The sequence below is a fragment of the Paralichthys olivaceus genome, chromosome 11, assembly GCF_024713975.1.
Source record: "Paralichthys olivaceus isolate ysfri-2021 chromosome 11, ASM2471397v2, whole genome shotgun sequence".
Classification (NCBI taxonomy): Eukaryota; Metazoa; Chordata; class Actinopteri; order Pleuronectiformes; family Paralichthyidae; genus Paralichthys; species Paralichthys olivaceus.
Genome location: NC_091103.1, coordinates 6726985 through 6849445, shown reverse-complemented (window position 1 = coordinate 6849445; position 122461 = coordinate 6726985). Strand labels below are relative to the sequence as shown.

At 43.3% G+C, this 122461-nt stretch overlaps 10 protein-coding genes across 15 annotated transcripts; 5 read left to right on the top strand and 5 right to left on the bottom strand.

Annotated features, from left to right (window-relative positions):
* Window positions 1–1773: 1773 nt before the first annotated feature.
* sidt2 (SID1 transmembrane family, member 2) lies at window positions 1774–14986 on the top strand. Of its 2 annotated transcripts, XM_020095258.2 has the most exons (26): window positions 1774–2620; window positions 2704–2825; window positions 4323–4487; window positions 4639–4684; window positions 5123–5224; window positions 6023–6106; window positions 6213–6378; window positions 6820–6913; window positions 7127–7185; window positions 7422–7448; window positions 8614–8652; window positions 8737–8814; window positions 9324–9439; window positions 9577–9650; window positions 10205–10271; window positions 10367–10440; window positions 10550–10673; window positions 10818–10935; window positions 11686–11822; window positions 11938–12046; window positions 12322–12398; window positions 13043–13089; window positions 13186–13291; window positions 13384–13494; window positions 13595–13708; window positions 14142–14986. In XM_020095258.2, the coding sequence occupies exons 1-26, from the start codon at window positions 2369–2371 to the stop codon at window positions 14202–14204; spliced, it is 2571 nt and encodes an 856-aa protein (XP_019950817.1). In that variant the 5' UTR covers window positions 1774–2368; the 3' UTR covers window positions 14205–14986. The 2 variants fall into 2 exon arrangements, with proteins under 2 accessions (XP_019950817.1, XP_019950819.1); XM_020095260.2 differs by lacking the exon at window positions 7422–7448 and having other exon boundaries at window positions 1778–2620.
* A 153-nt stretch (window positions 14987–15139) lies between these two features.
* Window positions 15140–29120, bottom strand: LOC109634516 (centrosomal protein of 164 kDa). 4 transcript variants are annotated; one of them, XM_069533935.1, is made up of 27 exons: window positions 28980–29120; window positions 28596–28679; window positions 28082–28193; window positions 27316–27547; window positions 26789–26953; window positions 26600–26716; window positions 26437–26517; window positions 25122–26207; window positions 24557–24610; window positions 24311–24447; window positions 23015–23785; window positions 22567–22698; window positions 21568–21763; window positions 20709–20786; window positions 20435–20557; window positions 19787–19930; window positions 19484–19567; window positions 19332–19400; window positions 18983–19242; window positions 18691–18864; window positions 18233–18413; window positions 18014–18121; window positions 17620–17722; window positions 17070–17456; window positions 16911–16983; window positions 16691–16810; window positions 15140–16173 (listed from the first exon to the last, which is right to left on the bottom strand). In XM_069533935.1, exons 2-27 carry the CDS (start codon window positions 28672–28674, stop codon window positions 16077–16079), a joined length of 5163 nt encoding a protein of 1720 aa, XP_069390036.1. In that variant the 5' UTR covers window positions 28675–28679; window positions 28980–29120; the 3' UTR covers window positions 15140–16076. The 4 variants fall into 4 exon arrangements, with proteins under 4 accessions (XP_069390036.1, XP_069390037.1, XP_069390038.1 ...); XM_069533936.1 differs by having other exon boundaries at window positions 25122–26138; XM_069533937.1 differs by having other exon boundaries at window positions 25122–26135.
* Window positions 29121–36599: 7479 nt separating this feature from the next.
* On the top strand, window positions 36600–38926 carry LOC109634515 (apolipoprotein A-I). Its single transcript, XM_020095049.2, has 4 exons — window positions 36600–36701; window positions 37433–37484; window positions 37622–37766; window positions 37904–38926. Exons 2-4 carry the CDS (start codon window positions 37442–37444, stop codon window positions 38505–38507), a joined length of 792 nt encoding a protein of 263 aa, XP_019950608.1. The 5' UTR covers window positions 36600–36701; window positions 37433–37441; the 3' UTR covers window positions 38508–38926.
* Window positions 38927–40752: 1826 nt separating this feature from the next.
* On the top strand, window positions 40753–43543 carry LOC109634648 (T-box transcription factor TBX1-A). Its single transcript, XM_020095319.2, has 8 exons — window positions 40753–40759; window positions 40901–41075; window positions 41169–41270; window positions 41457–41628; window positions 41754–41909; window positions 42075–42142; window positions 42426–42535; window positions 43347–43543. Exons 1-8 carry the CDS (start codon window positions 40753–40755, stop codon window positions 43541–43543), a joined length of 987 nt encoding a protein of 328 aa, XP_019950878.1.
* Window positions 43544–44722: 1179 nt separating this feature from the next.
* Window positions 44723–55211, top strand: bace1 (beta-secretase 1). The gene is made up of 9 exons (XM_020095318.2): window positions 44723–45577; window positions 49588–49676; window positions 50251–50467; window positions 51929–52066; window positions 52154–52288; window positions 52369–52470; window positions 52578–52727; window positions 53290–53461; window positions 53722–55211. The coding sequence occupies exons 1-9, from the start codon at window positions 45278–45280 to the stop codon at window positions 53958–53960; spliced, it is 1542 nt and encodes a 513-aa protein (XP_019950877.1). The 5' UTR covers window positions 44723–45277; the 3' UTR covers window positions 53961–55211.
* Window positions 55212–56265: 1054 nt separating this feature from the next.
* On the top strand, window positions 56266–69404 carry pcsk7 (proprotein convertase subtilisin/kexin type 7). Its single transcript, XM_020095274.2, has 17 exons — window positions 56266–56401; window positions 57694–57995; window positions 58361–58603; window positions 59131–59265; window positions 59644–59809; window positions 59917–60007; window positions 60141–60195; window positions 60361–60499; window positions 60599–60699; window positions 63562–63729; window positions 64530–64634; window positions 64743–64845; window positions 66565–66721; window positions 67047–67141; window positions 67307–67412; window positions 67644–67761; window positions 68071–69404. The coding sequence occupies exons 2-17, from the start codon at window positions 57753–57755 to the stop codon at window positions 68341–68343; spliced, it is 2298 nt and encodes a 765-aa protein (XP_019950833.1). The 5' UTR covers window positions 56266–56401; window positions 57694–57752; the 3' UTR covers window positions 68344–69404.
* A 342-nt stretch (window positions 69405–69746) lies between these two features.
* Window positions 69747–75892, bottom strand: tagln (transgelin). 2 transcript variants are annotated; one of them, XM_020095316.2, is made up of 6 exons: window positions 75684–75892; window positions 72040–72082; window positions 71138–71326; window positions 70855–71026; window positions 70584–70686; window positions 69747–70479 (listed from the first exon to the last, which is right to left on the bottom strand). In XM_020095316.2, the coding sequence occupies exons 2-6, from the start codon at window positions 72049–72051 to the stop codon at window positions 70341–70343; spliced, it is 615 nt and encodes a 204-aa protein (XP_019950875.1). In that variant the 5' UTR covers window positions 72052–72082; window positions 75684–75892; the 3' UTR covers window positions 69747–70340. The 2 variants fall into 2 exon arrangements, with proteins under 2 accessions (XP_019950875.1, XP_019950876.1); XM_020095317.2 differs by lacking the exon at window positions 72040–72082 and having other exon boundaries at window positions 75684–75886.
* Window positions 75893–77781: 1889 nt separating this feature from the next.
* cbln18 (cerebellin 18) lies at window positions 77782–79790 on the bottom strand. Its single transcript, XM_020094977.2, has 7 exons — window positions 79653–79790; window positions 79306–79405; window positions 78964–79143; window positions 78714–78866; window positions 78529–78617; window positions 78361–78441; window positions 77782–78230 (listed from the first exon to the last, which is right to left on the bottom strand). The coding sequence occupies exons 2-7, from the start codon at window positions 79403–79405 to the stop codon at window positions 78102–78104; spliced, it is 732 nt and encodes a 243-aa protein (XP_019950536.1). The 5' UTR covers window positions 79653–79790; the 3' UTR covers window positions 77782–78101.
* Window positions 79791–83478: 3688 nt separating this feature from the next.
* On the bottom strand, window positions 83479–84801 carry LOC109634433 (complement C1q-like protein 2). Its single transcript, XM_020094914.2, has 4 exons — window positions 84715–84801; window positions 84496–84594; window positions 84279–84416; window positions 83479–84154 (listed from the first exon to the last, which is right to left on the bottom strand). Exons 1-4 carry the CDS (start codon window positions 84719–84721, stop codon window positions 83724–83726), a joined length of 675 nt encoding a protein of 224 aa, XP_019950473.1. The 5' UTR covers window positions 84722–84801; the 3' UTR covers window positions 83479–83723.
* Window positions 84802–86051: 1250 nt separating this feature from the next.
* On the bottom strand, window positions 86052–87891 carry LOC138412006 (C1q-related factor-like). The gene is made up of 4 exons (XM_069534254.1): window positions 87763–87891; window positions 87288–87377; window positions 87049–87183; window positions 86052–86938 (listed from the first exon to the last, which is right to left on the bottom strand). Exons 1-4 carry the CDS (start codon window positions 87767–87769, stop codon window positions 86508–86510), a joined length of 663 nt encoding a protein of 220 aa, XP_069390355.1. The 5' UTR covers window positions 87770–87891; the 3' UTR covers window positions 86052–86507.
* Window positions 87892–122461: the final 34570 nt, after the last annotated feature.

The following is a 122461-nucleotide window of genomic DNA, read 5'->3' as shown; positions in this document are numbered from 1 at the left end:
AGTGGGGTCCAGGCACATCTGTATTAATACCGTTTCTGAACACCAGTTTTTTCTGTTATCATATTCACATTAAATAAAAGTTTGTTCTGTTTTCAAAATCCTTTCGCCTGGTTGCTGCTGTGGTATATCACTGCATGTTGTCAAATGGTCATTGTTACACTAGTCCGCCTGAGAGGATCACCTCGAGACTGACTCTGTTTCCACAGTAAATTAATTATCTTTATGCACACACACAACATTCACAATATTGTTTATTTCTTTATTTCTTTCTTTCTTTTTTCATTTTCCTCGAAGCGATTTTATAGGTCACTAACTACTCCAGTATTCTTTGTGCAATTTCAAGTACCACTCATTCAAGGCATTTCTGCTATTATTTTCTTTTTCAACTACTTTTTCAAATTAATTTTTCATAGATTTCATTTTTTTGTCTGTCTGTCTATCTATCTATAAATCTATCTCTGCATTTTCATGTGTTTTCATTATGAAATGCACTTTCAAATTAATTTGCTCAAACAATGTTTTAGTTTTTTTATTTAATAATTGAGAGGGTGTAACTTTGCAAATGAACCCTGCTGGAAAACAAAAGCAAATGTCATATTCTGAAGTTATCATGTAAAAATGTCAAATAACTTCATTCCATACCACACAACATTTTTTCTGTTCTGCAGAAATGCTATGGGCTATGCCTGGTTTCTAACTGGGCTCCATATGTGGGGAAAACTGATTCTATTCTTTTCTATTCTATTCTTGTCGATGGCCCATTCACCAGGATGTAAACAGCACCACTCCATGTTCAAAAGGCATTGCTGCACCCTGTTTCTTCAAGCTGAATTACCAACTAAGCACAGAAGACAGCTGCCCTGAGAAAGAAAAGGCTCTCAGTGTGTTTGATGGCATTTGTTTATTGCAAACTTTATTTCGTAAATGTGAAATAACACAATTGGGGGAAATGATAGCCTATGTGTCTACAGGCAGGTCCTACCTTTTTAATTGGGCCCAACAGCTCACATATCCTATGAATGCATGTTTACATATAAAGATTACTGACCAAATAATTATCCAATTATGACCAACGAGGAAGTTTCTATAATGTCCGGTAGACAATAATAATAAATGCCTGTGTCAAACATCTTACGAATAGATTTTCATCTAATATCTTCAGAGTTCAGTTTTATTAGTGAGTCATAGAAAAACACCAATGTGACCAATCTAAGTGCGTTTTTAATGTGGTTTGACCGGGTTTGAAACCAATCCATTTAGACAGATGGATGGATAGATATACTGTCATCTCACTGCAGTGTACTATGTTGACATTTTAATGTTGTTATGCTCTCAATTTCCCTCGGATCCATAAAGTATCTATCTTTCTATCTATCTATCTATCCTTCAATTCATCTATCTATCTATCTATCTATCTATCTATCTATCTATCTATCTATCTATCTATCTATCTATCTATCCTTCAATTCATCTATCTATCTATCTATCTATCTATCTATCTATCTATCTATCTATCCATCCTTCAATTCATCTATCTATCTATCTATCCATCCACCCATCTATCGATCCATCTATATATATACATATCTACATATCTATCTATTTCTCTAAAAAGCTGTGCACACGAGGTCCAGCACACAAACATTAAAACGTGACAGTACACTGTAGAACAGTGGGAGGACTCAGTAATGACAAACAATAACAGGCAGGTTTACAACAGGTAGTGCACCTGCAGAGGGCAGCCACATGACGTCATGACGTCGCGTTGGGTTTGTTTACTGTCTGAACGTGGTGGTGATGGGGGGGGGGGGGGGGCGCTCGTCGCACTGATTGTCCCACACTGTAAACACTCTGCATGACTCTTGAACAAAGCCATGACGCCGTGACAGCTCTTCACTTTGACTCGAGAGAAGCAACAACGTCACGCTGCGTTCATTTCCTGGACCCCGAACTCGGATATAAAAAAAAACTAAACACGGAGCTGCATGAATTCAAGCGACGATGCTAACGTTAGCATGGCTAGCTAGCAGCCTGCTGGGCTCCGTCGTTGCAGAGGGAGATGAACTGGGTGTCGCCGTCATCGTTCAATCTTGAAACTTTCGTCATCTGTTGCATTGCTGACCGCTTGTTTTTGCGGGCGTGAACAACAGGGCGAGCACCGCGTCCGTGTTTAATGTGAGCTGCCTCCTGGGCGAGCCTGTTAGCATCCGCTTGTTTGTCTCGGGTGGAAGCGGAGCAGCTGAGCTAGCCAGCTTTTGCTATCCCGAGTAATTTTTTTTTTTGCTGAATGGGAAGGAGTTTTTAATAGTATCGCCGCACGTGCTCGACTAACGTGAGGGATCTATTCAGGGGGACGGTGTCGGACACAATGTTGTTGAGGAGCTGCTGGAAATCTCGACATAAAAACGGATCTGGAGCTGCTGCTGCCCGCTGGATCCGACATGGACTGGCTGCCCTGCTCTGGGTGTGTGTGACCCACTTGGTCTGCGGCGGAGCGGCGGTGGGGGAAGCCACGAATGTGGTGCCGAAAGATGCAGAGTTTGATGTCGTCTACAACGACACGGTCACGAGTGAAAACCAGACCATCTACGCGTTCAACCACACCGTCTCCAGGAACAAGGTGAGTTCGGATTTTCACACCAGACGACCCTGTTTCTCGTGTAATGATGACGATGTAAGATTGATCCTTTCTCTCGGTTTCAGACGGAGGGAGTCCGCGTGTCCGTGGACGTGCTGTCACAGGGGCTGGAGAGTCCTATTCTGTTTGTGGTGAGGCAGAAACAAGCTGTGCTCTCCTTCCAAATCCCCCTCATCCTGAGAGGCCTGTAAGTCTGGTGCTCAGTGTCAGCACTCAACATTTAAAAGAAACTCATGTAGATTGTGTTTTGTTTTCTCACATGTTAATTTTCTGAAATTCTTTCATTTATTCTTTTATAACTTATTTATTTTTATATTATATAAGTTATTCTTTGTCACTGTCAATTTGATTGTATTATTATATTTACCATATAAACAAAGATATTGTAGACCTTCAAAAGAGTAGTTGAGCATGTTGTTAAATTTGCCATTCATTTACAGTATGTGTCACAGCAGCTAGTAGCACAATTGTTTTTACATACCGCATGTGGTGAACATACATAAGTGACCCATGTTCTGTGGTTTATGTATGTCAACTTGAGAACAAGAAAACAAGGGGAACTCAATAGCTGTATGTGTAGCTTAGTCGTGTGTCATGGCATTATGTCAGAATGCCTAAACTGAGAAAAATCAATTATAAACAGACTCTAATTATTAACAGTGAATAGGCTTGTGTCCATCCAATTTAGTTGAATAGGCTTTTAATGTGTGTTTTGCTGCACACAGTATCTTCACATAAAGGAATAATCTCCTTGGGTGTGTCTGCTTGTTGCTGCTGTTTTTGCTTCAACTGTAAATAATTACGACTTCAGGTCATGTGATGATTGTTTGGTTTGGTGTGTGTGGAATAAATAGCCCTACACGAGAAGATGTGTAAATGCCAGCTGTGCTCTTCTCACAGTGTGGTCGAGGGAGATGTCGCAAAACGAGCTTTGGTGAGAATTGCAATCATAGAATAGAATCAGCAAAATCACAGTCTATAAACTACCCTGGATTGTACATTTGCAGTTAAGCCCTGTAACTGTAACTGTACACAGCTCTGTAACTAGACTTGATCAGGTGGTATTTCACAACAGGCTAAAAGTTCAGCTGTTAATTAGCAATGAGCTACTAGCTTATCTGTGACTTGACCTGAGTCTCCCACGCTCTGGGATATTCTCTGTGGTTGTGCAACATCAAAATGTCCAATGCAGTCTTGTTTAGACAGTCTGTCGTGTCTCCAGATCTTTCATAAACCTTGGACTTTCACTTCCTTCCTGAGATCCTACCTATTTGAGGTCCCATAAGCTAATCTGAATGAGGTTACTTCTCTTTAACTTAGCCTTGGTCACATGCTTTCTTGAAATGAGAGTTGCTTTGTTTTGAGCAATACTGTGCTTTTCGCAACATTTTCTAGAGCAGGGTTTTTTTTATAGATTTTGCTCTGAGAGTATTGAAGATACACCATCTAGTTGGGTCATTTGGGTTTTCACAATACCAAACTTTTAGACTTCAGTATGATACAAGTATAAAAAATCAATACTCGATACAACAATGAAAAGAAAAAAGTTGTCTTTATTTCAGACTCATTGGTCCATATCAGTATTTGAAATAATTATATAAAAAAACTAAACTAAATTGCTGGTTGCTAAACCCATTTTTTGCATTGAATCAATGTGTCTACCCATGTCTCTCTCTGTCTCCAGCTACCAGAGGAAGTACCCTTACGATCATGTGGGCCGGACATTGTGCCAGCCTCCGGCCCGGGCCGCTTCTGAAACCCAGTTCTTTTTTGTGGATGTCTCCACCCTGTCCAGCCAGGGTACAAACTACCAGCTTAGGGTCAGCCGCATGGAAAGCTTCACCCTTCAGTGAGTGATATTTGATCAAATTACACAAACACACTCTGCAATAGCTGCTTTTAGTATCAGCTCAATGCTTCTGCCACCAGTTTGCGGTTTGAATGGATCAACAAGTGACCTGCTGGTATGTCTAACATGTTATTTTGACATTTGATTACAGGACAGACAAGAAATTCAGCTTCACTGCATCACCATCCCAACCTCAGGTATACAGCTTGTTACCATTGTTTTATGTATTTATGATAAGAAGTTTTACTTAACAAGAAACAAGTTTCAGATGACATGATCGATAAACATGAGAAAAGCTGAGGAGAGCACAAAATATAAAGAGGGTGTTGGGAAATTCTGATTTTACACAATTCTTCAGCATATAATGACTTTTTTTGCCTCACTTACTTGTCTGGTAGCTTCTGCTTTTCAACACATGTAATACTTTTACTTTCGCTTTCATATTGTAATGTTTTCTTGGAAGTTATCTCATCCTCCTTTACTCTATAATAGATAGTCAGGAAAGACAGGTTAAATAAAGTATTACCTCCTCTGCAAGTACAACACATCTTTTCTAATCATATCCCCTCGAATTACTTCCTTCCTTTTGTGTCTTCCTTTTGTTCTTTTCCTTCCCCTCTTGCCCTTTCTCTCAGTACTTCAAGTATGTCTTTCAAGATGGGGTGGATACTGTGATTGTCAAGGTCAACTCAGACATGAACTTCCCCTGCTCCGTGATGTCCATCCAGGACATCCAGGTACAATTACTCCTGCTCCCTGTTTCCTTAACCAGACGTCTGCTGTCTTCAAGTGGCCTTATGATAGTGGTTAGCCTGAAGAACCACTCTTGGACCACACAGAGAAATTCTTGGGTTCACTGCACCAATGCAGTGCTAAAACAAGCTGCTTTCAGACATGCACTGAACTCAGGATAATGTCCTGACATTCTTTGGAGAGGCTGTATGTGAGAAAACAAATGTGAGAGGCTCCAGACTTTCTCCAGAGTTTCTCCTGCCAGCCCTCTAGCAAAAACTCTGCATATATTTCCGAGTGAGCCTGTGTGAGAACACAGCAGGGGATCCTCCAGAGGAAGCTAGTGGGTGTGTTGATACAAAAAAGAATACAAATATCTCAGGATGAAACAGCTGTGCCATAATTGTAGCAGATGCCAACAAAGATGTCATGAGAGCTTTTGGTGATAAGAGCCGACGCTGGTGTCAGTTTGATGTAAACATGTGATCTCCGCAGCAGAATTGATACATTACGTCCTGCCTCTGCCTGCTGCTCCACCTATCACCTCAGCTGCTCTAGAGATTTCTGTTTTGTTGTGATCGTGTCTTAACACAGAATCTGCTGCTGCGTTGTTCACATGTGAGAAGAAAACTCCAGAGAAAGTTTAGACCCAGTTGTGTGGACCTTCTCTGGAGTTTGTGTGTGAAATCAGCTGTAGTCAGTGTTGTACTCTTTAATCTGTTAATATCTTATTCCTGCTTACCTTTACTATTTTTTTATATTATGTGTTTCTATATTACATTTTTCTCTGTGCATCTTTTCAGTGCCCTGTATATGACCTCGACAACAATGTGGCCTTCATTGGGATGTACCAGACCATGACCAAAAAAGGTGCCATCACTGTGCAGGTAGTGTTTCTCAATGTGGAAGATCTTGTGAATGAGTGTAGATGCCATAACCCACATGAACAGAATCATATTACGTCTCCTCACATTTCCTGGTGTCTGTTTTCAGAGAAAAGATTTTCCAAGCAACAGTTTCTATGTGGTGGTCGTGGTAAAAACAGAGGATGAGGCTTGTGGCGGTCCGCTGCGGTTCTACCCTCTGAGGCCTGATGAGCTGTTTGATGCCGGCAATCGCAGCAAGGTCCTCGATGTGGTGGTCACCCCTGCCATCGACTGTAGGTTGCACATGTAACTGTTGCATAACTTAAAAGCCTTTACCTAGATAACTGGAGAAAAAGTGAATTTTACACCCTCATCCTCACAGCTAACACGTCAGGCACTATTTTCTTAATTTGTCTGCAGTTTCAGGATTACAAACCTGACAGGGCATTTCCCAGGATAACATTTTGATTTAACGTCGGGTTCTGTGAAGTTGGCTGATTTTATTTTACACTGCACACGTCTGTAATAAGGTAAAACAGAAAAGACTACCTTTTAGGTCAGATCGGGCTCTGTACACTGTCTCTCGGGCTTGAAGGGGTTCAGGCAGAAGAACGATGATGACACTGTTGTACCGCCCACCCCTAGGTGTTGTTGCACTATGCATTAGACTCAAGGTCATGCAGTATTAGCATGTGAACAGGCTGAAATATGTCCCCTTCCTCCACACTCCACAGCAAAGGTGTATGTGATGGGCATGCTGTTCTGTCTGGGTATCTTCTTCTCCTTCTACCTGCTCACCTTCCTGGTGGCCTGTCTGGAGAAAAAGCGGTAAGGTTTCACACCTTTCACACCTGCAACAACATTTAGTTACTGATTCTGTTTCATGTACACAGTTTCTTCTCATGGCTGCAATATTTGTCTTTTATGTCCTCATGTCTTCATTACTGACTTTGCTCATTACATTGGAAATACAACATGACAGTGTCTCAGACAAGTTTACAAATACAGTTCATTTTCATCTCTTCCTGTCTGTTTCTGCAGAATGAATAAGACGAGAGAAGACTTTCTGCATCCTGCTGACATGTCGCCTGCTGAGACAGGTAACCCGGCAACCAGCACGATGGACGGATCTATTAGGGATTCCTTAGAGGGCGTGTGGAGCATACCAATATTTCTGAACTCAGACATGTACTGTAGAGTAGATGCTATAATACACTATGCAAGATGTTCTACACTTCACATGCTCTTAATTGTTCAATGTAGAGTTTACCATGTCTGTGTGAACTAAATGTTTCTTTCACTCTCTCTCTCTCCCTCATGCTTATGTGTGGTTCAGCCTCTCTGCTTGGGAAGAACGGAGATGGTATAACAACACGGTTCCTCCTTTGTGATCTTGCTGTCTTATCTTGCACATTGTTACTTGTCTGCAGATGCTCTTTATGCATTAGCTTGTATGCTATTGTTCTTTTTTAAAAGGGGAGATAGAGTAATATTGGCTGTAGTGCTTTGTGGACTTTGTAATCATATAAACGTGGCAATGTTTCATGACAGTTAAGATTTAATGGCTAATCAGCTGAGCATTTGTTACACTCGAGTCATGCTGGCTGCGTGTGTAGTGCATGACGGCTGTGGGGCCCATCTGCTGTGTCTCACGCTTGTCTGTCCACACAGGGAGCCTGCCTGCTGCATGTGTGCTGTGTGTGTGCTGCGTGAGGTTTCTGGTACAAATAAAATCAAATATATACAAATAAAAGGTGCCCATGTAACCAAATGCCAGGACTCTACGGTATGAAGTCATACCTCTGCTAGTCCTACAATAACCATAAAAACCTTGTTAAAATTAATTAATGTATTTCAATTCAATTTGATCTTATTTGAATTCAGTCAACAGAAACACTAGCATGCTTTTACTTTGAAACAGACCTCGACTCTCTAGAAGAGTAGCGTGGCCCACAGCATCTCACGTGTGGTCACTCTAACCTGATGCCCAAAATGAAAAACATTACGTGACTCACGCATCCAGTGTTCCCCAGGCTTTAGTAGAACTGTCTGCAAATGAGTCTCGCTTTCCTCGTTACTTAGATTTTTATCACAATGTCATCCTAATGCTTCTCCTCACTGTTATACTGTTAATTGACTGAAGACACGGATCAGAAGTGTACACATTTTAGTTGATGATGCTGACAACATGATGGGCCAAAAAAAACTGTATTTAGATGATCGTTGAGATAAATGTGTACACTAACTGTTGAAGTGTTTCTTCAGCACCTGAGCACCTCTCACCTCTATCATTTGATTTTAAACAGTGGTAACACTTCTGCACAACAAAGCAACTTTCTTAGAACTCACATTTTCAACCATTCACTAAAACTACTATTTCAAATGTGTGAAAAAAACTTTTGTACTCCAAATTTAAATATTTATGTACTAACATTTAGCTTCAGTGGTGTGCTGGTATGGCTTGTTTGTGCATTTCATCAGCATGTACTCACCTTGGAGTTAAAATGTGTATAATCACATCTCTACAGGCAAGACTCCAGTCTCACCGTATGAATATGGCTCCTTTGGTGAGTTTTGGATACTTTTCATGTAAGTCTTTATTTGTGTGGACATTTCCTAAATAATCAGTTTCTCTCTTTGCTGCTCATCAGCTGACAACGGCAGCACACTGAGCTCTGAGGCCATCACTGACAGCGCCACCTCAACTGATAATAACTACGGATACATGGGTATGCACAAAACATGGATGTTGTTTCTGGACCATCACTGTCACACTGCGATATGTCCACACAGCAAGGCTTTCCGTTTGGCTTCTCTGCAGGCAGCTCACTGACTTTCTGTGTTTTTGCTTATCAGGACAGGAGACTTTAAAACGTCGACCAATCCTCAGTCACCTTCACCACATAGCCATCCGTATCGGTGACACACTGCTTGCATTTGGCCGAATCAGTTCCGAGACTTACACAAAAACAAATCAGCACTGGGAATCATTAATAATTCAATTAGATGTTGATGCCAGGAATTCCTAATCTGATGAGACTGAAATGAACAGCAAGCCAATATTGATTCTGCAGAATCATTCTGATCTTCTGTTTTGTTACATGTTTGTCTTTTCTTCTTCTGAAAATTCTACTAAATCCAGACAGCCATCTAAATTGCTCAACTAGTCTCCCTGTTAAACTGAAATCAGTTTTTCTTTTCTGGGTCTCATCCTCCTCTGTGTCCCCTCTTTCATCAGAGCGGTCGTTGGACAGTGTTGGACGAAGCAGGCGGGAGTCTCTGAGCTCTGTGGAGGAGGATGACTACGACACGCTGGATGACATCAATTCAGACAAAAACATAGTCCGCACCAAGGTGAGGCACCTAACTAAAATGTTTGTTAATTGCAAGTCAGCCCTGCTTTTATATGATGTTTGAATTGTACTATTCCTCACTGTTGCCAGTTTCTACCTGTTGACTGTCAGTAATATAAAGTGCTTTTCTGATTATAGAAATTTCTGTACGTGTCTGACCTGGCCCGCAAAGACAGGAGGGTCCTCAGCAAGAAATATCAAATATACTTCTGGTGAGGATACAGACCAAGAACGTCAAATACCATTGTCAATAATCAATCAATTACAAAGATCCCTCTTCCATTATTCCTATAAACATATCAGCTGCAATTATCATGCAGTAAAACGAATAAAGTGAGAACTACAGGGCCGTTACATTAAGAAAAACACAGAACACTTCCTCTTTAGCAATTTGTCTCTAAAGTAAAAGGACGTTTGTTTTGTTGCAGCAGTGCTTTGTATTGAGCTGAATTACACAGCTTTTATTTAGAAAAATTGTAAACCTGGGTCTGATGATTGTGTCGATTCTTTAACAGACCTCTGAAATAGAAATGCAATGTATGAAAAAATAACACCAGTTAAATAAATTATTAGGTTTAAAACATCCAGTACACAACAATAATAAGTGACAGTATATTGTAGAACAGTTTGAGGAGGACTCGCTAATGACAGGGAATAATTCTGAAGTAGCTCCAGAGCTTTAACACAAGAGAGGACAAGAGAACAGAACATTAGGAACAGACGGGTAGTCTGGGATATTGAAACTGTCGAATGATCCTCTCTCCAGGAACATTGCCACCATTGCTGTGTTCTACGCCCTGCCAGTCATCCAGCTGGTCATCACCTATCAAACGGTACGAGAAGCTTGTGTTTCATATCTTTTGTAAGAAAACATCGTCACATTGACTTACACCGTACGTGGATATTAAACTGACTCTTTCTTCTGCAGGTTGTTAATGTCACAGGAAACCAGGACATATGTTACTACAACTTCCTGTGTGCCCACCCCCTGGGAGCTCTAAGGTATGGAGTTAGCATGGCTGTTGAAAATGTATGAATTATTTATTACTGCACAAAATGGCTGAAGGATGGCATGCTCGTGTTAACTTATATCATTTATCGTCCTACGCAGTGCATTCAACAACATACTCAGTAACCTTGGTTACGTGATGCTGGGACTCCTCTTCCTTCTTATCGTCCTCAAGAGAGATATTGTCCACAATCGTGCTCTGGTCCGCAACGACCTCAACGCTCTGGTAAGGCCCATGTTTGCAAGGAGACAATTATATTGTAATGTTATGTTACTGATCATTAAGTAAATTAGAAGAGAAACGAAACAAGCACATCCAGATACACACTGTACTTTTACTTTAATGTCCTCTCTTTCACCCCCTCCCCAGGAATGTGGTATCCCAAAACACTTTGGTCTGTTTTATGCCATGGGAACTGCACTAATGATGGAGGGCTTGCTCAGTGCCTGCTACCACGTCTGTCCCAACTACACCAACTTCCAGTTTGGTAAGCGTGCGCCTCTCTTTCCTTTTATTTGCCGTTGTACAAAAACAATAGAGGACAAGTGTTTCCTCTAGGATTTTTTTTAAGCAGTAGGGGCAAAGGGACACTGTGTTTTGTGATCATTTTAAGCCCAATTTCCTGGCTATGCTCGTCTCATATTGGGTGTGGCAGGTAAAATGTGTAAAATCTTGGAATTTGGGGAAATATGTGTCTCATTAATTCTAGAGTGGATCAAACAAACAAACAAAATAAACTTCTAGTGAAGGAAAGGTCCTAATACCTTCTCATTAGTGAGGTATGTTTATTGTTAGAGTGCAAAGTGAGCGCAGGGTGGGGGATTGGGGAGGGAGGACACTCCTGCAGGATACTACGGCACCACAGAGTTTTGCATACTGCAGAGGGAGAACACTGTCATCCTGAGAAACGGTGCAGGGTGTAGTTTCTCTGAGCTGTCTGGTCTGTAAAGATTTATGGTGTCGGAAATAGTCTTTTAATTTATTGTGCTCAGGCCCACATGCAAAGGATCCCTCTGGTTATGACATTTATGGAGTGTAATTGTAAAATGTGCTCATCAGACAGCCTGTGAATGTAAAACAATCACTCTGAAAGTTAAAGCCGCTCATTTGAAATGAAGACAGTAAATCAGAGCTGTAATTCAGTGATAACCATCTGCAACGACTTCCTTCTCATGCTTTTATTGTTTAGTATGATTAAGCAGTAAATGTGTGGTAATATCCCTTTCCGTTTTTGCAGACACCTCCTTCATGTACATGATAGCCGGGCTGTGTATGTTGAAGCTGTATCAGAAGAGACACCCAGACATCAATGCAAGTGCTTACACTGCTTATGCATGCCTGGCTGCGGTCATCTTCTTCTCTGTGCTAGGAGTGGTAAGTACACACACCAAAAACTGTTATAATTGTTTTTAATTAATGTTTTTTGTTCATAATGGTTATTGTGCATAACAAACATATTTCATAATAATGGTTTGTGGTTTGTTTGCAGGTATTCGGGAAGGGAAACACAGTGTTCTGGATCGTTTTCTCAGTGATACACATTCTGGCCACTCTCCTCCTCAGCACACAGCTCTACTACATGGGCCGGTGGAGGTTCGGTAAGATCACATTAAAGCTGCTTTCAGAGATACTGCGTTATCCAGAGGGGCTGTATGTGAGAACGCAAACAACACGTTCTCACATACCACACAGAAAAATCTGACTAAAATGTCAAGAGAGCATTAGAGGAGAAATTGTAAGTGTGTCATTGAAATCTGCAACCACACACTAACGTGTGTGTGTGTGTGTGTGTGTGTGTGTGTGTGTGTGTGTGTGTGTGTGTGTGTGTGTGTGTGTGTGTGTGTGTGTGTGTGTGTGTGTGTGTGTGTGTCAGACTCTGGGATCATGCGGAGGATGGTGCACGTCATCTACACAGATTGCATCAGGCAGTGCAGTGGACCTATGTACATTGTGAGTACTGACTTGTGCATCATTATACTGAAGAGTTGTCATGGTAACATAAACTAATGCAGTTTCCCCCATCATCCTGCGAAACAAGGAATCATCGTATTTGTTTGAGTTAGTTGATGCTGAAACAGTGAAAAATGTTGAAATGAATCATTTAACTTTGTAGACAAATTGCTAAAGAGGACATGATTCTATGAATGCAGTGACCATGATGGAGATCAGCATCTATGACACCCGTCTGTGTTATTCCGATATGGTGAAATAGAAATAATCAAATTTTCAAACAGATTTTTGAGGATGTAGATAAAGAAATGATCAACTCGTTCCACAGACTGAAATCACACTGCCCTCTTCCCCACGACTGCTACATAGCGCTGGTCTGTGTGGTCAAATGTTATTCATATTAAACCTATCACATTTCAAAATCACACCCAATCAGACACTGCACTTCCTGGAGCCATTATAATACAGATAACCAGTGTGTGTACATATGCATATTTGGTAGATTCTTTTTTCAGGGTGGTGTGTTTCACTATTCACACGATTGTGCCTCAAGCATTAATTTCCAAGTCATTTTAAACACTCCTGGGACATCATGGGATTGTGTTCTGCAAAGTCAAGATGAGGTGCTTGTGTCTGTCTTTCAGGACCGCATGGTTCTACTGGTGATGGGGAACATAGTCAACTGGTCTCTGTAAGTCAACACGGTTTCTCTGGAAATGTAGGAACAATATAAATTCAGGAAGCAGAAAAGGACCGAAGACATCTTTTTGTTTTTCTTTCTCCACAGAGCTGCCTACGGCCTCATAGAGAGACCCAATGACTTTGCCTCCTACCTGTTGGCCATCGCCATCTGTAACCTGCTGCTCTACTTTGCCTTCTACATAATCATGAAGGTGTGCTTGAGTGTATCCATACATTTAGATGTATTTTTAAAAACACGCTCTGTACGTCTAAAGCTAGTTTTATTTTGCATGTGTGTGTTTAGCTGCGGAGTGGAGAGAGAATCCAGTGTCTGGCATTGGTGTGTATTCTCTTCACGGCTGTGGTGTGGGGATTTGCGCTCTTTTTCTTCTTCCAGGGTCTCAGCACCTGGCAGGTCAGTAATATACACACACACACACACACATTCACATGCAAAGCAGGAGAAACTTCATTATACAGCGTTTAACTTTGTGTGTTTCTCTCGGCTGCTATAGAAAACACCAGCTGAGTCTCGTGAGCACAACAGAGACTGCATCCTGCTTTCGTTCTTTGACGACCACGACATTTGGCACTTTCTCTCGTCCATCGCCATGTTTGGATCCTTCCTGGTATGATCGAGTGTATTGTGTGTATTTTAGTGGAGTGCAGCAAACGCACAATTTTATTTAAAAGACTAAGCAATTGGAGAAGTGGCTGCAGGACCATTAGTAATATTACTAAATTTATATTAACGTTCATATAAAAATAAAGAACAACGTACATTTCTTTTGCCCTGTCTCACCAGCTTACACATTTGATCCAGTTAGCTTTGGTTTCACATTGCAATTAAGGGAGCGCCGTTCCATTTGAATGGAGAAAATTAATGACATTTTACCTGAGATCGGTGTTACGGCACCCTAAGATTTATAAGTGGGATTATCCTCTTTGAAAAAGCTGCTAAAAATGACCAAAATGTTGGTAGGTTGCATTGATGACTTCAAATGTTTGTGGAACTATACTTTACCAACTTGACCCATGAGACACGTCTCCTGTCCCTCTCAGGTCCTGCTGACCATGGATGATGACGTAGACACCGTCCAGAGAGACAAGATCTTTGTATTCTAGATTTGCCGGTTCTCCAGTGGTGAGGAGCTCAGCTCATCTTCTCTGCCTTACTGCCCTCCTCCCTCTCGCTCCGTTTGCGTCTCCTTCATCTCCTCAAAAAGCACAGCCAGTAGCTTGTGTTTTCCCAGGCTTTCAATGGGCGTATCGCCACCTCTCACGGCCAGTCAGGGCAGGGGTGTAGACCCTCCCCTTTCACTTGTACAGACACTAATGTGCCAATGACGAGCCAATGAAGCGCTGGATCAACGTGGAGCGATGCTGAAGTGTTTTGTCCTCTCGCTGTCGCCGTCGATATAACTGTTGTACTTGCTGTTTACTTACTGCTGACAATGAAGATAACAATGTAAACAATTGCTTAAAGAGAAATATTAACTTATTTTATACCGTCCACATTACTATTGACCTACAAATCAAGAATGCATTTTGAAATTACTGTTTCTATGCTGTGTGTGTGTGTGTGTGTGTGTGTGTGTGTGTGTGTGTGTGTGTGTGTGTGTGTGTGAGTGTGTGTGTGAGTGTGTGTGTGTGTGTGTTTACAAACATTGTGACAACATGAATCCTGTCCAGTCTGTCAGTGGCCTTTAATGTTCTAATCACATACTGTGCTCTGATTGGTCGGTTCCTTCAGCTCGCCATCTTTCTCGTTAGAGAACATTGATGACAATGATTGTATTTACTTCGCGACTGCAAAGGTATATTTTGCACTGTTCTGTTTGAAAGGCAGATTTTAATGTCAATGTCGGTGCAATGAGCAGTTACTAAATAAAAGTGTCATTTTCAGATTTTGTTTTTCCTTTTGCTGTTTTTTGGCCGCTCAGTGATGACGCCATAGTGACCTTTGAATCATCATCCACAAACGTGCAGCTTCATAACAGAAAACCTAAAGAGAACGACAAGAGCACTAGGGTAAATCAAGTACACAGGACATTTGTAAGTATATGTATATAAAACTAGATTTATTAAAATATTTCATAAAAAAATACAGAATTTACACAATATATTGTGGTCATGGCTCACGACACCCGCTGAGCTAGATCCATGTTTGAGAGGTGAAGACATGTAAACTAAAAGTAAAGTATTATTAGACGTGTGACGTTTTTCATATGTAGACATGAGGATGATTCTCTATGATTGTCCAACATTCAGTAACCAACTCCCATCTGACTTCCACGGCAGAGAAAGATTTGTGAGAATAAAGTCATAATATTTCGAGAAAAGGTTAAAAAAATATGTTTATGAAATATTAAACTCGCTGTAAGTTTCTTGAGAAACTACAAAAACACTTCTCTTGTAAAATCTCTTCAAAGTCTTGACACTGCGTGACAATGACGTGCCAAAAGCTTAAATATTTAGTTTGTGAATCTTATACTAAAATATAACTGAACAACATGCTTACATTCCTCGTTTCAACATTGGCGCTATTACTTTTTTCTTGAATTATTATAACTTTATTCTTATAATATTACATTTTTGTCAAAATTGAATTTTTTCTCCGAATATTCTGTCATTGACATCGTTGTGAACTGAACATTTAAAATGTTTTTGGCCCAGGTCTGGCGTGAAGCTAAGATCTGTAAACATGTTTTAAGAAGTGGTCCGATGCTCAAAGCCATATATAATCAGGGGGATAAAGTCCTCAGGCCTCTGTGACATGTGGCTCCCTGAATGTACCACATCCTCTTCTGTCAGCTCTTCCTCCAATCACACCAGAGAAGGCCGGACTTTCCCTGAAAACCTTTACATTGAAACCTGGAACCTCATGTGAGGCCCTGCATGTAAACGTCACAGCTCAGAGCAGACACAGTCATTAAAGTCAGTCAAAGTCCTCAGTGACAGACACGGTACAACAGGACTGAACTGGTCCTAATGTCCTCAGTAATGATAGACTCTGATCTGGTTGTTATCGTCCAGGCCCAGCTGGACCAGGCTGCTCTTCGAGGACGGAGCTTGATAGCGAGTGAAGAGAGGTCTGGAAAAGTGGAGTCAAAGACAAATGACTGTGACAATATAATCTCAGACACACACACACACACACACACACACACACACACACACACACACACACACACACACACACACACACACACACACACACACACACTTATTTTGACCATAACCATAGTTACTACTTGCCTAACGTAACCCACACCTAAAACATGTCTTCACCTTAAAATGTAGTGATTTACGATAACGTAATGGTGACATGCTTTTTCATCCCTACAGTGTGAACACGTTTCACCACAATATTAATAATACCTGGACACACAATCCCCCGTAAACCCTGAACCTATCGTAGCTTTTTGTTCCCATAAGGAAGACAAAGTCCCATAATGTTGGGACTTGTAAAATGAACTTGTGAAAAATGAATACAAGAATAAAATGTTTTCAGTTTTATCTATATTGAATTATTTTAGAGTCACCGGGAAGTCAATGTAGGTCATGGAGACACAACTGTGTGTGTGTGTATGTATGTGACAGAAGGATACATGCTGGGGTCTTTGTTGCGCATCTCCAGCCACCTTTTGTTGCCGTCGATCATCCCCTGTAGCCTCTGACCATCTATCTCTACTGACTTCTGTATGGACCGCAGGCCGTGAGTGTGTTCACTGAGAGAGACACACACACACAGGTCACAGATTGTAAGTACATTTGAGAAAGAGAGGATGTGTCTATACGCTGTAATCAAGATGAAAGGTGTAATGTTACCTAACAGGAGTGTAAGATGAGTAGGCTGAGCTGGTCCTCATGGTGCTGGACGCAACTGGGTCCACAGCTGCACCTAAAGAATAGAGCCACATTTGAGGTTCAACAATCAATTACAAATGTATCGCTGCTCCATTCAATTCTAAGAAGAATGGATCATACCAGGAAAGATCTGGCTCCACCGGCTGTTGATGAGGTCCTCAGAGGCCCTCAGCCTGCTTCTGATGGGGGCGTTGTACAGGGCGTTGGCTGGAGAGCTCCCAGTCGCCCAGTTCCACGAAGGCTCCGAGAGCCTAAGGGGGGGAGGTGGGGCTAAGGAGCTGCGGCCCAGGGTGTGCATGTGGGACGTGACTGGATTAGAGGTGGGAGTGGAAGCTGGGACGGAGAGAGGCTGAGACAGAGGCAGAGTGAAGGCTGTGTAAGGTGTGGCACTCTGTGGCCACTGAGCTAATGAACCCAGTGCACTGAGAACAGTGTTGAGCTGGCCTGAGATCTGCTGCAGGGATTCTGCTAACTCTTGGACTTTGCCTGGGACTGTGGGATGACCTCCTGATGAGAGAGAGGTGTAGAGATGAGATAACAGGCCGGTCTGAAAAAATACTACTCTCTAAGGCAAGTGTATGGAACGTCACAAACCTCAGAGATCTGAATGTACATAGTGTAAATAAATGAATGCTGCTGTGTTCTACACTCAGTGACCAGTGCGTGTTACCTGTCCCGACCGGTGGGTCCGCAGTGCTGCTGAGGTCCGACTCGGTCAGATCGAAGGTCACCTTCCTCTCTCCCACCAGCCGAGACAGATCCTCTGACAGAGGCTGAAGGAAAGAAACAACAAGAGAGAATATTTTGCAGTGCGTATACTGTGACCCAGCTGGTTGTGTTCGACTGGAAATATAATAAAAAAGAATAAATACAAATTCCCATTCGTTTTAGTGATGAAGTTAAAACTCATACTTGACTTTGGTGCACATAAATTCAGCTCAGTATGTTACTAGAAGCAAAAAAATGTTGCCACAGAGAGAGCAACGTGCACTGGGCCACTGAGATGAAACACTGACAGAAAAAAAAGTTATGACTGCAGATCCAGCCAGATGTTTTCTCCTGACCTCTTCAGCGATCGAACTCTCCAGCTGCTGAAGCTGCTCCTCTTTCCTCTGCAGGAGCGAGTTCCCTCTCTGAACCGTCCGCTGCAGCTCCGCCACTTTTTGGGCTTCCTGATGAAGCGAAGGAAAAAAGGAACAGGTAATCAACTGACCCCATCTCACCATTCAGTCCAGCAATTGTCATTCTGCAAGACGTGTGCGTCACCCCCCCCCCCCCCCCACCTGCATGAGGCTTCTAATCATCTCCTCCGTCTCCCCAGTGTTGTGGTTGGGGTCCTGGGAGGAGCCGGTCTGGGCTGCCCGCAGAGCTGCCTGTCTCTCCATCAGCCGGCTCGTCTCCCTCTCCAGGAAGAGTTTGGTTTTTTGGATGGAGGCGCCGTGTGAGGAGATGTAGCGTCGGAACCTGGACACAAAGAGAGGTATGAATGTAGGCCGAAGGTAGATAAACACATTGACCCACACTCATAGATTCCCATTAATACAGTGTTCTCATGGACAATAAACCAGTTACTATTATATATTTTTCTATTATAAGTTCTGTTTGTCATATAAGACCTCCTCCAACCTTTAACCCCACAATCAATCATTTCTTTTAAATTTTAAATAAAGCAATAATCAAATAGTAAATGTGACCCTGTAAATACTAAATAACCACTTTTCTTTTCTATATCTCTCCTTACTCGTCCACGCTGCTCTGGCTGTCGGGTACAGGGGAGAGAGGAAGGTCATCCAGGTCCTCTACATGCAGTGATGAGTCTCTTCTGTCACTGGAGGGCGCCGTCATCTCCTTCTTTTTGACCTGCCTTGCCTCCTGTCTGAAGGTGGCGCTTGCTCCTTCACCTTGCTCCAACTCACTGGATGCACAAAGTCAAGATGGTTGACAGCTTTGTTTATTTGTTGCTACTATTGTGGACAATTCATTTAGAGAACTGCTGCTTTAGGGTGTGCAAGTCCCGTGTAGGTGAACTGTACCTGACTCTGCGGCTGAGACGGTCGCATCTCTCCTCGAGCAGCATCACCTTGCGCTCCAGTTTCTCCTTGTCCTCCTTCGTTCTCCTGCTCTCATCTCTGGCTTTGTCCCTCTCCCCTCTCAGCCTCTCCTCCTCCTCCTTTGTCTCGTCCCTCTCCTCCCTGGCTCTCTGGACGAGTTCTCGGGCATGATGTTTCTCCTCTCTCATCCTCTCCAGCTCGACCCTCAGCTGGTCTCTCTCCTGGATCAGCCGGGGTAAGGCCTGCACAGACACAGACACACACACAAGGTTGATACTCTTGATGGGGTGGTTGAGTGCATAAAATAGAGAGAAAAAGTAGGGTCTCTCACCTCTATCTGTGCGTCCACCTCCTCTTCTTCATCTTTGAGCTTCTTCCTCCTTCTCTTCAGATCTACTACCTGATAAAAAGACCTCATTATTCCACGTGCTTCAGGTAAGAGTGTCAGTGATTGATCGTACATGAAAGTGCAGGATCCAAGACCTTGATCTGCAGCGTGTCCTCCTGGCTCTTTAGCTCTTTGGCTTTCAGCTCCAACTGATCTGTCAGATCCTGCAGTTCTGACTCCTACAAGGCAGAATAAGACAGATTTATTCTTTCTGTCTTACTGAATTCTCACTGATGCAACATGGAATAATGCTTCCATTTGCAAGATTGAAAATGTATTCCAATATTTGCTTAAGACATGGAAAGGAGTGCTTTTTGAGGCAGTGGCACTTTGTAAGCGGTGTAATGTTCCCAAAGGTTCAGCATCATAAGTAAATCTGCGTGTCTGTGCTGCCTCACCTTGCGTGAGTGTGTGAGCTGCATCTTTTGCATCTGAGTATTGAGCTGCAGCCGCAGTTTCTCCAGCTGGACAGCGTGGGAAGCATGGAGACGCTCTCTGTCCTCCTGCAGAGTGGACAGCAAGCGCTCTCTCTCTGTGGTCTCCTAGAACACACACACACACATCTTTTAATTACCACGAATGGCAATCATTCCATGGACTCAGTTAGGATTCATGCTGCCGGTCTATTCTGAAAGATTTTTTTTCCACAAAGTTCAAACTAATCAAACAAAGTTTCCATTAAACAGCAAAAAAAAAACAATTTATTTCCTATATTCAGGAAGCCAAACTGTGGAAACTTCATAGCTGCTTTAAGTTAATTGATGAACACTTTATTACTGCTGCCAAGAAGGTCATGTTTTCATTACCTTGTTTGTTTGTCAGTCTGCAGAATGTCTCAAAAACAACTTAACCAATTTTGAAGACATTTTGTAGAGGGGTTGGGCATGATCCAAAGAAGAACCCATTAAAATTGAATCCTCTGTCTTATATTTTAATTTTGAGATACTGCCTGTTCATTCCAACACATCTAATTGTTCCTGTGATAGCCACTTGTACATGATAGGCACATGCATCAGCTGAGTGTAAAATGAAAAACACCTTCTGACCTCATCCAGGTAATTCTCTCTGATGTTGTTCATTTCTCTCCTGTGGTCTCCCCTCAGCTGCTCCAGCTTCCTCTCGTGATCCCGCTGCACTTCCTCCCGCACTTCCTGGAGCACGCCAGTGAGCTACACAGATGAAGACAAGGTCAGCTGACAGTACAAAATATTACGTTCTACTGATAATGTACTTATACCTAAAGCCTTAAAACCTATTCAGACAGAACTCCACATGATGATGATGTAACTCTGTCCAATGTATGTGTGTGTGTCCTCTCACCTCTCGGTGGTAGTCTGCCAGGTGCTGTTCGGGTCGTGGACTCATCATCAGCTCCCTGCCCCTATCTGTGCTTTTGACCTTTATACGGTAAATGGTGCAAACACAGAGACACACACATTTAGACGGATCATTTATTGAGCCTAAAGTCAAGTTTCACCACTTACCATCAAAATGGCTCAAGTTCCAGCTGGTTTTTATATAAATATTAGAAAGAGGAAATATTATTTCTCAGGGGGAGCAATGATTCTGTCCAGCCAATTTTATAAAATGTTAAGTAGAATAAACTAAGTCATCACACTTTTCACAACTTAATTTAAACACTGTTCACAAACTTCTGTAACACAAGATCTTGGGTCCAAAAACCCACTAACACCCATTCACATCTGGCTTTTGTCTGCAATGGGAATGATATGTTCATCATTTACTCCTGGATCAAATGACTCTGCAGTAGACGCAGAGTGGCAGACAGCCAGGTGAGAGAGCCTTGTTGACTTTTCCCTTAAAACGAGGGATCCAGGTAAAAATGTCAACCTAACATTCAGCCTAAATCAAGACACTCCATGTATCCCCTGTGACAATATTTGAATTTTGCAATTTACTGAACTTTATGACTATTGATTCCCTCTACAGGGGCAACAGCACATGCTGATATTTGTCATGCTATTTGCTCTTGTTTGCTTGTTTGTTGTTCCAAATGTTTGTGTTCACTTGTGTAGTTGATGACCATGAAATGGTTACAGTGAAATGAACCTCATGAGTCATGCAGAAAAGTATAATCAAGGCAATCGTGCCAGATGCAGAAGATAAATTTAATAAAAAACTTTATGACAAAAAGAGCCAGGTTATCATCCTCTTTCACCTCCTGTTTCAGAGAGTTCAGTCGCTCCTCCCGCTCTCCTTGGAGTCTCCTCCTCTCTGCTTCCAGCTCCTTTTCCTGCTCAGCCTTAAAGAGTTCAACATCCTGCCTCATCTGGGCTTCCAGCGTGTCACGCTCCGCTGCTCGCTCCTCCTCTAGAGTCACTCGTAAATCATTCAACATGACTTCGCTCTCCTCCCTGAGAGAGAGAGAGAGAGAGAGAGAGAGAGAGAGAGAGAGAGAGAGAGGGCGAGAGAGAGAGAGAGAGAGAGAGAGAGAGAGAGAGAGACAGAGAGAGAGAGAGAGAGAGACAGTTATTTTGGGGGTTATACTGAAGGCAAACTCCTTAAAGTGCAGCTGATTTGGAAAAGGCTTTATTGTATTCAGTAGAGATTCTCAAATGTTTACAAGTGTAGTAATAATAAAACTTAAATTAGGTAATTACACAGAACAATTGGACAGTGCATGTGCAGTGGTTCTCAGACTAGGGGTGGGGACCCTTGGGGGGGGTCGCAAGATTGTCTTGTTTTGTCTGATCTGCTGTTTTGGAGCCTCTGCTCTGCAGTGCACGGTGAAACAGTGGTGCAGTGGTTAACAGTGTCAACTCGAAACACCTTCGCCCCATCTCGCCTGGATTTTCTCCAGGTAGTCGGTCTTCCACCCACAGTCCAAAGACATGCAGATTGGGGTTAGGTTAATTGGATACTCTAAATTGACTGGCGACTTGCCAACTGTCAGCTTGAATTTAGTTCCAACTCCACAAGCAAAACAGACAATTGATGGATGGATGGATGGACTCTACGCATTTGCAACAAAGGGGTGGTAGTTTGTCCAATTGTGACTCAGCCTCCTCGGCCAAGACTCTAATAACTCTTTTACACAAAAGTTTGTGGGTATATGCATCTTAATGGATGGTGGATGGATAATGGATGGATGGAGGGATGCTCTAGTGCACCTATGCTCTATTTGTTTTTGTGCATATTTGTTTTGTTATTGTCTGACCTGAGCTTGTGCTCCTGTTTTTCTCTCTCCCTCTGGATAGACTCTCTTGTTTCCTCCAGCATCCTGTCAGACTCCTCAGTGAGCCTGGTCTCCTCCTCTCTCCTCTTAGACAGGAGATGCTGCCGCAGAGCCCTGAGGAGACGTGTTACATACACACATTTTAGTCAAATGAAGATGTGCCCTGGTGAGACCTGACTAAAGGACCATGATTACTTAACATTTGATCACTTAAATGTGTATTTGCCTCATGTTACGCATGATAATAACCTCCTCAACAGTGGGAAGTACCGTGCAGAGTACACAATCTTTGTACGGTTAAACTCTGATACACTGAAAACCTGTTGAATTGAGTGTTGACTTATGTGATGTGACATGTGGTTTGTGGGTGGGGTGTAATCTGGAATCTGCAGTAAATGTGTGCTGAGGACCACATGCTTCCCATGCCTACCTCAGTCTTTCCTCACTCTCCTCCTTCAGATTCCTCTCCTCCTCTGCCTCTTCCCTACTCAGCTGCTCCTGGAGGAGACACATCCTCTTCTCTTTCTCCCCCTTCTCCTCCTCTACCTCCTGATCAGTCTTTCTCCTCTCCCTTTCCTTCTCTTTTTGTTCTCTAAGACTCTTCTCCTCTACCTCCTGATCAGTCTTCCTCCTCTCCCTTTCCTTCTCTTTTTGTTCTCTAAGACTCTTCTCCTCTACCTCCTGATCAGTCTTCCTCCTCTCCCTTTCCTTCTCTTTTTGTTTTCTAAGACTCTTCTCCTCCTCTACCTCCTGATCAGTCTTTCTCCTCTCCCTTTCCTTCTCTTTTTCTTCTCTAAGACTCTTCTCCTCTTCTACCTCCTGATCAGTCTTTCTCCTCTCCCTTTCCTTCTCTTTTTCTTCTCTAAGACTCTTCTCCTCCCTCTCTGTGCCCTCCTCATCCTCCTCTCTCTCTTTCTCCTCTTTGTCTTTCCTAAATCTCCAGCTTGACTCTTCATCCATTGGTTTGTCTTGGGTCTTTAAGGGGGTTTCAGCATTTCCAGGTTCGGTGTTGGATGTGCGGACCGCTCGACCTCTGGCGGTTTCAGGCCTCTGGAGTCCCAGAGAGGCTTTGGTTCGGAGCTCGCCACTTCGCTCTGAGTGGGAGGGGCTGGAGAGGGAGGGTGAAGGGCTGGACTGGTGGAGGACAAGTCTGTCAACTTTGTTGGCTAAAGGGCTGCCTCTATCTTTAGCCAGCATATACCTAAAAAGAGAACGAGAGGGAGAGAGAGGTGTTATAGTACTTCAAGGAAAAAGTAAATGTTAAAAAATATGGCACACAAATTTTCTATGTTTTTCCATAAAGTTGTGCATATTTCCTCAACTGCAACTACTTTTGACAAAAAAGATGCACATCAAATTTTGGGTTAAAAGATTGTAAAAACTTTAAGGATGTTTTGAAGGTACACTGGCTCATCAAACCAGACAGGTCTGTGTGTTTGAGAGAGAGTGAGCATTGCAGAGCGCAGTACATAAGCAACAGCGCACAGCTTTTATGTTAATATAAGAAGTTGACTATCACAGTGTAGGTCACTAAACACTGCACACAACTTCAAGTGCAGAGTAAAGCTGCTCACTGTCAAATATAATGTACCAAGACAGGTGTTTTCACAAGTCTGTTACACAATCATACAATTTTCACACAATGGCTTCCCTACAGTCGGACATAAGAACACACTTCTTCAAGAGAAGGTACTTCGACCTGAAAAAAAACTAAACAACAAGACACCTGTTGGCAGCTTCTGAAGCCTTCGTCTTTGCTCCCTCCTCATTCTCCTCTTTGTCTTTTGTTCCCTCACTGTAATCTTTCTCCAGTGGACTGATAGCACCAGACAGGTCGTTGATGTCCAGAACCTTCTCTGAGAGCTTTGGGAAACAAAACCAGTACATTACAGAAATAACAGCTGCATAAATGAGTGAATGAACAAATGAATGGATGGTGATGGATGGGTGTCACACTGCATGACCTAACTACCTTGACATCAATGGAGGATGAATCCACCTCAATGTTTTTATCTGTCTCAGACTCCTGCAAAAACAAACACACAAACACACTCATCCACAAGGAAACAGCTGTGAATGAATAACAAAGTGACAGAACTGCACAAGCGACACATCAAAGCGCACTGTCTTTTCAAAGAGACACAGAAACACACACAGCACGAGACAGAAGCGGTGTGTATATGTACACAAAGCCAAGGCCGATGAGATGGCGGGCAAACTGTCAAATAGATAGCCAGTGTAGAAGCAGATAGACTACCAACAACAGACTGCACTGCCAATGGGAAGAAGGATCAGAACCGTCCAACCCAGTCCTGAGGGGCTCTTATAGATTGCCCTTTGGCCAATTTATATTCCAGTGTGTGGCATCCAGGCAGGGAATCAGGCAGAGGATGAGACAGCCCCTAAGGCAGTGGAGTTGGATTCTGGGATCTGCCCTGAACCCGTGCATGCTTTGAAGAGGTCAAAGCAGAGCCAGGGTGGGACTGAGTAAAATGGGAGCGGTAGTCAGCAGGCACAGAGGCAACACTGAACCCTACCTCTTCTGGAAGGAGGCATTTTTCTGACTTCAGAGTTTTTCTCTTTTGGGAGAGCGCTTTGACGTCACTCAACATCATCCTCCGGCCTAGGTCTGCCATTCGCACTTCAGTCGTTTCCGTCTTAAAAACCTCCACAACGTCCCCCTCACTCTCCGATGCTGCTGCAGATTTTTGAGCATCTGATTCACCCTCAACGTTCATCCCTTCCTCGGTTTCTCCTTCGCTCAGCGCACATTTCTCTACATTGTCCGTGTCACTCCCTGTCATGTTCAGGGAGCATCTATCCAAAGCTCCCTCGCTCTCACCAACCTCCTCCTCTTTTTCCTTCTCTGACTCTTCTTCTTTACTTTCACTCTGCCCCTCTTCATCAATTATGCTTCCCCCCAGCTCTTTTCTGCATTTGTCATTTTTGTCCTCCTTGCTCCCTTCATCCTTATCACTTTTAAAGAAATTCTCCACATTTGCATCGCTGTCTTCTTCAAAATCCTGTTCTCCTTCTTCTTTTTGCACCTCTTCATGCATCTCTTCTATCTCCTCCATTAAACTCTCGACAGCCTCCTCGCTATCCATATTCTCCTCTTCCTCATTTCCCTCCTCCTTCCTAATGCACCTCATATTTTCTGTCTCTCTGCCATCTCCTTCTTTTTTCTCTTCATCCTCACCTTCACAGCATTCCTCCTCTACCTCACCACTCCCTGCCGCCTCCTCCTCCTCTATCTGTTTTTTGAGAGCTTCCTTCATCTCATCCCCCTCCTCTCCGCTTTTCCCGTCTCCTTCCTCCCCTTTTTCACTCCTGCCTCCCTCCTCCACTAAGCCTCCTCCTTCATCCTCTCCCCTTTCTTCTTGAGCATTCCCATCTTCCAACTCCTCACCCTCCTCCACTTCATTCAAATCCTCTGCTACCTCCTGTACTGAGTGTTCAGCAGAGTCTCCAGGCTCAGGGCTGATAGGACCTTGCCCCTCCTCATTGACATGGTTTTGGATGCCCGCAAGTGCGGACAGGTGGAGGTTCTTCTGCTTTTTAGTTTGAGACAGCAAAGCAGTAACAGTGACAGTAGAGGTCAGCAGGACAAAGAGGAAGACAGCCTAGACATTAAACCATTGAATAATTAACATATTCTGGGGTGAATACATGATCATCCATATTGAATCATTATCAGTCGTATCACAGGATTTTCTACCTGAAATAATTCAGTACAAGCCTTGCAGTAAATATTATTTAGCAGCAGCCATTTCTCTCCGTATATTATTTATTTTTTACAATGGTGTGTGTCACAAAGGATGAGTACTGTAAAGAGCAAATAGTTCTTTTTACCTCATACTGAAGGCCTCCTCCCAGGTCATCCTGGTCCAGGTGAAGGTTCTTCAACAGCCTGTCTGAACCGCGAGGACTCAGCTGGAAAACAGACGATTATAAGAGTTTAGAATATGAAAGCAGATAAACCAGAAATTTTCATCATCTTCAGGATGAACTATACCTCATTTTCTGAGAGCTTGTCGTCCTCATCGTCATCATCAAAATCAGGCAGAGTAAGGGACACCCTCTCTTTCTGCCTGCTGCCAAAAACACTAGATGTCCCACTACTTCTAGGACCCTGACAGAGGGAGAAATGTATAGTATATTTACTGTGCATCAAACGGTCTGTCATAGAGCACTAGGATCTTACCCTTAGGGAAGTCTTGAGGGGCTCCAGCCCACCAGAGCTGCTGAGGGACCCTCGAAGAGCAGGGGCAGATCCAGAGAGTGGGCCAGGGCCAGAGGCATCCAGACCTCTCAGAGGGGCCAGGCCGCCCAGGGGAGACGGTAAGGATCCCAAGGCTGAAGTGAGTGCCTAAAGGGAAAGAGAGACAGCCAAAGAGGTAAACAAATCGACCAAGAGTTTTCAAACATCAGCAACTTGTTGGTTATGGATTTGTTGAAAGCAAGTCTGAGTCAGGGATGTACTTTCCGATGAAGATTTCGCACCAGGTAAGCAATGAATACGCACCAGTGAAAAAATATTTATCTGATTTCATTACTTGTGTTATTTTTTAAAGAGGAACCATTGCCACCTTTCTAATAATAAACCAAAACATATTATTTTACACTATTTTATGTTTTGATTTTATCGCAGTTTCTTCTGCTCTCCCCATGTGGCAGTGAGGGGAAAAAATGAAAATATTAAAACTGTGGACAAATACAACAACCACTGACTCCAGAAGTCTTTACTGGCTCCTTTTTCTTTTTCTCTTTCTTCTCCTTCTTTTCTTTCTTCTTCTTCTTGTCCTTGTCCTTCTTTGCCCCCATGCCTCCTGCAGCTGCAGTGAGCTGGGTGCGCTCACGCTCCTGGGCCACCAGGAGGCGGTAGTGCTCATCGCAGGGGTGGTCCCAGGTGGATTGTCCTGTGGAGAAGTTGAAATAGTAGATTTCCCCCGTCACGTCTTGGCTGTGAGGGAGAAAGAGAGGGGGGGGTGTTATTTCAGCACCTCCAAAAAAATCGAGGACAGGGAAGGAAGGGTGAGGGGAAGATGGGTAGGTGAACACTGAGACGTCACCAGAGGTTGAGAAATCACCTGAAACTAAATGCTGAACCAATTCTATATACTAATACTACAGAACCATATCTATTAAATGTATTGGGTCATAAAGAATTACAGCTGCTTAACAACTGTCCCTGGAGATTTTGTTAAGGTTGCAACACGCCTCCAGTTTCAAGCATCAAAAACAAACCTTCACCCCTGACTAGTTGCAAGGACACAAACACTACACTCTGTCAATGACACTCAAATAAACGCTGGAGCAGCTTAGATGAAATTCTGACATCAGCTTGCATCACCAAGACCATTTGCAACAACATTAAACTACATCCATAAGAATTTACATGGTGGTCCACATGGGTTTGTGTAGCATACTATGTCTGATACACAATGACACTGTGGGTGGACATGTTGCTATGACTCCATTACCCAGCCTTCCTTACCAAGGCTTCCACTCGGGAGGCAATGGTGCAACGACACCTTCCCTGGCCAGCCACAGTAGCTCCGGCTCGCTGTCGGGATCAATGCCAATCTCTCTTGCATATTCTTGAATCTCTGGTGATAGTGAGTAAAAGAAGGGGTGTGAGGAGAGCAAAGTGTAACCCTACAGCATCATATCATACACTGTTGTAGGTTTGTGGATTAAACAGCTCACAATGACAGTTATTAGAAAGGGAATGACCCTGAATGAATATATGAATTAAGATAAGTGAGACTGGAGCAATCAGAAGGAACCCTTCATTATCCCCCTGTATCCAATATTATCTTGGATTATAGAGTAATAACTATCAGTGTCAAACACCCACAATGAATGTTATACATCTACCACCTAAGAGATGCTGGTGACTTTGGCTGTTGCTGGAGAGTTTCTACACATATTTATTTTAAGATCATCTGAGCCTTGTGAGTCAATCACAGGCCTGATGACATGAACCAGGTTTATCACCCCTGAAGTACCTTGTTCAGAGGGTATGTAATTCTCATCGTAGTCCTCTTCAAGGATCAGCTGGCCTCCCATGAGAGCTGTTGTACTCATGGTTACTGTAGAGACACAAGAGGATGAACGGCAAAACAAGGGTGCCCATCTTTCTTAACTCAGCTAAAGCTCAGCTAATCAGATTAACACGACTTCTCGAGTTTGTGCGGCAGCAAAACCAACATTCATGTTTTCAGTAATCGGAACAAATGGATTTTTAGCTCGTTAATGCGAGGGGCAGCGAGGGAAGGGAAGAAGCTAATGAAGCTAATATCTAGGCAACTTAAACATTAGCTTGCGGCCATCTAACTAGCTTCAGCTGCTAAACGGGCGAGGAATAACTTCTTCAGGGTCAAGGTATTTACCTTCCACACTTTTAATCGTTTACTCATTAGCCCCTTTGGCGTTATCGATTAGTTGACAGTTGTTGTAGTCAGAAAGATGCGAGAGCTTCTCCACCAGCTACATATCCAAGGACGCTTCCCCCGCTTCCTGTTGACGATGAGAACGCGGCTCTGATTGGCTGACACGCATGTGGCGTTCACGTTATCCTCGTACGTTTCACCTCTCAAATCATTGGAGGAATTTAAATTTTGCGTTGTCAGTTATTTGATGATAAAACGCAGCAGTGATCAGATAAGAACCATAATGTCACACACACACACACACACACACACACACACACACACACACACACACACACACACACACACACACACACACACACACACACACACACATTGCCTAAACTCATTGCCTAACTTTGTGTTAAGTTTTTATATTTTCATTATTATGTGTTTTCTAAAATTAGTTTCATTTTGACAATTTATTACTATGTTATCATTTATTTGTACAGATGTATTTTCTTCATGCCATACTCTCACGTATCTATTTTAGTCCATGTTTGTGTGCTATTCAATGTTGTAAAGTATTCGACTTTCATCAAAAGGCATCTGGAGGGACGACAGCAGCTGATATGAATTGGAGTTTGTGCACTTTGAGATGTCTGTGCATTTGTCTTGCACTTGATTGCGTATCTCTATATGAGTGTGCAGCTGTCTAATATGTTGTATTGCACTTAAAAGCACTAATCACTGTAAAACACCACTGTCCACCTGTTTCTGATTTACTTGTGGGGTACATTGCAGGGCATTATTTTTTTACGGGTGCCTAAAGACTTTCACAGATCCAAGTTTCCATTCTGTCGATAACTCATGTGATGTATGTCTCACAATTTCTGTTACCTCTGCTCAAAAGGGAGCTTTTTAGTTTGGAATCCCTTTTCAGTAAGCTTCAAAAGTCCTTTCCAGCATGTCGTTCTGTCAGTCAGTGTTCTGTAGGCTGCAGATGGTCCTGATCTCTCCCTCGCTGGCCACAGTACATCACAGCGGAAGCGTTTTACACTGTTGTGTAGAAACAACACAGAGACACACGTCACAAAGAAATATTATATTTAAATAGATGGATAGGAGGGATGAAGGTAGATCGACACTTTTTGCAAATTTAAACATCAGTGGCTTAAGACACACAGTGCAAGAAAAGCACTCAAGAATTATGGAGGCTGTGTAAATAGTCAAGAACAAAGAAATTCTAAACTTAATAGAAGAAAAACATAACCAGACATTGTAGTTTCTTTTTGTGACTTATACTTCAGTAAGCTCCTCTGGGTAAAGTGAGTGTCAACAACTTTTGGTCTCAGTGAGTTTATTTTGACAAAGCATGTGTTTTGCATTTGTCATTGTAAGGCAGGGCTCCCTGTGGTGTGTCAAATAACACTTTCTGTCCCCCAGGCCTCACAGCTGGGAGCTTCATTAACACCATGCTGCTAAATGATGCTTTTGTTCAGTCCCGGAGCCACAGAGTCTTACCAGACTTTCTTTGCTGACTGCTGTCTACAAAAAAGTAAATTACAACAGGTCACTTGTCTACCAGTTGAATATATGCACAGAGTAAGATTACATGGCTTCAAATGTATAATAAATTGGTTTGGCTTCTGTCCTGATCACTTAATGTGTGGTTTTAACCACAAGAGGGCAGACGAGGGGAGAATTAGAGCTACATGATTACTTTACTTAAAGGTCCAGTGTGTAAGATTTAGATGAAAGGGAACTATTGGCAGAAATTTAATGTAGAATAATCCTCAAGATGTTTTCACTAGCTTGTTTCATCTAAGTTTTATGAATTGTAGTTTTCTTTACCCTAGAAAAGGTCCTTTATATTTAAATACTTTTTATTTACATCGAGGGGACCTTCTCTACGGAGGCCACCATGTTTTTTTTACATTAGTCCAGACTGAACAAACTAAACACCTTTTGAGTTTTTATGACAACTGAAGCTACCACAGGTTCTTTTTCATGTTTGGAAGGAGAGGGTGAGGTGAGGGGTGTTCCGCTGCAACATGCAATTTAGATAGCACACATTTCTACACACTGTACCTTTAACAACTAGTTGACCTTTCTGAGAAATATCAGCTGCACTGAATTGAGGAAATATTTTCAGCTCTCTGCCTTAATGTGGTGCTGATAAAGTTTCCAAATATTCTTACTTTACTCAAGATATATTCCCCCCCCCTTTCATGCAGCATTTTTCTTATGTTTGTATGTAGCACCAACAAAAAAGGATTAAAAATATCAGGCGATTCTGTGCAGTTTTTTGGAAATGCGTGGGTTCAGGTATGAATCACGCTTCTTCCCATCCTGTCTTTGTTTGATTTTTGGTGTGGGTGGTTTGGTTCTGGTATCAGGGTAAATGACCTCTACATCTTGGGCAATGATAGCTTTAGAATTACAAACAGGCCTTGAAACTTAGATGATCAACTCATTATCTACGCACTAAACTGGATGATAGACAGCACTGTGTGTTAGGTTCTGCATGTCAGAAGTTTGAGTCAACTCAGCCTTTTTCATGCATGATGGTGGCGGATGTGTGATCTCTGTTGTTGAAAAACCTTAGATTAGCCATGCAGTATTATGACTACTTGATGAAATGAAAAAGATGTTAAGTTGTGCAGATTCTTTCACCTGATGGGTTTTATATCCTGCATTACACGATTTACAATGATCCCCACTTAAGTCTCCCAGAAAAAAGCAAATATGAAAAAAAAAAAAAATTCATGTCAAACTCATCATCAATTCAATTATTCAAAAGGTCATCATTGCAGTTGCAAGGACCTTTTTCAACACTTATAGACACTAATTGTATGGTTACTAGTATTGAGGGTGTGTAGAGTGCAAAAGCTTATTCAAGGAAGAGGAAACATTTTCTAAGTTCATTGAAAATCCATTTGTACACATACAGCAGAAGATAGCTCAAGTCCATAGTATATGAATGCCCACACACATACACATAAATATACCCATAAAAAGGTTTGAGGACATGCACACATTATCCAGTAGCTGCACTCTACACTGGGTGAAGGGTGAAACAGATGTTTACTCATTTGGTTTTTGCTGCAAATAAAGATGGCCTGTGTTCAAATGTTCAACAAGCACTTTGTCATTTTATGGTTGATTTGTTTCGAGAAACGTCCTCATCACCTAAACTTCACCTTTTTAATATATCAATGCAAAGTTAAAAATATTTGTGAAAAGTATTGACATTTTTAAGATCTTGTGTAAAACCACAATACATTAAAAATGCTCATAAGTAAAACAAAAACAATCCGAATTCTACTGAAGAAGGAAAAATAACAACATAAAGCTGGCACAGTATAAATACTGTTAATGTACATACATCATACTCTAGTGGATACTGCAATTAGATAGGAAGAATAAATATTATTATATGAAAAACAGTGGACCAGCATTACATAATAGATCAAAATGGAAACAGGAAAGTAAAGTTTTAGTTCAGCATAAAATCTTCCTTCAATTCTACCATCATTTGTAACATTGCCTCCTCTGGCAGTGTCCTTTTTGAGGGAACATGTACAGCGTGCACTGCAACCTGCACAAAAGAATCACACAATATTGTGTGTTCACTATCCGTTTCTCACATCATTTCCTGTTGCATCAGAAAAATGCTCTTTTTATGCTGGCGCTTAAGTCTGCACTTCGATAAATGGCATTATCTTCAGAGTGGTCTTAGGAGCAGCAGATTGCTCCAGAGCCTCATAAACGTTGAAGATAATGTTACATATCGCAGGTCAGAATATCAGCTCAGTGCACAAAGTCGGCACAGAAGTCACATCTTCGTTATTGTCTGCTTATGTGAGTGCATGTGAGAGCGAGTGGATGATTTCTAGATCAAACAATAGTTCTTGGTGGTTGTGTATCAGCCTCATTTTGCTCCTCAGTGATTTAGGTTATCTGAGTTCAGGGTCGATTCTCTTTCTTTGTTGTCGAGCTGTACAACCCGCAGGGCCATGCAACCTACAGTGACACACTATGACCAGGCTTTGGTCCAAATATCTGTATTAAAGCAGAAGCGACCTCAACAGATGTGACATTGCAAAACAACATCACGACAGTTAAGTAGGCTGTGGTATAGCACACTGAAGTGTGTGCGTGTGTGTGACAGATAGAGCTCCACACTGTTGCTTACAGCTGAGATAACCTCCCCTGCTGATTTGAGAACAGTGCTCCGTCATGGAGGCAGCTGGAACAATGACGTGACCTTTGAACCTCAGTCAGCGCCTGATCAAATAGTGGATTTACTGATTAAATATTTATCAGCTCCAGGCAATTACCCCACATCTGCCCGGCTGTTTGTTGGTCACTGTATAACTGGTCGCTGAAGAAGTTCCTTTTCTTAGCCTCAGTTAATCCCTTCATGCATATCAGCTGACTTTACATGACTGCAGCAGAAACCGGTGAAAAGGAGAAATTCTTCATTTAGGACACCATTGATTCAAATTCAGTCCATATAAAGCTTGCAAACCCAATAGTGGTGCTGCCCTTTGTGAATTAACCCAAAATAATGTCAACCAGAAATGTCCTCCTTTTTAACTGCAGGAAAAAGCCTTGAGTCCGTGGTCAAAGTGATTCACTACTTTAATGAGTTTCTCCCATTTAAAACTCCTGTCTTGCGAAACATGCAACCTCAGCAATTAATTGTCCTGCCAGCTCGCAGTTCTGAGGTCCTCTTGATAACAATTATGACAGCAGTAATCTCCACAGATGGCTCAGTGAGGATGGTGAATCAACGTGGTGCAATGCAAGCAGTCTCAAAGGTTGCTGTTCCAGATAAGTGTCATTCTTCTCTCTGAGCTTTCTTATCTCATGCGCCAGGGCAAACGCCCTAAGTACTACTGTACAATGACAGTACAACCTGATGCCATTGACAGGGGTCATGTTCAGTGATTTGTTGGGCCTCTTACTGAGCTTGGTGTGTAAAGCGGAGGCCAACAATTAATGCTTATTTTTTTATCATTTTGATCACTGTTTGATCTGAGAGACGTCAGAAAAAAGTAATAAATGTCATCGTCACGCTGCTTGTTTTGGCCAACTAAAATGAATTCATTCAAAATGAATTCGTTTTATTCATTTATCACTTAATTCAGGATTAAAGAAAAGCATTATGATGTATCTACAGGTGAGGAAAGTATCCTGACTTTATATTTGTAATCTAACATTTATTGCTGGGCCATTTTTTTTACCTTGCTTGGCTAAATTAGTCACTTCTTGAAAGCATTTCAGTGCTTCCATTATTACACCATTCTCATTGGTTTTCTGTATTTCACAAGCTGGTGTCAGACAAATGGTTGCAGTTGGTAACAGCATTGTGAACCTTGCAGATGTCTGTCCATGAGAGTCTCGTAGGTGTCTGTTTTGTCACCTCTCTGTCCTCACTTGGTCATCAGGCTCAATTTGGCTCCTGCTTACATAAAAGTCAAGAGAATGAGTTTGATGTCGAGGCGTGAGAGAGAGGACACACAAGTCTGTGTCAGATAATAAATAACAACGGCAAATGGAAGTGGGGAAAGACAATGCATGGTAAAATGTGACTTTTAAGTAGGCCTATAGGAAATGCTGCAGATGCAATAACAAAACTATCAAGCTATCAAACTCTTCTCCTGTGAAGTTTCAGGAGGCAGATACCTTCTCTTTGTTTAAGAGTCAGTTTAAACTCTTTCTTTTGGATAAAGTTTATAGAGCTGGCTCAGGTCTGCCTGGATCAGCTATTGGTTATGCTGCTATAGGTCAAAATTGTCAGGGGACAAATGGCACATGGAGCTTCTCTTTCCTCCTCTTCCTCTTCATCACATTATTGTTTCATACATAAACTGACTTAACCTCTTCACCAGATTCCCTACATGGATCGTGGATTGGGATCGTGGATTGTAGTGGCAGCTGATCTCGGATTATGATTACAATGTATACTCACATATACAACCACACACATCTCCATTAAAGTTTGTCACTGTCCTTTCTCCTTCTCCATTTATTCACAGGGCTGGAACAAAATATAAGAACCTCTTTTCAATAAAATTTCCTGGCAAAAGGAATTCTAGTGTGATGACATTCAGAGAAACTTGTATTGATTATAATGTATAGACTATTAGAACTACCTTATGCAAGATAAGCAGACCTGTCTGTTGGTTACAGCTGACCAGTGATGACAATGATTAACCTTGTACCTAATAACCCTGCACTATTTTACCAGCTTTCACTCTGCAGATACGTGGGGCCCGACATACAGAAGGGGGTTTCCTTATATTATATTTTCCTTATATTTCTAGAGCACATAATAAATATAAATATAAATATACAAATATCACCTCTATTTTATGTAAAAGTTATAATTATAATTTTCTGAATTATTTGCACTACTTTCCCTCTGTTTTGACTAAAATCTTGTAAAATCAGTAAATCTAATAAAATCTAAAAGTGATTGTCTCGATACGTAAATCTGTATATTGGCAATAATTGTATTTGAGTCATATTTGTTTGACAGGAGACTTTACAGTTTCCATGATATGCACATACATGTTTATAATTAGAGACTGTATACTTTAATCATTCTTAGTCCTCAAACTTCATGAAGCCATGGTGACAAAGTCCACTGGTGATAGGACAACAAACAACAGCATGGTACACACCACACTTTGACCCATTAATCATCGCACACACTCTGGACTCAAATCTTGTTATCTGTTTCCTGAGATAAGTCTTGAGATCTAGCTTAGTGCATTATTTTGTGGTAGTGTTAGCACATAAATGTGTGCATGTATTTTTTATTCACAGTTTACTGAATAAATATTTAATGGAATTACATTTCACTGAGTCAATTGCATCAAGTCACCATCTTCTGTTTGCTCGTATTTCATTTGAAGCCATTTGGAGGCACTTAGACTGTAAATAACTTGGTTTCCCTACACACTCTTCTGTACCAAATGGTGTGCAAGGAAATCACTCTCGGTCAACATGAACTGCTGTTTGCAGTTTATAGTTAGAAATAAAACAAGACTCAGTGGAGTACCCTGTGGGACATCTTTATTTAGATTTTAAATGTTTTACTTTTTCTTGTTTCATATCTCTGTTCATATTGTTGTCTTGTCTTGCCACTAACACAACTCTTCCAGTCCAGATCTCCTGTCTCTAACATAATAAAAAGCACAATTTTCTACCGTCTTCATAGCAGAGTTTTTTTATAACTGCCTCTTGTGTCTGTTACACAACTGCACAGACTCGGCCACAGGACAAGATAGAGTAGTTAGAAAAGCAGAAAAACATTCAATGGCATCCTAGATGTATCACCAGTAAAAAATTATTGTTTTAAATAATGTGGTGAATTTAGAGGATCGTTAGTTTCTTTCCAAGAACAGTTTTTACTTTGGTAAAGATTCGATGCCACTGATCCATTGTGAGTCTGGGACTTTGAGGTTCACTGTGTGTGTGTGTGTGTGTGTGTGTGTGTGTGTGTGTGTGTGTGTGTGTGCTCAGTGATCGCTCAGCAGGTGACTATTGAACTCTTAGCCCAGTCGCCCCTGCTGAGGGAGATGGCTGGGGGGTGAGGTCCAGCTCCACGGAGACACACAGCCCTCACACCTCCAACCCCCCCTCCTCCCCACATGGGCTCATCCCTCACCCGAGCACTATAAAAAGTCTGCTCTTGCTGAAGTTATTCAGTCTCATCAACTCCACCAGGTAAGACAAGAAACTGCGAGGGCTCTAACTGAAACTTGGGGTTCAGAGTATTTGTTAGAAAGCTTTGTGCACTCTGTTAGCTTTGACGATGTTGTGAGCTAGTACCACAAATCAGTTGGAAAGAAAATACACCCTAGTGTTAACTTTTATTTTTGATTGTGAGGTATTTCATTGACTTTAAGTTTGGGATAATACTGTTTAGTCTAGGAGTTAACTTCACTTAAAGGAAATCTAAAAAACTAGCTCTTAACCAAAGTGCCTCAGAATTGAGATTATCTTTGGATCCAAAGGGCTGATTTGCTAATTCTATGGCAGGATTACATAGCAGTCCAGGGCTAATCTGCTTCAGCTGTGTGTCTAATTTACCCAGATTACAGGTTCTTTGAATAGACAGCCATATGTTCAGTGTGAACTAATTCAGGCCAATGCAGGGATGAGTGTGTAGCTTTAATGGTGTGTTAAGACATTCTGACTTGTCGGTATACTTATCTGGCCTTCAAATTGCTTTAGGTGGGGTACTTATTGGATCAACGGTCGATTGGATCCTTTTTCAATGTAGTTTTTGCAAATTTCTTTGTGTCTTTTTTATTGAAACTAACTTGAGCCCCTAAAAATCCCCTTAAATAGCATCTATTCATACACAGGACAAAGCAGTGAATTATAGGTTTATTACTTTGAGTGTAAAATGTTCACTGAATAATCAGCAACCTTTGCCTCTTTTTCCACTTTAGACCACCACCATGAAATTCGTGGCTCTTGCTCTTGCCCTTCTGCTGGCCGTCGGTGAGTACTCCATGTGCTGTTTCATAAAGGGAAAAAATTTACCATTTTGAATTTTCTAACTGTGTAATGTCTCTTCCTCCCATCCTATCTTTCTGCTCAACTCTCTTCCTCCTCTTTACTCTTCTTTTCCTTCTCAGGCTCTCATGCCGCTTCCCTGTCGGTTGATGCACCATCACAACTGCAGCATGTACGATCTGTCATGGATCTCTACATGACTCAGGTGAAGGACAGTGTCAAAAAAGTCCTGGACCAACTCGATGGTACTCAGTACCAGGAGCTCAAGTAAGGCTATGTCACACTCCTCAGTCAGACCCACATTCAGTCACTGGTTCATTCATCTTTCTGCCTTGGTCACTTTTTACACTTTTCTTTAGTTATTGTTTACTCTCTCACGTTTATGCAACTTTTTTCCCTCTCAGGCTCACCCTGACTCAGCGCCTGGATGATGCACACAATCAGATTAAGGCTTTGCAGAACTCTGTTTCCCCTATCACTGACAGTGTTGTCACTACCATCGCTGATGCCACCGCTGAATTCCGTGCTTCTGTCGATGCTGATATCGAAGCCCTGAAAACTGAGATTGAGCCCAAACGTGCTGAATTGAGAGATGTCCTCATGAAGCACTTGGAAGGATACCGTATGGAGCTGGAGCCCATCATCCAAGATTACCATGCCAAGAACAAAGTTCAGATGGATGCCCTGAAGCTCAAGCTGGATCCTGTGCTGGAAACGATGAAGACCAAGGTGGCTGAGAATGTGGAGGAGACCAAGACCGCCCTGATGCCCATTTTGGAATCTGTGTATGCTAAACTCTCTGAGCGTCTTCAGAATCTGAAGGAGCTGGCCACTCCCTACGTCGAGGAATACAAGACTCACCTTACGCAGGCCTACGACCAGGCAAAAGTAGTCAACACCGAGGAGATGGAAGCCCTGAAGGCGAAGCTTGCACCTATGGCTGAGGAAGTCAAGACAAAGATCCAAGAGATGTTTGAGTTGACGAGCGCTACCTTCAACAAAAGCTAAATCCTCTCCACCCTGTTCCTGTAGCTAACCATACCTGCCTAGATCCATTCCACCTTTCTCTCCTTTCCTTCTCTATTCACATGCACACACAGAACACCTCTCAAAATGAAGCCAATACCTAACTGATGCATGTCACTTCAACAAAATGGAAGGACTCTTGCTCTCTCTCTCCACCAAGCAAACACCCTCACACCTACACACATGCTCAAGCACATGCAAGCGAAGACATACACAGACTCTCACATAACTCAGCACACACATGCTTTGCTCTTCATGCGCCAAAGCCAGCTGCTTACATTTTGTGTAGGAATTGTATGTGAATGATCACAAATGCCTGAACCTCTGTGATATGATGCTTGTTTGATAAAAACTGTGCTTTGACGAAATACAGCTCAATAAACATCTGACTCTTTATACTACTTTTCTTGAACACTTTGATTTTCTCTCTAAATGAGCAGTATGCAAATTGTCCACAACAATTTGTAAGACTCTGCAGTTCACTTTGTTATAACATCCACATCTGCCTCATCTGAATTAGAATTGATCCAAATTGTCATAAAACTTAGAAGCAGAGACATTCCTTTTCAGAAATGAAACACTACACATTCAGTTTGATTGGGGTGTTCTTGGCCTCAGCGAGCCTCTAAGATCATATGACACATTTAGCATTTTGAGAGGTCATCATTGATCAAAAGGTCCATTGGAGAAGAACAATATTAATACAATCAGTTCTACTTCAGACAGTTATCCAATAATATGTGGAGTATTTCTGCCTGTGGTCCTGAAAGCTGTGATTAATGAGTCGATCAGGGCTGCGAATTGGCCTATTGATAAACTTAAGTCTTAAGTCCTGTTGTGCTTTGTTCAGGAAAAACCCTCTTTTCTGTTTTCAATCCCTGAGGCCAGAACCCTTCAACACTGTCCTATCATAGAGCCACACGAGGATACATGCAGTCTCACACACACACACACACACACACACACACACACAACCTCACATCTGCAATGACACCAATAATGCTTCCACTTACCCCTGTAATTAGACAACTGTGATTGATCAAGCTCATATATCATATAATCTGTTTGGGTTTTTTTGCACACACATTTCAGGGAACAATAGATCAGCTTACATTGATTTCCTGGAGCCACTCAGCGAAGGCTACGTCATGAATAACCCTCTGTATCTGAGTTGATGCATTTTCAAATTAAAGAGCGGTAGTGTGAATGTGGCCTTACTCAAACCTTACCCACTACTACTTGCCTAACCCTAACCCTTACTGTACACGTCCTCACCTTAAAATGTAATGATTTCTGTTATGGTTTTTTGATTTTCTCCCCGTGACCAAAACAGATTTAGGCCCCCACAACATGAGTACTACATGGGCCACACACACACACACACACACACACACACACACACACACACTAACACTGTCTGAAACCTTAGATTTAGAAGAAATAAATTCAAAACTTTATCTTTACTTTACTGCATCTTCGACACAGTTTGATGTATAACATTTTATAAATAAAATATAATGTCGCCATTACTCATGCCCAGAAATATTCACCCTATTAGTTTTAGGGAATAAGTCTCTTTAATTAGGGTGGTGTTGAAACCATGCTCCAAGAAATTAGGCTATGAATAATAAAAGTAGCTGGTTGCTGTCTTCATCTGTCCACACCCAGTAACACCGGGCTGATTAGGATGTTATTAATGTGCTACTGATTGGTCAAAACAAGACCTGAGGCGTTAGACTATATTAAACAATTGCAAGTACAAGCAGGGATTTGCAGATGCTCCAAAACGATTGTGTATGTGCGTGTGCACAGTTCTTGGGGCCACATGCACGCATGCATGTGCAGCAGTGATTAGTGCATGTCAGGGGCACTGTGAGTATTGTAATGGATGAGGGCAGCTTGGAGGTCCCCAGTGAGAGACTCATGGTGCATAAAACCAGCATCTTCCTGGACACAACAGCCACTCCTCACGCTTAATGCTTGGATTTACCTCTCTGCAAGTGGCTCATAAAGAACTGGGAGGGAGACTATAGACCATATTCTTGCCTTCAGTTTTATTTTGCAGAGCTGTGGTTTTGGTTTGACTCTGTGCTATTCTGAATGTAATTACAGTAGTTGCTAATCCTGTTCAGAAGAGGAGGAACAGACAGGAGTTTAAAAATTTGTTGAAAAATATAGAAAAGTGGCAAAATTCATTCTTTTTCTTTGGCTTGAAGTCAGTCAGGGAATGGATGGTGAGTAATGTGTTTAAATGTATGTGAGCTCTGTGGAAACCAGATATTCATCCATGTGTTGATAACGATTACAGGCAAATGTATCTGTGGTTCATATGTCTACAAATTATTCACCTCAAATGTCTCCTCTCCTCTCCTCAGGTCCTCTGTTGTCTCAGAGCTGTGCACTATCTCTACCCTGCTGTGCAGAAGGGGGGTCACTGTTGAGCACCAAGGCCCCTCAAGTCAGTGGGGTCAGAGTTCAGTTGGAGATGCATCTGCTTTGGCAGCAGTTTGACCAGCTGGGCACAGAGATGATTGTTACCAAGGCTGGAAGGTTACTATCCTTTTTCTAGCGCTTCTCCTTCCTCCCCTCTTTTTCTCTGTCATTTACTCCTTTGCTTTCATGTTATGCTTTCATGTGCTGCAGAAGGATGTTTCCGACATTCCAGGTGCGGATCTCTGGGATGGATCCGACTGCTGAATATGTCTTGCTCATGGATTTCATCCCTGTTGATGATAAAAGATACAGGTTAGACACACACACACACACATGGCGGGTGTGTAGTGTAGTGTGCAACAGAGATTTTTAATGAAATACAGAAAATCAATCTGTGCAAGTTAACTTCTCTGCAAGCTTTGTCTTACAAGTCCTATTTAAAACGTTTTATATATGTATGTGGGTGTGTGTGTGTGTGTGTGTGTAAATGTGTGTTAGATATGCGTTCCATAGTTCATCCTGGTTGGTGGCAGGGCGAGCAGATGTTGCAGCTCCAAGCAGGATGCATTTCCACCCGGACTCACCTGCCCGTGGAGCCCAGTGGATGAAGCAGACGGTGTCCTTCGACTCTCTCAAACTCACCAACAACTTGCTGGATGACAATGGACACGTCAGTTAAACCTAAAAATTAAGATGCATTGTTTTGGTTTTCATTTCATAGAGAAAAATAATGCACCCAAAAGTACCTTTTTCTATGTGTTAATCGCAACTTTTTTTCTATTTCCTCATTGACAGATGATATTAAACTCCATGCATCGTTACCAGCCACGCTTCCATGTGGTGTATGTGGATCCGGCACCCAACAGCCACTTACATGCATCCAGAAACTTCAGCTCTTTCTCCTTCCCAGAGACACTATTCATGGCCGTCACCGCCTATCAGAACCACCGGGTAGGATCCCAGGATCAGTAGGCTTCAAACTAAATATAAATATTACTCTGGCTCAACAGACATTCATTTCACTCAATTGAACCAAGCAGATTCTTGCATTAAATGATATATTGAGCAAATGCTTAGGAGGCAATTTCATCATTCATTTTGCCCACCTTCTCTCAGATTACCCAGCTAAAAATTGCAAGCAACCCGTTTGCTAAAGGCTTTAGGACTACAGACCCGCAGGACTGGTGAGTGCCCATTTGTCATTCAGTCAAGTGTGAATACAGTTCGTCTGATTGAGAAACACATTGTCCCTTGATGGGCAAGTTAAAATCCTAGATCGCTGGGTATCTTTATTACTATTATCAGCTAGTAAAAAGTGATATGGCAGCAGTCTCGAGGATAACTAATCTTTGACCCTTGTATGGAGCAGAACAGATCAAGTATGGAAAACTGTGAGGGGTGTGGTTCATGTGTAGGTTCAGGCAGCTATATGTCTACAATGATAATGATGTGTGTGTGTGTTTGTAGGGTGGGAAATTCCAGGCCCCCATCAGTATGGTGTCCACCAGATGGCAGAACAGAGCCCCTTACCACTAAACCTGGAGAGCAGAGAAGCTGGGGCTCAAAGACTTCAACCAGTGAGTCTCTCTGGTATACATGACTCAGTATAATCAGTCAAGTTCAGTATACTAAGTTTTAATATCATTAACACTCCTCCTAATTTAATTTCGAGTCACTAACATTAGGATCCACATTTTAAACACAGGGTTTGTTTGAGGGTAGTTGACATTTTGATTAGCTTTTTTTGAATTAGAGAATGACCTCTGAATTTTGATTTTAAATCTATTTGCTGTGCAGATGCTTTGTACAACAGCTGAAAATCCTTTATCAATTTCTATACAATTTCCATACCAGTGCTTGTACATCTGTATTCTCATTGTGGAAACTGTTGGGTTTCTCTATAATTGTATAAAGCCTGACCATACTAGGTGAGATGCCTTGAGATAATTCAATTCAATTCAATTGTATTTATTTTAAGTACAACATGTATTATCTCAAGGCCCTATACATAGTAAGGTTGGAGCCTCAGAATAGTATAGAGAAATCAAACAGTTTCCACGTAGAACAAGCAATCAGTTACTGTCTGGCCATCTTCCTAGACCGGTTAGGGTGAGGAGAGAGAAATCTTGCGGAGAGAAGAGAAAATAGGGGAGACAAAAGAGAGAGAGACCGTGTCATGGTCATATTTAATAATGATTTGTTGTTATTTGGAGCAATACAAATAAAATACAATTTAACTGAATGAATACTCTAGTGTGATGAGGCTTGATGGATCCATATTAATTATTGGAGTGAGCAGTGAGATAATGGTTCAGATTTTAAAGTTAAACTAGACAAATAATTGCTGATCAATTGAACGTGTCCGACCATATTCTTCTGCATCCTCAGGACCGGAGGAAACAGCCTCGTTCCTGGTGGAGCAGACTGGACGGTTCCAACACTGTAAAGAGTCTGCAGAACTCCCCGTGGAGAGGAGAGACAGGGACATTTTATTAGCACCTGCTTCCTTCTTCCCTCTCACTTCCTACTGCGACTGTGCAGGATCATCTGAAGACAGAGACAATCTACCCTATAGAGGAAAATAAGCGTATTTAATATCATGTGATGTGATGATAAAGTCACAGTGGTACAACATTTGTAAGAATTACAAAAATCCATTGTAGTTCTTACACACTCAATTGCAATTTGTCCTTGTAACATTTGTGCAAAATAAATGACTTTGTTTGTTGTCTGGAACAATAAAATAACATTTCCCAAAATGTTGGACTTTTTCTTTTATGTTTAGGTTGGTTGTATTTCTTCAGGATGAGAACAAATGTAAAAAGGGGGAGAAAACCCATAATGTGTCGTATTTCATGAGAAGTAGCAAGAGAGTCCAGACATGACACTGATTCTGCCTTTAAATTAAGAGACATTAGAAAAAGAAGAATAGAAAAAGAAAAGGAAGAAAAAGACGAAGAAGAAAAATGAATGAATGACATTTAAGGAATCTAAAAAAAGTGTTTACCTTATATAATAATTATATACAACACAGGTGGTTGTGTAGCCTATGGCACTGTTTGATCAAAACATCACAAACTTACTAAATGTGGTCATTATCATTATCCTGAGTGTTATAATATCAAACCTCTCTGAGGTAGCTGAGTATCTAGTGCAGGCCTACTTGCATTACAATGTAGGCTACATTTCTACTTGATATTGTTTGCCCATACCTAATTTGTGGAATAACCTCAGATCATTATTGCACAGTGTTTTTATATGACACATTTCAATAATTCTCAGTATTGGGGTCTGCTGTATCAGACATCAAACTGGAATAACTAGTGTCAGACATCTTGAGAGAAATGTGTTTTTAAGTCAGTTTGGATTTTAGATGATGATGGTGTGCGTCTAACGAAACATACAGAAGCCTATTTTATTGCACATATTAATATGACAAAGTACCTTCATTTGACAACCTACTTTACCACCGGGATGTTGTGTTCTGATCTGCATTTATTTATCATTTAACAGGATTATGAGAAAACTTATTCACCTGTAGCCATGCAACTTTGTAGAGAGACAAGGCATGAGCTAAGAAGCTCCAGAAGTATTTAAAACGTAAAGGGCTCGTTCTAGGGTAAAGAAAACAACAATTATTAGGACTTAGATGATCACACACCAGTGGAAACATCAGAAGGATCATTTTTATATTCAATTTCTGCCAAGTGATCTATAAATCTTACACACTGTTATTTTGAAAGCGCTGACAGGAAGTCGTGTGGGGAGGCGCTTCACCTTGACGGCGGTGATGCTCGCTGCCTCAGCTCCGGAGGATGCAGCGGGGTGGATGGAGGAGGAGGCGGAGGTGAAAGACTGGACGGCGGAGAACAGAAGGACCGGGCCGGGAGAGGACAGGGGGAGGATGCGGATCACGGCAGCTCGCCGGACACCCACGGCTCGGGTGGTTTGACGTGAGGATGTGCGGAGGAAACAGCGCGGGCCTGCGGGTTGATGAGACACGGCGAGCGGAGGCAGGGAGAGTCCGTCAAATCACCAGCGAGGGCTTAACCGCGGGGGCGGTGTGACCTCCAGTGCTGGATCATCGTAGTGTTTTCTTCTCAACCAGCCTTCGTTACGAAACCCGCAGTGGAAGCGCAGTGACCCCCGTCCCCCTCCGCGGCTCAGCTGCCAGCATGAGCGTAGCCGCTACTTTAGAATCGTCGCCACCGGATCTACTCCTCCGCCCCACCGCCGCCGCTGCAGGGCGGGCGTCAAAGTGAGCGGAACCGAAATCAAACACACAGAGACACACACACACACACACAAGCTGTTACCAAATGGCGGCGTCTTCGTTACGGGGCGCTCTGGTTATATTGTCGGCTCTGTGCTGCCTCAGCTGCGGTCACCCGGCGCCGGAAGCCTCGGGCCTGCCTCGGGCCATCCGCGTGCCACTGCGGCAAGGCGCTCGCGCTGAGCCGTTACCGTCGCTGCCGCCTGCCGCGGGGAGGCACGCGGCGCGGCGCAGGAGAGGAGCGGCAGCGAGCGGCATCAGCTTCGTGGACATGATCGATAACCTGCGGGGGAAGTCCGGGCAGGGCTACTACGTGGAGATGGCCGTGGGTTCTCCTCCGCAGAAGGTAAAAGTTGCACATACACGATGGTCAATATGGCTTCGTAGACGAGTATGACCACGTGTTGTCCCATTTGTATATAAAACATTATATAAAATGGTTGTGCAATACGTCACAGTGCAATATGTCGTCGTAGTTAGAAGATGTGAACTGTGGCATGTGTATGGAAATGTGATGGGCAAGTGTGTTCATGTGAACCTGCAGGCTGCACAGTGTCCAAAGCAAATCTCCCCCATGGGGACAATAAAGTTTATCTCATCTCATCTCATCTTATCTTATAATTTGTACTTTATTGTATTTGAGAAAAGACAACCCTTCATTATCCCACAACAATGTGCAGTGTTACAGCAGCGAGGAGGACAGTGAAAAATGGAAATCAGTAAAGTAATAATAAGTATAAGGTATATAATAAGTATTATCATGTATTCATTTCATTTTTTGATTTATTTGATTAGAACAGTGTTCATGAATGAGCCAGAATTAGCTTTATGAGATAATTTTCATCTGTTGTCCTGAGACAGTTTTTACAAGGCAAACTGAAAACAAATCTATCTTAATTACATATGTCCATTATATATACCATCCAAATGAACTGTGCAACAAACCCAATCATTAAAACACTACTCCTTATAATAATGATAAAAAAGATCATCCATCGATAAACACTGTTACAGATAAAAACAAGCAAGTATCCCATTATTAAAATGCATTCTAAAAATCAAAACATACATGTATGATACAGTAAAAAAAACACATATATGTAAACTTAATCACGTAAGAAGTGGAATGATTACACATGACCGCATTTTTAAATTAAAATTGATAAAAACCTGCTTTGAACATAGTCTGATTGTCCAATACTGTTGATGTCCCTGCAGTGACAGATGGCCTGTGTGTGTGAAAGTGAGAGAAGGGACTGAATGACACAGACAGATAATGGAACCATTAATTCTGTGGAGTGAAGAGTGCCAGCTGGGTGCAGCTGCGGTGTACAGGCTGGCACACAGAGGGCGATGCATAGAGTTGGAAGGGAGAAAGTGATGAGGTGGAGGAAGAGGAGAAGGAGAAGAGAAAGACAAAGGTGACTGAGAGCATAAAATGGAGAAATGTAATAAATGGAGAGACGGAGCGAGAGAGGAAGTGTGGGAGAGAGTGAGTCTGAGAGAGGAAGAGAGAAACCAAGACCGTGTGACAGGGGGATGATGTGGGAGGTAGACAAGGGGCTTTCAGGAGACGATGCGTGAGATGGAGGGCTCTACCTAGCAAATAGCAGATGCTTCCTATATCGAGGAGGGAGACACAATAACCAGCCAGTTGAGGACAATCAGACGGATTAACCCTAACATAATGTTTTTGAGGCTAAAGTGTCCTTCAACCAGGTGTCAGCAGACATTCACCCTGCTGGAGGCCTGGCCACCATTTACACGTTTAGGATTTATTCAACGTTTGTGCCAATATGTTACCAAAATTGAGATATGTTTTGTTTTTATTTAGAATTTAAGTTTATGGTTAAACTGTAAAATACCAGGCCTCAAATACATAATATTTTGTCACATCGGTGTGATTACGACATCTTAGGAACCAGTCAAGGGAAGTGTTAACATCCAAGACGGAATTTCACTGAGCTTTTATTTTTTAGATCCGAGGCCGATTTTTCCAAGGTGTACATTTGTGTACACTTCTAACCAATCTGAATGCATGTAGTTGACAATGGCACATTTTGAAGCTGTAATAGAGCAGTAGATGAACATCCTCCTCCTCTGTCAAGCAACAGGCAACCACACCCCTGTTGAAGAAAATGAATGAACCAAAGGCCAACAACTGGGACTGTTTAAAAACAAGCAGGACCTTCCTCAAATTACATTCTCAAGAAAAACTAGGATCTCAGTGCCAACTGTTGCAGTAGTTCTCCACACTGTCTGACAGACTCTCTCACACATGCACACTGAGCGGGAGGTTCTCTGCACAGACGTGTTCACAGCAGCAACAAATCCTCCGCGTTATTCAAGCTAGTGAATCCGGCGGATAATCCGGAGCCTCTCGCTCTTGACATTTGTGTTCACACATGCACCTCCTCTAGAGAAAATGTCTTGAATCTCCAGAGTTTTGTGCATATCTGAAAGCATTTAGATCAAAGGTGTAAGTACCATAGTTTTGTTGCCCTTATTACCTGGATACCTGAAATAACAACCCATAAAATCAAAGGTGTTAAGCTGCAAAAATAAAGGTAAAAAAGTTTTTCGTCTCATGTCTGGAAGCTCATACAACGCTTTTAGTTATTTCCTATTAAAAAAATATTTACAAATGGATTTTTGGAATAAATTATACAGAGTTTAATACTCAAAAGGGGATTCTGCTTTATCCGGACCATGTGGATGTGGTTTGACCAGGTTTGATTAAATGTGGGTTGGCAAAATAAGCAAAAAACTCAACACTGACTTTTCTCACATTTAGATTTAAATGTTGCCAAATGGGTGCATGGATATACTGTGTGTCACAACACTGGTTTTCCAGCTTAAAAGTGGGTAAAAATATAAATAGAGTAATTTCTTATGTGGAATTATAATGGTGTGTTCATATAAAGTCACTTTGCTCATAGTACAGAGCTGCAATATAATTCACCAAGAGCATAATGACCTTGAACTTTTACTAATACGATAAGTGATAAAACACAATGCATCTGACTGGCAAGTTGTGGAAATGACCTCAAGTCATTTTCAGTAACTTTAATTTGTGTTGCGTTGTGTTCTGGGAACCACTGAATAATTCTTGCTCCATCATGGAGAGGCAAGGTCAAATATAATAGCCGGGGGAAGAGAAGAACTCTGCCAGGGAGGGCAGGAAGACAGAGAGAGAGGGTGGAGAGAGACTTGACGTCTCACTGTGTCAGGATGCAGCCTTGTGTGTGTGTGTGTGTGTGAGTGTGCATGTACGTGTGTATGTGTTAAACTAAAAACAGATTTATCCTGTGCAGTCAGCAAAAATGTGTACAGAGGAAAGTGTGGTGTGTACAGCATTATCACTTACCACTGGTGTTTGTAGAAACAGTACTGGATATGTGTGTACCGGTAAATATCATTGACAAATATATGCATGAGGTGAAAGGTGAAGCAGACAGAGTCGGTATTTATCCTGAGACTTCAGGCGCAGCGCTTGAGACAGTTGCTCTTCTGTGGATGTTTAAAGAGTCAATCCATTATTGAACAGCTTGCTCTATGGCTGCTGCTCTCTTTAACTGTTTGGGTGTTTCTGTGACACTTGTGTCTTATGTGTCTGTCCCCTGTCCATTTGTTTTCTCTCCCCGTGTGTTGGTGTTTTTCTTTGTGTGATCAGGATTTTTTCATTTAAACAACAACCACAGCGTTGCTAGCTAGAACCATATGCATACAAATGTAATTGAAATATTATTATTAAGTAGTGTAATACAATACATTTTAAGATTAAGATTCCTCTTTATCTGTCTCGTCTTCTGCCATTGAGCTCCATTTACACATTCACTGTTTGGACTGATGTGCAAAATATGATACTCACATGGAGATGCAGATAGGAGAGGAGTAGATGGGATAAAAGGGGGAGTAAGAGGGGCAACCTGAGAAGAGTGGAGGGCTGGAGAGGAGAAACAGCAGGGATGCTGAAGGACATGTAGGGCAACAGCAAAATGCCACGGGACACTAGAGGGAAAGAGAAATAGATCGACATTGATATGAAAAATCAAAACAGTGAGAGGTGACACTAACAACAGGCCTCCTAACAAATAGCCTGAACCTTTAAAATAAAGACAAATCAATCAATGAAAAACATAAAATGCAGAGAACACAGACAATTGTTTTACAAATGGCCACATTTGTCTGAGAGGGAGCAGTTTCAGATTTCACTTAGCCTTTGGAGATTAAGGTAATCAAATTCACAGTGTCAGCCAAGCATCAGTTTTATAAATCTATTGATTCTGCAAAAGCACACTGCAAATGTTTAAGATATTCTTCTCTGTCTCTTTCATTCTCTCTCCATCTCATTAGCTGAACATATTGGTGGATACAGGAAGCAGTAACTTTGCTGTCGGGGCGGCCGCTCATCCCTTTCTGCGTAGATACTACCATCGCTCACTGTGAGTAGAAACGCATGGATAAGTATACATACAGCCACATCTTGTTTTTTTAAACATGCAAACATCTTGTTTGAATTAAAAAACGATATTTTTTTTCCTTCACTATATTCATTTTTATGGAGCATGATCTGCAGATTCTGTTTTTGTGTACCACAAATATTTATCATACAATACTTGCTGATGGTTAATTTGTTTCTACTTTAGTTTTATTATTGAGAAAACACAACGATGGAAACACAAATAGATGCTTTTTAATGTGGTCATTTACCTGTTACCTCACTGGAATACCACAACTGTGAAACCAAAAACTCCCACCCCTCTATAGCCCCTTATCCACTGGTCAAAAACCCACTAACGTTCGCTAACATCAGTCTTTTGTCTCTAATGGGAATGGATTCAATCGGTATTCACTCCTGGGTCAAAATGAAACTGCAGTAGACACAGTTTCTAACCGGCTGCGGCTGACCTCGTGGTAACAGAGCGCCTCAATTGTCGGTTCAATTATTTCTCCATCATCATTTTCTCACTTCCTCCTTTTGTCTTCCTCTCTGTTGTCTCCCAAATCCATTCACAGCTCCAGCTCATACAATGACCTCGGCAGGAGTGTGTACGTTCCTTACACCCAAGGTCGCTGGGAAGGGGAGCTGGGCACTGACCTAGTCTCTGTCCCACATGGCCCCAACTCCACACTCCGTGCCAACATTGCTGCAATCACCCAGTCAGATCGCTTCTTCATCAACGGATCCAACTGGGAGGGAATCCTGGGACTGGCCTACGCTGACATAGCCCGGGTGAGAGCTGCATATTGTTTGGTCCCTCAAAATGTTTTAGTCTTCTCTGTCATAATCTCATCTATAAACTGATAGACAGATATGAAATGATACCGTGCATGTAGCCAGTCTTTCTTCTTTGGTCAGAATTTATTTCATTTTTACTAGTAACTTATCTGTGCTCCACTTGAAACTTTCCAGTAGAGAAATACGGTCTGTGTTTATTTTCACCATGTGATTACTTCTTTCATTCAGGTACCTTTTTGACATTGGATAACTTTTTGACTGCTGTCATTCAGCGGGTTGGAAAAGCTGCTGACCCTATTTTAGTTTGAAAACTGCGTGTTGTGTTTTGATCTGGACAGGCAGGAAAATAGATGTTTGAAAACAATGACACAGACTCTAACTATGCTTGCTGATTCGTCAGGCTCCTAATACGTAACAGTTTTAGTAGTATCTGGCAGGGTTACAGCAGGAAGGACTGGGAGAGAGACGGAATGTGGTAGTATGGATGTAGTCAAGAGACTGATGGAGCAGAGCATCTCTCCCTTCTAAATCATGGACAATATGAGATCGCTTGACAATATGTTGGACGAGCTAGCAGCCCTGATGAGGAATCTGAGAGTCTTCAGTGAGTGTAATGTTTCACAGAGAGTCACGGTAACAGGAAGATACTCCAGGTGCCATCACTACCATCTGCTTCAACAGTGAAGTTTCTGATTCTGTTCTTGTGAAAGATATAAAATATAAAAGTATATTAAGAAGAATGTGGGGGTAAGAGGGTAGGAGGTAGAGCTAGGGCTAGACATCAGATCAATATTAAACTGTTTTCCAAAAGCACAAGGGTGCACAGTAAACTGTCAGCTGTGAAAATGGGAAGACTGACAACATTAATGATTTGCTAGTGTTAAAAGTTATGATATTCATTACGCCTCTGTAGCAGTAATTTGTTACTGTGTATATTTTTTAAGATTAATTTTCTCAGTCTCCTGTGCATGAGCTTGTTTAAAAGCTACAGAGAATACTTCACCTCCTTTTTCGGAGCTTCCTGAAAATCTAATCTGGTGTAAGAGGATGATACTGTTCTGCCTCAATGCCAGGCTGCTGAATCTCAACGGAAAGAGAGAGAGAGCTCCTACTCTCCAGCGTCCCTAAAGTCACCCTCAGCAGAAGGGGGAGAAAAAATGAGAGAGGAGAAAGGGTTGGTGGAGGCATGTAGGGTAATTGTAATTTTTGAATGTGTAACAAAATGTTATTTAGCTACAAGACTTACTTCTGATTCGAAGTATTGAACTGTAAACACTGGGAAAGAGAGACGGGAAAAACAAAAGCAGGATGAAAGCGGATGGAATTAGAATATGATATTTTAGAGGAGAATGAGGATAATCTTGTAGAAATTTGAAACTGACACTAAAAACAGCAGCTTGGTTAAGCCATTCATATTTAAATCATCCAATCATGACCCTTTCTGTTTCTCTCCAGCCTGACGAGACATTGGAGCCTTTCTTTGACTCTCTGGTTCGTCAGACCCCTGTCCCCAACCTCTTCTCTCTCCAGCTGTGTGGAGCTGGCTGCACCAAAAAGGACTTCCTCGACAGTGCTACTGTTGGTGGCAGCATGGTGAGACACACAAAGACACACACAGATACACACATGCACATACAGGATCCAGTATCATATTTGAATATTTCCCCCTTGTGCTCACAGATCATCGGTGGAGTGGACAAATCACTGCACGTAGGAGATCTTTGGTACACTCCCATCCGCAGGGAGTGGTATTATGAGGTCATCATTGTACGCATTGAAGTTAATGGGCAGGACCTGAACATGGACTGTAAAGAGGTGAGATGTGACTGATATGAATTATTTAACGGTAAAGTCATCCAAGAGATTTGTAACGTGACTATTTCTGTTTTTGACAGTACAACTATGATAAGAGTATTGTGGACAGTGGCACCACTAACCTTCGGCTGCCTAGAAAGGTCTTCCAGGCTGCAGTCAAGGCTATTGAAGCTGCATCTTCGGTCAGTCCTTACAATAACATACAGACCTTTTCGTCCTATATATATTAAGTAATTGATCATTATTTGGAATATTTGAATGAATCTGTCCTCCTGCCTCTGTATTTCAGACTGAACAGTTTCCCTCTGGATTCTGGCTGGGGGAGCAGCTGGTATGTTGGCAGGTCGGCACTACACCCTGGCACATCTTCCCGGTTATCTCCCTTTACCTGATGAGTGAAAACCGCAACCAGTCCTTCAGAATCTCCATCCTACCGCAGGTAATATACACAATAGCTGCTTTCAGACATGCACTGAATTTTAGGATCATTTCAGTGGATTATCTGGAGTTCAGTGTTGCTGCGGACAGTCTCCGGAGTTTCTGATGTCTGGGTGAGCCCAAGTGAGAATACAGCACGAGATTCTCAAAAAGATTCACCGCGAGCAAGCGGGGGGCAGATACAAAACTGAAAAAACAAAACAGATATCTGAGGATGAAAAAGATTTACTATTGATGTAGGAAACACTTTTGGAGTTTCAGGGGTTTCCTAAATGTTCACTGTGATCCACATGCAAACGCGGCTCTTGGGGAGGATAACAGTCGAATTGGACACATTGATGACGCACCAGGAGCAGTACAGAGGCATTTTATGCTCTTTTTCTATTGTTATATATGTTTTAAGAAGTGGTCACCAGTTACTTCAGTCGTATTGTATTTGGCTACAACACTGTTGACTCCTGAAACTCCAAAAGTTTTTTGTGGACTTTTGTGTTTTCTCTTTCGTGTTTGTGACTCTTTTCAAATCCAACCACTCTCTGATTTGTCTTTCTGTTCATATATAGCAATACCTGAGGCCTGTAGAGGATGTGGCTTCCGCCCAGGAGGACTGCTATAAATTTGCCGTTTCCCAGTCGAGCACTGGAACAGTGATGGGGGCTGTCATCATGGAGGGCTTTTACGTGGTCTTTGACCGTGAGAAGAAGAGAATTGGCTTTGCAGTTAGCACTTGCCATGGTGAGTAGGATATAGAGGAGGGATGATAAGGAGAGGAGAGAGAGGGGACGGGAAACAGGAAAAAATTTGTTTTGTGAAAAAATAAACATGAATACAGGATTATAGATGAACTGGAATAGAGGGACTAATAATAGGCTATGAAATATAAAGTTGAAAAAGTATTTAACTTGAAACTTATATACAGTAATGTTAACATATAAGTGTCTGTTTTCCTGATCTGTGTTTCTAAAATACCTTCAATCCCATTCTCCCACTTCTAGTGCATGATGAGTTTCGCACAGCCTCTGTGGAGGGCCCATTCCACGGCGTTGACCTGGAGGACTGCGGCTACAACATCCCTCAGACGGATGAGTCCACTCTCATGACCATCGCTTACATCATGGCAGGAATTTGTGCTCTCTTCATGCTGCCGCTGTGTCTCATGGTGTGCCAGTGGCGCTTTGCCCGTTGCCTCCACCCACACGGGGACTTTGCTGATGACATATCACTCTTAAAGTGAAGGGGAAGAAGAAAGGAACAAAACGTGTCATAAAGACCTTATCTTGAAACACAGGAGAGAAAAGGATCGTAGGAACAGGGGATGTATGAAAAGTGGGTGCTGTTGAAGGAGAGCTTTGAAAAGATTTTTCAGGAATATAATATATAATGTATAGAAAATGTGACGCATGTGAGGGTCCATTAGTGACCTCAAGCATTGGTGTCAACTTTGCTTGTTTGAGCCACCTGTGCAGATCAGCATAGTAAGAGGAACAGAATGGGGAAAATTAAGTCCAACGTGAAATAAAACAAATATGTCTTTATTATAAATAGTGTATAAATAGACCACAGGGAGGAATTGGATTTGGAATTTTGAAAGATTTGTCTCAGCTTTGCAGAACTCCGCACAGAGTGATATGGGAGCAAAAACCTGATTTACAAACATGGCTAAATTAATAAACTGGATGTGATTGAATACGGCAATGTGAAACCATCAGTTGTGATGGATGTGGTTTGCAATGATTTGAACATGTAGTTTATAGATCTATTCTTTGTGGCATATGAGTGAATGGAACAAGTTGATATGTGTGAGCATGACTGTAAGTGCACAGCTGTATTGTATTTGAAGAGTATACTGAAAGATTTAATGAAAATTAAGATTAAAAAAACGATACTAGTATCTATGAAGTTATACTATTTTGCAAATGCCAGCAAATTATTCTGCAACGTAAATCAAGTAAGCATAAAGAGGCTCATGTGATGGAAGTATCAGATTGTAACAGCATTTACTGCATAAAACCAGTTTTGCATTGTGAGAACTGAGACTACTGAGTGAATATCAGATGTCACTTTTTCTTCTTATATTGATATCTTAAATCTATTGTACAGAATGCATTCCAGGTCTTCTGTTTTGCGCAGACACACACACATACACACACACACACACAGAATACACATTGCTTATCAAACTGCTGCACCATCTGATGATTTGTATATGTAACAACATCACTCATTAACTTAATAGGGCTTCTTTCACAGACACAAACAACCAAACTCACCACATGTTTCAATGGGGACCATATACAGTATGCTTGGACCAGGAAACCAGCCCAAAGTATGTTATAACACTAAAGAACTATATATGTATGTCTACAAGCGACCGTTTGTAATGTGTCTCAGCAAGCTGTAAATAGAAAAACTCAGAACTGTATATTTATCTGTGAGGCGCTGGCAGCACTGTTCAACCAATAAAGTACTTATTGTAACTGTAAAATGTCATGTTCAGTCTTTCGCAGGAAACATTAACCACAAAGGCAAAATCATACTCTCTTATATTTAAATGTACACACGTTCAATGTGTGTCAAAGTGTCTTACTCCTTACATTTCATTTCATGTTAGAACTTATTTAGTGCTATTTTATCTGTCTTTTTTAAAATCTATTTCCTAAAAGGTTTTCAAACGGGCTGGCCAATGAAGAAACTTTGAATACTATTATATTGATATATGATGATACAATAAATAACATAATGCTACTTTAATGTGCAAATGATCAGAGACGTACGAGAACTTTGCACCAACGTCATTTTCTAATCAAGACAAATGTTTCTAATGGAATTGTTAAATGTTTCTCACATGTCTGGGAAATAATTTGTAAGTTTGAGTGTCTGTTAAAGGTGAATTATTGATTAATGATTCTGTATAGATTTTGAGGCTCTGTCGTTACTTACAGTGCCTTTGAAAACCACATTAAAAAGTAGAAGCAATGGTTGTGGTGCTGGCAACAGTGATGGAGTAGTCCTGGTTTTAATGGGTGAAGTCATTTGTTCTAATGCTGGTTTGGAGTTTTTTATAGACTATATAAATATTTATGTAAAGATGTATAATAAACAACGTTTACTATATAAAGATACATAATGCAAAGACTATAAGAAATATTTTATGAACAAGGCACATAAAGGTCTATACATTTATATATATGTAAAGACACTAAGATGTATTATGTAAAGCTTGCATGTAAAGGTTTATATAAAGATATATTTAATGTAAAGACAAAAACATATATTGTAAGGTGGCTGGTTCGAGTCCACGGACTGGCAAAACATACCTGGACTGGAGCTGTTAGAGTCCAAGAGGACAGATGGACTCTCCCTATCCCACTGCCCAAGTGCCCCTGAGCAAGGCACACCTCCATAGCTGCCCACCGCTCGCTGTGTGTGTTGTGTTCACACGGATGGATTAAAAGCAGAGGGTCAGTAAAATAAAAGGGATCCTAAATAATATAGACGCTAAATGGCTCTGTCCCTCTGGACCAATCAGAAGAGTCGAACACGTTCACGCACGACTGTGTGACGTATGACGTATGATCGTGACTCACAGGTTACAGGAAGTGAGATGACAAGCTCAACGTTTTAGTCACAACATTCACCGAGAAGACGTGAGAGGACGGAGAGGTCGGTGGACAGGTGAGACGTGTCTGTGTTTCAGTAACGAACCAGCTCGGGCAGAGAACGGAACCAGGTTGTCTCACGCGTTTTACTTGAATCAGAGTGTCAGTGGTGCGCGTCGGGACAGGAGCTAACTCCCTCAGCTGTGACAACAACAAGGCTCAGACTGAAACTCGAGTTCCTCTTCTGCGGTCTTCTCTTGTGTTTTCACTTCGTGCTGCCTCGTTTATTCTGTCAGAGCTACACCAAACTATTGCACGGCTCAGTCGCTGCCGGAGCTAGCTTGTTGCTCGGCGACTCAGTGGCTAACGTTCAGATAAAAACTAAGCAATCAGCAAAAAAAAACAAGAGAGAGAGCTATAGCTAACATTAGCTGAGCAGGGAGCTGCACGGTTTCGATCAGTCGCTGTGTTGATATTCACATGTTCATAACGTTAGTCGTTTCTAAAATGTTCTGCTTTTATCATAGGACTAGGATCAATCGATGTATTTTAAATATCAGATATACTCAGGAATTAGTTGCTTGTTTGATATGGTGTTGTTAAAATTGTTCAGTTTACATTGCGTCAAGGAGAATCAATATGAATCCTTCAGAAAGTCACTTCCTGGTAGGCTGTGTTTTGATTCTGGCTCTGTGTAGGTGACAGCTGTCTGACCTTGTTTTGTTGACGCTTGACTCAGTGACCCATAGGCTCAAACTGTACATATCCTGCAGTAAATCTGTATTTAATTACATTGGCATGTTATTTGATTCACAGATAACCTGGAAGTAAGTTAGTCAGCTAGTAGCACAACAGGTGTACTGGTTGGTTTTTGTGTGTTTTGACAAATTCAGAATCTGCCATGTGTGATCTGCTGTGTGCACATAGTGAGGAGATAAATGCTTCTCCAAACAGGTTAATCCAGCTGTGCCTTTTTAATCACATTTTTAAATTGGCTTAATGAGAGTACACAGTTGAAGTGTATTGTATACTTGCATACCTCCACACTCTTATGTCAATACAGTGATGCTTCACTTCCAAGCCTAAGGCATTTGTTTATCTTCTGTTAGTGCCTCAGAAGTCAGAAGCAGTCATATGATAAAGCTTCTTCTTCCCAGTGTAAGAACTTTGATGTAACCAACCAGTGTGTGAATCAAATGTGCTGTGCCCACAGCTCTCTGAACTGACATCTAGTTAGTGTAATGCTGTGAATCTAACAAGTGGCCTCTGAATGCAGCACACCAGTGGTAAGCAACCAGGCACTCATTCCCAGATAGTCCTCACTACTAACAAGACCGTCTTTTCTCCCTGTCTTTGTCCAACGTCCAGGTTGCTGTTCAGATGAGGAGGGCTTACCTGGTCAACCGTGTGTGTCACCCCCCGTTGCTATGGCAATGTCCTATTTTCCCAAAGTTCTCCTCCTCCTTTTGCTGTCCACCCTTACCCTTTTGCTGGTGACCCTTTTGCCTTCTGTTGTTCCATCGATTCCAATTCAATCGTCCTCTTCACCTTGGCCGCCGCACTCATGTGGTGCAGGTCAGTCCTGGGCTGTCCAGCTCCATGCTGGCCCACACTATAAGGAAGAGGGTGGCGAACAAGGCTTGGAGCTTTTGGATGTAGTAGCTGACAGGGTACAGTGCAACAGACTTTCAGACTTTTTTCAAGGCTCAGGAACAAATTCCTTTGTTAAGACATTCTCAAAAGAAACATTTCCTTAGAGAGCTACAATACTTTTTTCTCCATAAATTTACTTTTACTCTGATATCTTTCCTATTGCCTTGTTTATTACTGCTTGGTTTTAGTTTTATATACACAGCTTTTACTAAGTAACCCTAATATTGACATTTAGCTTTTTAAATCAACAAATGCTTTTGTTGTATACTTTATGTATGATGCTCCTCATTTATATCTCATTTACTGCAACAACTCAATTTCTCTGAAGGAGTCACTGAAGTCTCTTCTGATCTGTTTGCACTGCTCAAATCTTCCATCCCAGGTAGCAGAGCAGGCTGGGTTGCAGAACCGGGGTCAGATCGGACAGCTGCAAGGCCACTACCTGCTGTGTTCCATAAAGCCCAGTGATGAATCTGGGGGGGGTATTTGGAGGAAAAGTCTCCAGCCTGGGGACATCCTAGAAGCCCACCCTCACGTCCTGTGGTACTCCAAAGAGAGACTGCTCAGCCGCTCGAAGAGATCAATGGCCTTCAATGATCCCCAATATCCTAAACAGTGGCACCTGGTGAGGATGTAGACTACTGTCTGTTTTTATTCTCACCTTGCCCCTTCACATTCTAGTGATAATAGATAGTAGATGTTCTTTTGTTCGGTATGCATTTTTCATGTAAGAGTCATTCCTTCCATTTAACTGTTACCTTGAAGCATTTACCTGCAAATGTATGAGGTGTTATTCATGTAGCATTTTAACAGCTTACAAAGAATCTAACTGAAATAACCACAGCGTTCATTTCCAGTCACACCTGTTTTTTAAACTGAATGTAATGTGGGTGTGGTGAAATTACTCATTTCATCATGATGACCCTGTTCCCATGCTTTAAACGTTTCCTAAATGCAGTGATTCACACCAGATAATGTGAGAAAATACTTGAGCCATGATTTAGTTAGGGTTATAGAAGGTTCATCAACTACAGATGAAGATATAATCTAAAAGCCGTTGATTTCAGAATTGTTTACCTGTTATTCTCGAGCTTTATCCTACACTAAATCTACTCCTCTTCTTTACCATTAAACTCTTTCTTTACTTTACAGCATAATTACATCAATAGAGGTATGGATATCAACTTAACAGGGGTGTGGGAGCGCAACATAACAGGCCAAGGAGTCACAGTGGTTGTGGTAGATGACGGGGTGGAGCACACACACCAGGACATTCAGCCCAACTATGTAAGTTATTGCCCACCCTTGACCTTTGTTTTGCTCTCACAGCTGAATTTCTGTTGAAAGTGTAAATCAAAAATCAAAATTGTTGTTGTCACTTTTTGCCAATGTTATTGTCTACTGCACTACATTACATTGTTCAATACATCAGTCATTTTTACATGATAATCAACGTGTAGTCCCTGCAAAGCAGATAAAATGCTTCCACACTGGAGAAAGAAACCTGTTAAAGCAGATGCACGTTCCTTATAAAACTTATAAAATAAGTTCAAGAGGGGAAAAAAGGAAATCGCGCCAAGGAAGATGACACTCACATCAAAAACCATAAAAACCTTTTAACAAACCGCCCACTTATTTACTCACAGTGATTCTGTGTCCCTACAGAGCCCAGAGGGCAGTTATGACCTGAATTCCAACGACCCAGACCCCATGCCTTACCCTGACATCCACAGCGATAACCACCATGGGACTCGATGTGCTGGAGAGATTGCAGCCGTACCCAACAACAGCTACTGTGCCGTAGGCGTGGCCTATGGCAGTAAGGTGGCAGGTCTGGACAGGAGAATCAATTTTTGTACTGTTGATAAAAATTCAGACTTCTGACATTAAGGCTTGTTTGAATATTTCCGATTAAACACACATTTGTTCTGTCATCAGGTATCAGAGTCCTGGATGGCCCACTGACAGATAGCCTGGAGGCCATAGCATTCAACAAGCACTACCAGGTCAATGACATCTACAGCTGCAGGTAACAAACACGTCTCTTTCTGGCTCTATTATCTTTGTCCGTGAGCCCTTGACCTCTTGTCTGTACTTTTTAGATTACATATCATATTGTGAAAGTCGGGTTTGGATTCTAATTCAAATTCTTTCTCATCTAGTTGGGGTCCAGATGATGACGGGCACACTGTGGACGGACCGCATCCCCTGGGCAAGGTGAGATGAAGACCATCTGTGTGCTATACTCCTTTTGTCCTGCAGAGGGCAGTAGGTAGCAAGAGATCAGTTACAGAAGAGTAGACCAGTAAAAGAAATGTGTGGACACGGTTTTCATTCAGTTCTTCATTTCCTCATGGCATTAATTGTTATATTCCTCCATAGGCGGCGCTGCAGCATGGGGTGATTGCAGGTAGACGAGGATTCGGCAGCATCTTTGTGGTTGCCAGTGGGAATGGAGGTCTTCATAAAGATAACTGCAATTATGACGGCTATGCCAACTCCATATACACCATCACAATCGGTAAGGCACACAGGTCGGGTGTGTAAGTATGTGCCTCATTGTGTGTTTTGGGTATAAACACGTGGACATAAATAATCTGTGTGCGTGTGTGTTTTACAGGAGCAGTTGATGAGAATGGCAGGATGCCTTTCTATGCTGAGGAGTGTGCAGCAATGCTGGCCGTTACTTTCAGCAGTGGGGGCAGCAAACTGAGGAGCATTGTAGGTTTTTCTGGAACACACACACACACACACACACACACACACACACACACACACACAAACACACACAAACACACACTTGACATTTATCACAACAAACAACTATAAAATCCTAGATAAGTTCTTATCTCGGTTTTGAGAAACTTGATTTTGGTAGAGTGCTTGGTGAGTAACTGGGATATTGTTGGATGTATTCATCTTATCATGGTTTCAACTACCTGCCCAGGCTTGGCTTCAGCCAATCTCATGAATCTATGTCTTATATGGTAATAGAATTCCCTCCTCGTGGAAATTTTCCCTCCATTGTGTGTCTCTGAACTCCATATTGACGACCCAATCCCACCCCTCACATCAGCATATTTTTATCCGCTGTGCCCAATAAGGTGGATAAACCGAATCGGCAACGCAATGTTGGCAATTAATAGTGCTAAGTTGCTTTAAGCTGTGGCGGCCTCATTTTCTATAGCCACCACACAGATCGAAAATACCACAAGGCTGAACAATGGTAACATTAAACATCACATGTTCCTGCACAAACAGCACACAGTTATTAGTAACTGGGATCCTTGTATTTATTATGTATAAGGGGATTTTACAATGTTTCATGCAAACACCATGACATAACATCACTGAAACTGGAAGAAAGACTTGAATATTTGATGCCATCAAGTAGCATCTTCCAGAGTAGATTCAATCACAGTGGATTAAAGATCTTTCAAATCTTACCTGATTTTAAAGCTGATTTTTAAAAGTGCAGACTAAGCAACTGGACTAGGTCCGGGACAAAGAAGGCTCTCAGGCTGAGTGGAACCAGATGGTGATGTAAAAGCCAAGAAAACAAAATTGAAGTATTTTCTGATAGTAGCTTTTATCAAGCTAAGGAATGGAAATTTTTCAACTACTTTTCAAAAAAACTGCTGATTGTGAGTTGGCATGTTTCTAATCAGGTTGTTTTGCTTCCCTGTATTTTAGTTGTTCAGCATTAACAACTTTGTGAAACATAGCAGGTGCTCATTAACTATGGCAACATAAACAAGCGAGACAAGTCTTTTAGTTATCTTTCAATCAGTCCCTATGAGACATGATGTCCAGTTACAGTCTTGAGCTCTTTATGGATGTTAGAGAAGAAAAATGAAGACAGCAGTTGCAGTAATGTGCTGCATGACTTGCTGTCTGAATTTTATTTCCCCATGTAGGTCCAGGCATCTGCTAATGAAACTGTCTGTCTATAAGATTTTATATTTACATTTAAATGTAATAGTCCGTATGATACGTATGCATTTCCCAGTAGCAGCTAAAGGATCAGTTTCTAGAAGTACATTATCAGTACACTCTGTCTCTGTGATTCAAGTTAAGAAAGGAGTTGTGCAATTTCAGTTATAGTTGAGTGGTCAAATGCCAAGAAACCCGTCCATCGGCCTTTATGTTCTCTTAAAGTGTGCAGACTGGTGCTGTGGCACCCTAAGTGCTCTGCAAGCTTCAGTTTTAAGTGATGGTGACAGCTGTTTAGAAAACGAGCTGATCCACATCAGGAGGAGAAGAGACTATGTTGATCTGAAAACAATGATGGATGGTGACAGGAGTAAGGGCCCATTGAAAGCTACTGACCACTGTTTGCTGCTGTTTGTGGCTGTCACTGTGGAAACAGTTTGGAACTAGAATGTCATCGCCTGTGGGAGAGAAAATGAGCCAGGATTGGGTTCTCTCTGGACGAGACTGACCCACCACTGACCACAGTGTACCCACAGGCCCAGTACATACCGCACTCTGCCCATCAGTGTATTAAATCTGTTGAAGCTATTTAAAGTCTGCTGAGAACAGCTGCCTTCACAAATGCAGTGTATAAAAGAGAGAACATGTGAGATGTAAAAAACCTTACTTTTAATATGTTCCTGTCAAACTCTTGATCAATCTCCTGATTGATAAAAGCTATTCTAGGGACTGATACATTAAAGATCCCCAGTTGTGTTAATCTTAAGCGATAGATTAGGACTAACTATCTAACGCCCGGGCAACAACAGATTTATGAGCGGCGCTTGTGTGTAGCAGAACATCTTGCTTTTCATTTTGCCGCCTATGAAATCGGATTAGAGCAAGTGTCTAGCAGTCTAACTTATTTTGTCTGCTTACAGTTCACAGCAAAATAGACAGTGAAAACAGACTTTACTACAATTTCAATGTCTTCATCTGTTGAATATGTCACAAGCTAAAATTTTAAACACTACCTGTTTCAAAGTGAAAGCACTCACGTTTCTGTTGACTGAATCCATTCATTTGTTTTAACAAGGTTTTTATTTGTATTTATTTGTATTATAGGATTGGGAGATGCTCAGCTTCATAGCGTAGAGTCCTGGTATTTCCTGCATAATCCAGATACGCCCATGTACAGTAACAAAACAGATTTAGTGTTATATATGAGTAAAAAAACATTAGAACTCTTTTGGACACAGGGAAGTTGTTAACACAAACATGTATAGGGCGCAGTGAGGTCTCTAGTGATGCTTGTACATGGTCATTACATAAAGAGCTTCTCAGCATGAAAAAAAGCAGCCCTTTAAGAACATGCACAACACTTGAAAACCCTCTACATGGCTGTTTGACAGCTGTTGGAAAAGACCCATGTCTGCATGTAAACACAGTGAGTTGGGAATTCGTCTCCGCTCATCGCTGTGGTCCATCTGTCAGACAAGCTGTCAGTAATGTGTGTAGTAGCGGGTGTGCATGGAAGACATGGGTTTCTATGTGTGTATCTGTTAATGTGTAGCTGTAGTCCATATGTAAGTGGCTTGTTTGATTATAGCTCATATTTGGTTACTTGCCAGAGCAGTTACTACCTTGACACTGTTTGCACTTTCTCTGCAGGTGACGTCAGACTGGTCCATGCAGCAGGGGACGGGCTGTACGGACGGACACACTGGCACATCTGCTGCTGCCCCGCTGGCAGCAGGAATGGTGGCCCTCATGCTGCAGGTCCGTCCCTGCCTCAGTTGGAGGGACATCCAGCACATTATCACCTTCACTGCCACCAAGGTTGCTCTGATGAAATTTCCTACTACAGTCATTACTGTATAAATGCTTAAATTCTCATATTGTGAATGTGATCCTTAGAACCAAATATCAAAGACTGTGATTTGATTGTGGTCATAGCCCCCAATTTCAACACTGATCACAGCATAATGATTGATACTTTTCTTAAGATGGTCAGGTCAAATCTTTCTTCACAGCACAGCTATGCAAGATTCACTCAGCTCCTCTTTCTCTCTTGTCCCTCTCCCTCTCTCTCTCTTGCTCGCTCGCTCGTGCCAACACAAATACAGAAACTTTGACATTGTAAACCTCTGTAAACTCAGACAGCAAAAAAAACATACGTTTGTCTTTGCGAGCACGAATGATGTTCATGTTTATTTGCATATAGAGCAGGGAAGTGAGATCAGATCATAAGTCGTCACAGGAGACAGATTTAGGACTCAATTACGCAGCAGGTGTGAAAGGACACATTTAACGCTGAACAATTGTATTTGGATCTTTTAGAACGGCAGCAGTTCTCAAGATGATGCAATACATGACATTTTTGGTTTTACTATCAATGTCCCAGATTTATCTTTGTTGGACAACAGCCTATTATTCCAACATGGTCACAGAATGATATCCCTGTTGATGCTCACAGTGTCATTTAATATCTGAAACTCTGTGTTTTCTACATGGATCCATTTGTTGATAAAGATTTAGCTTTAATGTGATCGTATCTGTGTTGCCCTTTGTCAATTTACATTGCTGCGCAAGAGTTTAAAGTAAACTTGGCTGTGTGTTATCTCTGTTTGTATTAACAGTGTGACAACAGTGCAGACTGGAGAGTGAACGGAGCTGGTTTTCATCACAGCCACCAGCACGGCTTCGGTCTGCTCAACGCATGGAGACTAGTCAACGCTGCCAATGTACGTACTGTAGACACTCATTAGTTCTGAGCTGTCGTCACTATTAGTTCTTTTAATAATTCACATACCAAGTTACCACTAGAACCCTAAGGGCTCTCTGTTTCACAGGTGTGGGAGTCAGTGCCATTCCTTGTATCCTATCAGAGCTCAGTCATTAAAGAGGAGGCGTCCATCCCGAACTATCCAGACACACTGATTCGTACCTGGAAAGGTAAATATGTCTGCTTGTCGGCTCCTCTGTCAGTGTCTGTGTTGGACAGATGCTTGTAGAGTTAACACGCTGCTCTCTGCAGCTGACTCCCTGCTTCCCTCCCTGCCTGCTCCTCAGTCAGATTCCCTGTCCATATTAGGTAAAGTCCTCTTGTTTGTGTGTTCCTACGTCCACATTCAAGTACTGGGTGAGATTGCTGCCATTTCTTTTCTCCCTTTTTCTTCCCTTTTTCCTCCCAAACTGTTTTTGCATTTTAGAACTGCTCTTAGTACCTTTGTTATTTTTTCATTACTCATCAATTCTCTGTCTGTGTATGTGCTCTGCAGTTTATTTCTCATCACACACAAACACTGTCTCACATATGGTGACCTCACACCAGCAGAAACATTTCCTCTCCTCCCTCGATCCGTATCTCTAAAACCTCGTCCCAGCCAGGAGTCAGGAGCTCAGCCAGAGTGTACAAACACTTGTACTTATATCATTGTGAGGACCATTTTGAGCATAGATGACAGAGTCAAGACATTTTGGCTGGTCGTCACTTTCTAGAAGACTTAGAAGGATTTAGGTTTTGTTGCTAGGCTTAAGGGGCTAGTGAATGCATTATGTTAGTGTCCTCACTAAGATAGATAAAGTTGTGTGTGTATGTGTGGTCTCATGGAACAGGACAAAGACTTGCTCACAAAAAAAGTGTGTCTGGGCTTCATTTCAAAAAGAAATGGAATCACATTAAACTATTACGATACACATTTTCTTAACCTCAGTTTGAATTTGTCCCGGTCAAATCCCAGACATACTTTTTAAATCACTGAGATTGTTCAGGTATGTCTGCCACACTCATTAGCAGTGTTTGTTTTCTTAATGTTTATGCATCTTGGCTACCTGCTGGCTTCTTGTGTGTATGTTTACCTGAACAGATGTTAAGCAGACATTTCATAATGGGAGCACTGGATTGCTGTCAAGTGAAAATATTGTGTATAAAGCGAAGTTTGGGTTAAAAATGTGACAAAATTCAGCTGGAGTTAGTTCTAAAAGGGGAAGAACACATGGGGGAGGAGGACATCTGCAGCTAGAGAAAGCATGATTAGTGTTTATGAGCTCACATTGACTTAACTTGGATAATCAGCTAAATAGATTAGATTTTTGTAATAGTTCGTATTTGCCAGTGCAGATCAAAACAACAGATTTCTGCATGTGATTTCCAAAATCAAGTTCAAATGACTTTGACACAATCAATTCATTTGAATGTGTTTGAATTTCTTCTCCCAAGTCGGTCTCCCCAAACCTCTGTTTACACTCTTTCTCCGTCGTTGCTCTGCGTCCCTCCCTGCCCCGAGGATGTGTGCAGCCCTACATAGTCAGCGAGCACCACGGCTCATTAGTAGTCAGAGCCCAGGAAATACCAAGAAATGACCAGACACATGTGGCAGGGCGTGAGGTGATCATGAAGATGACTGCTATCACTTTCACACAGAGGATGTAGGAGACGTGAGATTCAGAATCTGATTGAGGATTCAATTCATTCCAATAATAATGAGACTTTTTCTCCTAATTAAACTGTGTGATTTGCAGCTAAAGTCAGTAGCTGCAAATCGTCACATCGCAAATAGTCAGTTCCTCCGTAATTTCTCCAGACGAGGTGCATGTGTGAACGCAAATGTCCGAGTGAGGTGCTCCGTGTTTAAAATTAATCCGAACACCCTGTTCTCTCCTCTCGCCCAGTCTCTGCTGCTGACCTGAGACAGTCTGGAATGGAGACACTGGAGCATGTGGCTGTTACCATGACGATAACCCACCCTTGCCGTGGCAACTTGGAAATTTTGTTGGTCTGTCCAAGCGGTATGATGTCAGTCATCGGGGCACGCCGTTACTATGATAGGTACACACACACACACACACACACACACACACACACACACATACACACACACACACACACACACACACAGAATTGCACTGGTATCATGTTGAATACTTAAAATCATAAATTTGTTTACAGAGGAGATTGATTTGTGCACTAAGTTGAGCACCGATACATATATTCCTTTACTGGAATAAAGCAAATAATGTTAATGGAGGGAGCAGTGGTCATACTGTTCATCGTGCACATTATTGAACTGTATAATTATGCTCATCATCGTCATATCAGTATCTTTGACTGCTGTCCAATCAAATTATTTGTGAATGTGTGTTTGTCCTTAAAGAGACTCTGCAGGTTACCAGGACTGGACTTTCTCCACTGTGCGCTGCTGGGGAGAGAGAGCCGAAGGCCAGTACACACTGAAGATATCTGACCACAGTAAGACGCTGCTACACACTGACCAGTGTTGGCAAAGGGATACACATGTCTTTTCAAGCACAAATACACACATTTTTTATGTCTTATGTTTGTGTGTCTTTGGGTTTTTGTTGTGTCATGGTGTGTTTTACCCGCCCACATTGAGTTATCTCTGTTGTCTTGTAGGAGAGCTGTCGTCTCAGCAGTATGCTGCTCTGGGAGTGTTGAAGCAGTGGAAGCTGACCCTGTATGGTTCCTCTATGACCTTCAACGAGGTCAAGGACAGACAGAAGTAAGTCGTTTTGATTTGCTTTATGATTTTTATTGTTTCTGTCCTGGTTGTCATTTTAATGGTACAGCAGATTCTATAAAAATGAATTTCACCGCTCAGTTCAGTGGCCCTTCAGAAGCTACAGCCCCTACATTCATGCATGTGCATTGCAGATCTGAACCACTGATCTCAAAATGTTGGAATTAGCAAACAATAGTTCTGAATGTTGATTGGCTGTGCACTGATTGACAGGCTTGTGGAGGAGGCAATGAGTGGCACACTTCTGGACAGCAACTTCTCTCTGCCCTGCCCTCCAGGCCTGGACATTCCTCCAGAGATCATCAGCCCCTTCACCGCCAACAACCTTAAGGTAAAATTGGCAACACACCATAACACACACCACCATTATCATGTTGGTGCCCTTTTGTCTTTGTGTTGTCTTGGGCATCTCTACCCGACAAGTGGTTACAACTGCATTCCTTTTCAGTGACATTTTGGATTCAGTTTGATTAAATACATGGTTCAGCAGCTACATGTGTAATGATATGTCACGATTAATGTTTACAATCTATTATTTGTTTTCTTCCAATGTGCTCCACCAAAGAAGCAAATTATATAGTCTAAGCTAAGGGAGGTGACCTCCTCTGTACCCTGCTTTTTCTTTCCTTCTCCCCTGCAGTTTCTGTTGTTGCTGGGCTGCTTTGCTCTCTTTTGGTCCCTCTACTACACACTGGAGGTCACACTGGCCCACCTGGACCTCAGGGGCCTTCTCTGCCTGCGCAAGAGGCGCGGAGGTCACCGTGCCAGGAGGGCGCGCCTAGGAAGAGCAGTGGAGGAAGCGGTGGAAGAGGACAGGGAGAAAGAGGAAGTGGACTCAGGGGTGGAGTTGCACGCCGTACTGGACTACGAGGCCAAAGCACAGATGTTCAATGGAGAGCTGCTGTTAACGTAGCACTGAGCCTGACGATGGGTCTCTCGCTGTCTGTGCTCAGAGGATGTCTCAGGCTTCTATCCCCTCTCCACACACACCCAGCCTCCTGTATGGTGCTGTCACCGGTCAGCAGTAACTGTGGTGATGTCTCAGAGTGGACCTGCTGATAAACCTGACTGAAGAGTGGAATCTGTCTTTCTCTGCATTCACCAAACATGTGGCCTTGTATGAAAATATGTTTGAAGTGTGTGTGTGTGTGTGTGTGTGTGTGTGTGTGTGTGTGTGTGTGTGTGTGTGTGTGTGTGTGTGTGTGTGTGTGTGTGTGTGTGTGTGTGTGTGTGTGTGTGTGTGTGTGTGTGTGTGTGTGTGGTTAGCACATTTGTCCATCTAACAAATGTGCTGACAAGGAAAAACTCAAATGTGTGGATATTTTGGGTAAAACTTCCCCTCAGAGATTGGTTTGGACGTAATACTCCATAAAAGTAATCGTGTAACGGCACGTGTGGAAGTGTGTATACAGGGTTGTCTGTGCACTAACAGAGGAACTGAGCTCACAGTTTGATGGGATGCCCCTGAGGGGTCTTTAAATCAAAAGAAAGATAAAGGCATGATGTGCACTGCAGAACATTGCAAAGGTACTATGAGTGTGTGTGTGTGTTTGAGAAAGTGATTGAGTTTGCCTTGTGTGTGTGCTTCTAAGTCTTCCATCATAAAGTTCCCTCAAATGTGAGGTTTTTAGAGTGTACTGTATTTTAAGAACAAGATTTTTTATTTTCTGAGCTATCTTTGATTTTTAAGTCTGGGGTCTGAGGGTTATTAACCCAACTACTGAAAAAACTTGAAGTGGTATTCTCAAGTGTGGGATTTGCATATGTATTTTTTTCTACAAATTGTAATATATACACAATGTGTGTCTGCTGTACAGATGTATACCAACTCTGAGGATTTGTACAATGCGTTTTTTCAAGAATGTATTAAAGAGTATAATTTTTTAATGTAAAGGAGTGTTGGAGTGAGTTGGTGACTGTGTTTTGCTGTGCAAGTCACAGATGATGTGAATGACATTAAAAGACTTGATGGAATATCCTCTTAGATTGTTCATGTGGTTTTTGATTGACCAGATATCAGTGATTTCATGATATTATGACTCTTGCTAATAGTGTTTTCTCTGTATCAACTAAAAGATGGGTTAATGTTTACTATAATTATTCCTCCTCAGGAAGAACTTGCTCTATAATCCCTCATAGAGCATCTTTAATCAAAGAGATGGGAATGCAAGTTTTTACAGATGGACTGGTAGGACTGAAGCTTTTGCCCACCACTTAAACCTATATTTTATCGCAAGACCCTTCTAATTAGATCTTCTAATTTCCTAAAATGGGAAAAATAAAATGCCCAGAATCATTCAGAAGTCAAATCAGAGATGTATTTCAAAGTCATTATTTATTAAGACAATGTACAAAAATATTGGTGCTGATACAGCAGGCGTTGCATTGTGGGAAGTGGGAAGTATAGAAGAATATTTTGAGTACTGATTTGCCATGGGTGTCAACACTCAAATTGAAAAGACTGTCCCCTCTGTAAGTTACTAGTTACAACAAATCAGTTGTCAGAATCAAGAGCCAATATTTAAAAAAAAAAAGAAAAGTTTAAGAAAACTGGTGACATAATTCAGACAGTTGTTATCTATCAGAGATGGAACAGTGGTTTCCATGGTCATCATGGTATTTTTATCTCCAAGGTAAAGAACTGGTAATTTTTCTTAAACATTAAGTTGTATTGGGCCTAACTAACTGCAGTGGGGGGAACAAAGCATGGTGAGCACTGTGGTTCATCTACATGGGGTTTCAGGATATGTGTAAAGACTCAGGAGGAAGGGGAACTTTTTAAGAAAGTGACTAAACTCCAAAGCAGAGACGGATTTAGTGTGAAAGAGGAGTTGTAGTGGACCAGTCAGATGCTTACAGGCTCCAGGAGGGTGTTGGGGGCTGCACAGGTTTGGGTTCTTCTCATTGAATTTACATGATCTGCCGGGGTCTTCCGTAGCTCATGCCCTCCTGACTTGCTCCCTTATTGGATCCCATCTGAAGGCCAATAACATTTTTGCCCGCCTTTATCTGCTCGTCGCTGAAATCTCTTTTGTTCTCCTGTGCTTTCCTGCAACATGTCATTGAAAATGTCATTTAACAGATAAAAGCAATCTTATACCAATATGGTGTTCAGGTAGATAAAACAATTTCCATGTCAAGTTTTTGACGTACTTGAAGAACCAGTTAGGGTCTCCATTGTATGTTCCTTCATCCTTGGTAATGGCCAAGCTGCCCAGAGCTGACAGGGTCCTCTGCACTGCTGCCAGGTCCTTAGCTGTCCCAACACACATACAGCCACAATTATTAACCCCATCATCAACCCTATTGTCTGTCACATTATCATCTGCCCATAGCTCTGCAAACCAAAGCTGAGTTTTATCTTTTATCTATGTATTTATTGTTTCCAGTTACTGAGGAATGAGAAGGACAGAACCCCCCTGACCTTCCCAGAGGTCCACGGTCTGGAACATATCGGTCTTGGTGACACCATACTTCTCGGCAGCATTGAGGAACTGGGAGATCTGCTCCATCTGTTTGAAGGCCATGCTTGAACCCTGGATCTTCTTCACAGGTTTATCTCCGGCAAACAGACTGTTAATCAGCTCGCTCAGGACCTGCAGAGACGACGAGGTTGAGTATCAGAGAAGAAGGGGAAAAAAAGAGCTCACAAAGATCGGTAATCTTAAAGCAAATTCTAGAAAAACCATCAAACAAAGAGTACTCACACAACCATCTTTCAGCCAGGCCTGGAAGCCCATCTTTCCTGCCTCTGGTCGTCCCACACCAGAACCACACTGACGACTTATCCACTCCACCAGGATCTGCTCCAGCTCAGAGTCATACTTGCTGTCAATTTTATCCTGAACCTGTCTGCTCATGCCAAACGCTGGACCTTTGTTAGCCATGCCGACTCCCTGTGAAGTGAGGGTGAAATGGAAGTTGACAGAGGTTAAGATATGGAATGAGAAGAGGACAAGCAGTGGAATTAAACAATATTAGGAAGGACAATCTCTGAAGAAAAGGTCATGATGTGTAGTGAGGTTTTCACTGGACAATTTACCACACTTTGTGTATTCATGGACATACAACAGACATTTTCAACATTTTACATTTTACAATCCCCCTTCAGTCCAAAACAATTGTGGGTAGAAAAAAAGCATGCGTGGCTTTGTGAATACAGATTACACTAAATCTTACTTACAAACACAGGTACTCCTGTCATGTATATACATTGTATAACATACACCAATACAAACATTGAAGACATGCATGTCAAAAGCGTGTGTATAATAAGCATTAATGCTCAGCACTTAATTTGAAAACCTTTTTGTAAAACAGTGGCACTTACAGCGTTGTCTCTCACTGCACACCATTAAGCCCCATGAGAACCAGAGGCAAAGTGGTGTACAATGGGAGCTCTATTTCAGCCAGAATGTTTTTTTTTTCACGCACACACACACGCACATCACACACACACACGCACATCACACACATCTCTGTCAGCACATACACACACACACATCACTGCTGGCACTTTTTTTTCTTTTTTGTTTTATGCTTCTGTATTGCCTTTGGGCCATCAGCCAAGTGCAAAGCCCATATCAAAGTGCTGTCTGCACCATCCAACCTTTGCAGCCATCTTGATGTCAGGTCACTTCAACTTCCTGTTCCTGGGGAGTTCAAATATTAAAGGTTAAACCCAGGAGTCGAGTGTGGGTGGCTCATCTCTGTCATAAGACAGGGGAAGCACCAAGGTCCAAAATAAACTGGTGGACATTTCATTTCCAATTGGCTGTAGCATACGATCTATGAGTCATTACAAAGCAAACAAAAAGCTTCGATGCTGGCATATTCTCATCTTTCTAATCTGTCGCAGTAACTTGTTAACATAACTATCTATACATTGAAGAAACATTATCTATCCACTTGATAAATGTAGGTATAAAGTTTGCAACTTTTTTTTGCTCTATTTTAGTCTCCACCATCTCTGTCTCTTTAGCTGTTCACCATCCTCGGGATGGAATACAAATGTTCACTTGAAATCAAGTGGCAAGGTCACTGTTACAAAGCACATTTTTTGGCCAATAATCTATAAGCTAATTATGACACAGTTATACACAAACATCCAAAGATGAACTCGTTGATATTTATTTCCAAAACATGAAACTTTGCTGTGATATCATAGTGGTCCATAATATTCAATGTCAGGGCACAGGAAGAGAAGGAGCGATTTTAGCCCAAAGATCGACAACATGTCTGGTCCCCACATGTGAAGCCAAGGCATCTTGATTGCCCCCTGGTGGCTGGCTGTAGTACAGGTCATAAATCCCACCTCCTCAATGTTAGCTGACGGAACATGAACCAAACTAAAAGTCAAGTACATATCAAATATCATTAATAATCATTGACAGCTCATATTAACAAATGATTGATATGTTTTACGTATTTAGTAACTAATTGATCTTATGATACTGTTCAATAAAGTATTCATACCACCACTGCAAAGAGATATACTGCATGTCTGCTTATTAGAGTGTGCATGGCAATGACATTAATGGATTCCTGCCCAAAGTTGTCCACAGAGTATTACTACCAACCCTGTTAATTATAAATTCTTTGCATTCCCTGTAATCCTTTTTCAGACCGCAGGAAACCAAACACACATGCTGGCAACATTCTCATTTATACACAGCCACAGGTTCCCTTACTGTATTTTCACTTTGTCTGCCTTTCTTTCTCACTCTGGCAGACGCACGTACTCATTCCCCTTGATATTCCCACTGACATACGTCATTATATAATCATTATATACAGAGAAATGTTTGTCTGGTATGCCTTTAAGCTCTCTTGTTTTCCATGGGCCTCTAGTTTTTAACCTCATAAACTACTCTCCGGACCACAAATGCAAATCACTCTTGCTACACTATATGCAGGGAAGGAGACAGAAGCTATGTTCACCACACTGTGCACTCAATGCCTTCTACAAGAAGAAAAGAGAAGAGAGGAGGAGAGAAGAGAAGCATGAATTCGCCCATAGGTTTTGGGTTCCTGTATCATTCTCTATGTGTGTATGCATGACAACCGTACAAAGATCACATAATATTTGTGGAAGTTAGATAAGTCCATCAGGACTTGGTCTCTATTTCTGGTTTATGTTTATCTAGGGACCGGCTGTTATGCTTAGGACCAGGCTCAGGTCCAATAACTCAGGATTATCTGCTAAACAACCTTCTGTACTGTTTGTCTCCTCAAGTACTCAAGCCAGTGTTCACTTGACGTATATTGTAAAAACACTTTGTAACAAACTCTCTTTAAATATATAAAGTTTTTCTTTCGCTGCAGTTAACAACGTTTGTGACTGTATGAAGAACCATTCCTTAAAAATAATCCTATTCCTGCAACTACAACCCTCGCAAAAACAATAAAAACTAAAATGTGAGTGAGCAATGAAACAAAAGAAATGACCTGAAACACAAAGAATAAAGAGAAAAGGAAGTAATACAAAAGGGAAAATGAGAGCTAATGGGATAAAGCCACAAATTAAAGTAACAGAAAAGCCTATAATGTCTCCTCTCAAATCCCACAAACATGACTTCATCAGTCTCTCTTTCCATCCATCTCTCACAGTTGTGTTTTTTCCTCTGCTACCATGGTAAGTCTGCCTCACGCCAGAACAGGAAACCAGTGTGAGGGCTGCGGCAACTGTGGCGGCCTGAGGGGATGTGGCATCATGCGGCCTCACCTCCTCCATAGTGTAGCAGCTAAACACCATATAATGATTTGAAATGAATGTAGATGGGAATTATTCATATAATGGTGAGAAAAGTTGTATCCCCCAGTATAAGTTTGATAGAAGTTGGGGTTGAGGACGATTTGCTATCTTTGCATATCTTATTTTGTGAAGCACCACGTATCTCTGGTTTTGAGTGGTGCCGTTAAAATAAATTTTAAAATTATCCATTTACTACGTTATTATAGCTAAAGCTTAGCATCTTAGTTCAGTACAGCCCAGCAGTGTTAATGTTGTTTGAGTTCTCTGGTTGAAGGTGAAGCTGATGTATTTTACTTTGACTCCTCTACACAGAAAACTGCAGCTCTGCGTAACCTGCCAGGTTTTTCTTATCACACAAAGAATTTTCACAAAGTGCTGCCAAGAGCCTTCATGCTTCTGATTATGCTGACAAACTTCTTAATTACATTTCTGCTGACCGAGGGCTGAACTGTGCTATAGTGCATTGTTACATGGACGTGGTTAGTTCCTGGCTTTATAAACTGCCGGGCCTCTGTGCTCAGACAGGATAGTGTAGATAATGTTATCTGCTGCTACTTTGAAACCCAGCTGCCCACTGGGTCTTCCCTTCTGCCACTGCTGGCCTGCTTTTACTGCAACCATATTAAATGAGAAATGTCACCACTGGCTTTTAGACTTTGCAGTGGTTCTCTGTTAATAAAATGCCCATTAACATGCAGAAAATGAAAGACTAAATGGACTTAAATGTCCTCTGTGGAAATAGAGTAGTCTCTAGTCTCTCTATCAGCATCTGTACCTCATCCAGGTGTCCCTTCATGCTCCCAAAGCCCATATATGGCAGTGGATCATTTGCTTGTGCAAACAAAAGTTCAGTGACGTAGATGCTGAACTGTCTGACTCGCAGCTCTCTGCTTCTCCTCTCCTCGATACACCCGGAAAACCCATTAAAACCCCAAATAACATCTGTATCACATTATTGAGTTTCTGTCATCGTATAGGTAATTGTGAAAAGCCAAATAAAAAGCAGACAGTTAGAGGTTCAACCAGATTATCAAAGTTTTACTGAGATGTTTATCATTAGATCGTGAACAGGTGAATATACCTGATCTATGTAATGTAGCTAACAGTGTTCTGCATCCACACAGAGCTGATTATCATGTCATCCACAGAAACTCAAACTTGCATATGTTAAACAACCTTTGGTATTAACAGTGTACTGTAACCATCAGTTAAACTCATGGTCATGCAGTATCATTTGCATAAAGAGAACTTTATCAACCCTTACCTTGAGATATTATTTTACATATACAATAGAAATACATATAGAAATACAACGTGCCATTGCTATTTTATATTTAAAAATATATTCCTGTGGAATGGAGACAAATAAGCATTGTATTTTTTTTAAATAAGAAAAAGTAGTGACTGACCAATCTATAAGGTGATGGCCACAACTGAATGTGCCAAAGACACACCAGGAGTTTGATCCTTAAAGTGAAATAAAAGAGAAGTATACTCACTGTGTGAAGGAATAGGTCACTTCTCTGCTGGCCACAAGTGCAGTTTATGGGTGAGTGTGGGGTGTTTGACTGAGTGTTTGTATATGCATCCCAGGCACCTCCCTCTCGAAAATGCCGGCTTAAAAGGAGCAGATGAGGCAAAATGACTTCACTACAGTCTACTGAACCAGACTCCCAGGGAGGGAGGAGGGAGTGTGAAGGAGGAGCAGGGGGAGAGAGGGGAAGGGAAAAAAAGGAAACTTCATCCTTAAAAAGGCATGGCCTTTCAGCAGCTCCCTCAGCCTGTCTCTTCCCCTCACGTCGCGTTAAAAAAGCCCAGCCTTATTTGGGTAGAGCCGTTCCATGCAGACGAGGGAGGCGGCCGCCAGGTTTGGTCAGCGGGAATTCTACACATATTTTCACCACATCCCTAACTCATTCAAAGTGGCTTTACGAAATGAGGTGACGGAGTGGATAGGGCCTGGAGGAAATCAGGGTAGGGTGATGATGAAAAGAGGAGAGGAGAGGACAGGAGAGGAGAAAAGAGGAGGAAGAGAGGAGAGGAGGAGGAGAGAAGAGAGGAGAGAGGCAGAGAAATTAGGAGGAGTAACAAAGTCATCATTATTCAGACAGAGAATTCCATGTAAGTCCTGGATGGTCTTCAATAACTGCCCCGAGTGTGTGTGTGTGTGTGTGTGTGTGATGTTGTCATGTTAAGGTTGAGGTTTAAGTGTAGGTTAAGTCTAAAAGGAAATCAGTCAATGTGCGTGTGTGTGTGCGTGTGTGTGTGTGTGTGTGTGTGTGTGTGTGTGTGTGACATTTCCATCACACCCAAGCTAATACTGACGTGTCCTGTGGTGAGGGTAATGCTCCTGTTTGATGTATGTGGGGTTTAACGTACAGGTATAAAAGCAGTTTTCTACCTAAGTGGTGAGTTGGAGGGTTCAAGCACATCATCAGATTAAACCACCAACAAACCTCCTCCTGAGAACAATCTGGTCAACAAACATCGATCAACAACCTTCTTTGACATTTATCTTTCTCTTTCTAGCTATAACATGAGGAGAGCCAGATGTTCACCTTCACGTACATTTATGTGATGTATTTCCGTAGTTGACTCGGTTTCCTCAACATATATTTCTCACATTATTATATTATTTCAACATTTCAGCTGTGTTTGTTTTATTTTTTCATTCTTCCTGTGAGCAAGTGATGATTAACTTGAAATGAAAACATATTTTTTTTCGGGACATACCATTCTGTTTGGACAGGAAACTTTATTATAACTGTCAGTTCACAGCCTACAGTACATTATACAGAACATTTTGTGCGTATTATCTGTAATAAATAAAGTTGTTTTTTGTGAAGTTGGATTTTCTCTGCACCGTGGTTCTCCTTCCCTAACTCCTTATGGCTTATCCTTCACATCTTTCCTTGGCCCTGTGTCATATTCCATCGGGGTCGAGGAACAGTGGTTAGTAAAGGAGGTTATTTGGACTTTCCGAACACACTTTCTGTATCTGGGATATTTTGTCTTCATTTCTGGATAGTGGGAGGAAGTTGAGACCCATTTTCCATCTTTACGCATTAAGCATCTTCTCTTCTATCTGCCATGTTGGAAAATTGTTGTGTATTTTCCAGAATGTCCCACTATTCCTTTAAAGTAACAACAAGGACCCAAATAGTAGCTTCCTTCTGGAATGACTGGTATGTCTAAACTCCGTGTGTGTGTGTGTGTGTGTGTGTGTGTGTGTGTCTGTGCCTGTTTGCTCATGTGTGTGTAAGCTTCTACATCATGTGTTTATTTAACTGAAGGAATTCACTGAGTTTGGCAGTGGTTTATATTCATCTGTACTGAGCTTCCATGAAAGGCATTTATTTACAGTGTTATACAATACTGTCATAGGCCAACCATCAGCAGCAGCAGCACTGTTATGATTCCCAAAACCTCTGACTGCTACTTGTTTCCATTCATGAACAACATGTGTGTGTATGTGTATGTGTATGTGTATGTGTGTGTGTGTGTGTGTGTGTGTGTGTGTGTGTGTGTGTCTGTCAAATAATCTTTCATTGTGTCCAAATTAAAACAATTTCTCATTTGTTGTATACACAGAACATCTTCGGAGTTGTAGTTCTTTATTCACAAGCACATATTTTTTAAAGTTGCAAACATTTCCAATCGTGTGACTTTGATGTTTCTGCTTTTCTAATGCACTGCAAAAAATATATACGTTCCTTTCTTTGCATTTGATCATAAATGCATGATTCTACTTTATGTATGTACGACTCAGCCTGTGTTTAATTACTGCAGTGGATAGGGGGCTTGGGGTTCAACCTGTGACCACTGGGATTGTTCATCTCAGTTTAGCAAGTATAAAAGGGTTTGTTTAAGGTCCTGGAGTGATGAAGGTTCAGAAACCTGGATCTCCAACTGGTTTATTACGCACTGTTGAGAGGGTATAACATGTAACCAGTAAAGCTGTTGTACCCCTGGTTTGCACAGAGCTTCCTCCCGGACGTTAACGCCAGGTAGACCTGATCGCCTTTCTTCAACTGCAGCACCACAACCTAAGAACGTACATAGTGAACAGTGGCATGTTTACAGAATCATGTAAAGTCACAGGAAAATCACTATGTCACTATATTTCACCATATTAACTTGTACTGTCAGTTACACATTTGCAGCTTCACTTCTTACCTGACTTGCACTGTCTTCACCATCCTCTCGATTGTCCTCCCACACACTGACTATTACACCGTTGTTCTGAAGCAGCTGGACCTACACATAGAAGAAGACAAAAACAAAATGAAGATGTAGAATGTTTTCTAAATTCAGAGATTTGCAAAGTGTCTCTGGTTTGTTTACTTTGTGATAGAGGCGTCCGTCCTCTCCCACAGACGAGTAGATTGTGAAGGAAAAGGCGTAAACACCAGCACATGGGGCGGTGAAGGCACCTGGAGAGAAAGGTGAGGGGTTACTGGAAGAGCTTCTCATTTGAAAAGATGCATACATTTTTTAATTTCAGTTCACTCCTGGCATGTGCTTCCTACCCAAGGATGGGTTATATCCCATGCCATCATTCAGAGTGACAGAATCAAAGGGGATCGGCACATTAGTGTTGAAAGGACCAAAGCATCTGTCCGTATATCCAGGCATTGGGAGGGTGATATTTAGAAATGCTTTGAAGGCAATCTTGAGGTTGCCTGTGAATAATAGAGAGGAAGAGATTAATTGCACAACAAAGCTTAGTGTCCACATTTTTTTGAATTTGGAAATATCCATCACTGTGCGTGTGTTCACCTGTGACTGACTTTACTTTGCTATTTAGTGTGGCGAGATCTTCCCACAAATTCATAATCCTTATGAAGGTTTTGTCCTCTAGTTGGTATAAGTCATTCGCTCCACAGCAGCAGCCACGCTCCTGTTTGAAAATGCAGTCGCAGTCCCAGTTGCCACACTCCAGCTTTCCCTGATAGCTGACTGGGATATGATAGAGGAACGGTGACATGGGAAATCGCAGACAAACATGCTTGCACTGTCAATTAAAGTTCATTCGGAGACAGAAGGATATACATCGTGAACATGAAATGCGTGCACATTTTCTGTGTGAACACATTATATCAAGCAGTTTGTGTTGCTTACGTGCGGCCTGTCTCAAAGAGTCGATCGTGGAGGAGTCAGTTTCCCCACGACCACAGAGAATCAGTGACCCCAACAGGAACAAAACTGGAAATACAACCATCTGCAAAAACAGTTGTAATCAGTAATGGATCAGTCACAGAGTAACACACAGAGAGGCTGAAGGACAAAACCACATTTGAGTTGCAAACAAACTCACACTTTAAAACTTGAGCCAGTTTTGACCCACAAATCACTAAACCAGAGCCCAGCTCATTTGCTGTCTCATGCTCTAAATATGGTTTGATATATATATATATATATATATATATATTACAATATAGTATATCATGCAAGGACATAAAACTTACTGTTTTTGTTCCTTCCTTTCCTTGTTCTCAAAGACTCTTTCAGCTTCTTGTGAGTTTGGGAAATGGAAAGTTTTGAAGCAGAGGATGTTTTTTATTTAGCGTCTTATTCATGCGCTACAGGTGATCCTCCTCCCCTTTGAGGAGGTAAATGACAGGAGCTCCGCCTCATACGCACGCACGCACACACACACACACACACACACACACACACACACAAACATACAGGTGGGGGACACTCATTGACGTAATGAATTCCCATGGCCCTTACTGAAACTGTATCCATCAAATCTGAATGCCTAAAACAAACCACACCCCTGAACGCACCCTCATTCTAACCCTGACCAAAAAAAGACCTACCCATGAGGTAGGTTTTCACAGCCAAACAATCCCACTCTACTTCTCTTCACCAATAGAGGGAAGTGCATCCCTGGAACAGTCCATGATTTTCCTTTAGTGTGAAAGTCGCACGTCTCAGTTGTTGGGACCATAATACCTGTAATTAGGACAGAGGTGTCTGGTTGTCATTCAGTCCGGAGGACACCGGCAGCTCACGAATACTGATATGGTGAACATTGTTGTCAGTTCCCTGAGGATTCAATGGCCTACAGATGAGAATACAAAATAAACTGATAGGAAAGTGCTATAAGTGCATCGATAAAGGCCTGGATCGGACACCGCTATAAAACATTGCCTGGTTCTCATGCTGAGACAGAAGGAACAAAGAAGTGATACTGAGCTGAGGCTGACGCTCACCCCACTTTCATGTGAATGAAATGATCTTGTTTTGCGGTCTAATATAATAAATTCTTAGATCAACAGGTGTCTCCAGAAGAATGAAGTACAGCCATCTGCAGGATGCTGTCAGATTAATCAGAATCCGTTGTTATGCTTGTACACCTATAAGGAAACGTTGTATAATAGAAACAGAACTATTGTGAGGTAATGCAAAAGTATTGTAACATAACTCATAAGTATGGCAAGGAAACACAACAGTATTGTTTGGTTATGCAAAAGTATTGTGAGAGAAAGCAAAACATATTATGAGGTGACGCAACAGTAATTATCAAGAAAAAATTCTCACTATGACCCAACTGGAGGGATTTTCATGAAATGTGTTACAGGCATTAATGGTTGAATTGCCACAATATTTTGTGATGAAGCAAAAGCACTAGTAAATGATTGTAGTAAAGTCTTCTTATGCGTGTTGATCTACATATTTTCAAAGCAAAATGTCAGTCAGCTCTGCGTGCCACTGCTCATGCTGTCATTCATCTCTGTGAGATGTTTTTAACCAGAGCTTGTTTTTCCTCTAGTCCTATTAGATAACAAGGTGTCTCCTTTGTTGACAGCTATACTTTTTAAAGCGGTCATGGTCTCCTGGGACTATGCTTTGTGTCCCAAGTCACCTGACCTAGTTCTTCACAGTGTTATCTTCTAGATGGAGGCCATGATGTATCAGGTGTTTTATGTCTGCATTGCACACAAGTATCAAGTTGCAAAATAACATCCAGGGATTTTTTTGAGCAGCTGAAAAAGGACCCGGGACTCCTGAAAATTGGGCAAAAAAAAGAGGACACTTTATGGCAGTAGATCTTTGGAAAATAATGTCAAAACAGAAAATTGCAGGAGACTGTTTTAAAAATAATGTCATAAGTTACATCTGTGTTTCATTAATCAAAATATCAGCTGTGAAAAAGGCTTTAGTTCCCACTTTCCCCTGTACCCTAACTGCAGTAATGTAATGTGTTACCACTGGCTGGTGTTGTTTGTCACTGCTACTCTTGTTTTCACAATCATGAGAAACCTCTTTTTCAGCTGCCATTTAAGGTGACAGCATTGTCTTCAGGCTCAGCCTCTTTTCTTTTACTGACTGAGTCAGGAGGGATTTGCGTTCCACCTCTTGCCTCCTCTCTTCTGTGAATTTAAGCTGTTTATCATTTTATCTTGGGTTCTTTACTCAGCAGTTTCCATGTTTGCCTTAAAATAAAGTTCAGCATCTATATGTTTGGCTACAGTTAACAGAAATTCAGGCTGTGTAGGATTTTGCGAACGAATGAATGAATGTAAAGGGAGTGAGGATGGATGAAGAATGCCTCTGTCAGGTTGGTCTGGGAGGATATGCCATCTCAGGCACATTTACGCCCAAGCTGATGTCAGGCCTCCTCAAGACCTACAGAGAGACATGAGAGAAATTTGCACCAGACTGAGTTGGAAGGGATGAGGCACAAAGAACGATTTGCCAGCATTTTTTGTGCAAATGCCAAAAGAAGTCAGACGCCTCTGAAGCGAACATCAGTGTGATAAGAACTACCTAAAATGGCAGAAAGCATCTTTGAGAAACATTCATTTGACATGAACTTTGACTGTTTCATTTCGTCCCATCCACTAATATGGAGGAGGCAGGGTCTATGACCGATACTGCAGCCAGCCACCAGGAGGTGATCAAAACACTTCGGCTTCACTTTTGGGGAGCTGTCATGTCGTCAATTTCTAAGTACGATCTATGGTCCTTGACAATGAGGTCAGCCGTTTTCTTTTTTATAATTACCCTTTTGAATAATATCGAAATATCTTTTTTATTCCTTGTCGAGACTTGAAGGCTGCATTTGACACACTGCAACTTGACCGCCAAGTTTGTTTTGGCCAGTAGCAGCTGATAAAGCCTCAAGCCTTTAGCATCAAACTGACATTAGGTGGGGGCTGTGGTGGTCTGGAAAGCTATTGTATGTTTTCTTTTTTAATTTGCAGAGTTGTAGTCTTCAGACCCAACCAGCACTGAGTCAAGCTGCTTCAGAGAGTTTCTCAGACTTTGTCCAGCTCCAGAAACGAACAAAAACTATTATATTTTTTCCACATATGCAGTAGTACTCACCAACACCTGTTTACATTGATCAATCACTCGCATTAAATGCACTCCAGAAGGTTAAATTAATTATACTATCTCCTATAGCTGCACTGTTGTTCCACAAAAATACACTATATCAGTGCATCCAGTGTAATGTTTGGATTTAATGTCATATTTTTGAATGAACTTCTGCTAAAGTGAAAACTGTACTATCCCAACAAAATGCATTCATGATGTTAAATAAAAATCATATATATGCTGAACCTCTTTCTATATACTACAGATTATGTACACTCCAGTGATTTTTAACGTGGTGAACATGTGGCATAAAGACCTTAAAATTACTTACTAACTTTCCTTTCTTTAAATGTGAATTATTACTCCACAATATAAAGACTTGTCGGTTTTCTCTATGTTCATGGATGTTTGTTTCACTGAGAATGAAAACTGGACATAATGAGGAACGGCCAAACACATCGACCTCCCTGGTGGAGAATTGACTCTACTTCTTATTGCACTTGATAAGAGGAAATCAAAAAAGTCAAACTAGCTTTCTGTGTCACTAAATGCTTTTGTTTAATGTTTAATGTTGGTAAATGTGTTTACACACACATTCATACAGTGCATCTATTAGCAGCACTTTTTTGTTCTATGAGGGGCAATTCGGGGTTCAGCATCTTTCCCAAGGACACTTTGGCATGCAGATGGGGAAGACTGGGGATCAAACTGCCGACCGTCCCCTTAGCCACAGCCGCCCCTACAATATGCTTTGTTTGCCTTGTGTTTTAATCTTTAACTTTTCTTTTCTTTAACTGGCAGGTTAAATGATCTAAATTGAATTGTCATATGTTCTGTAAGGAAAAGTTCATACCCAGGGTAAACTATAAAACAAATAAAATGCTTTGCTAATGAAAATTTCATACAAAAAGCAGAGAATTTCCATCCAAAATCATAGAAATATATTAAAAACAGACGGCAATGTTGAGGCAATGTTTCAAAACTTTAATTCAATTCAATGTAGACATCAAAACCACTAATAACACCTGCATGAAAAACATTAGCCTTTCCACAACAACAGATACTCATTCCTAGCGATTTATAAGCTTTCAAATCACATGCACTGAATCCAGATGTGATGGATAGTTAAGACCTGGCGTCAATCAAAAAGAACAGACTGAGATGAGATGAGGGCACCACAGAATTTAGACTCTAACCTTGTCTCTAACTTAATCAGTAGCAAACAGCAGAAAGCCACTGAAAGTGTTATAGTGGTTGTTGTCATCACAGAGGGAACAGCCTTTGGGCATGTTGACGGCCACCTTGTCTGCAGCTTTCAGTTGCAGGACAACAACATTAGTGGCTCCATCCTCTTGGTCTTCTTTATTTTCCTCACTCAATCTGGCCACCACCGTGTTGTTAACGTACAGTTCGGCACAGGCGGCGAGGGGAGAATCAGCGGCACCAGCGTCACTGTGGATGGTAAAAGCAAAGGTGTAGACACCAGAGTGGAGAGCAGTGAAGATGCCAGTGTTCACGTTGTAGCCACTGCCCAGGTTCAGGAAGACATGGTTGTAGATGACATTGATGTCTGCAGGCTTGGGGCCATGGCACTTAAAAGTCGAAAAGTCAAGAGCGACAGAGAAGGCAGTGCGGCTGGCTGCAGATGCAGAAGAGGAAAAACAAAAAGTGGATGAGTGTTATGTCATTATTACTGAGAAACGTCCAAGGTGTTTGTGCATGGGTTTGTGTCTGTCCTGCTTTGTGTAGTGCACATTACCAACCTTCAAACTTGCTGAACTGTTGCAGTGTTTGTGAGTACTCCTTGTCCAGCTCATTCAAGGTCGAGTTGAAGTGCGTGCTCAGGCTGTTCACTTGCTGCAGGATGAGACAGCAGCTACAAGAATGCGGCTCCTCACACGCTGAGCAAAAACACATGTAAATACACTTGCAGAGAAGAACATATATAGACAAGTTGATTATGTACCAACAATTCCTCACCGTTTTCTGGGTTGTCTGCTTCGTTGAGTGAATCGAGGGATGACCACAAAGACGGCCACTGAGCAGAAGCTGCATGCAGCAGACACAGAAATACAATAGCTGGGGGGGGGGGTAGGAGTAAGGGCAAGAAGCACCAAAAAGATGTTTGCATTAGATTCCTGTTTCTGTTTTGTTATATATGTGAACCATTGCTGCCCCTCTAAATGTATCTAGTCTCACCTCTCATGATGATGGTCTCTGAAGGATGGACGGTGTGATAGACTGGATCAAGGGAGGAAGTGCCATGGATATTTATTTATCTTAGAGCTCCTCCCTCGTTACCGCTCAGATTTATCCCTCTTCTTATTACATCGCTCCACCTTGTTTTTTGTAATAAATTGCCTTGTGTCAGTGTATCATGGGGGATATACAGTATACACACCAACACACACACACACACACACACACACCGTATTCTCACTATCCAACAAGGATTGAGTTTAAAGCTCCGTTGCAGTTTATAGCTTTTACATTCAGAGCTAATATGTTTTCTACACAGATATAGGACAAAAACCTTGATTTGATAAAAATGTATCCATTTTGTTTGATACATTGGTTACACACATCATCCTGTTGTTGTGTTAAATAATAGATTATATTCAAAGTGGTTGCAGAAAAGGAGGAAATCATATAAATGCACATTATGTCACATCTTTACCCTGACAAGATCTTCTTCACTTCATTTTACACGTGTCCTGAGGTAAGTACAGACTGAGAGATATTTTTCAAAAAGTATATTCAAAATAATCTGTATTTCTATATCGCTTATACATGTTGCTCTAGTCTTGATGACCACTCAAAGCTCTTTACAATACAGTTTTGTCATCTACCCATTCACACATACATTCATACAGTGCAGAACTTTCTCTAACATACAACACCCTGCACAGCCGTCAGAGACAATTCAGGCTTCAGTATCTTGTCCAATGACACTCACACAGCACCTCCAATTCAACATCTCCTCTATAGTTTTTAGTTTAGTCTAGATAGATTACTTTATTCATCCCCAAAGGGAAATTAGGTTTAGATCAGTTTCTTTCACACAACATAGATACAAAATATATAAATAAAATGTTTGACTTATGTTTGTAGTGTGGTACACATCACTAATGGCTGGAAATCACACCCAAATAAAATGCCAAACATACAAAAACTTTAGTTATATATTTGAGAACATTTGACATATTTTGGAGAAACTGTTTTATTCTCTTTTTGCACATGAACAATGACACAGGGATCCAGCCAATGTGTTGACTCCACACATTAGATACTTAGAGAAAACTGATGAGGAAAAAAAGATCAACTTCAACCAGGACCCCTGTCCCTGCTCCTCCATGCCCTCCTCTTGTGTAGCAGAGGAGGGCATAGCTCCTCCACCCCCCTTCTGGAACTCTCTCCCCCAAGACCTACGTATTTAAGTATGTGACAGTATTTTTGTATAAATTAAAAGTTTATTATTATTATTATTGTTGTTATTTCTATGTGGCTGAGAAAAGATTTAACTCAAACAGTAGTTATTGTTTCGTATGTATTTATTTAATTTAAATTCTTTCACATGATGGACATGATTCACAACACCAACTTTTTTCTTCAAAAGAATGGTTTATTTGTTATGGTACGATTCGGACACAGATTTTTCTTAAATTCATAATTCTATCACATCGTACGTGACACTGTTTCAGTAAATGAAAGATCAGCAGATGTTACAAACGTGACAATGACATGAAAAGGTTTTATCACCTTTTCCTTGTTGAATGCAGATAAAATGGATTAAAAACATGGTGTCTCTCAAAAGGTGATAATGGACGTGTTCTCTGGACAATAAAAACAATGATAGCTTGAGGTTACAATTGTTTAGACTACATGAAATCAGACAGAGATTATTGGATACATGACTGTTACCATGAAAGTTTTCACCGAGCAGATGTAAACCTTATGAGGGCACGAGGCCGGAGCAGCTCCACATTGCAGACTCAGTTAGCATAGAGCAGGAAGCCGGTGAAGGTGTTATAGTGCTCGCCTTGGATTTCATTGCAGACCACACATCCATTGGGCAGGAGAACAGCCACCTCATCCCCAGCCTTCAGTTTCAAGGCTACAACAATGGTGCTGCTGTCTTGAGGGTCGTGGCCATTTTTCTCGCTGAGTACAGCCGCCACCACCTGGCCATTAACCTGCAGACGAGCGCAGCTGGCCACGTTTGTTGCACCAGAAGTAGCATTGGCATGGATGGTCACGGTGAGGCAGTAGACGCCAGACTGAGGAACGGTGAAGATACCGTTTTGCACGTTGTAGCTGTCTCCCAGGTTGAGGAGGACATTGCCATAGATGATGAGCTGGTCATTAACGGCGGGGACAGAGCACAACATATTATTGGTCAGTGAGACGGAGAAGGCGCTGCGACCTGATGGAAACACACAGAAGATGAAATAGTCAGGTAAGAGGTTAAAAACATGGATCAGTTCTTCGAGGATTGTCTGCTGGTTTTGTGTGACTCATGTCTGTGTAGCTCACCTCTTGTAAGGCTGAGGGCCGTCTTTGATTGTATCAGGTACTTGTTCATTTCCCCAGCGACATGTTCAAAGTTTCTCTTCACCCTGTTCATCTGTTTCTGAATCAGGCAGCAGCCACATGATGCCGAAAGACACTCTGGGTGCAAGCACGCACACACACAAACACATACAGTCATACATTAGGTTGCAGACAAAAGTATATATTAACAAAAAGTGCAGATTTCCTGTACAATCTCTCACCGGTGCTGATCGGGTCTGAGTCGGAGGTCGACCAGGTGTAATTTGGTGGGTCACCAAAAACCTCCAGCAGCAGACAAAAAAATACAATAGCTGGGGGGAAAAGAGCAAAAGCTTTTATCAATGAAGGCATTAAACGTTCGGTGTTTTCTCTTTCTTTGGAGTGAAAACAAGTGTACGCCTCAATAAAGACCATCAGAAATTAAACATGCAATTCCTCCCATGTTCCATAATTGTTTTAAATCTTACTTTTGGTTTATTCAATTATTGATGATTTTTTTCTGGAAATCTTTAACGTTATATTAATATTTAACCACATAATAAAGATTTTGACATTAAAATCCCTAATAAGCAACTTTCACTCAGGTTACTTCTATTCTGAACTACGTCTTTGATTGTCTCACTGGTATCCAAGGTCCAACTTTACCCCCTCCCTAAATAGTATGCCTCTGTAGTTGCAACTTGTTTCCGTTCTCACCTCTCATGTTGATGCTGGTAAACGATAACAGCTTCACAAGGATGGAAAGTGCGTAGACTGATCACAAGACAAGAACCGTGATTATATATTTTACTAGGAGCCCCTCCCTTGAAGACTTTATTCCTCCTCTTTTGACATTGCTCCTCCTGATTTTTATTTATCGCCTGCCCCATTTGCCTTTATAACTTTATAACTGGAAATGTTTTCATCACAAGGGGCTCTCATTTTCTAAATTTCACTCTCAAGCAGACACACCCTCCTGGCTTTGTTGTTGATGCCACCCAGGTATCATCTATCACCTGAGATGAGGTGTGGAGTTCAGTGCTCTCATCAGCAGCCCAGTATTACAGTTCACAGAGCTACATTTTGTATTTTTTTGCCATGCACAGTTTCTGATCCACAGGTGTTTCTGATAGTACTCTTTCCTTGGAATAAAAAGAAGAAAATACAGTAACTCCTTGTTCTAAGCCTCATGTATAAGGCCTTACAGCGTGACATACTTGTTAGTGTCTCATTCATTAGTATTAAATTAATTAATGCAGCCATGCTAGCAGCTCTGTGTGTGGCTCCAACATGCTAAAAGGGATTGGAGAGCTCCCCACCTTCATAATGACAGGTGCGGGGAATCACTGCCTCTTTGTCTGATGCCTGGTAGGTGTTGACTGCTGTGTTTGTGCAGTTAGGCTGCTGTGCCTCGACCAAGATCTCTGTGACCCCATGTTTGAGAGAATATTCAGGGTTTGTCTCTCCCCTGTTTGAGCCACAGTGCAGAATCAGCCATCCATTGTCGCTGCAAAGTAGGGCCTCATAATGGGCAAGATCAAGTTGCCAGACAACACTGGTTTAGGCAAAGCAGCAGTCTGGGATACACCCCCATTTGCATGCAGTGTGGTAGGCCTGAAGGGTGGTGGTCACTTGAACAGTGTGTTGTGGTTTGTCCTTGCAGTGTGAGTTGCAGTGGTAGTGATTACTGTGTGCTCACGTGGTGATGTCTACTGGGGTTTGCGATAGAATCTCCCTGTGATAAGTACGCTGCCTACATAATAGTATGTGCTATTTCTCTGTCCTCATACGACCCACAGCCATGGCCGTAGCCAGCTATGAGGCCACTGAGGTCCGGACCTCGCTAATTATTTACCGAACAAGACCTCAAAGCCTATATGGCTGGATCATGTATGAAACGCAAGAGGGCTTTTAAATTGAAACAATGGCTTTTAATTTGACATGGATACAGGAAGTCGCGGTACCGTCTCTCTGCATCTGATTGACATGAAATGAAATAGCTTGACACTGACAGCTATCCTACTGTGAGAGGTGAGTAGAAGGTAAAAGGTAAATTGAAAGAAATGAGTGGGATAAAGTTATTGCTAAGAAGCTTTCATTCACAACATTCATGGAACCACCTTCCAAGTCTCTATGACCTTCAGAAAAAAGGTTATTGAAGAATATGTTGTTCTCCAATAGGTTTTCATCACTATTTAATCACTTCACAATTTCTGAAGGTCGTAGAAGCTCAGGGATGGTACCAATGGATTGGGCATAGCCACATTAGTTGAGCTGGAACCAGCTTCCAAGTCTCTATGACCTTCAGACATTTTTTTATTGAAGAATATCTTGTTCTCCAATAGGTTTTCATTTCTAACCCTAACCCTAATCACAACCCTAACCCTAACCCTAATCACAACCCTAACCCTAACCCTAATTGCAACCCTAACCCATATTCACCTTAGGGTGAATAACTCAGAGCTGCTTGCTCCAAACGTGCTGAAATTTGGTGTGGCTGCGTGGCACTCTACACTTTATTATTCATGAAATGCACAAGTCTCTATGACTTTCAGAAAAAAAGTTATTCAAAAATATCTTGTACTTTTTTTTTTAGATTTGGTGGTTTCACTATTTCTGAAGGTCGTAGAAGTGCGGGGATGATTTCAATGCATTGGGCATAGCTGAATTAGTGGAGATAGAACCAACTTCCAAGTCTCTATGACCTTCAGAGAAAAAGTTATTGAAGAATATCATATTCTCCAATAGGTTTTCATTTCTAACTCTAACCCTAATCACAACCCTAACCCTAACCCTAACCCTAATCACAACCCTAACCCTAACCACATCCCTAACCCTAACCCCAACCCTAACCCTAACCCTAACCCTCATTTCAGCCCTAACCCTATTCACCCTAGGGTGAATAACTCTGCGCTGCTTGCTCGAAACGGGCTGAAATTTGGTTTGGGTGCGTGGCTGTCTCCCATTTAGTATGTGTGAAATGCCCAAGTCTCTACGACGTTCAGAAAAAAAGTTATTCAGAAATATTGTGTACTTTTTGGTTGAGATTTGGTGGTTTGACCCCTTCCGGAGGTCGTAGAAGCTCGGGGATGGTAGCAATGGATCGGGCATCCCCACATTAGTTCAGATGGAACCGACTTCCAAGTCTCTATGACCTTCAGAACAAAAGTTATTCAAGAATATCTTGATCTCCAATGGGGTTTCCTCCCCAACCCTAACCCTAACCCTGGCTGCAACCCTAACCCTAATTGCAACCCTAACCCTAACCCTAACCCTCATTTCAGCCCTAACCCTATTCACCCTAGGGTGAATAACTCTGCGCTGCTTGCTCGAAACGGGCTGAAATTTGGTGTGGGTGCGTGGCTGTCTCCCATTTAGTATGTGTGAAATGCCCAAGTCTCTACGACGTTCAGAAAAAAAGTTATTCAGAAATATCGTGTACTTTTTGGTTGAGATTTGGTGGTTTGACCCCTTCCGGAGGTCGTAGAAGCTCGGGGATGGTAGCAATGGATCGGGCATCCCCACATTAGTTCAGATGGAACCCACTTCCAAGTCTCTATGACCTTCAGAACAAAAGTTATTCAAGAATATCTTGATCTCCAATGGGGTTTCCTCCCCAACCCTAACCCTAACCCTGGCTGCAACCCTAACCCTAATTGCAACCCTAACCCTAACCCTAACCCTCATTTCAGCCCTAACCCTATTCACCCTAGGGTGAATAACTCTGCGCTGCTTGCTCGAAACGGGCTGAAATTTGGTGTGGGTGCGTGGCTGTCTCCCATTTAGTATGTGTGAAATGCCCAAGTCTCTACGACGTTCAGAAAAAAAGTTATTCAGAAATATCGTGTACTTTTTGGTTGAGATTTGGTGGTTTGACCCCTTCCGGAGGTCGTAGAAGCTCGGGGATGGTAGCAATGGATCGGGCATCCCCACATTAGTTCAGATGGAACTGACTTCCAAGTCTCTATGACCTTCAGAACAAAAGTTATTCAAGAATATCTTGATCTCCAATGGGGTTTCCTCCCCAACCCTAACCCTAACCCTGGCTGCAACCCTAACCCTAATTGCAACCCTAACCCTAACCCTAACCCTCATTTCAGCCCTAACCCTATTCACCCTAGGGTGAATAACTCTGCGCTGCTTGCTCGAAACGGGCTGAAATTTGGTGTGGGTGCGTGGCTGTCTCCCATTTAGTATGTGTGAAATGCCCAAGTCTCTACGACGTTCAGAAAAAAAGTTATTCAGAAATATCGTGTACTTTTTGGTTGAGATTTGGTGGTTTGACCCCTTCCGGAGGTCGTAGAAGCTCGGGGATGGTAGCAATGGATCGGGCATCCCCACATTAGTTCAGATGGAACCGACTTCCAAGTCTCTATGACCTTCAGAACAAAAGTTATTCAAGAATATCTTGATCTCCAATGGGGTTTCCTCCCCAACCCTAACCCTAACCCTGGCTGCAACCCTAACCCTAATTGCAACCCTAACCCTAACCCTAACCCTCATTTCAGCCCTAACCCTATTCACCCTAGGGTGAATAACTCTGCGCTGCTTGCTCGAAACGGGCTGAAATTTGGTGTGGGTGCGTGGCTGTCTCCCATTTAGTATGTGTGAAATGCCCAAGTCTCTACGACGTTCAGAAAAAAAGTTATTCAGAAATATCGTGTACTTTTTGGTTGAGATTTGGTGGTTTGACCCCTTCCGGAGGTCGTAGAAGCTCGGGGATGGTAGCAATGGATCGGGCATCCCCACATTAGTTCAGATGGAACCGACTTCCAAGTCTCTATGACCTTCAGAACAAATGTTATTCAAGAATATCTTGATCTCCAATGGGGTTTCCTCCCCAACCCTAACCCTAACCCTGGCTGCAACCCTAACCCTAATTGCAACCCTAACCCTAACCCTAACCCTCATTTCAGCCCTAACCCTATTCACCCTAGGGTGAATAACTCTGCGCTGCTTGCTCGAAACGGGCTGAAATTTGGTGTGGGTGCGTGGCTGTCTCCCATTTAGTATGTGTGAAATGCCCAAGTCTCTACGACGTTCAGAAAAAAAGTTTTTCAGAAATATCGTGTACTTTTTGGTTGAGATTTGGTGGTTTGACCCCTTCCGGAGGTCGTAGAAGCTCGGGGATGGTAGCAATGGATCGGGCATCCCCACATTAGTTCAGATGGAACCGACTTCCAAGTCTCTATGACCTTCAGAACAAAAGTTATTCAAGAATATCTTGATCTCCAATGGGGTTTCCTCCCCAACCCTAACCCTAACCCTGGCTGCAACCCTAACCCTAATTGCAACCCTAACCCTAACCCTAACCCTCATTTCAGCCCTAACCCTATTCACCCTAGGGTGAATAACTCTGCGCTGCTTGCTCGAAACGGGCTGAAATTTGGTGTGGGTGCGTGGCTGTCTCCCATTTAGTATGTGTGAAATGCCCAAGTCTCTACGACGTTCAGAAAAAAAGTTTTTCAGAAATATCGTGTACTTTTTGGTTGAGATTTGGTGGTTTGACCCCTTCCGGAGGTCGTAGAAGCTCGGGGATGGTAGCAATGGATCGGGCATCCCCACATTAGTTCAGATAAAGTTATTCAAGAATATCTTGATCTCCAATGGGGTTTCCTCCCCAACCCTAACCCTAACCCTGGCTGCAACCCTAACCCTAATTGCAACCCTAACCCTAACCCTAACCCTCATTTCAGCCCTAACCCTATTCACCCTAGGGTGAATAACTCTGCGCTGCTTGCTCGAAACGGGCTGAAATTTGGTGTGGGTGCGTGGCTGTCTCCCATTTAGTATGTGTGAAATGCCCAAGTCTCTACGACGTTCAGAAAAAAAGTCATTCAGAAATATCGTGTACTTTTTGGTTGAGATTTGGTGGTTTGACCCCTTCCGGAGGTCGTAGAAGCTCTGGGATGGTAGCAATGGATCGGGCATCCCCACATTAGTTCAGATGGAACCGACTTCCAAGTCTCTATGACCTTCAGAACAAAAGTTATTCAAGAATATCTTGATCTCCAATGGGGTTTCCTCCCCAACCCTAACCCTAACCCTGGCTGCAACCCTAACCCTAATTGCAACCCTAACCCTAACCCTAACCCTCATTTCAGCCCTAACCCTATTCACCCTAGGGTGAATAACTCTGCGCTGCTTGCTCGAAACGGGCTGAAATTTGGTGTGGGTGCGTGGCTGTCTCCCATTTAGTATGTGTGAAATGCCCAAGTCTCTACGACGTTCAGAAAAAAAGTTATTCAGAAATATCGTGTACTTTTTGGTTGAGATTTGGTGGTTTGACCCCTTCCGGAGGTCGTAGAAGCTCGGGGATGGTAGCAATGGATCGGGCATCCCCACATTAGTTCAGATGGAACCGACTTCCAAGTCTCTATGACCTTCAGAACAAAAGTTATTCAAGAATATCTTGATCTCCAATGGGGTTTCCTCCCCAACCCTAACCCTAACCCTGGCTGCAACCCTAACCCTAATTGCAACCCTAACCCTAACCCTAACCCTCATTTCAGCCCTAACCCTATTCACCCTAGGGTGAATAACTCTGCGCTGCTTGCTCGAAACGGGCTGAAATTTGGTGTGGGTGCGTGGCTGTCTCCCATTTAGTATGTGTGAAATGCCCAAGTCTCTACGACGTTCAGAAAAAAAGTTATTCAGAAATATCGTGTACTTTTTGGTTGAGATTTGGTGGTTTGACCCCTTCCGGAGGTCGTAGAAGCTCGGGGATGGTAGCAATGGATCGGGCATCCCCACATTAGTTCAGATGGAACCGACTTCCAAGTCTCTATGACCTTCAGAACAAAAGTTATTCAAGAATATCTTGATCTCCAATGGGGTTTCCTCCCCAACCCTAACCCTAACCCTGGCTGCAACCCTAACCCTAATTGCAACCCTAACCCTAACCCTAACCCTCATTTCAGCCCTAACCCTATTCACCCTAGGGTGAATAACTCTGCGCTGCTTGCTCGAAACGGGCTGAAATTTGGTGTGGGTGCATGGCTGTCTCCCATTTAGTATGTGTGAAATGCCCAAGTCTCTACGACGTTCAGAAAAAAAGTCATTCAGAAATATCGTGTACTTTTTGGTTGAGATTTGGTGGTTTGACCCCTTCCGGAGGTCGTAGAAGCTCGGGGATGGTAGCAATGGATCGGGCATCCCCACATTAGTTCAGATGGAACCGACTTCCAAGTCTCTATGACCTTCAGAACAAAAGTTATTCAAGAATATCTTGATCTCCAATGGGGTTTCCTCCCCAACCCTAACCCTAACCCTGGCTGCAACCCTAACCCTAATTGCAACCCTAACCCTAACCCTAACCCTCCTTTCAGCCCTAACCCTATTCACCCTAGGGTGAATAACTCTGCGCTGCTTGCTCGAAACGGGCTGAAATTTGGTGTGGGTGCGTGGCTGTCTCCCATTTAGTATGTGTGAAATGCCCAAGTCTCTACGACGTTCAGAAAAAAAGTTATTCAGAAATATCGTGTACTTTTTGGTTGAGATTTGGTGGTTTGACCCCTTCCGGAGGTCGTAGAAGCTCGGGGATGGTAGCAATGGATCGGGCATCCCCACATTAGTTCAGATGGAACCGACTTCCAAGTCTCTATGACCTTCAGAACAAAAGTTATTCAAGAATATCTTGATCTCCAATGGGGTTTCCTCCCCAACCCTAACCCTAACCCTGGCTGCAACCCTAACCCTAATTGCAACCCTAACCCTAACCCTAACCCTCCTTTCAGCCCTAACCCTATTCACCCTAGGGTGAATAACTCTGCGCTGCTTGCTCGAAACGGGCTGAAATTTGGTGTGGGTGCGTGGCTGTCTCCCATTTAGTATGTGTGAAATGCCCAAGTCTCTACGACGTTCAGAAAAAAAGTCATTCAGAAATATCGTGTACTTTTTGGTTGAGATTTGGTGGTTTGACCCCTTCCGGAGGTCGTAGAAGCTCGGGGATGGTAGCAATGGATCGGGCATCCCCACATTAGTTCAGATGGAACCGACTTCCAAGTCTCTATGACCTTCAGAACAAAAGTTATTCAAGAATATCTTGATCTCCAATGGGGTTTCCTCCCCAACCCTAACCCTAACCCTGGCTGCAACCCTAACCCTAATTGCAACCCTAACCCTAACCCTAACCCTCATTTCAGCCCTAACCCTATTCACCCTAGGGTGAATAACTCTGCGCTGCTTGCTCGAAACGGGCTGAAATTTGGTGTGGGTGCGTGGCTGTCTCCCATTTAGTATGTGTGAAATGCCCAAGTCTCTACGACGTTCAGAAAAAAAGTCATTCAGAAATATCGTGTACTTTTTGGTTGAGATTTGGTGGTTTGACCCCTTCCGGAGGTCGTAGAAGCTCGGGGATGGTAGCAATGGATCGGGCATCCCCACATTAGTTCAGATGGAACCGACTTCCAAGTCTCTATGACCTTCAGAACAAAAGTTATTCAAGAATATCTTGATCTCCAATGGGGTTTCCTCCCCAACCCTAACCCTAACCCTGGCTGCAACCCTAACCCTAATTGCAACCCTAACCCTAACCCTAACCCTCCTTTCAGCCCTAACCCTATTCACCCTAGGGTGAATAACTCTGCGCTGCTTGCTCGAAACGGGCTGAAATTTGGTGTGGGTGCGTGGCTGTCTCCCATTTAGTATGTGTGAAATGCCCAAGTCTCTACGACGTTCAGAAAAAAAGTCATTCAGAAATATCGTGTACTTTTTGGTTGAGATTTGGTGGTTTGACCCCTTCCGGAGGTCGTAGAAGCTCGGGGATGGTAGCAATGGATCGGGCATCCCCACATTAGTTCAGATGGAACCGACTTCCAAGTCTCTATGACCTTCAGAACAAAAGTTATTCAAGAATATCTTGATCTCCAATGGGGTTTCCTCCCCAACCCTAACCCTAACCCTGGCTGCAACCCTAACCCTAATTGCAACCCTAACCCTAACCCTAACCCTCATTTCAGCCCTAACCCTATTCACCCTAGGGTGAATAACTCTGCGCTGCTTGCTCGAAACGGGCTGAAATTTGGTGTGGGTGCGTGGCTGTCTCCCATTTAGTATGTGTGAAATGCCCAAGTCTCTACGACGTTCAGAAAAAAAGTCATTCAGAAATATCGTGTACTTTTTGGTTGAGATTTGGTGGTTTGACCCCTTCCGGAGGTCGTAGAAGCTCGGGGATGGTAGCAATGGATCGGGCATCCCCACATTAGTTCAGATGGAACCGACTTCCAAGTCTCTATGACCTTCAGAACAAAAGTTATTCAAGAATATCTTGATCTCCAATGGGGTTTCCTCCCCAACCCTAACCCTAACCCTGGCTGCAACCCTAACCCTAATTGCAACCCTAACCCTAACCCTAACCCTCCTTTCAGCCCTAACCCTATTCACCCTAGGGTGAATAACTCTGCGCTGCTTGCTCGAAACGGGCTGAAATTTGGTGTGGGTGCGTGGCTGTCTCCCATTTAGTATGTGTGAAATGCCCAAGTCTCTACGACGTTCAGAAAAAAAGTTATTCAGAAATATCGTGTACTTTTTGGTTGAGATTTGGTGGTTTGACCCCTTCCGGAGGTCGTAGAAGCTCGGGGATGGTAGCAATGGATCGGGCATCCCCACATTAGTTCAGATGGAACCGACTTCCAAGTCTCTATGACCTTCAGAACAAAAGTTATTCAAGAATATCTTGATCTCCAATGGGGTTTCCTCCCCAACCCTAACCCTAACCCTGGCTGCAACCCTAACCCTAATTGCAACCCTAACCCTAACCCTAACCCTCCTTTCAGCCCTAACCCTATTCACCCTAGGGTGAATAACTCTGCGCTGCTTGCTCGAAACGGGCTGAAATTTGGTGTGGGTGCGTGGCTGTCTCCCATTTAGTATGTGTGAAATGCCCAAGTCTCTACGACGTTCAGAAAAAAAGTCATTCAGAAATATCGTGTACTTTTTGGTTGAGATTTGGTGGTTTGACCCCTTCCGGAGGTCGTAGAAGCTCGGGGATGGTAGCAATGGATCGGGCATCCCCACATTAGTTCAGATGGAACCGACTTCCAAGTCTCTATGACCTTCAGAACAAAAGTTATTCAAGAATATCTTGATCTCCAATGGGGTTTCCTCCCCAACCCTAACCCTAACCCTGGCTGCAACCCTAACCCTAATTGCAACCCTAACCCTAACCCTAACCCTCATTTCAGCCCTAACCCTATTCACCCTAGGGTGAATAACTCTGCGCTGCTTGCTCGAAACGGGCTGAAATTTGGTGTGGGTGCGTGGCTGTCTCCCATTTAGTATGTGTGAAATGCCCAAGTCTCTACGACGTTCAGAAAAAAAGTCATTCAGAAATATCGTGTACTTTTTGGTTGAGATTTGGTGGTTTGACCCCTTCCGGAGGTCGTAGAAGCTCGGGGATGGTAGCAATGGATCGGGCATCCCCACATTAGTTCAGATGGAACCGACTTCCAAGTCTCTATGACCTTCAGAACAAAAGTTATTCAAGAATATCTTGATCTCCAATGGGGTTTCCTCCCCAACCCTAACCCTAACCCTGGCTGCAACCCTAACCCTAATTGCAACCCTAACCCTAACCCTAACCCTCCTTTCAGCCCTAACCCTATTCACCCTAGGGTGAATAACTCTGCGCTGCTTGCTCGAAACGGGCTGAAATTTGGTGTGGGTGCGTGGCTGTCTCCCATTTAGTATGTGTGAAATGCCCAAGTCTCTACGACGTTCAGAAAAAAAGTTATTCAGAAATATCGTGTACTTTTTGGTTGAGATTTGGTGGTTTGACCCCTTCCGGAGGTCGTAGAAGCTCGGGGATGGTAGCAATGGATCGGGCATCCCCACATTAGTTCAGATGGAACCGACTTCCAAGTCTCTATGACCTTCAGAACAAAAGTTATTCAAGAATATCTTGATCTCCAATGGGGTTTCCTCCCCAACCCTAACCCTAACCCTGGCTGCAACCCTAACCCTAATTGCAACCCTAACCCTAACCCTAACCCTCCTTTCAGCCCTAACCCTATTCACCCTAGGGTGAATAACTCTGCGCTGCTTGCTCGAAACGGGCTGAAATTTGGTGTGGGTGCGTGGCTGTCTCCCATTTAGTATGTGTGAAATGCCCAAGTCTCTACGACGTTCAGAAAAAAAGTCATTCAGAAATATCGTGTACTTTTTGGTTGAGATTTGGTGGTTTGACCCCTTCCGGAGGTCGTAGAAGCTCGGGGATGGTAGCAATGGATCGGGCATCCCCACATTAGTTCAGATGGAACCGACTTCCAAGTCTCTATGACCTTCAGAACAAAAGTTATTCAAGAATATCTTGATCTCCAATGGGGTTTCCTCCCCAACCCTAACCCTAACCCTGGCTGCAACCCTAACCCTAATTGCAACCCTAACCCTAACCCTAACCCTCATTTCAGCCCTAACCCTATTCACCCTAGGGTGAATAACTCTGCGCTGCTTGCTCGAAACGGGCTGAAATTTGGTGTGGGTGCGTGGCTGTCTCCCATTTAGTATGTGTGAAATGCCCAAGTCTCTACGACGTTCAGAAAAAAAGTCATTCAGAAATATCGTGTACTTTTTGGTTGAGATTTGGTGGTTTGACCCCTTCCGGAGGTCGTAGAAGCTCGGGGATGGTAGCAATGGATCGGGCATCCCCACATTAGTTCAGATGGAACCGACTTCCAAGTCTCTATGACCTTCAGAACAAAAGTTATTCAAGAATATCTTGATCTCCAATGGGGTTTCCTCCCCAACCCTAACCCTAACCCTGGCTGCAACCCTAACCCTAATTGCAACCCTAACCCTAACCCTAACCCTCCTTTCAGCCCTAACCCTATTCACCCTAGGGTGAATAACTCTGCGCTGCTTGCTCGAAACGGGCTGAAATTTGGTGTGGGTGCGTGGCTGTCTCCCATTTAGTATGTGTGAAATGCCCAAGTCTCTACGACGTTCAGAAAAAAAGTCATTCAGAAATATCGTGTACTTTTTGGTTGAGATTTGGTGGTTTGACCCCTTCCGGAGGTCGTAGAAGCTCGGGGATGGTAGCAATGGATCGGGCATCCCCACATTAGTTCAGATGGAACCGACTTCCAAGTCTCTATGACCTTCAGAACAAAAGTTATTCAAGAATATCTTGATCTCCAATGGGGTTTCCTCCCCAACCCTAACCCTAACCCTGGCTGCAACCCTAACCCTAATTGCAACCCTAACCCTAACCCTAACCCTCCTTTCAGCCCTAACCCTATTCACCCTAGGGTGAATAACTCTGCGCTGCTTGCTCGAAACGGGCTGAAATTTGGTGTGGGTGCGTGGCTGTCTCCCATTTAGTATGTGTGAAATGCCCAAGTCTCTACGACGTTCAGAAAAAAAGTCATTCAGAAATATCGTGTACTTTTTGGTTGAGATTTGGTGGTTTGACCCCTTCCGGAGGTCGTAGAAGCTCGGGGATGGTAGCAATGGATCGGGCATCCCCACATTAGTTCAGATGGAACCGACTTCCAAGTCTCTATGACCTTCAGAACAAAAGTTATTCAAGAATATCTTGATCTCCAATGGGGTTTCCTCCCCAACCCTAACCCTAACCCTGGCTGCAACCCTAACCCTAATTGCAACCCTAACCCTAACCCTAACCCTCCTTTCAGCCCTAACCCTATTCACCCTAGGGTGAATAACTCTGCGCTGCTTGCTCGAAACGGGCTGAAATTTGGTGTGGGTGCGTGGCTGTCTCCCATTTAGTATGTGTGAAATGCCCAAGTCTCTACGACGTTCAGAAAAAAAGTTATTCAGAAATATCGTGTACTTTTTGGTTGAGATTTGGTGGTTTGACCCCTTCCGGAGGTCGTAGAAGCTCGGGGATGGTAGCAATGGATCGGGCATCCCCACATTAGTTCAGATGGAACCGACTTCCAAGTCTCTATGACCTTCAGAACAAAAGTTATTCAAGAATATCTTGATCTCCAATGGGGTTTCCTCCCCAACCCTAACCCTAACCCTGGCTGCAACCCTAACCCTAATTGCAACCCTAACCCTAACCCTAACCCTCATTTCAGCCCTAACCCTATTCACCCTAGGGTGAATAACTCTGCGCTGCTTGCTCGAAACGGGCTGAAATTTGGTGTGGGTGCGTGGCTGTCTCCCATTTAGTATGTGTGAAATGCCCAAGTCTCTACGACGTTCAGAAAAAAAGTCATTCAGAAATATCGTGTACTTTTTGGTTGAGATTTGGTGGTTTGACCCCTTCCGGAGGTCGTAGAAGCTCGGGGATGGTAGCAATGGATCGGGCATCCCCACATTAGTTCAGATGGAACCGACTTCCAAGTCTCTATGACCTTCAGAACAAAAGTTATTCAAGAATATCTTGATCTCCAATGGGGTTTCCTCCCCAACCCTAACCCTAACCCTGGCTGCAACCCTAACCCTAATTGCAACCCTAACCCTAACCCTAACCCTCATTTCAGCCCTAACCCTATTCACCCTAGGGTGAATAACTCTGCGCTGCTTGCTCGAAACGGGCTGAAATTTGGTGTGGGTGCGTGGCTGTCTCCCATTTAGTATGTGTGAAATGCCCAAGTCTCTACGACGTTCAGAAAAAAAGTCATTCAGAAATATCGTGTACTTTTTGGTTGAGATTTGGTGGTTTGACCCCTTCCGGAGGTCGTAGAAGCTCGGGGATGGTAGCAATGGATCGGGCATCCCCACATTAGTTCAGATGGAACCGACTTCCAAGTCTCTATGACCTTCAGAACAAAAGTTATTCAAGAATATCTTGATCTCCAATGGGGTTTCCTCCCCAACCCTAACCCTAACCCTGGCTGCAACCCTAACCCTAATTGCAACCCTAACCCTAACCCTAACCCTCCTTTCAGCCCTAACCCTATTCACCCTAGGGTGAATAACTCTGCGCTGCTTGCTCGAAACGGGCTGAAATTTGGTGTGGGTGCGTGGCTGTCTCCCATTTAGTATGTGTGAAATGCCCAAGTCTCTACGGCGTTCAGAAAAAAAGTCATTCAGAAATATCGTGTACTTTTTGGTTGAGATTTGGTGGTTTGACCCCTTCCGGAGGTCGTAGAAGCTCGGGGATGGTAGCAATGGATCGGGCATCCCCACATTAGTTCAGATGGAACCGACTTCCAAGTCTCTATGACCTTCAGAACAAAAGTTATTCAAGAATATCTTGATCTCCAATGGGGTTTCCTCCCCAACCCTAACCCTAACCCTGGCTGCAACCCTAACCCTAATTGCAACCCTAACCCTAACCCTAACCCTCATTTCAGCCCTAACCCTATTCACCCTAGGGTGAATAACTCTGTGCTGCTTGCTCGAAACGGGCTGAAATTTGGTGTGGGTGCGTGGCTGTCTCCCATTTAGTATGTGTGAAATGCCCAAGTCTCTACGACGTTCAGAAAAAAAGTCATTCAGAAATATCGTGTACTTTTTGGTTGAGATTTGGTGGTTTGACCCCTTCCGGAGGTCGTAGAAGCTCGGGGATGGTAGCAATGGATCGGGCATCCCCACATTAGTTCAGATGGAACCGACTTCCAAGTCTCTATGACCTTCAGAACAAAAGTTATTCAAGAATATCTTGATCTCCAATGGGGTTTCCTCCCCAACCCTAACCCTAACCCTGGCTGCAACCCTAACCCTAATTGCAACCCTAACCCTAACCCTAACCCTCATTTCAGCCCTAACCCTATTCACCCTAGGGTGAATAACTCTGCGCTGCTTGCTCGAAACGGGCTGAAATTTGGTGTGGGTGCGTGGCTGTCTCCCATTTAGTATGTGTGAAATGCCCAAGTCTCTACGACGTTCAGAAAAAAAGTCATTCAGAAATATCGTGTACTTTTTGGTTGAGATTTGGTGGTTTGACCCCTTCCGGAGGTCGTAGAAGCTCGGGGATGGTAGCAATGGATCGGGCATCCCCACATTAGTTCAGATGGAACCGACTTCCAAGTCTCTATGACCTTCAGAACAAAAGTTATTCAAGAATATCTTGATCTCCAATGGGGTTTCCTCCCCAACCCTAACCCTAACCCTGGCTGCAACCCTAACCCTAATTGCAACCCTAACCCTAACCCTAACCCTCCTTTCAGCCCTAACCCTATTCACCCTAGGGTGAATAACTCTGCGCTGCTTGCTCGAAACGGGCTGAAATTTGGTGTGGGTGCGTGGCTGTCTCCCATTTAGTATGTGTGAAATGCCCAAGTCTCTACGACGTTCAGAAAAAAAGTCATTCAGAAATATCGTGTACTTTTTGGTTGAGATTTGGTGGTTTGACCCCTTCCGGAGGTCGTAGAAGCTCGGGGATGGTAGCAATGGATCGGGCATCCCCACATTAGTTCAGATGGAACCGACTTCCAAGTCTCTATGACCTTCAGAACAAAAGTTATTCAAGAATATCTTGATCTCCAATGGGGTTTCCTCCCCAACCCTAACCCTAACCCTGGCTGCAACCCTAACCCTAATTGCAACCCTAACCCTAACCCTAACCCTCATTTCAGCCCTAACCCTATTCACCCTAGGGTGAATAACTCTGCGCTGCTTGCTCGAAACGGGCTGGAATTTGGTGTGGGTGCGTGGCTGTCTCCCATTTAGTATGTGTGAAATGCCCAAGTCTCTACGACGTTCAGAAAAAAAGTTATTCAGAAATATCGTGTACTTTTTGGTTGAGATTTGGTGGTTTGACCCCTTCCGGAGGTCGTAGAAGCTCGGGGATGGTAGCAATGGATCGGGCATCCCCACATTAGTTCAGATGGAACCGACTTCCAAGTCTCTATGACCTTCAGAACAAAAGTTATTCAAGAATATCTTGATCTCCAATGGGGTTTCCTCCCCAACCCTAACCCTAACCCTGGCTGCAACCCTAACCCTAATTGCAACCCTAACCCTAACCCTAACCCTCCTTTCAGCCCTAACCCTATTCACCCTAGGGTGAATAACTCTGCGCTGCTTGCTCGAAACGGGCTGAAATTTGGTGTGGGTGCGTGGCTGTCTCCCATTTAGTATGTGTGAAATGCCCAAGTCTCTACGACGTTCAGAAAAAAAGTTATTCAGAAATATCGTGTACTTTTTGGTTGAGATTTGGTGGTTTGACCCCTTCCGGAGGTCGTAGAAGCTCGGGGATGGTAGCAATGGATCGGGCATCCCCACATTAGTTCAGATGGAACCGACTTCCAAGTCTCTATGACCTTCAGAACAAAAGTTATTCAAGAATATCTTGATCTCCAATGGGGTTTCCTCCCCAACCCTAACCCTAACCCTGGCTGCAACCCTAACCCTAATTGCAACCCTAACCCTAACCCTAACCCTCCTTTCAGCCCTAACCCTATTCACCCTAGGGTGAATAACTCTGCGCTGCTTGCTCGAAACGGGCTGAAATTTGGTGTGGGTGCGTGGCTGTCTCCCATTTAGTATGTGTGAAATGCCCAAGTCTCTACGACGTTCAGAAAAAAAGTCATTCAGAAATATCGTGTACTTTTTGGTTGAGATTTGGTGGTTTGACCCCTTCCGGAGGTCGTAGAAGCTCGGGGATGGTAGCAATGGATCGGGCATCCCCACATTAGTTCAGATGGAACCGACTTCCAAGTCTCTATGACCTTCAGAACAAAAGTTATTCAAGAATATCTTGATCTCCAATGGGGTTTCCTCCCCAACCCTAACCCTAACCCTGGCTGCAACCCTAACCCTAATTGCAACCCTAACCCTAACCCTAACCCTCCTTTCAGCCCTAACCCTATTCACCCTAGGGTGAATAACTCTGCGCTGCTTGCTCGAAACGGGCTGAAATTTGGTGTGGGTGCGTGGCTGTCTCCCATTTAGTATGTGTGAAATGCCCAAGTCTCTACGACGTTCAGAAAAAAAGTCATTCAGAAATATCGTGTACTTTTTGGTTGAGATTTGGTGGTTTGACCCCTTCCGGAGGTCGTAGAAGCTCGGGGATGGTAGCAATGGATCGGGCATCCCCACATTAGTTCAGATGGAACCGACTTCCAAGTCTCTATGACCTTCAGAACAAAAGTTATTCAAGAATATCTTGATCTCCAATGGGGTTTCCTCCCCAACCCTAACCCTAACCCTGGCTGCAACCCTAACCCTAATTGCAACCCTAACCCTAACCCTAACCCTCCTTTCAGCCCTAACCCTATTCACCCTAGGGTGAATAACTCTGCGCTGCTTGCTCGAAACGGGCTGAAATTTGGTGTGGGTGCGTGGCTGTCTCCCATTTAGTATGTGTGAAATGCCCAAGTCTCTACGACGTTCAGAAAAAAAGTCATTCAGAAATATCGTGTACTTTTTGGTTGAGATTTGGTGGTTTGACCCCTTCCGGAGGTCGTAGAAGCTCGGGGATGGTAGCAATGGATCGGGCATCCCCACATTAGTTCAGATGGAACCGACTTCCAAGTCTCTATGACCTTCAGAACAAAAGTTATTCAAGAATATCTTGATCTCCAATGGGGTTTCCTCCCCAACCCTAACCCTAACCCTGGCTGCAACCCTAACCCTAATTGCAACCCTAACCCTAACCCTAACCCTCATTTCAGCCCTAACCCTATTCACCCTAGGGTGAATAACTCTGCGCTGCTTGCTCGAAACGGGCTGGAATTTGGTGTGGGTGCGTGGCTGTCTCCCATTTAGTATGTGTGAAATGCCCAAGTCTCTACGACGTTCAGAAAAAAAGTTATTCAGAAATATCGTGTACTTTTTGGTTGAGATTTGGTGGTTTGACCCCTTCCGGAGGTCGTAGAAGCTCGGGGATGGTAGCAATGGATCGGGCATCCCCACATTAGTTCAGATGGAACCGACTTCCAAGTCTCTATGACCTTCAGAACAAAAGTTATTCAAGAATATCTTGATCTCCAATGGGGTTTCCTCCCCAACCCTAACCCTAACCCTGGCTGCAACCCTAACCCTAATTGCAACCCTAACCCTAACCCTAACCCTCCTTTCAGCCCTAACCCTATTCACCCTAGGGTGAATAACTCTGCGCTGCTTGCTCGAAACGGGCTGAAATTTGGTGTGGGTGCGTGGCTGTCTCCCATTTAGTATGTGTGAAATGCCCAAGTCTCTACGACGTTCAGAAAAAAAGTTATTCAGAAATATCGTGTACTTTTTGGTTGAGATTTGGTGGTTTGACCCCTTCCGGAGGTCGTAGAAGCTCGGGGATGGTAGCAATGGATCGGGCATCCCCACATTAGTTCAGATGGAACCGACTTCCAAGTCTCTATGACCTTCAGAACAAAAGTTATTCAAGAATATCTTGATCTCCAATGGGGTTTCCTCCCCAACCCTAACCCTAACCCTGGCTGCAACCCTAACCCTAATTGCAACCCTAACCCTAACCCTAACCCTCCTTTCAGCCCTAACCCTATTCACCCTAGGGTGAATAACTCTGCGCTGCTTGCTCGAAACGGGCTGAAATTTGGTGTGGGTGCGTGGCTGTCTCCCATTTAGTATGTGTGAAATGCCCAAGTCTCTACGACGTTCAGAAAAAAAGTCATTCAGAAATATCGTGTACTTTTTGGTTGAGATTTGGTGGTTTGACCCCTTCCGGAGGTCGTAGAAGCTCGGGGATGGTAGCAATGGATCGGGCATCCCCACATTAGTTCAGATGGAACCGACTTCCAAGTCTCTATGACCTTCAGAACAAAAGTTATTCAAGAATATCTTGATCTCCAATGGGGTTTCCTCCCCAACCCTAACCCTAACCCTGGCTGCAACCCTAACCCTAATTGCAACCCTAACCCTAACCCTAACCCTCATTTCAGCCCTAACCCTATTCACCCTAGGGTGAATAACTCTGCGGTGCTTGCTCGAAACGGGCTGGAATTTGGTGTGGGTGCGTGGCTGTCTCCCATTTAGTATGTGTGAAATGCCCAAGTCTCTACGACGTTCAGAAAAAAAGTTATTCAGAAATATCGTGTACTTTTTGGTTGAGATTTGGTGGTTTGACCCCTTCCGGAGGTCGTAGAAGCTCGGGGATGGTAGCAATGGATCGGGCATCCCCACATTAGTTCAGATGGAACCGACTTCCAAGTCTCTATGACCTTCAGAACAAAAGTTATTCAAGAATATCTTGATCTCCAATGGGGTTTCCTCCCCAACCCTAACCCTAACCCTGGCTGCAACCCTAACCCTAATTGCAACCCTAACCCTAACCCTAACCCTCATTTCAGCCCTAACCCTATTCACCCTAGGGTGAATAACTCTGCGCTGCTTGCTCGAAACGGGCTGAAATTTGGTGTGGGTGCGTGGCTGTCTCCCATTTAGTATGTGTGAAATGCCCAAGTCTCTACGACGTTCAGAAAAAAAGTTATTCAGAAATATCGTGTACTTTTTGGTTGAGATTTGGTGGTTTGACCCCTTCCGGAGGTCGTAGAAGCTCGGGGATGGTAGCAATGGATCGGGCATCCCCACATTAGTTCAGATGGAACCGACTTCCAAGTCTCTATGACCTTCAGAACAAAAGTTATTCAAGAATATCTTGATCTCCAATGGGGTTTCCTCCCCAACCCTAACCCTAACCCTGGCTGCAACCCTAACCCTAATTGCAACCCTAACCCTAACCCTAACCCTCCTTTCAGCCCTAACCCTATTCACCCTAGGGTGAATAACTCTGCGCTGCTTGCTCGAAACGGGCTGAAATTTGGTGTGGGTGCGTGGCTGTCTCCCATTTAGTATGTGTGAAATGCCCAAGTCTCTACGACGTTCAGAAAAAAAGTCATTCAGAAATATCGTGTACTTTTTGGTTGAGATTTGGTGGTTTGACCCCTTCCGGAGGTCGTAGAAGCTCGGGGATGGTAGCAATGGATCGGGCATCCCCACATTAGTTCAGATGGAACCGACTTCCAAGTCTCTATGACCTTCAGAACAAAAGTTATTCAAGAATATCTTGATCTCCAATGGGGTTTCCTCCCCAACCCTAACCCTAACCCTGGCTGCAACCCTAACCCTAATTGCAACCCTAACCCTAACCCTAACCCTCATTTCAGCCCTAACCCTATTCACCCTAGGGTGAATAACTCTGCGCTGCTTGCTCGAAACGGGCTGAAATTTGGTGTGGGTGCGTGGCTGTCTCCCATTTAGTATGTGTGAAATGCCCAAGTCTCTACGACGTTCAGAAAAAAAGTCATTCAGAAATATCGTGTACTTTTTGGTTGAGATTTGGTGGTTTGACCCCTTCCGGAGGTCGTAGAAGCTCGGGGATGGTAGCAATGGATCGGGCATCCCCACATTAGTTCAGATGGAACCGACTTCCAAGTCTCTATGACCTTCAGAACAAAAGTTATTCAAGAATATCTTGATCTCCAATGGGGTTTCCTCCCCAACCCTAACCCTAACCCTGGCTGCAACCCTAACCCTAATTGCAACCCTAACCCTAACCCTAACCCTCATTTCAGCCCTAACCCTATTCAACCCTAGGGTGAATAACTCTGCGCTGCTTGCTCGAAACGGGCTGAAATTTGGTGTGGGTGCGTGGCTGTCTCCCATTTAGTATGTGTGAAATGCCCAAGTCTCTACGACGTTCAGAAAAAAAGTTATTCAGAAATATCGTGTACTTTTTGGTTGAGATTTGGTGGTTTGACCCCTTCCGGAGGTCGTAGAAGCTCGGGGATGGTAGCAATGGATCGGGCATCCCCACATTAGTTCAGATGGAACCGACTTGCAAGTCTCTATGACCTTCAGAACAAAAGTTATTCAAGAATATCTTGATCTCCAATGGGGTTTCCTCCCCAACCCTAACCCTAACCCTGGCTGCAACCCTAACCCTAATTGCAACCCTAACCCTAACCCTAACCCTCATTTCAGCCCTAACCCTATTCACCCTAGGGTGAATAACTCTGCGCTGCTTGCTCGAAACGGGCTGAAATTTGGTGTGGGTGCGTGGCTGTCTCCCATTTAGTATGTGTGAAATGCCCAAGTCTCTACGACGTTCAGAAAAAAAGTCATTCAGAAATATCGTGTACTTTTTGGTTGAGATTTGGTGGTTTGACCCCTTCCGGAGGTCGTAGAAGCTCGGGGATGGTAGCAATGGATCGGGCATCCCCACATTAGTTCAGATGGAACCGACTTCCAAGTCTCTATGACCTTCAGAACAAAAGTTATTCAAGAATATCTTGATCTCCAATGGGGTTTCCTCCCCAACCCTAACCCTAACCCTGGCTGCAACCCTAACCCTAATTGCAACCCTAACCCTAACCCTAACCCTCATTTCAGCCCTAACCCTATTCACCCTAGGGTGAATAACTCTGCGCTGCTTGCTCGAAACGGGCTGAAATTTGGTGTGGGTGCGTGGCTGTCTCCCATTTAGTATGTGTGAAATGCCCAAGTCTCTACGACGTTCAGAAAAAAAGTCATTCAGAAATATCGTGTACTTTTTGGTTGAGATTTGGTGGTTTGACCCCTTCCGGAGGTCGTAGAAGCTCGGGGATGGTAGCAATGGATCGGGCATCCCCACATTAGTTCAGATGGAACCGACTTCCAAGTCTCTATGACCTTCAGAACAAAAGTTATTCAAGAATATCTTGATCTCCAATGGGGTTTCCTCCCCAACCCTAACCCTAACCCTGGCTGCAACCCTAACCCTAATTGCAACCCTAACCCTAACCCTAACCCTCATTTCAGCCCTAACCCTATTCACCCTAGGGTGAATAACTCTGCGCTGCTTGCTCGAAACGGGCTGAAATTTGGTGTGGGTGCGTGGCTGTCTCCCATTTAGTATGTGTGAAATGCCCAAGTCTCTACGACGTTCAGAAAAAAAGTCATTCAGAAATATCGTGTACTTTTTGGTTGAGATTTGGTGGTTTGACCCCTTCCGGAGGTCGTAGAAGCTCGGGGATGGTAGCAATGGATCGGGCATCCCCACATTAGTTCAGATGGAACCGACTTCCAAGTCTCTATGACCTTCAGAACAAAAGTTATTCAAGAATATCTTGATCTCCAATGGGGTTTCCTCCCCAACCCTAACCCTAACCCTGGCTGCAACCCTAACCCTAATTGCAACCCTAACCCTAACCCTAACCCTCATTTCAGCCCTAACCCTATTCACCCTAGGGTGAATAACTCTGCGCTGCTTGCTCGAAACGGGCTGGAATTTGGTGTGGGTGCGTGGCTGTCTCCCATTTAGTATGTGTGAAATGCCCAAGTCTCTACGACGTTCAGAAAAAAAGTTATTCAGAAATATCGTGTACTTTTTGGTTGAGATTTGGTGGTTTGACCCCTTCCGGAGGTCGTAGAAGCTCGGGGATGGTAGCAATGGATCGGGCATCCCCACATTAGTTCAGATGGAACCGACTTCCAAGTCTCTATGACCTTCAGAACAAAAGTTATTCAAGAATATCTTGATCTCCAATGGGGTTTCCTCCCCAACCCTAACCCTAACCCTGGCTGCAACCCTAACCCTAATTGCAACCCTAACCCTAACCCTAACCCTCCTTTCAGCCCTAACCCTATTCACCCTAGGGTGAATAACTCTGCGCTGCTTGCTCGAAACGGGCTGAAATTTGGTGTGGGTGCGTGGCTGTCTCCCATTTAGTATGTGTGAAATGCCCAAGTCTCTACGACGTTCAGAAAAAAAGTTATTCAGAAATATCGTGTACTTTTTGGTTGAGATTTGGTGGTTTGACCCCTTCCGGAGGTCGTAGAAGCTCGGGGATGGTAGCAATGGATCGGGCATCCCCACATTAGTTCAGATGGAACCGACTTCCAAGTCTCTATGACCTTCAGAACAAAAGTTATTCAAGAATATCTTGATCTCCAATGGGGTTTCCTCCCCAACCCTAACCCTAACCCTGGCTGCAACCCTAACCCTAATTGCAACCCTAACCCTAACCCTAACCCTCCTTTCAGCCCTAACCCTATTCACCCTAGGGTGAATAACTCTGCGCTGCTTGCTCGAAACGGGCTGAAATTTGGTGTGGGTGCGTGGCTGTCTCCCATTTAGTATGTGTGAAATGCCCAAGTCTCTACGACGTTCAGAAAAAAAGTCATTCAGAAATATCGTGTACTTTTTGGTTGAGATTTGGTGGTTTGACCCCTTCCGGAGGTCGTAGAAGCTCGGGGATGGTAGCAATGGATCGGGCATCCCCACATTAGTTCAGATGGAACCGACTTCCAAGTCTCTATGACCTTCAGAACAAAAGTTATTCAAGAATATCTTGATCTCCAATGGGGTTTCCTCCCCAACCCTAACCCTAACCCTGGCTGCAACCCTAACCCTAATTGCAACCCTAACCCTAACCCTAACCCTCCTTTCAGCCCTAACCCTATTCACCCTAGGGTGAATAACTCTGCGCTGCTTGCTCGAAACGGGCTGAAATTTGGTGTGGGTGCGTGGCTGTCTCCCATTTAGTATGTGTGAAATGCCCAAGTCTCTACGACGTTCAGAAAAAAAGTCATTCAGAAATATCGTGTACTTTTTGGTTGAGATTTGGTGGTTTGACCCCTTCCGGAGGTCGTAGAAGCTCGGGGATGGTAGCAATGGATCGGGCATCCCCACATTAGTTCAGATGGAACCGACTTCCAAGTCTCTATGACCTTCAGAACAAAAGTTATTCAAGAATATCTTGATCTCCAATGGGGTTTCCTCCCCAACCCTAACCCTAACCCTGGCTGCAACCCTAACCCTAATTGCAACCCTAACCCTAACCCTAACCCTCATTTCAGCCCTAACCCTATTCACCCTAGGGTGAATAACTCTGCGCTGCTTGCTCGAAACGGGCTGAAATTTGGTGTGGGTGCGTGGCTGTCTCCCATTTAGTATGTGTGAAATGCCCAAGTCTCTACGACGTTCAGAAAAAAAGTCATTCAGAAATATCGTGTACTTTTTGGTTGAGATTTGGTGGTTTGACCCCTTCCGGAGGTCGTAGAAGCTCGGGGATGGTAGCAATGGATCGGGCATCCCCACATTAGTTCAGATGGAACCGACTTCCAAGTCTCTATGACCTTCAGAACAAAAGTTATTCAAGAATATCTTGATCTCCAATGGGGTTTCCTCCCCAACCCTAACCCTAACCCTGGCTGCAACCCTAACCCTAATTGCAACCCTAACCCTAACCCTAACCCTCATTTCAGCCCTAACCCTATTCACCCTAGGGTGAATAACTCTGCGCTGCTTGCTCGAAACGGGCTGAAATTTGGTGTGGGTGCGTGGCTGTCTCCCATTTAGTATGTGTGAAATGCCCAAGTCTCTACGACGTTCAGAAAAAAAGTCATTCAGAAATATCGTGTACTTTTTGGTTGAGATTTGGTGGTTTGACCCCTTCCGGAGGTCGTAGAAGCTCGGGGATGGTAGCAATGGATCGGGCATCCCCACATTAGTTCAGATGGAACCGACTTCCAAGTCTCTATGACCTTCAGAACAAAAGTTATTCAAGAATATCTTGATCTCCAATGGGGTTTCCTCCCCAACCCTAACCCTAACCCTGGCTGCAACCCTAACCCTAATTGCAACCCTAACCCTAACCCTAACCCTCCTTTCAGCCCTAACCCTATTCACCCTAGGGTGAATAACTCTGCGCTGCTTGCTCGAAACGGGCTGAAATTTGGTGTGGGTGCGTGGCTGTCTCCCATTTAGTATGTGTGAAATGCCCAAGTCTCTACGACGTTCAGAAAAAAAGTCATTCAGAAATATCGTGTACTTTTTGGTTGAGATTTGGTGGTTTGACCCCTTCCGGAGGTCGTAGAAGCTCGGGGATGGTAGCAATGGATCGGGCATCCCCACATTAGTTCAGATGGAACCGACTTCCAAGTCTCTATGACCTTCAGAACAAAAGTTATTCAAGAATATCTTGATCTCCAATGGGGTTTCCTCCCCAACCCTAACCCTAACCCTGGCTGCAACCCTAACCCTAATTGCAACCCTAACCCTAACCCTAACCCTCCTTTCAGCCCTAACCCTATTCACCCTAGGGTGAATAACTCTGCGCTGCTTGCTCGAAACGGGCTGAAATTTGGTGTGGGTGCGTGGCTGTCTCCCATTTAGTATGTGTGAAATGCCCAAGTCTCTACGACGTTCAGAAAAAAAGTCATTCAGAAATATCGTGTACTTTTTGGTTGAGATTTGGTGGTTTGACCCCTTCCGGAGGTCGTAGAAGCTCGGGGATGGTAGCAATGGATCGGGCATCCCCACATTAGTTCAGATGGAACCGACTTCCAAGTCTCTATGACCTTCAGAACAAAAGTTATTCAAGAATATCTTGATCTCCAATGGGGTTTCCTCCCCAACCCTAACCCTAACCCTGGCTGCAACCCTAACCCTAATTGCAACCCTAACCCTAACCCTAACCCTCATTTCAGCCCTAACCCTATTCACCCTAGGGTGAATAACTCTGCGCTGCTTGCTCGAAACGGGCTGAAATTTGGTGTGGGTGCGTGGCTGTCTCCCATTTAGTATGTGTGAAATGCCCAAGTCTCTACGACGTTCAGAAAAAAAGTCATTCAGAAATATCGTGTACTTTTTGGTTGAGATTTGGTGGTTTGACCCCTTCCGGAGGTCGTAGAAGCTCGGGGATGGTAGCAATGGATCGGGCATCCCCACATTAGTTCAGATGGAACCGACTTCCAAGTCTCTATGACCTTCAGAACAAAAGTTATTCAAGAATATCTTGATCTCCAATGGGGTTTCCTCCCCAACCCTAACCCTAACCCTGGCTGCAACCCTAACCCTAATTGCAACCCTAACCCTAACCCTAACCCTCATTTCAGCCCTAACCCTATTCACCCTAGGGTGAATAACTCTGCGCTGCTTGCTCGAAACGGGCTGAAATTTGGTGTGGGTGCGTGGCTGTCTCCCATTTAGTATGTGTGAAATGCCCAAGTCTCTACGACGTTCAGAAAAAAAGTCATTCAGAAATATCGTGTACTTTTTGGTTGAGATTTGGTGGTTTGACCCCTTCCGGAGGTCGTAGAAGCTCGGGGATGGTAGCAATGGATCGGGCATCCCCACATTAGTTCAGATGGAACCGACTTCCAAGTCTCTATGACCTTCAGAACAAAAGTTATTCAAGAATATCTTGATCTCCAATGGGGTTTCCTCCCCAACCCTAACCCTAACCCTGGCTGCAACCCTAACCCTAATTGCAACCCTAACCCTAACCCTAACCCTCCTTTCAGCCCTAACCCTATTCACCCTAGGGTGAATAACTCTGCGCTGCTTGCTCGAAACGGGCTGAAATTTGGTGTGGGTGCGTGGCTGTCTCCCATTTAGTATGTGTGAAATGCCCAAGTCTCTACGACGTTCAGAAAAAAAGTCATTCAGAAATATCGTGTACTTTTTGGTTGAGATTTGGTGGTTTGACCCCTTCCGGAGGTCGTAGAAGCTCGGGGATGGTAGCAATGGATCGGGCATCCCCACATTAGTTCAGATGGAACCGACTTCCAAGTCTCTATGACCTTCAGAACAAAAGTTATTCAAGAATATCTTGATCTCCAATGGGGTTTCCTCCCCAACCCTAACCCTAACCCTGGCTGCAACCCTAACCCTAATTGCAACCCTAACCCTAACCCTAACCCTCCTTTCAGCCCTAACCCTATTCACCCTAGGGTGAATAACTCTGCGCTGCTTGCTCGAAACGGGCTGAAATTTGGTGTGGGTGCGTGGCTGTCTCCCATTTAGTATGTGTGAAATGCCCAAGTCTCTACGACGTTCAGAAAAAAAGTCATTCAGAAATATCGTGTACTTTTTGGTTGAGATTTGGTGGTTTGACCCCTTCCGGAGGTCGTAGAAGCTCGGGGATGGTAGCAATGGATCGGGCATCCCCACATTAGTTCAGATGGAACCGACTTCCAAGTCTCTATGACCTTCAGAACAAAAGTTATTCAAGAATATCTTGATCTCCAATGGGGTTTCCTCCCCAACCCTAACCCTAACCCTGGCTGCAACCCTAACCCTAATTGCAACCCTAACCCTAACCCTAACCCTCATTTCAGCCCTAACCCTATTCACCCTAGGGTGAATAACTCTGCGCTGCTTGCTCGAAACGGGCTGAAATTTGGTGTGGGTGCGTGGCTGTCTCCCATTTAGTATGTGTGAAATGCCCAAGTCTCTACGACGTTCAGAAAAAAAGTCATTCAGAAATATCGTGTACTTTTTGGTTGAGATTTGGTGGTTTGACCCCTTCCGGAGGTCGTAGAAGCTCGGGGATGGTAGCAATGGATCGGGCATCCCCACATTAGTTCAGATGGAACCGACTTCCAAGTCTCTATGACCTTCAGAACAAAAGTTATTCAAGAATATCTTGATCTCCAATGGGGTTTCCTCCCCAACCCTAACCCTAACCCTGGCTGCAACCCTAACCCTAATTGCAACCCTAACCCTAACCCTAACCCTCATTTCAGCCCTAACCCTATTCACCCTAGGGTGAATAACTCTGCGCTGCTTGCTCGAAACGGGCTGAAATTTGGTGTGGGTGCGTGGCTGTCTCCCATTTAGTATGTGTGAAATGCCCAAGTCTCTACGACGTTCAGAAAAAAAGTTATTCAGAAATATCGTGTACTTTTTGGTTGAGATTTGGTGGTTTGACCCCTTCCGGAGGTCGTAGAAGCTCGGGGATGGTAGCAATGGATCGGGCATCCCCACATTAGTTCAGATGGAACCGACTTCCAAGTCTCTATGACCTTCAGAACAAAAGTTATTCAAGAATATCTTGATCTCCAATGGGGTTTCCTCCCCAACCCTAACCCTAACCCTGGCTGCAACCCTAACCCTAATTGCAACCCTAACCCTAACCCTAACCCTCCTTTCAGCCCTAACCCTATTCACCCTAGGGTGAATAACTCTGCGCTGCTTGCTCGAAACGGGCTGAAATTTGGTGTGGGTGCGTGGCTGTCTCCCATTTAGTATGTGTGAAATGCCCAAGTCTCTACGACGTTCAGAAAAAAAGTCATTCAGAAATATCGTGTACTTTTTGGTTGAGATTTGGTGGTTTGACCCCTTCCGGAGGTCGTAGAAGCTCGGGGATGGTAGCAATGGATCGGGCATCCCCACATTAGTTCAGATGGAACCGACTTCCAAGTCTCTATGACCTTCAGAACAAAAGTTATTCAAGAATATCTTGATCTCCAATGGGGTTTCCTCCCCAACCCTAACCCTAACCCTGGCTGCAACCCTAACCCTAATTGCAACCCTAACCCTAACCCTAACCCTCATTTCAGCCCTAACCCTATTCACCCTAGGGTGAATAACTCTGCGCTGCTTGCTCGAAACGGGCTGAAATTTGGTGTGGGTGCGTGGCTGTCTCCCATTTAGTATGTGTGAAATGCCCAAGTCTCTACGACGTTCAGAAAAAAAGTCATTCAGAAATATCGTGTACTTTTTGGTTGAGATTTGGTGGTTTGACCCCTTCCGGAGGTCGTAGAAGCTCGGGGATGGTAGCAATGGATCGGGCATCCCCACATTAGTTCAGATGGAACCGACTTCCAAGTCTCTATGACCTTCAGAACAAAAGTTATTCAAGAATATCTTGATCTCCAATGGGGTTTCCTCCCCAACCCTAACCCTAACCCTGGCTGCAACCCTAACCCTAATTGCAACCCTAACCCTAACCCTAACCCTCCTTTCAGCCCTAACCCTATTCACCCTAGGGTGAATAACTCTGCGCTGCTTGCTCGAAACGGGCTGAAATTTGGTGTGGGTGCGTGGCTGTCTCCCATTTAGTATGTGTGAAATGCCCAAGTCTCTACGACGTTCAGAAAAAAAGTTATTCAGAAATATCGTGTACTTTTTGGTTGAGATTTGGTGGTTTGACCCCTTCCGGAGGTCGTAGAAGCTCGGGGATGGTAGCAATGGATCGGGCATCCCCACATTAGTTCAGATGGAACCGACTTCCAAGTCTCTATGACCTTCAGAACAAAAGTTATTCAAGAATATCTTGATCTCCAATGGGGTTTCCTCCCCAACCCTAACCCTAACCCTGGCTGCAACCCTAACCCTAATTGCAACCCTAACCCTAACCCTAACCCTCCTTTCAGCCCTAACCCTATTCACCCTAGGGTGAATAACTCTGCGCTGCTTGCTCGAAACGGGCTGAAATTTGGTGTGGGTGCGTGGCTGTCTCCCATTTAGTATGTGTGAAATGCCCAAGTCTCTACGACGTTCAGAAAAAAAGTCATTCAGAAATATCGTGTACTTTTTGGTTGAGATTTGGTGGTTTGACCCCTTCCGGAGGTCGTAGAAGCTCGGGGATGGTAGCAATGGATCGGGCATCCCCACATTAGTTCAGATGGAACCGACTTCCAAGTCTCTATGACCTTCAGAACAAAAGTTATTCAAGAATATCTTGATCTCCAATGGGGTTTCCTCCCCAACCCTAACCCTAACCCTGGCTGCAACCCTAACCCTAATTGCAACCCTAACCCTAACCCTAACCCTCATTTCAGCCCTAACCCTATTCACCCTAGGGTGAATAACTCTGCGCTGCTTGCTCGAAACGGGCTGAAATTTGGTGTGGGTGCGTGGCTGTCTCCCATTTAGTATGTGTGAAATGCCCAAGTCTCTACGACGTTCAGAAAAAAAGTCATTCAGAAATATCGTGTACTTTTTGGTTGAGATTTGGTGGTTTGACCCCTTCCGGAGGTCGTAGAAGCTCGGGGATGGTAGCAATGGATCGGGCATCCCCACATTAGTTCAGATGGAACCGACTTCCAAGTCTCTATGACCTTCAGAACAAAAGTTATTCAAGAATATCTTGATCTCCAATGGGGTTTCCTCCCCAACCCTAACCCTAACCCTGGCTGCAACCCTAACCCTAATTGCAACCCTAACCCTAACCCTAACCCTCATTTCAGCCCTAACCCTATTCACCCTAGGGTGAATAACTCTGCGCTGCTTGCTCGAAACGGGCTGAAATTTGGTGTGGGTGCGTGGCTGTCTCCCATTTAGTATGTGTGAAATGCCCAAGTCTCTACGACGTTCAGAAAAAAAGTCATTCAGAAATATCGTGTACTTTTTGGTTGAGATTTGGTGGTTTGACCCCTTCCGGAGGTCGTAGAAGCTCGGGGATGGTAGCAATGGATCGGGCATCCCCACATTAGTTCAGATGGAACCGACTTCCAAGTCTCTATGACCTTCAGAACAAAAGTTATTCAAGAATATCTTGATCTCCAATGGGGTTTCCTCCCCAACCCTAACCCTAACCCTGGCTGCAACCCTAACCCTAATTGCAACCCTAACCCTAACCCTAACCCTCATTTCAGCCCTAACCCTATTCACCCTAGGGTGAATAACTCTGCGCTGCTTGCTCGAAACGGGCTGAAATTTGGTGTGGGTGCGTGGCTGTCTCCCATTTAGTATGTGTGAAATGCCCAAGTCTCTACGACGTTCAGAAAAAAAGTCATTCAGAAATATCGTGTACTTTTTGGTTGAGATTTGGTGGTTTGACCCCTTCCGGAGGTCGTAGAAGCTCGGGGATGGTAGCAATGGATCGGGCATCCCCACATTAGTTCAGATGGAACCGACTTCCAAGTCTCTATGACCTTCAGAACAAAAGTTATTCAAGAATATCTTGATCTCCAATGGGGTTTCCTCCCCAACCCTAACCCTAACCCTGGCTGCAACCCTAACCCTAATTGCAACCCTAACCCTAACCCTAACCCTCATTTCAGCCCTAACCCTATTCACCCTAGGGTGAATAACTCTGCGCTGCTTGCTCGAAACGGGCTGAAATTTGGTGTGGGTGCGTGGCTGTCTCCCATTTAGTATGTGTGAAATGCCCAAGTCTCTACGACGTTCAGAAAAAAAGTCATTCAGAAATATCGTGTACTTTTTGGTTGAGATTTGGTGGTTTGACCCCTTCCGGAGGTCGTAGAAGCTCGGGGATGGTAGCAATGGATCGGGCAACCCCACATTAGTTCAGATGGAACCGACTTCCAAGTCTCTATGACCTTCAGAACAAAAGTTATTCAAGAATATCTTGATCTCCAATGGGGTTTCCTCCCCAACCCTAACCCTAACCCTGGCTGCAACCCTAACCCTAATTGCAACCCTAACCCTAACCCTAACCCTCCTTTCAGCCCTAACCCTATTCACCCTAGGGTGAATAACTCTGCGCTGCTTGCTCGAAACGGGCTGAAATTTGGTGTGGGTGCGTGGCTGTCTCCCATTTAGTATGTGTGAAATGCCCAAGTCTCTACGACGTTCAGAAAAAAAGTCATTCAGAAATATCGTGTACTTTTTGGTTGAGATTTGGTGGTTTGACCCCTTCCGGAGGTCGTAGAAGCTCGGGGATGGTAGCAATGGATCGGGCATCCCCACATTAGTTCAGATGGAACCGACTTCCAAGTCTCTATGACCTTCAGAACAAAAGTTATTCAAGAATATCTTGATCTCCAATGGGGTTTCCTCCCCAACCCTAACCCTAACCCTGGCTGCAACCCTAACCCTAATTGCAACCCTAACCCTAACCCTAACCCTCCTTTCAGCCCTAACCCTATTCACCCTAGGGTGAATAACTCTGCGCTGCTTGCTCGAAACGGGCTGAAATTTGGTGTGGGTGCGTGGCTGTCTCCCATTTAGTATGTGTGAAATGCCCAAGTCTCTACGACGTTCAGAAAAAAAGTCATTCAGAAATATCGTGTACTTTTTGGTTGAGATTTGGTGGTTTGACCCCTTCCGGAGGTCGTAGAAGCTCGGGGATGGTAGCAATGGATCGGGCATCCCCACATTAGTTCAGATGGAACCGACTTCCAAGTCTCTATGACCTTCAGAACAAAAGTTATTCAAGAATATCTTGATCTCCAATGGGGTTTCCTCCCCAACCCTAACCCTAACCCTGGCTGCAACCCTAACCCTAATTGCAACCCTAACCCTAACCCTAACCCTCATTTCAGCCCTAACCCTATTCACCCTAGGGTGAATAACTCTGCGCTGCTTGCTCGAAACGGGCTGAAATTTGGTGTGGGTGCGTGGCTGTCTCCCATTTAGTATGTGTGAAATGCCCAAGTCTCTACGACGTTCAGAAAAAAAGTTATTCAGAAATATCGTGTACTTTTTGGTTGAGATTTGGTGGTTTGACCCCTTCCGGAGGTCGTAGAAGCTCGGGGATGGTAGCAATGGATCGGGCATCCCCACATTAGTTCAGATGGAACCGACTTCCAAGTCTCTATGACCTTCAGAACAAAAGTTATTCAAGAATATCTTGATCTCCAATGGGGTTTCCTCCCCAACCCTAACCCTAACCCTGGCTGCAACCCTAACCCTAATTGCAACCCTAACCCTAACCCTCCTTTCAGCCCTAACCCTATTCACCCTAGGGTGAATAACTCTGCGCTGCTTGCTCGAAACGGGCTGAAATTTGGTGTGGGTGCGTGGCTGTCTCCCATTTAGTATGTGTGAAATGCCCAAGTCTCTACGACGTTCAGAAAAAAAGTCATTCAGAAATATCGTGTACTTTTTGGTTGAGATTTGGTGGTTTGACCCCTTCCGGAGGTCGTAGAAGCTCGGGGATGGTAGCAATGGATCGGGCATCCCCACATTAGTTCAGATGGAACCGACTTCCAAGTCTCTATGACCTTCAGAACAAAAGTTATTCAAGAATATCTTGATCTCCAATGGGGTTTCCTCCCCAACCCTAACCCTAACCCTGGCTGCAACCCTAACCCTAATTGCAACCCTAACCCTAACCCTCATTTCAGCCCTAACCCTATTCACCCTAGGGTGAATAACTCTGCGCTGCTTGCTCGAAACGGGCTGGAATTTGGTGTGGGTGCGTGGCTGTCTCCCATTTAGTATGTGTGAAATGCCCAAGTCTCTACGACGTTCAGAAAAAAAGTTATTCAGAAATATCGTGTACTTTTTGGTTGAGATTTGGTGGTTTGACCCCTTCCGGAGGTCGTAGAAGCTCGGGGATGGTAGCAATGGATCGGGCACCCCCACATTAGTTCAGATGGAACCGACTTCCAAGTCTCTATGACCTTCAGAACAAAAGTTATTCAAGAATATCTTGATCTCCAATGGGGTTTCCTCCCCAACCCTAACCCTAACCCTGGCTGCAACCCTAACCCTAATTGCAACCCTAACCCTAACCCTAACCCTCATTTCAGCCCTAACCCTATTCACCCTAGGGTGAATAACTCTGCGCTGCTTGCTCGAAACGGGCTGAAATTTGGTGTGGGTGCGTGGCTGTCTCCCATTTAGTATGTGTGAAATGCCCAAGTCTCTACGACGTTCAGAAAAAAAGTTATTCAGAAATATCGTGTACTTTTTGGTTGAGATTTGGTGGTTTGACCCCTTCCGGAGGTCGTAGAAGCTCGGGGATGGTAGCAATGGATCGGGCATCCCCACATTAGTTCAGATGGAACCGACGTCCAAGTCTCTATGACCTTCAGAACAAAAGTTATTCAAGAATATCTTGATCTCCAATGGGGTTTCCTCCCCAACCCTAACCCTAACCCTGGCTGCAACCCTAACCCTAATTGCAACCCTAACCCTAACCCTAACCCTCATTTCAGCCCTAACCCTATTCACCCTAGGGTGAATAACTCTGCGCTGCTTGCTCGAAACGGGCTGAAATTTGGTGTGGGTGCGTGGCTGTCTCCCATTTAGTATGTGTGAAATGCCCAAGTCTCTACGACGTTCAGAAAAAAAGTCATTCAGAAATATCGTGTACTTTTTGGTTGAGATTTGGTGGTTTGACCCCTTCCGGAGGTCGTAGAAGCTCGGGGATGGTAGCAATGGATCGGGCATCCCCACATTAGTTCAGATGGAACCGACTTCCAAGTCTCTATGACCTTCAGAACAAAAGTTATTCAAGAATATCTTGATCTCCAATGGGGTTTCCTCCCCAACCCTAACCCTAACCCTGGCTGCAACCCTAACCCTAATTGCAACCCTAACCCTAACCCTAACCCTCCTTTCAGCCCTAACCCTATTCACCCTAGGGTGAATAACTCTGCGCTGCTTGCTCGAAACGGGCTGAAATTTGGTGTGGGTGCGTGGCTGTCTCCCATTTAGTATGTGTGAAATGCCCAAGTCTCTACGACGTTCAGAAAAAAAGTCATTCAGAAATATCGTGTACTTTTTGGTTGAGATTTGGTGGTTTGACCCCTTCCGGAGGTCGTAGAAGCTCGGGGATGGTAGCAATGGATCGGGCATCCCCACATTAGTTCAGATGGAACCGACTTCCAAGTCTCTATGACCTTCAGAACAAAAGTTATTCAAGAATATCTTGATCTCCAATGGGGTTTCCTCCCCAACCCTAACCCTAACCCTGGCTGCAACCCTAACCCTAATTGCAACCCTAACCCTAACCCTAACCCTCCTTTCAGCCCTAACCCTATTCACCCTAGGGTGAATAACTCTGCGCTGCTTGCTCGAAACGGGCTGAAATTTGGTGTGGGTGCGTGGCTGTCTCCCATTTAGTATGTGTGAAATGCCCAAGTCTCTACGACGTTCAGAAAAAAAGTTATTCAGAAATATCGTGTACTTTTTGGTTGAGATTTGGTGGTTTGACCCCTTCCGGAGGTCGTAGAAGCTCGGGGATGGTAGCAATGGATCGGGCATCCCCACATTAGTTCAGATGGAACCGACTTCCAAGTCTCTATGACCTTCAGAACAAAAGTTATTCAAGAATATCTTGATCTCCAATGGGGTTTCCTCCCCAACCCTAACCCTAACCCTGGCTGCAACCCTAACCCTAATTGCAACCCTAACCCTAACCCTAACCCTCATTTCAGCCCTAACCCTATTCACCCTAGGGTGAATAACTCTGCGCTGCTTGCTCGAAACGGGCTGAAATTTGGTGTGGGTGCGTGGCTGTCTCCCATTTAGTATGTGTGAAATGCCCAAGTCTCTACGACGTTCAGAAAAAAAGTTATTCAGAAATATCGTGTACTTTTTGGTTGAGATTTGGTGGTTTGACCCCTTCCGGAGGTCGTAGAAGCTCGGGGATGGTAGCAATGGATCGGGCATCCCCACATTAGTTCAGATGGAACCGACTTCCAAGTCTCTATGACCTTCAGAACAAAAGTTATTCAAGAATATCTTGATCTCCAATGGGGTTTCCTCCCCAACCCTAACCCTAACCCTGGCTGCAACCCTAACCCTAATTGCAACCCTAACCCTAACCCTCCTTTCAGCCCTAACCCTATTCACCCTAGGGTGAATAACTCTGCGCTGCTTGCTCGAAACGGGCTGAAATTTGGTGTGGGTGCGTGGCTGTCTCCCATTTAGTATGTGTGAAATGCCCAAGTCTCTACGACGTTCAGAAAAAAAGTCATTCAGAAATATCGTGTACTTTTTGGTTGAGATTTGGTGGTTTGACCCCTTCCGGAGGTCGTAGAAGCTCGGGGATGGTAGCAATGGATCGGGCATCCCCACATTAGTTCAGATGGAACCGACTTCCAAGTCTCTATGACCTTCAGAACAAAAGTTATTCAAGAATATCTTGATCTCCAATGGGGTTTCCTCCCCAACCCTAACCCTAACCCTGGCTGCAAC

Coding starts and splice junctions, on each gene's coding strand:
- sidt2 (XM_020095258.2), top strand. CDS start 2,369: ATGTTGTTGAGGAGCTGCTGGAAATCTCGACATAAAAACGGATCTGGA. Junction 4,685..5,122: donor CATCACCATCCCAACCTCAG/GTATACAGCTTG, acceptor CCTTTCTCTCAG/TACTTCAAGTATGTCTTTCA. Junction 5,225..6,022: donor TGTCCATCCAGGACATCCAG/GTACAATTACTC, acceptor GCATCTTTTCAG/TGCCCTGTATATGACCTCGA.
- LOC109634516 (XM_069533935.1), bottom strand. CDS start 28,674: ATGAGTACAACAGCTCTCATGGGAGGCCAGCTGATCCTTGAAGAGGAC. Junction 26,208..26,436: donor GAGGAGGCCTTCAGTATGAG/GTAAAAAGAACT, acceptor TTTAATGTCTAG/GCTGTCTTCCTCTTTGTCCT. Junction 16,811..16,910: donor TCATCTTACACTCCTGTTAG/GTAACATTACAC, acceptor TGTCTCTCTCAG/TGAACACACTCACGGCCTGC.
- LOC109634515 (XM_020095049.2), top strand. CDS start 37,442: ATGAAATTCGTGGCTCTTGCTCTTGCCCTTCTGCTGGCCGTCG. Junction 37,485..37,621: donor TGCCCTTCTGCTGGCCGTCG/GTGAGTACTCCA, acceptor TTTCCTTCTCAG/GCTCTCATGCCGCTTCCCTG. Junction 37,767..37,903: donor ACTCAGTACCAGGAGCTCAA/GTAAGGCTATGT, acceptor TTTCCCTCTCAG/GCTCACCCTGACTCAGCGCC.
- LOC109634648 (XM_020095319.2), top strand. Junction 41,271..41,456: donor GTTGATGATAAAAGATACAG/GTTAGACACACA, acceptor AATGTGTGTTAG/ATATGCGTTCCATAGTTCAT. Junction 41,910..42,074: donor CCGCCTATCAGAACCACCGG/GTAGGATCCCAG, acceptor ACCTTCTCTCAG/ATTACCCAGCTAAAAATTGC.
- bace1 (XM_020095318.2), top strand. CDS start 45,278: ATGGCGGCGTCTTCGTTACGGGGCGCTCTGGTTATATTGTCGGCTCTG. Junction 50,468..51,928: donor CCTACGCTGACATAGCCCGG/GTGAGAGCTGCA, acceptor GTTTCTCTCCAG/CCTGACGAGACATTGGAGCC. Junction 53,462..53,721: donor TGCAGTTAGCACTTGCCATG/GTGAGTAGGATA, acceptor TCCCACTTCTAG/TGCATGATGAGTTTCGCACA.
- pcsk7 (XM_020095274.2), top strand. CDS start 57,753: ATGGCAATGTCCTATTTTCCCAAAGTTCTCCTCCTCCTTTTGCTGTCC. Junction 58,604..59,130: donor ATCCTAAACAGTGGCACCTG/GTGAGGATGTAG, acceptor TTTACTTTACAG/CATAATTACATCAATAGAGG. Junction 67,762..68,070: donor TCACCGCCAACAACCTTAAG/GTAAAATTGGCA, acceptor TCTCCCCTGCAG/TTTCTGTTGTTGCTGGGCTG.
- tagln (XM_020095316.2), bottom strand. Junction 70,687..70,854: donor GACCGTGGACCTCTGGGAAG/GTCAGGGGGGTT, acceptor GTGTTGGGACAG/CTAAGGACCTGGCAGCAGTG. Junction 70,480..70,583: donor GACCCTAACTGGTTCTTCAA/GTACGTCAAAAA, acceptor GACATGTTGCAG/GAAAGCACAGGAGAACAAAA.
- cbln18 (XM_020094977.2), bottom strand. CDS start 79,405: ATGGTTGTATTTCCAGTTTTGTTCCTGTTGGGGTCACTGATTCTCTGT. Junction 78,618..78,713: donor GGGATATAACCCATCCTTGG/GTAGGAAGCACA, acceptor CTTTCTCTCCAG/GTGCCTTCACCGCCCCATGT. Junction 78,231..78,360: donor GTGAAGACAGTGCAAGTCAG/GTAAGAAGTGAA, acceptor GTACGTTCTTAG/GTTGTGGTGCTGCAGTTGAA.
- LOC109634433 (XM_020094914.2), bottom strand. Junction 84,417..84,495: donor AGCAGACAACCCAGAAAACG/GTGAGGAATTGT, acceptor GTTTTTGCTCAG/CGTGTGAGGAGCCGCATTCT. Junction 84,155..84,278: donor ACAGTTCAGCAAGTTTGAAG/GTTGGTAATGTG, acceptor CTGCATCTGCAG/CCAGCCGCACTGCCTTCTCT.
- LOC138412006 (XM_069534254.1), bottom strand. Junction 87,184..87,287: donor CTCAGACCCGATCAGCACCG/GTGAGAGATTGT, acceptor GCTTGCACCCAG/AGTGTCTTTCGGCATCATGT. Junction 86,939..87,048: donor GGCCCTCAGCCTTACAAGAG/GTGAGCTACACA, acceptor TGTTTCCATCAG/GTCGCAGCGCCTTCTCCGTC.